The sequence below is a fragment of the Ruditapes philippinarum genome, unplaced genomic scaffold, assembly GCF_026571515.1.
Source record: "Ruditapes philippinarum isolate M1 unplaced genomic scaffold, ASM2657151v2 ctg34_1_1_1_1, whole genome shotgun sequence".
Classification (NCBI taxonomy): Eukaryota; Metazoa; Mollusca; class Bivalvia; order Venerida; family Veneridae; genus Ruditapes; species Ruditapes philippinarum.
The window spans coordinates 184,683-328,861 of NW_026863663.1; the positions used below are offsets into that span (position 1 = coordinate 184,683).

Here is a 144,179-nt window from a genome sequence, read left to right on the forward strand (position 1 = left end):
TCGTTCTTATGTTATCCGTTCTTGTCTCTATTCTTCTGTAAGAAAGAGTCCTGGTCTCCGTTTTCTTGTTGTCAATTTTTCTTTCATAGGTTCCCGTCTCTGTTATCGATCCCCGTCTCCATTTTTCTGTCATCAATCCTCGTCTACGTTGTCTTGTTGTCAGTTCTTCTTTTATCGGTCTCTGTCCTGTTCTGTTATCGGTTCCCGTCTTCGTTCTTTTGTCATCGGTTCTTGTCTCTTTTCTTTTGTAATCAGTCCGTTTTCTTGTTGTCAAGTCTTATGTAATCGGTTCCCGTCTCTGTTATCGACCACCGTCTCCATCCTTCTGTCATCAGTCATCGTCTATTTTCTTCTGTTATCGGTTCCTGTTTTTCTGTTATCGGTCGACGTCTCTGTTTGCTTGTTGTCAGTTCTTCTGTTATCGGTCCCTGTCCTGTTGTTCTGTTATCGGTGGTCGCTGTCCTGTTCTTCTGTTAGCGGTCCTTGTCTCTGTTCGCTTGTTGTCGGTTCTTCTGTTATCGGTCCCTGTCTCTGTTCGCTTGTTATCGGTCCTCGTCTTTGGTCGCTTGTTGTCAGTTCTTGTCTCCGTTTGTCCTTCTGTTATCGGTCATCGACTTCGGTCTTGTACTTTCGGTACTTGTTTCCTGTTCCGTTAAGGTCTTCTCTTGTTTTTATCCTTGCCGTCATTCTGTGTCTATGTCCTGGTTATGTCAATCTGGTAGGTATTTATTCGTTCAGTGGAGTAGCGGGGGATCGAACTCACGACCCCTTGATTTGTAGGCAGACAGTGTTACCACTGCACCATAGCGCCCGCTCTGAATAATAACCATTTTTGAAAAACCTTTATACATTAAATACTATTTCAATGGCTAACAAATGATGTATTACAATTATATTTTAACACTGTTGAAAATTACGGAACACCTGAAGTGATATTTTCCACACTTTCTCCCGGAATTGAATTCGTTTTAACGAGATAATAATTCCAAATTAGAAATATTATTTCGTTTAAACGAAATATAAAATCTTAATTATGAAATATTGATTCGTTATTACGAAATATTATTTCGTAAATACGAAATATTAATTCGTTATTACGAAATATTATTTCGTAATTATGGAATATTAATTTGTTATTACGAAATATTTATTCTTTGGTAATATTTATAAACTAAGCTTATTGTTAAATATAAGTCAAGTAAATAAACATAAAAAGTGATTTTTTCAATCTTATTATTATACCTTAACGCGCTAGTAAAACAGTACTGTATATACTGTTTATTGAGCCATTAGGCTTATAATCGCTATATTTGGTGGCCAATCTCATTAAAATCTGATCATATTAAATAATCATTTGATTTTGACAAGAATAATTAATTGCATCATATTGTATCATAGTTTTAATGACTAATTTTAGTATTTTTAAGCGGCCATTTTGAATTGACCTTTTGAAGGACAAGGTCAATTTTATTTTCTTGGTATCCACCCTCATCGTCTTTAGCATACCCATATTAGGTTAAAACACTCAAGATATAACTTGTAATATAAAATGCCTCTAGCATTCATATTTTCTTAAACTCAGTCCTGTCCATTGGTTAAAAAGAACAAAATTACCTCAAAATAAAGACCACTTGGCTATAAAGGCCATGCTCGGTCTCTCTGTTGGACGGCCTTTGTTCACATGTAACACAAGGCTTTTTATTGTTATTCACTTAAGCTATTTAGTTGTAATTTGAAAAATATATTACTCTGTATTTAAAAAAGACTTGTAGAATTGCTGTTATATTTTTACAGAAAATGATAGGCAAACATGTGTAGAGAAGAAAAGGCGTATATGTGAATGCTTAAGAAACGGATTTGGGTGGAGCTTCGAGGTTATATATCCAAGGGACACAATCTGTGATAAACGGCATTTATTTATAGCAGATTTGTAAATGGTTATTCGCATTGGTCCAGTCAACGAAAGGTTTATTTACGCAAGAGAGACAAATTGTGATAAACGGGATCTGTTTATTATAGCAGACTCGTAAAAGGTCTAGTCAACGCTGAGGTTTATATACCCAAGGGAGATAATTTGTGGCGGAATATATTTAAAGCAGACCTGAAAACGGCTATTCTTATTTGTTTAGTCAACGACCCAAAGTTGAGTTGATGTTTATAGACCTAATGGAGACAGTTTGTGATAAACGACCAGAAGTAGAAAATGACGTATTTTGTGATTTATCTCTTGTAATGAATTTACTGAAAAGATTAGTTTTTGTACAATTTTTAATATTCCCAAATTATTTAATAGATATGTGGTGAGTAATGCGTGTTATTTTCTTGTCCATACTTGTCCATATAACCATGATAAACGTAGATGTATGAACATAAATTAAACGAAGCGTTTATTCAAATAAATGGAACATCTCTACTTTGATGTTTGAGCGAGGAATTTTGCGGCGTCGATCTCCTTAAAATAGTTTTCCATATAAGAAATTACTAGCACAACTTTTGAAGTTCCAAACAATGATATGTTTAATGTCAGTTTTTACAGACATATAATGGTAATGTCATGTTTAAACGGGGAAGCAACTCTTGTTGATAATTTTCTGTCAGATTTATTCCCCTTTGAGATTTACGTTTTGTATAAGTTGTGTTTATTCTTACGTAAAATGTCACCAAAATGTTAATAAATTCAGACAAATTTTTCATAAATTATTTTTAGCATAAATGCTTTCAAACTCTTCTATAGTCAGCGTATGAAAATATTCTAAGCTAGCATGCCATCTACAACATGTCCGGGACCAACGGAATTTCACCCGACCGCTACACATTCGACATAGCAACTCGGCCGCTTGATGACACATTTCATTCCCTGTCAGTAATCCATATGGTTACATACATGACCTGTGATTCTGTAAGGTACAGAAATCGATCGGAACGTCCTCGTCCTTATCCGAAGATTGACGGAACTGACCGAAAAGTTGCGATTAGTACAAGTCAGCGTAGAAGCTTAATACAATGATGAATCAAGGTCGAATGTATACGTAAGAAGTTACAGAACAGTACTTGGTTCAATATGTATCCATCACCTTACATAAGTAAATAATCCGCCATTTTTCCTGTTATTTCGATGTTTCCTCGGACATCAAAAACTCTAGAGTACTAATCGAACACATGATCCCTGATTTGAGAGGCATACTTTATTATCATTGCGCCAATAAAGTGTTGATTGACAAAGTTAATGATTTATGTTGAACATTCACTAGACATGGATAATATTACCTCTCCGTCCACTGTTTGCAGTCTTTGCTAAAATGATAATAATACTGTTATTAACAATGATGATAATAATGGTGGTGATGATGATGATGAAACATATGATAATGGTGATGATGATGATGATGATTATGAAAATGCAACGAGATTTGTAAGTAACACATACACAAGTGCATAACTACAAGTAATTACACATGTACAGAAAAATAAAATAAAAAAAAAAAATCATTTTTCCAAAAAATACCTAAGCAATTCGCTATTTCACAGACCTGCTTTTTTCTTCAGTGTAACGACAGCACGTGCCTCACTGTTAATTCCGGTTACCATGCACGTGTAATTGCCAAAGTCCTCATTGTCTAGCATACTTTTGAGAAAGATGAGCGTTAAAAATTTGGCTGGTATGTCGTCGCCAGCGTTTTCCTGAAGCAACTGTAAGAGATAATAGATGTCGCAATTGTAATAGATGAAGAATGTCGCAACTGTAAGAGGTAATGGAAGTCGCAATTGTAAGAGGTAATGAATGTCTCATCTGTTAGAGATAGTGGATGTCGCAATTGTAATACATAAATAATGTCGCTACTGTAAGAGATAATGAATGTCTCATCTGTAAGAGATAGTGTATGTCGCAATTGTAATACATAAACAATGTCGCTACTGTAAGAGGTAATGAATGTCTCATTTGTAAAAGAAAGTGGATGTCGCAATTGTAATACATAAATAATGTCGCTACTGTAAGGGATAATGACTGTCGCAACACAGAGAACATAAGAATATATTATTTCTAAGCGCAAATGTTCATCAGCCTGTTTCATGTAATGCATACAAGATCCAAGAGTACGTTTTTAGGTCACGGTCACACAGGATGGTCCACGGCCAAATAGTGGAGTCGAATTTTTCGTATCCGGTCCATAACTTTGTCATTGATTTTGACTTTTCAAAAAACTGCAAGATTGCTCACCAGGACTCCCGACTGGATGTGTCTGGCACAAGACCCAGACCCGGTCGAGGTGCCATTGAGTTTAAAAGGCAAAAACATGGATAGTTTATTAAAGTGTCTGGATCATATCTTTGTCTTTTCCTTTATTGTTTTTATTAAAATTGCATAACACAAACGTTCATCATTTGGAACTTAATACAGAATTCCTTAAAAGTATAAAAAGTTGTTAGCATATGTTTCCTTAAGGTAAACATCTTTCTAGTTTTTACAGAAAGAAAAATAATAATAATTATCCCACGCGGTATTTGCGTTTTTCTTGAATTCTGTCTCCATTTTCGTTCAACCAAAAAGCATCCATCAGTGGTGAAGCCTGAACAACGCACGACAGCACAGTAACTTCCCCTACTTCTGCATACACCACTTTGTTCATTACTTCCGCTTGAGGTGCAACTGTATGAAATGAATTTAGGAAAACACAAAGAATGAACATATCAAAAACTAAAGGCATATTGTAGATACATTTTGCATTTTTAAAAGTTAAAGCTAAATTATCATCGCTTTAATCTTTTCATACACATTGAACAATCACTAGGCCTAAGCGGACAAATGGCGAATATAGCGGTTATGCTCTGTACGTTTAGAACTACAGGTTGCGGGTTTCTACAACAGATAAATGAACAAATGATTGATATAAATGTGAAATGTTCATATTCTAACTTTTCGCGAAATGGAAGTCATTTCTTGCTTTACCCATGTTGCCATTGTCCGAAAGGATTATCAGATATGACAAATCCGACATGAATGTAGAACCTTTACTTCTTATGTTTCTAATATTGTACATCTATCTTATTTTCAAATAAATATTATTTTTATTTGGATGTGATTACAAATTAAATATTGATTTAATATGATTTAATATACATTTTACTGTAAGACGAAATATCCGCTCTGCATTCGGTCCATGACTTTTAGCACGACACATATATTCGTCTGCAGCATATCTCGTGACGTCAGGTATTCGTAATACATGACCGAAAATTCCAATGGCTGAAATTGAGTAGCTATTTTGTAGAAAGGTTAAGTGATGGTTATTTCGTTTTATATGGTTAAATTTTATCTTGGAAAAAAAATGAATGGTCATTTTAATCACGAAAGTTGTGGAAGTCTTAGTGAGTTCACGTTCTCTTTCTTAAATTACCACAGTGTATCATTCAATAAAATTTGTCACAGAGCCCGCTTTGAGGACTTGCCATATTCATATTTGTTTTTAAATACACCATTCAAGATTTGGATTTGATAAAGTTTACTGTTACGGGAATCCTTTGGCAATATGGTCTCGGATGGTTACAGGCTACAAGTCGCAAAATAATACAATAAACGAATTTCTGACACATATTCGAATTATACATTGCTTACTATGCTGTACTCTCGACTGAAAAAGTGCTTAAATTTTACCTTGATAGCCTCAGATATTCTTATGCTTCTTTGCTTTTAATATTTTTTTTCTCAAAAATTCTGTTTAAAAACTTTGGCTGAAGAAAACTACTATTATCCTAAATTTTATTTAACTGGTCCGATGATTCATTGTTACAGTAAGTCATAGTGAATCATCTGTAAATATATATTTTAAAATATTACGTGTTTCCGAAACTCCTTTATACCAGTCTATAACCGGTATCGGATTTCCTGAAACTGCGCATGTCAAAACGACACTTCCGCCTTCCAAAACAGAAATATCTTTCAGAGATGACGCTGATTCGTTAATTCTTGGAGGAGCTTAAAACAACAACATATATTATTTAAGATTTCACAATTTTGATAAAATGACCAAAAAAATGTTCTAAGTGGCATAGCATTCTTCGTTTGTTCGTTTTCGTTCTTTTTTTTTTTTTTGAAAAACATTTTTAATAACGAATGTTTTGAGAAACTGTTTTTACTTTTTTCAACTTTGTATTAGTGGAGGGCCCAACAACGGAAGTGTCGATGGCTCTCATTTGAACAGATCGCCAAAATGTGAAAAAGCCAGCGTTTAGTAGGTATGAGGAAATGAAGGACTAAACATGTGTCCCAGTGGTCATGCTCTGGCTTAGAAATCTAAGGTTCCCGCTATACCAATGCCTTAAAAAACGAATTACCAAAGTATTGGTGTTTTACTTCGCACATACATGTAAAAGGAACAGGGTCACCTCTGGCATGGGGCAACTGTCGTATCCTGCGCTAGAAAAAAAACTACCATTCTTTAGGTGTTGTTACAGAAATTGTCAGCCGAAAAGCGAAAATAAATGGACCGAAATAATATATACACAACATTAACAACAAACAATAACAAAAAGGCACTTACTTAGAATGGTTAAGTTGAAGGATATTATAAATGTGTTGGTGTTCGTTTTACAAGTATATATGTCCTGAAATGACAAATGTGCCCTCTTGATCACCAGGTTCCACTCGTTTGGCGCTGGCTTATTAATTTTCAGTACACGATCGTGCTTGCGTACAGCATTACCTGAAGATAACCACCCATCCTTCTTATTGTACCAATAAACCTGTGAAGATAATGATGATGGCGTTGGTGGTGCCCATTGTCGTGATAATGATGATGGTGATGATGATGATGATGATGGTGATGTTTATATGGAAAATGATATTATTGATCAATGGTGATAGTTTATGATGAAAATGGTTGTCATAATGATTATGTTGATGATCCTGCTGCTGCTTCTGCTGCTGCTGCTGCTGCTGATGATGATGATGATGATGATGTTGACGTCGTAATGATGATGCTGTATGGGCACGTGACTCAAAAACGAGATCACGGGTCCAGAATTTTGATTCGATTGAAATACATTTGTACTTCTAAATAGGTTCATTGTCCCGGTATTTTATGAAAACTGTAGCGAGGCTTATACCATGCTACAAGAATTAAAAAATGTAAATAGGTTATAAGTAATTGCTTTCAATAATGGTACAATTATATCAAAATATATCGTGTTAAAAGCATGCATATCTATAAGGAAAATAATTTAGCTTATTAGCCATAAGTATCAGTGAAGAATTTAAGTCGTATGTCAAGTGGTAACTAGTATCGATGATAGACATCAGTCGGATCAAGGAAGTTTCGAGGGTGCCGCAAAATTTTGACATGGGGTAATGCATATTCCACAGGGTAACTGACATTTTACTAGATCATGAGTCAAATTCTGCTCATTTCCACTAGTTTTTGCGTGATAATCAGTAAACTCAAAGGATATTACATTCTGATTGATCCGTTAACAAATTTGTCAAAAATAAGGTGGCAAAATTATTTTCAATCCTTGTTGTTTACGAGATGATTGTTAAAAATTGGAGAGTTGCTCCGAATAGATATTTATATATAAGATGGTTACTTACGTTGACACCTTTGCTCTCTTCCATTGGAAGCATGCACTGTAAAGTGACCTCTCTGTTTTGAATAACTTGTCTTGGTATGGGTCCAGCTCCGGTAACTCCCCAAATATTCCCTGAGTAAAGTGTGTCATAAGGTTATTCTAAATATATATTTATATACGTTGCTGTTACATCTAGTTATTGAATATGACACTTTTCGTTTGGCAGTTACGGAAGATCTTGAAGGTTTATGGATATAACTTTTATTTTCTGTTAATGATGCAGCTGAAAAGAAAGGCGGGAATATTGGGGGGAGTATGCCAGGGTTTTCCCCTTTTTTCTGTCCCAACTGTGCTTTTATTTAAATAGCCACAGAGGTCCAAATCGCAAAGTCGGTTCTTTTAGCGACAGCTTTTACGGGGGGGGGCCTAAAAGTCCAGAAGTCACTGCTCTTCTCTAGCGTTGTAGACCCTATAGACACGATTGACGTGTGCCTTTTAAGATTTGGGCTTACACCTAAAAATTTCGCTCTGACTGTATTGAATCGTGATTCTGAGCATACAAATTATCCATCAAACATGCATTTTTGTTCAAACGTTTATGTTATATCAGTCATCATTGATATCTGTTAAATATCAAAATATATGAAGGTTATATTGTATGTATCATTGCTTCAATTCGTAAAAATGAAAATGTTATGATTATAGCGAGAACTTACCAACGGTCACTATAACAAGAAGACTGTATGGTATCCACATTTTGTAAATTCCTCCTGTTCCTTACGAATGGTACGTGACAATGATCAGTGTGTGTGTGTATTCTTTTCCGTTTTCATTTTCAATATAATAAAAATAGTTGTCACAGCAATTACTTCCCGGTGCACTGTCCGGAAATTAGCAATAGGCGCTAAGTGTATTGCAGCAACATACTACGGTGTCTACATCATGCCATTTTCTATGTCGTTCCACATACTACGGTGTCCATATCATGCCATTTTCTATGTTGTACCACATACTACGGTGTCCATATCATGCCATTATCTATGTCGTACCACATTCTACGGTGTCCATATCATGACATTTTCTATGTCGTTCCACATTCTACGGTGTCAACATCATGCCATTTTCTATGTCGTTCCACATACTACGGTGTCCACATCATGCCATATTTTATGTCGTACCACATATACGGTGTCCACATCATGCCATTTTCTATGTCGTACCACATATACGCTGTCCATATCATTCCATTTTCCATGATGTACCACATACTTCGGTGTCCATATCATGACATTTTCTAGTTTGTACAACATACTACGATGTCCACATCATGCCATATTCTATGTCGTAACGCATACTACGATGTCCACACCATGCCATTTTCTATGTCGTACCACATATTTCGGTGTCCACATCATGCCATTTTCTATGTCGTACTACATACTTCGGTGTCCACATCATGCCATTTTCTATGTCGTACCACATACTAAGGTGTCGATATCATGTCTTTTTCTATGTCGTAACACATACTTAGGTGTCCATATCATGCCATTTTCTATGTCGTACCACATACTACGGTATCCATATCATGCCATTTTCTATGTCTTAACACATACTACGGTGTCCATATAATGCCATTTTCTACGTCGTAGATGTGATTTTATTTTTACCTTAAATGAGCTCCACTAAGGTTCAATTGTTTTATCACATAAAAATTGAAATTCTTTTATATGGATTAACTGTGACGCTAAAAATGGTGAAGTATGATAAAGAAAAATAAAAAAAAAATTTGATATACTCTAAATTAAATCTATATTCAGCGCGAAATTATCCCATTTGAGTAGGTCATTTTTCACAGTAAAAATAATTATTCTAGATAAAAAAAACTTAGTTATCGATTTATCTGCAATTTTACCCATGATGATGATGATGATTTAGGTCATGGACATATTTTCTTTCAAAAAATCATCACTGTCCTTCAATACATGATGATGATGACGATGATGATGATGATGATGATGTTGATAATGATGATGATGATTTAGACCATGTACATATTTTCTTTCAACAAATCATCACTGTCCTTCAATACATGATGATGATAATAATGATGATGAAGGTGGTGGTAATGATCATGATGATGAAGGTGGTGGTAATGATAATGATGATGAAGGTGGTGGTAATGATAATAATGATCATGATGATGAAGGTGATGTTAATGATAATAATGATCATGATGATGAAGGTGGTGGTAATGATAATAATGAAAATGATGATGAAGGTGGTGGTAATGATTATAATGATCATGATGATGAAGGTGATGGTAATGATTATAATGATCATGATGATGAAGGTGGTGGTAATGATAATAATGATGATGAAGGTGATGTTAATGATTATAATGAGCATGATGATGAAGGTGGTGGTAATGATAATAATGATCATGATGATGAAGGTGATGTTAATGATAATAATGATCATGATGATGAAAGTGGTGGTAATGATTATAATGATGATGAAGGTGTTGGTAATGATAATAATGATCATGATGATGAAGGTGATGGTAATGATAATAATGATCATGATGATGAAGGTGTTGGTAATGATCATGATGATGAAGGTGTTGGTAATGATAATAATGATCATGATGATGAAGGTGATGTTAATGATTATAATGATGATGAAGGTGATGGTAATGATTATAATGATCATGATGATGAAGGTGATGGTAATGATAATAATGATCATGATGATGAAGGTGGTGGTAATGATAATAATGATGATGAAGGTGTTGGTAATGATTATAATGAGCATGATGATGAAGGTGGTGGTAATGATAATAATGATCATGATGATGAAGGTGGTGGTAATGATTATAATGATCATGATGACGAAAGTGGTGGTAATGATTATAATGATCATGATGATGAATGTGATGTTAATGATAATAATGATCATGATGATGAAGGTGGTGGTAATGATAATAATGATCATGATGATGAAGGTGGTGGTAATGATAATAATGATCATGATGATGAAGGTGATGGTAATGATTATAATGATCATGATGATGAAGGTGGTGTTAATGATTATAATGATCATGATGATGAAGGTGATGTTAATGATAATAATGATCATGATGATGAAGGTGGTGGTAATGATCATGATGATGAAGGTGGTGATAATGATAATAATGATCATGATGATGAAGGTGGTGTTAATGATTATAATGATCATGATGATGAAGGTGATGTTAATGATAATAATGATCATGATGATGAAGGTGGTGGTAATGATCATGATGATGAAGGTGGTGATAATGATAATAATGATCATGATGATGAAGGTGGTGGTAATGATAATAATGATCATGATGATGAAGGTGATGTTAATGATTATAATGATCATGATGATGAAGGTGGTGGTAATGATAATAATGATCATGATGATGAAGGTGATGTTAATGATTATAATGATCATGATGATGAAGGTGGTGGTAATGATTATAATGATCATGATGATGAAGGTGGTGGTAATGATAATAATGATTATGATGATGAAGGTGGTGGTAATGATAATAATGATAATGATGATGAAGGTGATGGTAATGATAATAATGATCATGATGATGAAGGTGATGTTAATGATAATAATGATCATGATGATGAATGTGGTGGTAATGATAATAATGATCATGATGATGAAGGTAGTGGTAATGATAATAATGATCATGATGATGAAGGTGGTGTTAATGATAATAATGATCATGATGATGAAGGTGGTGTTAATGATAATAATGATCATGATGATGAAGGTGATGTTAATGATAATAATGATCAAGATGATGAATGTGGTGGTAATGATTATAATGATCATGATGATGAAGGTGTTGGTAGTGATAATAATGATCATGATGATGAAGGTGATGTTAATGATTATAATGATCAAGATGATGAATGTGGTGGTAATGATTATAATGATCATGATGATGAAGGTGTTGGTAGTGATAATAATGATCATGATGATGAAGGTGATGTTAATGATAATAATGATGATGAAGGTGGTGGTAATGATAATAATGATCATGATGATGAAGGTGATGGTAATGATAATAATGATCATGATGATGAAGGTGATGTTAATAATAATAATGATGATGAAGGTGGTGGTAATGATAATAATGATCATGATGATGAAGGTGTTGGTAATGATAATAATGATCATGATGATGAAAGTGGTGGTAATGATTATAATGATCATGATGATGAAGGTGGTGGTAATGATAATAATGATCATGATGATGAAGGTGATGTTAATGATAATAATGATCAAGATGATGAAGGTGGTGGTAATGATAATAATGATCATGATGATGAAGGTGGTGGTAATGATAATAATGATCATGATGATGAAGGTGGTGTTAATGATAATAATGATCATGATGATGAAGGTGGTGTTAATGATAATAATGATCATGATGATGAAGGTGATATTAATGATAATAATGATCAAGATGATGAATGTGATGTTAATGATAATAATGATCAAGATGATGAATGTGGTGGTAATGATTATAATGATCATGATGATGAAGGTGTTGGTAATGATAATAATGATCATGATGATGAAGGTGGTGTTAATGATAATAATGATCATGATGATGAAGGTGGTGTTAATTATAATAATGATCATGATGATGAAGGTGGTGGTGGTGGTATGATGTTGGTAATGATGTAATGATGGTAATAATGATGATGACGACGACGACAATGACGATGCTTATGTTGATGAAAGTGATGATAATGCAATAGTGATGTTAATGATGGTGATGATGAGGATAATACTACTACTTATAATAATAATGATGATGATGATGATGATGATGATGATGGTGGTGGTGGTGGTGATGATGATGATGATGATGATGATGATGATGATGATGATGATGATGATGATGATGATGATGATGATGATGATGGTGATGGTGGTGGTGGTGGTGGTGATGATGATGATGATGATGATGATGATGATGATGATGATGATGATGATGATGATGATGATGATCACGATCATGATCATGATCATGATGACAACGACGACGTTGCCGACGACGACGGTGATGATGGTTAAAACCGTGAAAAATATATTTAAGTTTAAAAAATATTATTGCCTTCAATACTTCAGTACGTTTACTGAAACTAATTTATACATTTTTTTTACACTTCGATACGCGTTTAGCATATTCATCTAAAAAGCAAATACAAAAATGTATATATCATAGCGTGGCAAATTGACCATGTTACGGTTTTAAAGAAATCCTTTTAATATTTTCTTATCATTATTAAGGGAAATATATCCTTAAAGGTTTTCCATTAGTATCAGTTTACTGAACGTATAGATTTTTGGAATTCAATAAAGCTTTTCATACAACTATGTATACTTTTTTGACATATTAACCTTTTAATCCGATTTGTCGGGTATTTAAATGCGACCTTTGTAGTTTTAAAGACTATACACAAGTCTTATCAGACCCGCTTAATTGTTAAATTAATGTTTAAGTTTTAACATGAATGTCCTTACGAATTTAAAGTTTTCCATAGTGGTGTGAAAAAAACTGATTGCATTTTGAATGAAACATTTGTGCAGATCTGAATGGGGCTTCGTAAAAAATGCAATCCTTTTATGGGTTTAAGATAAAAACTGTTTAAACCCGCTTTAATGCTTCGACTGAAAGATATATATTTAATATATTTGATAGTTGATACCGTATAAGAACGGGTAGCGTTTATTAAGTCAAAATATCGAGTGGGTTTTGGTAAAATATTTACATACAATTAGCGTTATCGGGGCAGTGGAAACATGTGATAAAAATCTATTTAACTCCTTAAGCAAATTTTAACTTTTATAAACATAATACCATTTGTATCGTGTTCGACATCTCTGGGAGGAAAGAATTTTGTTCAAGTAATTTGACTGCTCTTTGAATGGATTAATTAAAATATTGGCGCAGAGCTTAAAGAGATAGTAACAGCATGGTTTCATATCCGTAAACATGGACTTTACTGTTACGTCACATTAAACGTAAGTAATGCATGTATTTTATTTAATTATTTATATTTTTTGTAAAAGATTTTGTATATTACTTAAATAAGAATGCACTTAATTGACGGATGTGTGAAAATAATTACTCGATAATAAGGATCTACATTTGTTTCAAAGTCTTGAAAATCAGGAATAAATCACCAATTATTTCACTAAGACAAAGGGACTCTGTGGCCTAGCAGGCAAGGTCTCTTGCTTTAATCGAACCAGTTTCCCGTCACCGCTCTGGGTTTCGAACAACGCCAGAAAAGTTGAATTAACTAATTAAGAAGAACCTCTGCAATCATTTCACAAAATATCTGTTGTTCAGTTTTGTTATATTTTTTCTGGTCCTTCAGGACCCTGGATTCAAGCACAGTTAGTGATAAAGATTGAATATCGCTTAAGGCGGTGCTGGAGGGGGGGGGGGTGCGTGGGAAATATTGCCAATTTACATTATCTCAGGAACAGCCTCAGTCAAACCTAGTCTGCATTTTTTATATATAATTTTTTTTATTGATTACGAGGAATCTTATCTTCTCCAGATTTGTACATAGTTTTATCACACGTGACTTAGATAATGCACACTAGGGGCATCATAGGCATCCTTAATCTTCCTTACCTTGATAGGAAAGTTATAAATTCGCCATATTACATAACTATGGTATAGGTTTTATTTTTTAAAGAACGCTATAAAAAGATACTCCAAGGATACACCTTTAAAGTTTATATACAATCAATCACATGTCTGGAGGTTTTTTTTATCTTTTAGAACTTGATGCCAAATAAAAATTACAAAGAAATGTTTCGATATTCTGTTCCTGTGTTTACAGTAGGCTTCAAAATCAAACTGAAAGTCGAGCGATCACATTTTAGGAGCAAAACAGAGCAGATAATACATGTAATTGTTTCTCGATAAGAGCTTCTTTACTGCAATCACCCCACCCTATATCCCACTCCGTGTATGAGCTCTTAGTCACACAAAAACTGTCAAAGTCATTTGGAAATGCTTCTCATGATAAATATATAACAATTTCCAACTAGCGAAACCAAAAACACATATATGTTCCAATAATTTGCCTTGCATCTGTTTTCGAACTATTGTTGTGATTAAATGTAATAATATTTAACAACAGAACAGTTTCTAGAATTTTGCTTTTGTCCATGAACGTTGTGTTGTTAAAGTAATAGTCACTCAACAGAAACGTTGTAAAATAACTTTTCTGTAAATATATACCTACAAATATTTCTTGAGTTGATATTATTTCTGATTGTGCTTAGCTGTATATTCTTATCGTTTTCATATTTTTAACTCGACAAATTTTGGAGAAAACAGAAGTATGGGTCTGCCAAATAACTTGTTCCTAAATTTGTCACCTTCATTTTCACTAGTTATGCGAACAGTAAAAATGTAAATGCATCAACAAGAACAACAGCAAAAAAAGAGTCCCGCCTTGGCTTGGATTCGAACTCGGGACCATGCACATGTATCTCTTGATCACTTAGCTGAGGAAGGTAAGCTGTGCACTCAACCGAATGATAAACTTTCATATAGCGTCTCACGTGATTTGTCATATGTAATAAACTAATTCAAATAATTGTCTTCGACAAGTACAATACAATTTTGTACCTGAAAGTAGGTACTTTTTATTTTATATTATACCTCATATAAGGCAATTGCACTTTTTATTACATATTATACTACATACTTTACTATATATCAGCTACTTAATTTTTTTTTATAACTAGGTGCACAAACAGAAAATATTTTACAAGAGTACCTAATACTGCTTCCTTTATTATTCTTTTTATCAATTTCTACATAAACATAACACCATTGTTAAAGGCACATTAAGCCTGAGAAATGAATATATTTTTTATCACGAGCAAGCATGTGTCTTATAATGTTTAAACAATTTAGAGCATGTGAGATGCTTATCGCTTAAAGAAAATAGCTCTGAAAATGAAACTGTTCGTTTGTCATTAATGTAGAAAAATGTTATTAAAGTGGTTATTTTGACTTCCTAACACAATTCTAAATCATTATAACTGCACTTATTGACAAAAGGAGATGCAAATGAAGGCCAAACTGTATCTGGACACCAAATATAAATTCCAGAAGCAAAATAAAAAAAATTAGAATAAAAAAGTAAGAATAGCATTTTACAATAGCATTTTTTTCTTTGCTCATTCGCCTTTACATAATGCGTCACCGTTAACATATTTATTTAAGCTCGATTGCGAAACAAGTTCTTGCAACTTATATTAATCAATTGAGTTCGCTTCCTGTAACCATACATTTAAGGTTCGGTGGGGATGCCCTCGACCCCTTCAGACCTATTACGGGGGAAAAAATGGGGTAACGTGTCATACGAAGAAACATGGTTGGGGCTCGAACCCATGATCCTTGGGTTGCGAGGCAGACACCTTAGCCACTAGGCCAGAGCTGGCCTATTTAAGCCGAATACCCTATGACGACTATACCACTTTCAAATAGTCAAACTTAAAAGAAAATACGTGTATATCTATAATTTAAGAAATATAAGAATGTTCCCAATAGAGTTCAAAACTGTTTGCAAGTTTCATACAATATATGACTCTTACTAAAACTATTTTGCTATAATTACTATTTTATGTTCCTCTTTCTTCATTTTTTCATTATTTTGGCATCGTCCAAGTAGTACAATGTAGTTATTTCTGCGAAGAATATGAACCTTGAACTAGGGAAAACGCTTTATTATACGAGTATATATTTGCTCATATGAACATTTTTTTTCATTTTATGTAAAAATTATCATGAATATGAAAGGCCCACTATGGCCCCCAAAATGCATTTATTTTAATTACTCAAAAACTTTTATAAGTTTTGGTGCGCTGTTAGAATTTAAAAACAGTTACTCATTGGTTAATAACATGCTACTTTTGCTTCTTGACAAACAGTATAGTTTAAGTGATTTAGTATTGTGTACGGAAGTCAAAAGTCTACTTGGTTTACATGATTTTGCTACTTTTATGACAAATACTTCCACATTCAGAGCTACTTTCTTGAAGTGATAAGCATCCAACATGCTCTAAAACCATTATTCAAACCTCTTAAAACTCAAGTTTGCCTAATATAAAGACGACAACATTTACTCGTTTTCTTAGGCATTTTGTGCCTTTAAGAAACGAACACAAAGCAATACTTCGCGTTATTTAATGCCTAGAAGAGGGTCATTGTATTAGCATTGAAAATACTTATATAGAGAAATATAAAGCCGCGAATATTTATGTTTATTTTTTTTACGGTGATAAATCAAGATATCGAATTTTACCAGATCAATAATCTAAAAGTATCCTTTTTCATTTTGTTATGTTGAAACCTTAAAGGCCAATTGCTACAATTTTAACAAAAGGTAACCTGATAAGCAAAATTGATTAACTGTTTAAACGTATTATATACGATCGCAACCATCAAATTAAAACACATTAAACCGCCATTGAAATTTTGTTAGATTTATGTATTAAAATGTTTATCTTATCTTAAAAAATAGATCGATCTGAAGAATTCGATAAACGCGGCGTTTATTTTTGTACTATTATGTATATTTTGTGTACTTAATTTTTTTTTAAAGGCCCCCGTCGAAGGTTTGATACATATAAACATTATATAAACTATATAAACTATATAATCTTAAGGCATTTTTAACAGCTCTTGAGGTTGCCAGTGGTTGATACTGATTTTGATAAGTTGTTTTTCTATAGTCTTAACAGCTTTGCACTTATATACGTCACTACATTAAATATTGAACTTCCGACACATGTTTTAAACTATTTGAGGATATGTAAATATTAGCTGGATTTAGGCCTGAAAGGTTTTGTACCATATTAAGGTGATCATTGACTTCTTGAGAACGAAACTGTTTCAGTTTTTTTAAAAACTCTCGGGTCACTGTTATAATAGAATTAGAATGGACACCCTTTATAAAAAGAATTAAATTTGACACCATTGACCTGTCTAAACTTAAAGCTTTCAATAAAATCTAATATCAGCAAGGACTTAATTCAGTGGTATAAAAAATAATTAATTATAAATTCAATTAGATGAAGTTAGAATTTCAAAATTAACCTTTTATCAAATTATGTTGTTATACCCCAAACCATTCCTTGGGACTCTGCAGACGTTATTACACGGAAAAACGTGCGCTAACCCTATATACATGTATATGAAATCCAAGGGTCTAAGTTTTTATTTATTTATAAATACGTCAAAAACCGGAAACACTAATATCAAAAATAATTCACCGAATAGATATCTCATAAAAACTAGAATTCGATTAGCAAGACACCCCATATTTCACATATCAAATTCAATGTGCTTTTATATAAAATTAATAAGTTTACGTGCCTTATTACATCATGACAAAGCAACTGCAAACACCTTTGTTGGATAATGTAAATATTGACACTGATTTGAATTTTAAATCAGCAGACGGAATACAGCCGCCAAACGCAGCAAATCAAACTTTTGCCTCGCTTTGAATATCAGCCTCGCTTTGAATTGATCAGGCTGCAAATAATTAATTAGACGCGGTCATGCAAGGAATTCTTAATGAGGTAAAATGCAGTTTCTTTAAAATATGACCATACGATCCTTTCCATAATTAATGTATCAATTTGCCCCGAACGGCAGATTTTACCTCGTTTCTTTTATTTTCCTTGGTAATATATTTGAGTGGCTGTCCAAAACTTAAGTATTTTATGAAATCACAATATTCAAACGTTTACGTTCAACACATTGATTGACTGAAATGTACGAGGTGAATATATCATTAATATGTTCCCTGAAATTTATTATATTTCTTTGGATCCAGAGAAGAGCGACGATTAATATCACACAACAATTTTCTTTTCTATTAAATTAATTCTTTATGTGATTTATAGAAGCTGGTGTCGTTTGCCTATTTTTCGTAATCCACTGTATCCCAAAAATCGCAGAAGTCATCGCGATAGTTTTCTATAAGCTCGTCCTTTGGTGTTATAAAGTGCATTGTCGCGTTCTTAGAATTTTCATATTCATACGCGGGCCATTTAATATCTGGAACGCTCCTACCATTATTCGGATTACCCGTATGTGCAAAATTTGTCCAGTATGACATCATCTCACGTGACATATTAATCTCGTTTTCGGTAACGTTTCTTCCGAGAAAATTACCAAACAAGTACGGTAGCTCTGCTGCATGGCACACGTGCTTTTCGCAAAAGGAATGGTCCGAGGTTGGACTCGGATAGTCTGATGCGTGCTCAAAAACGAATCTGTATGTTTCCATATTGTGCTTAACTCTAAGTCGACTGACATTCCTGTTGGAACATGTGAAGAGGTAATCAGTGGCCACCTGACTCAATGTGTCACGCAAATCTTTTTCTCCACTCGGAAGTGGATACTCCTTGTTTATTTGAAAGAAATGGGAGGGCTTAAATATGCCTAGCGCCGCCTCGTACAAAACTGGCGGCAATGACGTGTTCAAAAACCCGTGAATAAACATTCTACCTTCATCTTTCAACGTTCCGAGAATTGTGGGTACATTTCGCACTTTATTTTGGCGGAGCGCGTCCATTGGCTGAAGGGGGTTTTCTTCCTCGTCGATGATTGGTCCAATCGGTTCAAAATAGTTTATGACTTTAAGAGACGTTGGTGCAAGCATTGATTTTTCCTGTGCTTCGTCAATTTCTTCGGCAGATTTCGATCTTAGGCATTTCACATCGCCAATAAAGCATCCAGCGAGGAGATATATTGCGTTTGCAACACCAAGGGCCTGTAGTTTTGTACGGTATGGTATACCAAATGGGGCACTTTGTACAGCTGCGCTATGAAAGAGCCCGATCGACTTTGGAGAAACCATGTGAATGAAGACAGATTGTGCACCCGCACTTTCACCAAACAGCATTACCTACAAAACAGTATCAACATGTTTAGTTTTTATTGTACATATATATTAATATTTACAACTTTCTAATTTAAAATTTTAAAATTCCCTACTTTGGATAATGCCAGTTCATTATTTATCTATAACCGTACAGACAATGCAATGCCTTTTTTACTGCTGTCTGTTTGTAAGGGACTTTTCTTCTTTCTGTTGATCTTTGAAGATTGTCAAGATTAAAATTTAAAAGAATAAAAGATTGTGCAGTAGGGGCAGTTTGTAATCTTGTCACACTTGATGGTTATGCAAGCTGGCGATAATAATCATGGTCCTAGCATCATAGGGGTTAATATACTGTAAAACCCAGATATTTTCGCGAGGCAAACCTTCGCGAAATCAATAGTTTGTACTTACTACCGAGGTGATAAATTCTCGAATTTCTGCTTTCTCTTCATATGGTAGATACTAAGCGAGCATTTAATTCTTCGAAACCTTAAATTCACGAAATTACTCAATGACAAGTGAATATTGCGATGTTAATTTCATAGGTTTCTTACACATATTTTGTTCCTCACAAATTACTTACTTTTCCCGGATCGCCTCCGAAATTCTGTATGTTCTCTCTGACCCAGTTTAAAGCCAGCCTCTGATCCTGCAACCCATAATTCCCATGACTGTCCGCTTTACGCTCACCCGTGTACAAAAACCCCAGAAGTCCTACGGCGTCAAAAAGAGTTGTGATCCAATAGGCATGTTTTATTTAATAAATGTCAACACAGACCTTGCGAAAGAGCGCATTTTGAAGGGGTCTTCTTTCATCAGTATAATATATGTATGTTTTGAATTAACTTTACGACATTTCATTCACGTTAATGCATACTCATTAATGCTTATTAAACAAGGTTTAAATCCTTATCGCTGAGTTCAAGTGATATGTTACGGTCGTGACCTGATTGCGATTAAGACCGTCTTAAGATAGTTGGTTCCGTATGCAACGAATTGAAGGTTCAATTTAACGTTTTTACTTCAAAGGGAGGTAATTCAATATTTCATATTTTTAGCATTGAGGGCATCTTATATGCGTACGTACCTTATTATTTCTTTAAATCTAAGCTTGCTAGGGGCATCTGATTTTATTTCAAAGGGAGATAGTTCAGTATTTCATATCTTATGCATTGATATTAAATGTTGTGGGCATCTCATATGCGTAGGTAAATTATTAACTTCTTAACTCTTAGCCTGCTAGGGGCATCTGATTCAACCCATGCGACCAGTGCAGACCAATATCAGCCGGCACGTCTGTGCCGTGTGGTTATGGTCTGCACTGGTCGCTATTCAGTCAGTATGTTATAATTTTTTCTTAAAAAACGATCGACGATTTTGTCTAGATGGACAAGTTCATTTAAGATATTTAGCGTGTCACAGGTTTAATGAAGCCTACCTATTCTGTAAGCAACAGTAACAAGAACAACCTCGCCGTGATTAGCTATATTATTCCCGTCGTAGACGTCTGCCGCCGGATAGCCCCATTTAAACGCCCCGCCATGTAGAAATACCATAACCGGGTATTTCATTGAATTCTGGGCGTTAAGTGGCGTCCACACATTTAAATATAGACAGTCCTCCGAAGTCTATGAAAAGAAACGTATTTTATATAAATGTATATTATAAAAACAACATTGGATTGGCTTTTATTAAAGATTCCCGTTTTTTTCAGTTTAAGTCAATAACGCTGATTTTCTTTTAAAAGATCTTTTCAATCAGATGACAATTATCGATATATATAATAAACATTTTTCTTTCTATTTATTTGCAAACCATTACGCGGTGGATTTAAAGCCAGTGCATTTGTATTGATTAAAACATAGGCCTTTTGTATGTTGAATGACTTTTAAACGCTTATGTTAAGTTATCAGTTATTCACACTTTAAATATTATGTTTGCTATTTATTAATAATTTATTAGTCGAATAAAGATTATTCATTATTGATCAGTCGAATAATACCTAAAAATACGGATTATCAACTACTTATATGTCAAATTATGCTATTAATTAATTATTCATAAGTCAAATAATGCTTGCCAGTAAAGAACAAATATGAAAAGTGTACAGGACGTTAGCTTAACCTCGATATGTTCTCTCAGAATGCGTTAGTTCGAATCCAAAAATCGACAAATAAATTAAATTGACAGGTTGTTAAGAACTATGATAGTCCTAAAAATTCTCTCGTACCTAAATTTATGAACATTTTTGCGAGGGTTCGGAATTTCCACAAAGGGCTAGTTTGGGTGCTACATTAAAAGCATTTTACAAAATTTTATGAAAAAAAAAAAGATAAATAATCAGGATAATTGTAAAATTACTTCTGTTGGGCAGCCGCTGTCTGGCAGGTACTTGGTGCAGAATTTCTGTGGACAGCCTGGGGCTCGAACCGTTGCATTATAAACATTTGGGGACCAAGATTCCGGTGATTCCGGGGACCTCCATCTGAAGAAAAAACAACAGATTTATACTAGAAATCTTTACAAATTATCTCCCTTTAGAAAATTATATAACCCTTACAAATTATCTCCCTTTAGCAAATTATACAACTCTTACAAGTCATCTCCCTTTAACAAAATTCAAATACCAGCAGTTCTCCTTTTTTAAATAGAATGAAATACTTAACAAAGCATATTGTACAATATTGAAAATGAAATACTTTAAAAAGCATATTGTGAAATATTGGAAATATTATATTAAATGTTATCAATTGATTGCATTTAATATCTGTTTTTTTTTTATTAAAGTATGGTTTAAACTTAATAATTCTGCAAACAAAGTTTATGCAATTATGGATAACCAAGTACAATTTCATGACTAGATCTTTTTATATAATTTCTCTACGAGATTAAGCAAATTTTCATAGATAAGTTAAGCAAATATTGTGGTTATCATTTTCATACATGCAGAGACACAAAAGGGAATGATGGGCCGATTGCTCTGCTGCCTCTGAAAATTTGGAGGGTTCGAGTCCTTATTGAGCCGCAGCCATGTTTCCTTAAATCTGACAATTGGATAATGGAGCGGTTCAATTACACTTCAAGCTTTCCAATCGCACCCTTCCGGCCCTTTCCGCCAAACTTTGGATAAGTTATTATAAATAATAGCCAAGATGTTCCGATTGCAAGCTTTCTTCACAGTTGACATAAAATAATCATGTTAAAACTTACCGGGTATCATAGAGTATCGTAATGATGTAATCATACCTATGTGAATAAAGTTGTTTGCTTTGATTTGATATAAGGTTTATAAACAAATAATATTTACCTAAGATCACCGACAGGTGGTTTCGCAAACGGTATCCCTAAAAACTGCAAAGCTTTGTCCGTCTTAGTCCCCAGCACATCTCCGTACTTTGTACTTACTATAACATTACCATAAGTTAAGTTAATAAAAAATACGCAAAGCAGGAAAATAGGAAAACTATCCATTGTGAGAACAAATGTACTTATGAGTAAACTCGGTGAAAGTCTGAAATAACAATGACCTATTTTATTTCAATGATAAGCCATGGTGGAAAATGTAACATCTGAATTCTTGAGACATGAGTGTATTTGTTTAATAATTTTACGACAATAACTACTTTCAATCCATATAAAGTCCGAGGTTATTATGAATATTAGCCGAGATGTTCCGATTGAATTTATACGTCAGTGCGGCGGTTTTGTTTTGGCGCCAAATAAACAGGAAATGTGTCAAACTCTCAAGAGAGGTGCCTTCACTATAGCTTTGACAATCTAATACCTTCCATATTTCAAAAAAAAAACATGGTGGGGGTTGCAATAAAATGTATATCGACACTCATACATCCTTTATTGTGACCTTTCCTTCAAAGCTGATAATAACCTGCAATACAGCAAGCGAAACACACTCCGAATCAGTGGTGTTCCTGACTTCGAAACTAGTAAGGAGCCCGACGCCATATCGAAAGATATTTTGAAGTATGAACCCACTGATCTCAAAGTTGTCGAAATAGCACAGGCACTAAATGTTGAAGTGTCGCTTGAAGATATTGATAGGTCTCATCGTATAGGAGTTGTCAATCCCAACAAACCCAGGGATATCATTGTAAAATTTAAATCATACAGAGCGAGAAACGTCCTGTATAAGGCTAGAGTTGATTTGAAAAGTAAGGGCTATCCGAGGGTATTCATCAACGAATCCTTAACACAGATACGCTCGTCTCTCTTTTACAAGGCAAGGCAACTGGTCAAAAGTCGGTTTTTAAATGGCGCCTGGACATACGATGGAAATATCATGATTAAAGATGCCAGCCATAAGATACACCGAGTTAGTACTTTATCTGAACTCATGCAACACAAAAGTGGAACACCTATTCCATCAACATAGATGTACTCCGCTTTAATAACATATTAATGTCATATGACAAGTGAAAGTGTTCAGAAGTTTTTGCGTGAAGTATACTCGTGTTGTTAACGGCTCAGTGAATTTACTAACCTAGATATAACGCTACTGTGTATAAAGTGTAACATTTAAAATTTCTATCTCATAATCGATGACCCGTAGGTCTAAAAATTCATATATAATTATGTGTATTTGACTAAATTAAAAGTGATAATCATATATGAAATATAAGTGTTTAAAATAAACTTAACAAGTGACTGAACATCCTTAGTGACAATATATATTTATTATCAAAAATACAATTATTATACAGTTAACGTGTCTGGAAACTCTCGGTTATCTCCCATGTACTACTGCTTCACAAGAGTTCATCACTATGAGTTGTAATTGATTATGTATTGTTATTATTTTAATCACGATTACTTGCTTAAAATGACTTATAATCTATTTAAATATACAAATAAATGAACCTTGAATAAACAAGTTTACTAAATGATCATTCCTGTAAGTGTTAGGTATATACTTGCATTAGATCTAATTAATTATCACTCATATGTAAAAGCTTGATCTTGCTTAATAACTTCCTGATGTTTTTCAAGAGTGTGAAATCTAATAGTTTGAAGGAAATTTTTTTTTTTTATTATTATTATTATTACCACAATTTTACATGTATGTAATTACTTGCTAATATCCATATAGCTTCAGGTGACTATGACCTATTTTAACCTACATTTTCATAAGACTACTAGCTATAATGCATTTGTGTATACTAAAATTTCAAAGAGTGACTTCTTGTTCTTTTTAATGCAGCGTTATATGTGACTTCTTGCTATTATTATTTTATTATTATTATTATTGTTATGTGAGACTGCTGTCTATCTACAATTCCTCGTGACTCCTTGTTATTATTAATATAGTCTTATGTAACTACTTGTAATTTTTCTATAATTACAATGTCTACTTGCTATCATTACTACAATTTGACTACTTGAAATTACAATGACATATTAATGTGGTTACATACTATCATTTACTTCAGTTTCAATTAACTGCTTCCTATTATTTTTTATTAGTGAATTCATGCTATTTTAACTACAATATAAGATTACATGCTACTATTTAATACAGTATTAAGTGTAACTACTTCCTATACTACTAGTATTTTAAGTGAATTCATGCTACTATTATTACATGATATTATCTACTACAGTATCAAGTGTAACTAATTCCTACTATTAGTATTACAAGTGCAGTCATGCTACTTTTACTACAATAGCACACTACATGCTATTATTTTGCTACAGTATCAAGTGTAACTAATTCCTACTATTAGTATTACAAGTGCAGTCATGCTACTTTTACTACAATAGCACACTACATGCTATTATTTTGCTACAGTATCAAGTGTAACTAATTCCTACTATTAGTATTACAAGTGAATTTATGCTACTTTTACTACAAACGCACATTACATGCTATTATTTTTGCTACAGTTTTAAGTGTAACTAATTCCTACTTGATTATTTTAAGTGAATTCATGCTATACTAATAAAACAATAGACTTGCTAATATGTTCTATATTTTCAAACAATTTCTTGCTATTATTACTGTACATTGTAGTGTCATGTGATTGTTTATACACATTCTTTTTATATCTTTAAATTTTATGTGTCTACTTGATATTATTACTAGACTTGCAATGAACTAATTGCTATTTTTTGCCCTGCAGTTTAAAGTGATTACATACTATTATAACTACAGTTACATGTGACTACTTGCTATTATTTTCTACAGTATATGATAAATATGTCTACGTGCTATAACTACTACCTAAGTGTTTTCGACTTACTTTAACTACTTCACCACATGTAACAAATTGATAATTTTTTGTGATTGCTATTTTGTTTGTGCAGTATCAATTGTCTTCTTGTTGTTTCTTATAAAAAGTTAATTGACAGTATGATTGAATCGAATCAATCTATTCAAGTTTGTCGCTGTGTTTACAATAATACAATTTCATATACCTTCAATTTAACTTAATAATCAGTTATATCACATTTTAGATTTAACATTATTGTTTCATCAAACCCAGATTGAAAATGTACTTTCTTTTCTATTTTTGTACTTTTCTCTATTATTCTAACCTGTCTCATACCTATAAACCAAATTTCTACCCATTCATTCGGAATAGTTCTACTTGCATTAAGATGATATGTGCTAGTGTATGTCTATGCGTGATCGTGGCCAACCACTTTTTAGAGTTTCTCTCAGCAATAACATAATGAAAAACATATTATTTTCACCCACGATCACTCAACATTACGCTAGCCCATGGAAATATTCAATTCTCCTGCATATCATGGTACTACTCCCCGTTATGTCTAATGTAATAATTACATATTCGGTGCTTGCTCATCTTATGATCCAAGCGAAACACAATATTATGTACCCACAAAGACATATGTTACCAGGTTCCAACTCTACTCGTAATTCAACTTTCACCAAATTTCTTATGATTGCTCTTTCATTTGCCGTTTGTGTCCTTTGGGTATTTTGCCTCATTCTGAGAGCTGGCGACGTCCATCTTAACCCTGGTCCGGATTCGTCAACCACTAGTTCATCTTCATTTTCTTCAGTATCAAGTACAATATCAGAATTGATTGAGAACAGTAGATGCCTTTCAATATTACAGTATAATGTTCAAAGCCTCCTTAACAAGATAGATATCTTAGAAGCTGAGTTTGGTATGTTTGATGTCCTTGCTTTCAGTGAAACGTGGCTTAGCTCAAATACTCCTTGCAATGAAATAGCACTTAACAATTTCCATGCGCCTGAGAGGAAGGATAGAATAGAGAATTCTTATGGTGGTGTAATTGTTTATTTAAGAAATACTTTACACTACATAAGAAGATCTGATCTTGAACCCAATGGTCTTGAGTGTATTTGGATTGAACTGATGCCTTCACATTCCAAACGTATCCTGTTTGCTGTTTTCTATCGACCTCCAAACTCAGACTCCAACTATACTAACTTAATAGAATTCTCACTCAGTCAGGCACTTGACACTGGGATATCTGATATAATTGTTACAGGAGACTTTAATTTCAATGACTCTAACCCACAAATGGCCCGCAAACTAAATTCTATATGCCAGCAGTTTAATCTAGAACAACTTATTTCAGAACCAACACATTTCACCGAATCTTCTAGTTCATTACTGGATCTATTTCTTGTATCCTGTAGCCACAGAGTAATTGCATCGGGAGTTGGAGAGCCGATCCTTGACCAAAATCAGAGATTTCACTGCCCTATATACTCTCTATTCTCTTTCAAGAAACCACAAACCAAATCATTCCAACGACTTGTATGGCTGTACGATCAAGGAGACTATGTCTCTCTCCGAAACAGCATTAGTAACACCGAATGGAATCAGTTGAAAACAGATGACATCAATATCTATACTTCCTCATTTACAAACAAACTCCTAGAACTATCTAAATCATTCATCCCAACGAGGCAAGTAACTGTTAAGCCTAACGATGCTCCGTGGATTACAACAGAAATAAAGAAACTAATACATAAGCGCAAAAAATATTACCACAGAGCCAAATACTCACAGAACTCGCACCATTGGTACAAATTTAGACAACTCCGTAATAAAATCGTTACACTTATACGCACGGCTAAACATAACCACTTCTTACAAATGGCAGAGTCTCTCAAGTCAGACTGTACTACACAGAAGGACTGGTGGAAACTAATCAAATACTTTATCTCTCCCACTGATAAACAAAGCATTCCTCCACTTAAAAACCCAATCAACGGTGAACTTGTTTTTGATTCAAAATTGAAATCTGACCTTTTGAATGACTTTTTCTGTAGCCAGTCGTCGCTAAATAATTCTGATAAAGAACTTCATTTTAATGATTGTAATATGCCTATAAACACACTTTGTTCCATTTCTATTACTCCTCAGGATGTTGAAGACGCTCTGCTGTCAATTAAAACAAACAAAGCTTCAGGTCCTGATGGGGTCAGTAACCGAATATTGCGGGAAACTGCTTCAGTTATTAAATTTCCCCTATGTTCGTTGTTCAATCAGTCTCTTCTGACTTGTAAAATACCATTTACATGGAAAAAGGCCAATGTGTGTGCTGTCTTTAAAAAAGGTGATCCATCTGTTCCAAATAACTATCGTCCGATTTCCCTGTTGTGCTGCATAGAAAAGGTTTTTGAACGTATTATATTTAAGTATCTTTTTAATTTTCTTCAAGATAATAACTTTCTTTCTTCCGTACAGTCAGGCTTCAGACCAGGTGACTCAACGGTAAACCAGTTAACGTACTTGTACAACACATTCTGTAAAGCTTTAGATGACGGATTAGAAGTTAGAGCTGTGTTCTTTGACATAAGTAAAGCGTTTGATAAAGTCTGGCACAAAGGTCTTCTCTTTAAGCTGAAAGCTGCTGGAATAGACGGTTGTCTACTTAACTGGTTTTCTGACTATCTAAGTAACAGGCACCAGGCGGTTATCCTACCTGGGGTCCAATCAGACTGGTCGATAGTAAAGGCTGGAGTACCCCAAGGCTCCATCCTTGGGCCGCTACTATTTCTTGTTTTCATCAATGACATCGTGGAAGATATAGGCTCTAAAATCAATCTTTTTGCTGACGATACAAGTTTACATATTATTGTTGACAACCCTGCTTCTGCTGCTGAAACACTTCAATCTGATATAGACAAGATATCAGCTTGGGCTGAAAAATGGCTAGTTACTTTCAATCCATCGAAGTCTGAATCTATGGTTATCTCTCGTAAAAGAAATAAACCCTTTCACTCTTCACTTCTAATGCATAACCAACAAATAACAACTGTAAACAGTCACAAACATCTTGGCATCCACCTTTCAGACGATTGCTCGTGGCATTGTCACATTAACTATATTACCGAACGAGCTTGGAAGAGGATACACATCATGAGGAAATTGAAGTTTCAACTTGACCGTAGATCTCTTGAAGTGATATATTTAACTTTCATCCGACCGCTTTTGGAATACGCCGATGTTGTCTATCTAAACTGCACACAATATGAGAAACTTGAGCTTGACAAAATTCAAAATGAAGCGTCTCGTATTGTGTGCGGTGCTACAAAACTTGTATCATTAGACAAACTCCATAGTGAAGTTCCTTGGGAATCCTTAGAATCTCGAAGAAATAATCATATGCTTATCTTACTTTATAAAATGAAAAATGGCTTAACACCAGATTACTTGTGTTCTTTACTTCCACCTACTGTAGGCGAAAATTCAAGGTACGATCTACGCAATGCTACAAATATTCAGACTTTCGAACACGAACTACTCTTTATCAAAATGCTTTTCTTCCAACTGCTCTGAATAAATGGAACGCCCTTCCAACTGAAGTGCAAAATTTACGTTCACTGTTTGCTTTCAAATCCCATTTGAGACGAAGCAGCTCTAGTTGTCCGATTTATTTCTATGAAGGCGATAGAAAATGGCAGATCTTTCATGCTCGACTTCGTACTGAATGTAGTTCACTAAATCAGCATCTATTTAAGAAAAATATTTCTCCATCTCCACTTTGTCAGTGTGGCATAGTGGAAAGTAATTACCACTTTTTCTTTGAATGTCATCGCTATGCTGACAGCAGGGCCTCTTTTCTTAACACTATATCTACTATTTGTTCAGCAACTCTCCAAAAGTTATTAAATGGAGACCCAAACATTAGTGATGATGCAAACAGAAGACTGTTTGAAGCCGTTCATACATACATCCGAGAAAGCAGGAGATTCTCTTAAGCATATTCACATCAGCTCAAATCAATAAATACTTCCCATCTAAATCGCCGAACTATCCGAATGATCCACATTTAATTTATTTCTTCTTCTTTTCTATTTTGCTGAAAGTTTCTTACTTCATTTCTTTCTATCTTAATTTATGTTATTTCTCTTTAATTTTATATAACAAATGATGCAGTCTTGTATTCTCATTCATTTTTTTGTATTAATATTTGCTTTACATTATAACTAAATGTTAGAAACAATTTTGACTTTAACTTCTTAAAAAAAAAATGTAAAATCAGATATATTTCAAGCAAGTCACATATACTGTCATACCGTATTTTATGCATTGTAAATCTATAAGGAGAAGGCCTTTATAAGCTCAGCTTTCGGACCCAATCCTTTTTCAGCATATTATGTTTGTATTGTGTACATTATTGTCTGTATATATATTGTGAATTTGTTCGAAATAAACTATGTTTAAACTAAACTAAAGTTCACAGTTTAATTAATGCCCTAAACTCGTTAGAAACAACTTTACTCCATCATTCGAATGGTATACTTTTACTTCAACAACTTTACATGGAACATAAATGAATTTTTACTTGTAAAGGTTATTGTACAGATACAGCAAGCATCGATACGTGGCCGTTGACTTTAAAAAAAAACTTGCCCCTTACCGCTGTGGGTTCGAATCTTGCAAGGGACTTTCAATTCCTAAAAGTAAGGAAGCTATCTAATCTGGTCCCCTGCCTACGGCCTAAGGTAGTGTAAGAGAAAGGAACTTCAGACTAGGAAGCTATCCAGCTAGCTTTCGGGAAGTCGGTTGTTCTACTCAGCTTCCCGCTTGTCCCACAGTCACGCACGGACTGGCGCCCGGAGTCTTACTGTACCAGTTAACCTCGGAAGTCGCCATGTGACCATTCCAGCGTCGCCATTTCGTTATATGCTAAGTTTATGCAAAAATGCGTTGATTTGTTTGTTTGTTTGTTTGTTTGTTTGTATGTTTGTTTCATTGTACGCCTTTTCCCAACAGCATTTCAGTCATATAGACGGGTAGTTTCCTAACCATCGTTCCTGGAGCTTTACTAGACTCTCCAGGAACGATGGTTAGGAAACTACCCGCCTATATGACTGAAATACTGTTGGGGAAAGGCGTAAAATGAAAAAAAAAACTTACAAATCAACGCCTTTTTGCATAAACTTTGCAAATAACGAAATGGCGACGCTGGAATGGTCATATGGCGACTTCCGAGGTGAGATGACATGATTATTCTCTATCTGACTATCATGATCATGATCATGAAGGCGCTTATTTAATCTTTATAGGTCTCGAAAATTGTCGTATTTTGCCAAACATTTACGAATATACTGTATAATAGATGTATTGCTTAAAATATAACACTCTTGATGAAATTTATTGTGCCAAAATGCAATAAATGCAATGTTTGTTTTACACTATACTACACGATAAATACAGATAACATTTGAAAGAAATATACTCATAGTTTAACGTGTAAAAAAAACTCTCTATAATTTACATAAATAGGTATGTTTTAGTAATAAATACTTTCGATAAGTTATATGGCTCAGTATCTTGCTACATATTACTTACGAGTCTGATTTATATAAGTTTACAGCCGAAATATAGCATAAAAATAAGATTTTGATGTTATTTCTGATTACATTTCTTTTGATCTTTTGCATATCTTTATGTCCCAGTTGAGTTTCTTTAATAGCTATGAAAATATCTATTCCATTGATAAAATAAAATATAGATATATTAATATTTATAACTAAATATATTAAAGGTCCAAAATCCTAAAAAAGAATTTCTTGCATTGCTCAATTGGGAAAACTAAAGCTAAAAGATGGTTAAGAAATATATTCAGAAATAAATTGAAAATCATATTTTTGGGCTATTCTCAGCCAAACCTGAGTGAAAAGTTTTCAATTTAAGATCAATTTTCACAATTAGAATTATTATTCTTGAATAACGAAGTGAATGAATCATCTGAAATTTTGCACAGAACTTTTACAAATAAAAAAAAATATTTCCAGTTCCGTTATATAAAAGAAAACAACATTATTGGAATCCCTTTAATAATCATTTTGCATATCAATAAGAGTTTTTAAGCATCCAAAAAGACGTTTTCTAACAATCACTGCTCCCGGCGGCATCCGGATGTATTTTCATGAATGTGCAATTAACTTTGAAGTTACAAACGGGTAGTTTTATAATATTTTTTTAAACATATATGCATAACTCTATAAACTTACCATCGTCTACTTATATCGTTGTTTCCACTTGCACAAGCCAAAAACATGTGTTACATAAAAAAAACCTTACTCCTAACAATATAGTTCGATTCAATGTATTTAAAAAGATGTACATTTTTTTTTAGATTTTTTTAGGCGTTTCATACAAAAATTCTAAAACATTATTTGTGCACTATTTGTTGTCACTGTTTCCAAAATTTTAGTTTAAAATTAGTTTTAAAACATCCCTCCTCCATTTTCATCCGATTTTAATCAAACGTGCCTTAGAAAATGGACTAATACGTCTGTATTTTGTTTTTGCGTCACTGCTAAGGTAAACTCGAGTTTTTAAAATCCTTTCCTTATTTTCAAGTAGTTTCAGGAGATAAATTGAGATTAAGAAACGGATAAAAAAGTTGTTGACAACTAATAAGGGGTTTATTTACTTGATAAATGTAGATCGCCCTGGAAGATCTGTTCAAACAGCGCATTCCAGACCAGAGTCGCTTCACTTTGATCGATGGTAGCCCGGGGCTTGATCTGTTCACCCGGTCTGGAACTTAAATAGACAATCAATACACAAATGAAACTAAATAATTACTCCGCGTTTTTATTTAATTGAATTCAGTTGAGTCGTTATCTATTTTATATTGCACGTGCTCACTGCATATACATATAGTATTTAATTTGTGATCGGGTCGGTATACGTGGAACAAACATTGGAACAAAAATGTATTTACTCTAGAAGTTGATTGGAATGAAAACATACGGAACATATTCGAGTGTTGATATTTTTGTCGCAGACGATAGTAAAATTAAAATGGCGTTAACAACATTTTGTAAATGGAAAATAAATTCAGTTGAAATTATAGGGCTAGAAGTGACAAAGTTGTAAAAAGTGACGTGACGTGTTTTTCAATGATTTTAAAATGGAACGTAGGATGATCTCTCGTGGTAACGTCCCTTGTCGAAATTAGTTCCGCTTACCTTTCTTGGTTTGCAATTTCAAACCTGTGTGATGTACCACGCAGTTTCCGGACCGTATACTCTAATCGAACAAAAATCAATACGAGGAAAATAGAAATCAAATACGCGTGATGCAAAGTAAACACCGCTCGGAAAAAGAACAACCCCGATTGTGTTTTCCTAATCAATCACAAACGTAATGTAATCCGATGGGCAAAAATTGAAAAGTGAAATACACAATTGATTTTAATAAATTCTTTTTAGATCCGAGATAATGGCTATATGACTATACGACACTAGGAATTTACATATCTTTCAAACATTTATCGTGATAAATGCTAAACAACACTTGACTTTTGTTTGACTGCTTTTAATAATATTTGTTTGAGGGTTATTTTTGAAAGTTAAGATCTGAGTTCTCGTATACAACGAGGGAATCGCATTAACCAAAAACGCTTAATGATAAGTAAAATGCATAACCTAAAATCAGTGCACTGGGACAAGGGCGGGATTTATTTATTCGATTTCAAATGCAATATTACGTTAATAATCGCATTTTAGCGGAAATCGGGATTTAGAAACTCCTTTTTAATTAAATTCTTATTTATCTTATTAGTTGATTTGTTAAACATGAAAAGAATATATTGACGGAGAGAGTCGGGAATAACAAGAAGGATTGTATTGAAATGTTTTTTAATTAGATGAGGGCAGAGTAGTTTATTCTGTTGGATGTTAAAATATGTCGTCTGCTTTGGATGTTAAAATTTGTCGTCTGCTGTAAAAAAAATTTTTTTTTAAAAATCAAGAAATAAAAATGACGAAAAAGAATCGGAAGTGGTTGGGTCTCAGACGGTTTAAAATGCATATGTAAATGAAGTTGGATATTACAATGTGTCGTCTGCTTTAAAATTTAATTAAAAAATGATAAAGAATAAAAATGACAATAAAAATTCGGAACTGCTTAGATCTCGGATGGTTTGGAATGCATATATAAATGAAGTCTTAATATACTCAACAAAATTCTGCAACAATAGTTAGTTGGATTTTAAAGAAGACAAAAAATGAAGGATATTCCGAGATACGGCTATTCCATGTTGCCTCCCATGTAAGCGTAGATGTTTTGTTTTAAATTCACGATGATGTAAAAGTTCATTTGAAAATGATTAAACTAAACGGCCACATTGCAATTTCTTTATTTAATTATAAAATGACTTTTATTTCAATTCTTGTGTGGGTTTTAAGTACAGTCGATAAAATCAAGACCACCGGATGTGTTTTTTGTTCAGCTTTATTGTTGAAGTTATACAACAGGTGACACGTGCACTTGCACTCCAATTGTTTATCAAAGCACGTGGTCTAATTGTAATTGCAACTGTTAATGTTCTGCAAACAAATTGCCGAGCTTCTGCGATGTGTTTAAGAGAAAGCACACTTTTTGGGGATAGAACACAGCTGTAAAAGGAACAAGGATTAATAACATCGAATGACATGATCCCAAAAGCTTGATCTTTTGAACGCTTTATAATGGGGGCTTTGTATATTTTTCTTAAAAACACATGTCAAAATGAGTATATATTTCCCTTTTCTGAATGATATTTGTTCCTTATTATATTTCAGACGCGAGGAAATGCAGGCGGACGCGCGTTCGGACAGTGTGCACTTCCGGGAAGATGCCACTGGTCACATGCTGTGTTGGGGATCCGGAGAATTCGGACAACACGGACACGGATACAAGAAGGAAGTCGCATTTCTGGACGGGGCCGTGGAAAGATTCTGTGCTGCACGAGACCATCAAGTTAAGCACGTGGGATGTGGATCAAGTCACACAGCTGTCGTAACAAGTTAGTCCATTTATAGTAAAAATTGATCGTGTGTGGTGTTAGATACATAATATATACAAGTGCAAGAAAAGTCTGTCACAGTATAGGAAAATCTTCGGCCTTAAAGCAGACAACTTAAACTGCTGATATCTGTGTGGGGCAATATTTTTATTTATATGTTGAGCATGTAAGTATTCCACAGTGAAATAAGAGATGAAAATCATATTTTTTTAAACTTTGTTTTTGGTTGGTTTCAGTTAATTATTGATACACAATTTTTTTTATTATTTTTCCAATTTCACTCTCCCACACCCCTCACCCTATTATGCATCTTCTGATATATTTAAAGGGTTTATAGCGATACCTTATGGACTATTTTTTTAATGTTTATCAACAGTAAAATTATATTGGCCATTTTATTAATATCCTCAAGACAAAAGTATTAGACACTTGCTCGAAACCGTGTGTATACAATGTCCTCAAGACAAAAGTACCAAAAAGTTGCTTGAAACCGTGTGTATACAATGATCTCAAGACAAAAGTACCAAAAAGTTGCTTGAAACCGTGTGTATACAATATCCTCAAGACAAAAGTACCAAAAAGTTGCTTGAAACCGTGTGTATACAATGATCTCAAGACAAAAGTATCAGAAAGTTGCTTGAAACCGTGTATATTTGATGTCCTCAAGACAAAATTATTAGAAAGTTGCTTGAAACCGTGCATCATGACCAAAGTATTAGAAAGTTGCTTAAAACCGTGCCTTCAAGACAAAAGTATCAGAAAGTTGCTTGAAACCGTGTGTATACAATGTCGTCAAGACAAAAGTATTAGAAAGTTGCTTGAAACCGTGCCTTAAGACAAAAGTATCAGAAAGTTGCTTGAAACCGTGTGTATACAATGTCGTCAAGACAAAAGTATCAGAAAGTTGCTTGAAACCGTGCGTCAAGACAAAAGTATCAGAAAGTTGCTTAAAACCGTGTGTATACAATGTGTCAAGCGTCAAGACAAAAGTATCAGAAAGCTGCTTGAAACCGTGTGTATTCAATTATTAAACTCACCTCTTTATAAGAGTAAAGACGATACAGGGCTCATACTTAGGAAAATGATTTTCGCCTTCATTAGATCGATTTTAGCACGATTTTTGGCTGCTGTTTTTACCCTTTTTTTAAAAAAATTTGCGGCAATAACAACAAAGTAATACCTCCAATGTATATTAAGCAATAAAAATAGCCTTTATATTCGGCAAAATATTTATTTGGGAAATAAGATTAATTCGGCGCAATCTAATGACGCATGGGTAATTAATACGCGGTGTATCAAATAAATAAAAAAACCTCCTGGGGAAAAATGATTCCTAAATATTTTATAAACGGATTTAAGTGTTGTTTTCTTTCGTTGGTAATCCTCGGCTGTTTTTAATCACTTGTGTATATATTTTTAATTTATTTAGTAAGTTCTTATGTTACTTTTAATAATATTGCTATATTGAAATCGAAGTGTGGCGTAATAAAAATAATATAAAGTGGAAAATCTGAGACAATCCTAAAACAGCGGGATATATAGTCAAGTGTTTTCTTATTTAAAGGCTCATTATGCCTCAGAAATATTATCATTTCTATTTCACAAAATCTTTAAATGTTTGGTATTTTGTTACAGTATTCAAGAAATACTCATTTGCCATATAGATGAACTAAAACTGCTTCTATAGCTATGTTGGCATTTGGTATAAGTATAGTGAATTAGTGTTGTGTATGAAATGTATGTGAAAATAGTTTACACTTTCCTACCTTTACGGCACATTTTAAAGTGCATTATTTGGGAGATGAACAAAAAAATATTGTTTAATTTCTTACTGTTTTGGCTTTTAAATGCAAATGAACGGAATTCGAAGTAAATCATAAATTTGTTGTATACATGTATGTTGATTTGGTGTCATCGGCTAAGAAAGGTAAATCGATTATGTCAATTATTCAGCTTCATGTAACAGTTACTCCCCTTTGACTAGTTGATCATCGTATGAGTTATATAGAGTATATTTGTTAAGTTCAGTGTAAGAATATATTTCACCGAGTGAGCACCAAAAGGTATATTTCACGAGTGGCGCAGCCACGAGTGAAATATGAACTTTTGGTGTTCACAAGGTGAAATATAATGTGCCATTTAGTTATAGTTAAAAAGTATCTTATTAAATTTATATAGATCTACGATTTCTGATTAGTATAGTGCAGTTTTCAAAAGAAATTGATTGATTGATTGATTGATTGATTGATTGATTGATTGATTGATTGATTGATTGACTTATCTATCTCTATTTTTGATAGATCAATAACGGAGATACAATTATATAATATATCAGTAAAACTGAAATTGATGTTGTTTTTTTTTAATGAGATTTGCTCTGAAATGTTCAAATATGTGAAATAAACTCCGGGTTAACTGTAATGACAAATGACCGTTATTTTAAGATGAGCTTATATTGCATAATTTTGACTTACAATAAAAAGTTGAATGTAATGTAAAATAAATATTTTTTTTAATAATAAATGATAATTTGAAAAAAAATGTTGTTCACGCCTGTAACATCTTAAATTTGAAATTTAAAGATTAAACACATACGTTGTGTACAAGTGTTTTCTGGGAAAAAAAGATCGAGAAGGTCATCTACGCCATGCTTTAAGCCTAGACATTGTTGTTAAAGAAAACAATTTAAGATACGACTGTATTTTGTAAGAGATATGTCCTTAGAGATCTAGAAGTTGTTAACCTTTACAGACATCTTGTTAAAGAAATGATTGTTCAGGAGCCTAAAAATATTCCCAGTTATAGCAGGTTATGACAGGGTGCGATCTCCCGCCATTTTTACGACCTTAGGTCACGTGACGGAATACTTAACGTTTTTCGTCTGCTTGTAAAATGTCTTTTGTTCTCTTTAAGGCCAGAGGCAATCAAAAGGAGTGACAAATTATGCCAGAATTACAGAGTATGATTCAAACTTTTAATTAGAAAACACCAAGACAATGGTAAAGCTGTAAAAGCTCCACACTAAAAATGAATTGCTCGACCATAATTATGCGTTCTGAAGGAAATTACGGCTTCCGAACTTGTGTTGTATTCCACACTTTAAGGATTGTAAAGTTTCATTAAGACTAATAATCACTTTGAAAGTAGGAAACTATTGGGATTGTCTCTTGAAGAAAAAAAAACCGCTATTCCTAGTATTACGCCTAATAGGCGGTACGTTTTCCACTAAATTGCTTTAATTCGGCACACATTAATGGTTTCTTTTTTAGTTGTCTCCCGCATTTCAAGCGTTTACAATTCACTTTTGATTTGTTTCAAACGGTGTGACTTTATAAAAAAAAATTAAGATAATTAATTAGAGATTTAATACTTGTACTCGACTACGTGATATGTTCTTCAGTTTTAAGTCATCTGTAAAGATGTTAACGCTTTCGTAAGTTATTACACAAAAAGAATAAAAGAAAGAATAAAACGAAAGTATATTTCAGTAAAGTGTCTAGTAATACATGTAAAAGAATCAGATTCATTTACTACAATAAATATATAGATCTGTAGATTTATAGCAATGTTTAATATCATATAGTGACTGCCCTCATGTATACGATACTGACTGTCGCCATGCACTTAAATCGGATGTTTTTTATTCTATTTGCTTTTACTTTCTTTAATTTTTTTGGGGAGGGGGTGGTGGTGGGGGTGGGATTGGTATTTCTTACGGATGCGTAATATTTGTTTAGTGCAAAATGTTCTTGCTGTATACATACATGTTATATCATATAAACCCTGCATTTTTTCGGTCGTAATTTCTCTGTTTCCACATTGACTTCCGGTAAATTAACAGACTATCAGCCATCCATTTACCGGCATTTGCCGGACAGGTTAAGTCCAAAACATGAATAATATTCAACACTGAAACCGAGTTAACAACAGCAGTGTGTCTTTTTAAAGCTATACTTCTTGTTTCGGTTCAGTTTAAATATCAAAGGCCGTGGCATTTAAAATTTTATATACGTAACAATATAAGAGCATAGGTCTATGTCTATATCCTGTACTTTATTACTTCACTATATTAGAAAATATAGAAGTATCATCCACAATGTCATTTTGTTTTCGATTATGAACAAATGAGAACTGTTTTCCTTCTTTCGAAACTAGACGGTAATTTGGACATATTTTGCAAAAGTTTCAATATAAGGAATGAAAATCAAATTAGATCTGTAAAGCAGTCTGACAGTATAATTGCACTTTGACCTGACGTCTCTTGTCTCTCGCCTTCAGAACTTTCATATTATATTGCAGCGTTCTTAAATACAATAATGACATAATTATTATGTAGATCTTATGAAATACTCCATCACCTCATGCCTACTGAGTTCCTTGGACATATCTACAAATTCTTGTAAAAAAATATATAACCCGGCCACAACAAAAAACACCACCAACAACAAAAAGTATATAGATAAAAATGAATAAATAAATAAAAAATAAAATAGCAATAATAATAATTAAACAATTAAAAGCAATAAATGAATAAAACATGTTGTATTTCTAATGAAATATTTTGGTAATATAAAACGCAAATAAAAAAACGTGATTTTAGAAAATGCAAGCAAAAGTCGAAGGCGTACAAAGCTCGATTCAATTGCATAACATAGATATATGACTTAAGATCGTGTGATGGACAAAGCTAGATGTTTAGTATCATAGTTTATTTGAATACACAAATTTCAGTTGATTTGCATTCACATATGATTGAAGTTTAAATTTAGAAACGAAACTAGACTCACTCTACTAATTCTTCTTAAATTATCTTTTATGTATTCATCAGAAAATAAATGCGCTTTTTTAGAATTTACTCTCTGCAAACTTAAACGCACTTTCAAATTTCCTCTTTGCGCTTTTTAAAATTACTGTATGCAAACTTGAACGCAATTTGAAATCACTTTATTGCATATTTTGTTCTTGAAAGCACCCAAGGTCAAGACTCCTTGCTTTTATAAACAAACAAGTCACATATTAATATATAACACGGAGCCAGAAGTGAACAATATCCATAAAAGACATTGGCTTCAATAAATGTGATAATATTTTCATCGAATCTGTCACTATGGTGATGAAAAATGTGCTTTATTATCCCGTCAATATTTTCTATATTCAGATAGGACGGTTAAAGATTGGTCATCTGTTATATTTTCACGTTTTTTCTCGGTGCTAATGCAAATAAACGGGATCATAACACTCGATCAGAGGTCTGGTGCCGAAGATCAAAATGCCAGTCGCGGAATAAATTGGATTGACGAGCACGTCCTTTTCGTGTTTTTGTTGTTGCATTTCGCGTAACTAGAAGTGATGCGTGGAATACCGCGTAATAGACAGTTGATGTCATATAATGGCTGAAAATATATTTGTACTATTATAATATGTTATTTCTTGCAATTGGCGTTTTTGTTACAAAGGTTGATATCATTGAGTTTATGAATTGAAAAAAAAATAAAATAAAGAACAAGGCATATTTACATGTATGTTATTTCTATATGGAAATAAGCAAAGTACGATTTCATGGGTTTTGAATTTGAGAGAAATTTGACAGCGTAGAAAATCAAATTAATATTACCATAGTGCTTTTTTACTGAAGCAGAAAATGAGACATGGCTAAACTAAATACTTTAAATCATGCATGTAAATGTTTTTATCTTAATACTAAGTAGAAGCCTATTTAATATTTATTCGCAATTTCATATTATGTTTTTATGAACTTCTTATTAATGTAAAGAATGCATTTTCCTTACATTCATTCGTACCGGACAAGTCAACTGTGAGTTCGAGCGTTTGCATCTTATTTAATTTTGAAGCATTCTTGAGTTCCCTTCCTAGAACAAACTAGTACTGGTATTCATAGGTCGTTACCATAGTGGTTCTTGAAAATAGTCGATCTTAAATAAATAATATTTTGTCTAAACATTTGAATGTGAATACAATTTATAATACTTATATTAACTTCTAACACTGAATCTGCTGAATTTCTTAAACAGAATTATCCAACTTTATTATCGCTATATTTGTCCATTATAATCTTTTTGGGATATAAAAGTTAGTTTGCCAAAAGTATAGAGGGGAGGGCCGATCGCTAATGTTGTAAGAATTTGGGCCCAACCCTTTTGCTATTTGTTATTTCGAAATCAATTTGTTTCTAGTATAGAGCCTAGTCTACTCGGAAATGCAAGCTGCTCTGGCTCGGTACTGATGGAAAAGGCTAACAACCTTTTGTCCAAGCAGGTTAACTTGTCTAAAAATGTGGCGACGAGCAGCTTTAATGTCAGGTTTTGTTGAAAAGGTTTTCATAAATGTTCGTCATTTATTCATGACAAATGAAGACAGCTAGTTAGATCACCATCATTTACAATCAATATATTGTCTCAACATGCAACCGACTCGGTCGGTTCAACTTATCTACAAGACAACGCACGAGTTCAGATATATCTCCCCTATACATGCTAATCAATTATACTTCGTTCATAACCCTTAAAGCAGCACGACTCAAGATTCATGCTTATTTTATCAACACTTTGAAAAAAAATTAATGTAACGTTATTAAAAAGTTAAATATTGTAAAGTGAACAAAAAAAAAATAATTTTCACATTGCAAACAGCACTAACAAACCCATGTAAATTACCAAAAAGAGGTCAAAATATGCAAAACTAGTCCTTACTACGTTAGTCACGCTATTGAAATAACGTGAAAAATGCTGCAAAATTATTCATAAATCGTACATAACATGAAAATTATTTCTCTTATCTTGAATCTTTTTACTTTCCTTAAAATCTCAGTACTTTTTTCTCAAGTTTGAATTTCTTGAACTATTTTGGTTAATCTGTAGGCATGCAGCTTTAATAAATAACAGTATTGTTTCTTTTTGATAGACAGAAATGAAATATATTAAAACAGAAACGAAAAACAGAACAAAACAGGAAAAGACAGAAAAAAAAAACAACAGCAAGAAACCTAATGTGCGTGACTTTGGCCACTAGGGGGCGGTGTCATCACATTTTGACATCATATTACCGCTACAAACTAACGGTGTTAGGAGACTTATCGACCCGGGCAAAACCTTATTCCATGGAAAGATCATACTCTCTGACACGAGGCTATATCTCTCCTATACATCATCTGATAAAATATTTCTGACAAGTTAATTCACTGTGTTTATTGTGAGGGAGAAGTTGATAACCAATAAAACATCCCATATATCCCGGTCATTGAACATGAGAGCGTAAATTCGCCGTTTTCTTTGGCCGCATTTGCATAGAAACAGCATTTCATGTAAATCCCCTTAGAAATATGCGGTGAAACCCTTTCTGAGACTGGACTAAGTCTGTCACATGGTTTCCGGAAAGAGAATTGTGTTGTTTTTGTTTTTAATTGAATTCATTGTTATTTTGTGTTGCCAAAGCGTGGTCAGCATTCAACCAAAGTTCGTCTTTTATAGCTCTTAGATTGCCGATTAAAATAACAGAATGTGACGTATCTATTGTCAGAATTAATTTCTCTCTGAATTTAATATTCATACATTTTGCGTTATCTATAGGAAAACCCAAATTTTTAAATATGGTGTTTTCTAGGCGTATGTTTATCATAAAGGTCATTAAGTGAATCTATATACATGTACATAGATGCATCATAACTTTATGACGACCACGGCCTGGGTTAGCTGCCCATTCCCAATGTAAAAAGTTCGATGGGTACCAGACTATGGTTCCGCTCTGAACAACGCATTTTAAAGTACATTTTCTGCGCAGGAAGTTATGACGTCACTCTCTTATAACTGACAACAGACCTTCTTATGTTTTCTGTATTACATGGACTCATTGCCACGGTTGTACACAATAAATCCTGAGTGTCTTCGTGTAACGTCGGCAATAAGTTAACCGCGCGACTAAAAAAACAGACTAAATGTCTTAGTTGTTGTTGTTGTTGTTGTAACAATTGGCACGTGTTTGTGTGTGGTTGGCCTAGAGATCTCCTGACATTGGTGCAATAAAAACGGCAGTGATTCATAAAGAGCAATCTTTTGTTAATATTTGATGAATTGTGGTAAAACTTGTCTTGATATGGGAATAATTATTGTGCAATGAAACTGACTATCAGCATATCTAGGTGACGTCCATACTTTTGCCATACATGAAATGCTTAAGAAATGTTGTTGTTGTTGTTGTTGTTGTTGTTTTACAAGGGACAATCACGTGCTTAATTATGTTTTGATAGCGATTTTTAATCGTATTAGATGCTTATCACCGGAAGTGAGCAGTGCTGACTGTGAGGATAATTCGTCATAAAAGTAGCAAAAAAAAATAAACGTAAAGTTGTATTTTGACTTCCCAACAAGAAACTAAATCATTATACCGGGTAACTGTATTGATTTCCAAATAGAAAGAAGCTTAGCTATATCATATTGTATAGGGAGTACTTTTTCAGAACTTGCAACAGGATTCCAAAAATATTATGTTTTAGAGACATGTATATCATTTTGTGAGCACTGTTCGTTATTTAAACATGTTATCATTTTTTCCGTAAAAAAGACAAATGGTCTTGTCCATATTGAAAGATGGACCATTCCGATGAAGATATTGAAAGCGGTAAGGTTAATAAGGGAAGTATAAAAATGTAAATGAGCCGTGCCATGACAAAACCAACAAGTGGGTTTGCGACCAGCATGAATCCAGACCAGCCTGCGCATCCGCGCAGTCTAATCAGGATCCATGCTGTTCGCTATCAGTTTCTTTACTTGTAATAGGGTTTGTAAGCGAACAGCATGGATCCTGATCAGACTGCGTGGTAGCGCAGGCTGGTCTGGAACCATGCTGGTCGCAAACCCACTATGTTGGTTTTGTCGTGGCACGGCTCAAATGTGTTTGTTACTGAGCACAGTATTACAAAACAAATGTTCAGTTACTAAACAGTAAAAAAAACAAGCTTTGAGTATTATGTTCCAAAGTTTACAAAATTCTGAATTGTATCAAAACAGTACGGCATTACTACTTCTAAGGCTGCACGAATGCATAATTATATAATTGATTTAACTTAAGCATCCGTGGAACGTAATTAAAGAAAGAAAACAAAATAGAAATGTGAACAGTGAAATTTTCAAATAGTTTCTGCTCATATTTTATTGTAAATGATATGATTATGAAATGTGATGTTTGAATGATTAAATTTTGTATGATGATGTGTTTTGTACAACTCTGACATAAAGTTTCTGTTCTGTTCTGTAATTGATAGGACAAAGACATCAATTCATTGATATATATAAAATTAATCAAAGATAAAAAAAAGGAAACAATGCAATACGAAAACTACAATTAAAACCCTTATTCCCCTTATAGGCCCATTATGTCCCAGAATTGCTTTAATATTTACTTCTTAAAAGCTTTTCAAATTTGATGTCCTGATATAGTTTCCAAAACTTTACACATTGCCTAATAACCTAAATCATATTTTCCTTCTGTTGATTTTTGAAAATTAGAACAGTTATAGTGATTTAGTACTGTGTATGGAGGTCAAAATACTATTTTGTTTACATCTTGCTACTATCCTGACAAATAATGTCAACTTCGGTGCCACTTTCTCCGGATAACCAACCTCTAACATGCTCATAAACCATAATCTAAACATTATAAAGCCCATGTTTCTCCCTTTCTAAAGAATGGAAAATGTGTTCGCTTCTGAGGCATTATGTGCCTTTAGCATAACTAATGTAGATGTATTATGTATTTAATTTCATGTTGAAATAACAAGATACATGTATTCGTGGCGACATGGCCGAGTGGTGAACGCGTCGGGCTAGTATTCTAATGATCCCTATGGGTTCAAATCCCGTCTGGCAAGTCGTTGTTTCATTAAGCAAAAAACTTTACACTCATAGCTCAGTTCTGGTTGGCTACGGAGTGTTTCCATAAGCTTATAGCGTCCTACACATTCGAACTTAAAATAAATTCTGTATTAACCAAAATACATGTATTGTATACGATAATAGAAATTCTGTTCTGCTCTGTCTGTATGCTCGGATTTTTAACCTAGAACTGTCGGACGAACAAGCTGGTCAAATTGTATACTTGTTACCAGCCCTCATCGCCACTAGCTTTCATAGCGTTAATTAAACTATTCAATTAATATAATTACGTAACATCAAAATACAACCAGTGTTTCAACTTGGCGATAAGATTATTTTAGATTTCAGAGAAGTTGAATCATTTTATTGTTTCAAGTCCATTTGTCCTTTATGATTAATTTTCATAACACTTTCTATAGATTTATTACCAAAAACCATTTACGGAATGTAATGTGCAGATTTTTTTCTCTGCATCTCTCTCCCAGATGTAATTTTCCGACCCTTTTTTTATTCATAACTCATCTTTTTTAAAGATGTAATCATGAAAATCTGTTACGGCAAATCTCATCCAAAACCATCAAAACTTTCCCCCCGTTATTGAGAAATAGTTATTTCTCCGCGGGTACATAAATATTCACGTCTGCATTTTGTCCAACTGTCACGAATTGATTACAAAGCAGACCATTCCATACAAACGATGCTTACTTTTAATCAGACCCCGCCATTTGTTCATTTTTACATTTGATAACACTCTATTGACATGCTGGTAAGGTTCAACAAAACAAGATCAAAATATCACGGCCTCTATAACTCCCAAGGCTCCTCGTCTTTTATATTCCCCTATCAACATCGACCCAAGTTATTGTCAGAAAATTCCCAGTAATTTACTGCCCACTTTTCAATGCTGTTTTTTATGAAAAACATGCCATGGATTTCCATCATTTCTCGATGGAAAGTTGACAAGAGCTTTTTAATGTTGCCTCATTTGGTTATTGGCATTCTAGGCTTTGCTCATCATTCGCCTGTCAAAATCTGATCGCATCTCTATTCAGGGAGGACGACCAGAAATAATTTAATATTTTCTGGAATAATCTAACCAAACTAAGTTTTGTTGCTCCGGGGAATCTGGACACACAGGAATCTACGCAGGCATGAAATGAGAAGAAAGTTGTAGATACAAGAAAGAAAAGAAAAGAAAAGAACACACACGCTCCGAATACAAAACTTTTGGTCTGAAACTTATGGAAGCACTGGAGGGCCCTTTTGACTTAATGACTTTTGACTTGGGAGTTATGACTTTTGGCTTGGGAGTTTTAACTTTTAACTCAAGATTTATTACTTCTTAGTTGTGAAATTAATTAATTAAACCACACTTTAAGAGAGCACGTGAGAAATGAGCGAAGATGGCTGTGTTGTGCCAAAATATGAAATTCGTGTTTGCGTGTTGTTTTCTGTGCACTCTGTTGAAGATAACAGCTGGTGTGGGGCCAGCTTACCTGCCTTTGTCGTCTCCGAATGTTGATCAAGCATCACTCATTGAAGAATATTTCAAACAAGGTTTAAAATACAGTGAAATTCTTGGATTTTTGCTACTTAAGCATGGTATTTTGTTGTCACTGCGTCAGCTGAAAATAATCTTGAAGAAGCTGAACCTGAAACGTCGAGGTGTACATTTGCAATCGCAGTTGAAAAACGTTGTTCGTGTAATTGGCACGGAAATGCATTATAGTGGACAGTCTGTCCGTTATCGGACGATATGGCGCCTGCTGAAAGTGAATCATAATATGGATGTAAGCCATAATTTAAAGATGTTATGGACATAATGAAGGCAATATGGTGTTGAAATGAGAAAAGCACATCGACTTAAAAGACGTTTCTATTGTGCAAAAGGGCCAAACAATATTTGGCATTTAGATGGTTATGATAAGTTGAAACCATTCGGATTTTGTATACACGGAGCGGTAGATGGTTTTAGCAGGAAAGTTATCTGGTAAGAAGTTTCTGACACTAACAACGATCCAAAACTGATTGCGATATATTATTTGGATGCATTGAAGCTGGTAGTCGCAGCGTTATTGTTGGAAGAAGCACTTCTAACCAGCGCATTGAAAGATGGTGGGGTACGCTACATCAACAAGGATTAACTTTTTTAAGGATTTGCGCGATTCTGGTCGTTTCAATGGACTCGACCAGATACATTTTGAAAATTTGAAATTTTGTTTTATGAACCTAATACAAACACACCTGGATAGAATTGCTCAACAGTGGAATGTACATGAAATTAGACCTCAGCACAATTCCGACGCACATTACGGAAAACCTGACATTATGTATTTTTTACCTGAAACGTTTGGCGCGCTTGATTATGGTACGGTGGTTGACAAACGTGATGTGACCTGTTGTAAAGACATGTATTAATTCAGTTCCAAAGAGAAAGTTTGACGAATTCAGTGAATTGGCTTATCTGTTAAAGCCCGACCTCCAAATGCCAGTAGATGCCGATTCAGCATTGAATTTGTTCCTGGAGTTGAATGATTTAGTGGCAAACTCGTATAAAGACTGAAGTCTTTTTAAGCCATAAAGTTGTTTTGTGAGAGAACATATGATCAACACGATCCATCATTATCATCATCATCATCTACATCATCATGATTATCATTATAAGTATGTTGACTGCAATGATGATTGTCATGATGATGCTCCTCATGATGAAGGTCGACTTTATAATTTAAATTATTATGTTGTTGATGATAAGCAGAAGTTGATTTCGATGATAATGATTATAATCATGGCGATGATGATAACTATATTTAGGATGATGATCGTGATGATGTTGTAAACTATAGTATAATATATTTTATAGTTCATAACGTAAGTGGCATATGTTTATTCTTATGTTTGACAGTCAATTATAACAAACGAATATGTCACGAAAGTCAAATGTTATTACATCATGGCTCACAAAGGTCTGTTTGTAACCGTTAACGTTTCAGTCAAGAAAAACTACGGACCTGTGACAAGTGTAGACCGAATAAGTCTGTGCAGGTGTGCAGACTTACTAGGGCCTTTATACTTAATTTTCAGTTAATTAGAATCTGGCTATTAAAATAAATTCACTGCCTCACGTTCATCTTTGTAGATCAAACGCCCTAGTACGAAACTTGCACAGGATATCTAGCCAGTACTACCGTATTCTTCCTAGTAATCGCCCAGGGCGCTTAGAAAATTGTGAAAGTTAGGCGCTTATTAGGAGTCAGGTCTTACAAAAGTATACAATATGTAAGAGTCACAGCTATGCAAATTCTGTTGATATCTCGTATTTAAAGCGGTCCCGTTTACTGACAAATCACTACAATGGGTTTGAAATGTGAATATTCACAGTCTTTCCTTGTACAGTGAAATTTTCGAGGCCCGCGGACATGCATAAAAATTTAAAATGTCGATTGTGGTCATTTGATTTTTTTTCTTTTAAGACAATTTATCCTGGGCGCTTAACCACTTACAAATGGAAAAGAAGGGATGGGCGCTTAAAAAGCATTGGCTCTTATTAGGGCGAATAGGTAGTTATAGGTAGTAAGGTCAACTTCAAGAATTTCCAGGATGGCGCATTTGTAAAGCTAAGGACGTTTTAAACGATATTGCAATGACACTTCGTCACAATGGTCTGACTTGTGACTTCCTATTTGTGACTTTTGACTTCTTACTTGTGACTTCCTACTTGTGACTTCTGACTTCCTGATTGTGAGTAGTGACTTCAAACACTTGTGGTCTTGACTTTTTATGTATCGACCTCTATTACAAATGCATGGAATTAATATATGGTTTGGGGATTGGCAAAGGAACAGATATTCAACCGCCATGAAGCTGTACGTGTATCATAAAATGCAACTAAAAATATAATTCGAGGGCTTGGTGCAAAACAGTTGTATCCCCTTCTTTATCTAGTTAAAGTTACAACCGTTTCGCAATACGCCCTCAAAATGGATTAAACAACTAAACTTTTTCTAGCCCTAGTATGAAGCGCCCGTGTAGGGCAAGCTAGGTCATGCACCAAAACAATGATTTTTTGTTCTTATTCCACCAGTCCTATTTTACTCTAGCAAATTTAAGATTGACATAGCACAGCTTTGGATACGAGACACCAGCACACGGAAGGTGGTTCTTTTTGTTATATTTCCCTCTAGATGACAACAATATCATTCTCAGCAAAGCTTCTACTTAAGCTCACGCGAATTAAAAACTACAATAAGAGCGTCATGGGCAGCACACTCGACTATTCTAAGTTCTTGGTAGTAAAATGAAAACCATCTTAGTCGACAAGGCAGTCAATTTTAACAAAATGCTTGACAGAGTTATCTACCCATGTCTAGGGGTTGGGGTCATGGTGGTTAACAAGTCTGCACATTTTCAAAGCGATATCTTAAGGGACTTGGAACATAATTGATGTGGTATGAAAAATTAGTCAGAACATTAAACTAACGCCGACGCCCGGATGAGGTGAAAGCTCTCCTTATTCTTCGAATAGTCGATTAACACAATTGTGTTCTAAAAGCACAACATGACAATATCTTTTTTAAAAATGTTAGTATTTATTATAATATTGATTTAAAAAAGAACTTTTATTTAACAATAAACAATTGAAGTAGAAAAAAATCAGTGTTCCATTTCTTGGTTAGTTTGTTTGTTTGTTTCATTTTACGCCTTTTCCAACAGTATTTCAGTCATATAGGCGGGTAGTTTCCTAACCATCGTTCCTGGAGAGTTACACCAGTACTAGACTACCTTCCTCCGCGCTAAACTACCAAAGCATCTCCCGGGGATCGAACCCACGCCAGAGAGGTAACTGGATTAGAAGTCATCGACTCTAACCCCTCGACCACGGAGGCGGTTCCATTTCTTGGAGCAGCGAACTAGTACTTGGGGGATGTTTTTTCTTCTTTGGCTTTCTATTTTTAATGTTGTCTATGACTTCCTTTATACGTTGTTTCCTATGTATGTCCTGTAAAATACAAAAAGATAAATCTCGAAAGGTGCTTCATTTTGTGCTTCATTTTATCAACATTGTTTACCTGCTGTTTTAATGATATTATTTAATCACTGTTGCACAACAGATAGTATTTTGTGATTTTGTGTACTTCATTCAAACATTCTCAATTAATTGAAGTTTCAGAATTACAATTTTCTAATACTAACCATTAACGACACAACGTATACTGTCATGAGATAATCAGATTACACATGGTTTAGTTGTTTTAATAAAACATAGCAAGTAAATTCCGTTACTAATCTTTATTACAAATGGCATATTCTTATTAAGGGGAGGTAATTATGAGAGAACAGGATACATATCGGTAAATAAAACAAAATCAAGTCGATGACCTAAAAGAATTGAAGATGGGAAGGTAGCGGGCACTACAAACCAACATATTTTTTTATTTGGCCTAAGCACAATTAAAAACTGAATCACTTTAGTTTAGAAGGACTAACTTTATCAAAGTTAATTCTTCTTTCAAGTAAGCTTAATTTCAATGAATCTATGAAGCGAAAAGCACAGTATTACGGAATACCGTTAGGGCCATCGTGGTTGTACGTTATATTCCAGAGGGCGACAATGTAATAGTGCGACAACACGATGGTGATAGTACGATGACGACAACGCGATAACACGAGGACGACAATGCTATAGACTATCACATTATTGTCATCGTACCATCGCAATTGTCGCCATGTCGCCCTCTGGATTATAACGTTCAACCACGATGACCATAACGGTATTCTGTACAGTATTACTGATAGCAAAGTTTTTTTTATTATTTTGATTTCTGACAAGGTCTAGCTGATCAACTAGCTAGCTGAACCAAAGTGTTTTTGAGCCACTTATGGCCTCCTGGGTCTAGTTCTGGCTTTCAAATATAATATGCCGTTTTTTTCATCTGAGGAGGCATTTTGTTCCCGTAATGTACAGTAAACTATAAATATGGGAACGTCGAATGTGTTTGACAAACCCGAATCCAGTGATAAATCTAATTCTCATATACATGGAGAGGACCAAATGAATAACCTTGATGAATAAAATTGGTGTGTAATTGTATTTTATGCATAATCAGTCATTTAAAGAAGAGTGTTTCTTTGTGTTTTAGTTTTGGGAATGGTATTAATACACTAAACGAAATCGATCATTCCGACAACCTTTTCTTTGTACATGTATATATAGTGGTCAGAATAATTATGTATATATATACTTGTATAGAAAAATTGCAACGATTCTTGTATAAACACTTATCATAGTATCATCATGTTATATCAGTAAATGCATTTTGTAAAATATGATAAACAAGATCAACAAAGAAAGGCGGCGCTCAACGAACGCAACCCCCACACGACCTAGCAACAAGAACTAATTCAATCTAAACAAGAAGCCAATAACTGATTTGGCATATATTTTGAAAATTCGAGCTTATCTGCAAGTTTAAATCTTAGTACTTATAAGTTTCATTAAGTATAGATTGTTTGATTGATGGAAGTTAGACTCGGTTCCCCCGTGAGGCTTGAAAGGAGTCACTTTTCTCACATTGAGGGAGAGTGTTAATTTCTTATGGTAAACGCATCTAGATCTCAGTGAACAAAAATACACAGACCGTCCAAATTGTATTGCCCGATTAGTGATGGATATGTATAACATCGCTAAATTACATTATTTAAGAAGAATATTCAAGCAAACTATAAAAACTTACATCATCTGACAAATCGCTGTCCGCCATGTTGCATCTCCTGGCTTAAAATGAGCGGCAATGCATCATCACAAATTACAAGTCACAACTTAGAAGTCACAAGTCATAACTCCCAAGTCAATAGTCAAAAGTCATTAAGTCAGAAGTCAAAAGGGCCCTCCAGTGCTTCCATAGAAACTTGCTAACTTTGATAACTTTTTTTATATTTCTAGTGGACTATGTAAATTAGTTTCTAACACATTTGTCTTATACGTTTCAACACCACTTGTTCATCCTAGGACAATGTCGATGGACATGCCAGGATGTGCCGTACAATAACTGTAAATGTATTCTGTAATATCTACTGTAATATTTACTAACATGTTATATACAATGGTCATAAAGTCCATGAAAAAAATAGAAAAGTGGTTGACAAAAAGATGGAACCTAAACAAATTATAAGGGGCCCACTAAAGCCAAGTGAATAATGTTATCTCCGAATATTCTCACTGACTGTTGTTGGTTCGGTATATACTTTAAAAACGACATTTCAAAAATCATTTCCAGAATTCGTCCACATTCCATTAGTTCTATAAGTTGACGATATATCAAAGTACTACAATTTAACCATCTTCAAATTTAAATACAATTGAATGAGACAGAATCCTTAAAACATTAGTCAGTGATATAAACGCCCTTAATTTTTACTGACATTTTATAATAAATTTCAAATTTTCAATAGGTAAAAATTTAATTTCGTTTCCGAGAAATCTTAGAGAGAATCTTTTATAGAATTGTTCAAAAGTTAATTTTAGTAAGTGAAAAGACTCTAAGTCATTCTAATTTTTCATAGAGTGGTTGCTGTAAAAAAGCATTCACTTTTTATTGGCATTCAATAAAGCGGACAATTTGATCATTTTGTTTGGACTGATCTTGCACTGTTCGCTATTTTCTGAAAATTTCTGTAAGATCATGGATGGTTTTGTCCATATTAAAAGATGGGCAATTCCTTTTAAGTTCTTTTTTATTGTGATTAGGCTAAAATGGCGTTGTATATTTCTCATTATTAGACATTATGTTGGGGGATTTGAGTATATTTCGGACAGAACCGTTTGGACACCAATGATTCAAGCAAATAATGTTTAATATTGTTTAAAATAAGCTGGCATTGGTATTATATTAACAATAGTGCATGTATTTCATTAAAAATGAAACCAATGTTGTTATACATATTTGTCTCGACTGGTCGTTTTTTTAATGAAACATTTTATACCATCATTTTGGACAAAAAAGATAGAATCACTTCATATGATAAAAGTATGCAACAAAGCGTACAACAAGTTTGTTCTAGTTTTGCAAAACATACACGAACATCGTTTTAAATCTAAATAACATAATTATAACAACAAAGTGGTTCTATGTAACAAAGTATTTGTGTAAAAGCAATATCATGCAACTTTAAATAAAGTCAAATTAAAGAAGCAATTTGAGTCACTAACCAACATTTACAAAGATGACTTTTAAAAGCACATTATGCCTCAGAAATAAATATTTTTTTATTTATTTAGAAATGACAAACATGAATTTAATTATGAGAGAATGTTAGATTCTTGTCACCTGAAAAAGTAGTGATAAATGTGAAATAATTTGCCATAAAAGTAGCAAAATATAAACAAAGTAGTATTTTGACTTCCATACACTTCCATATTCACTATAAATATTCTTATTGCTCAAAAACAATAGATGTAAAATATGGTTCAGGTAATTGGCCAGTGAGTAACTTTTTGGATACTATAAAAGTACGCCTTTAAATAGTTCCATTTAACTTTATGACTTAATAACTGACCTTGTTCAGAGGAACTCAAAAGCGAAAAATACAAAACCAATGCATTCAAAATAATGTTTCATTTAACTTATTTGCACTTCTATCGCAGATTCTTACACTTTGATAAGTCATTTATTCACAACATAATTTTTCACATGTATTAGTGCAGCTATGCTACTTTTCCTAAAAAAACATTACTAACCATTTCGCTGTCAGATCTGTAACTGTATAATGACAGTGTATTTATTGCCTGGGACATTTCTGAGAAGTACAGAAATTAACTTTAGAAGATGGGTCCTTATCTTTGATTCTATGTTAACAGAATGTATCAAAACCTTAACTGTTAGGGAGGAAAATGAACAAACTAAGAATGAAATGTTGTTTTCTTAATTTTGACCCAAAATTATGATACAAATGCTGAAAAGTATCAATAAATCAGATATACCCGTCATATAGGCAAATAGATAATACGGTTGGTTGTGTATACACGTCCTATATTATGTATACCCGTCCTAAAGACAACAGTGGTGAATACCCGTCTTATAGTATACCCGTCTTATAGTATACCCGTCCTTAAGACAAAGGTTGTGAATACCCGTCTTATAGTATACCCGTCCTTAAGACAAAGGTTGTGAATACCCGTCTTATAGTATACCCGTCCTTAAGACAAAGGTTGTGAATACCCGTCATATAGTATACCCGTCCTTAAGACAAAGGTTGTGAATACCCGTCTTATAGTATACCCGTCCTTAAGACAAAGGTTGTGAATACCCGTCTTATAGTATACCCGTCCTTAAGACAAAGGTTGTGAATACCCGTCTTATAGTATACCCGACCTTAAGACAAAGGTTGTGAATACCCGTCTTATAGTATACCCGTCCTTAAGACAAAGGTTGTGTATACCCGTCTTATAGTATACCCGTCCTTAAGACAAAGGTTGTGTATACCCGTCTTATAGTATACCCGTCCTTAAGACAAAGGTTGTGAATACCCGTCTTATAGTATACCCGTCCTTAAGGCAAAGGTTGTGAATACCCGTCTTATAGTATACCCGTCCTTAAGGCAAAGGTTGTGAATACCCGTCTTATAGTAAACCCGTCCTTAAGACAAAGGTTGTGAATACCCGTCTTATAGTATACCCGTCCTTAAGACAAAGGTTGTGAATACCCGTCTTATAGTATACCCGTCCTTAAGACAAAGGTTGTGAATACCCGTCTTATAGTATACCTGTCCTTAAGACAAAGGTTGTGAATACCCGTCTTATAGTATACCCGTCCTTAAGACAAAGGTTGTGAATACCCGTCTTATAGTATACCCGTCCTTAAGACAAAGGTTGTGAATACCCGTCTTATAGTATACCCGTCCTTAAGACAAAGGTTGTGAATCCCGTCTTATAGTATACCCGTCTTAAGGCAAAGGTTGTGAATACCCGTCTTATAGTATACCCGTCCTTAAGACAAAGGTTGTGAATACCCGTCTTATAGTATACCCGTCCTTAAGACAAAGGTTGTGAATACCCGTCTTATAGTATACCCGTCCTTAAGACAAAGGTTGTGAATACCCGTCTTATAGTATACCCGTCCTTAAGACAAAGGTTGTGAATACCCGTCTTATAGTATACCCGTCCTTAAGACAAAGGTTGTGAATACCCGTCTTATAGTATACCCGTCTTTAAGACAAAGGTTGTGAATACCCGTCATATAGTATACCCGTCCTTAAGACAAAGGTTGTGAATACCCGTCTTATAGTATACCCGTCCTTAAGACAAAGGTTGTGTATACCCGTCTTATAGTATACCCGTCCTTAAGACAAAGGTTGCGTATACCCGTCTTATAGTATACCCGTCCTTAAGACAAAGGTTGTGAATACCCGTCTTATAGTATACCCTTCCTAAAGACAAAGGTTGTGAATACCCGTCTTATAGTATACCCGTCCTTAAGACAAAGGTTGTGTATACCCGTCTTATAGTATACCCGTCCTTAAGACAAAGGTTGTGTATACCCGTCTTATAGTATACCCGTCCTTAAGACAAAGGTTGTGAATACCCGTCTTGCAGGAGAACAGTTATTACTGTTGGTCGTGTATAGCCGCCTAGTAAGCAGCAAATTCCAGTACTGTTCGATAGTAAACAGAAACTAAGATATAATTACATGTACAAATATATCAGTCCTTCATTCTGCGAAAGTCTTGAACTGACATTTTACTTAAAAATCAATTTTAGATATTAATAATATATACAAATATATTTATCTAACAACCTAATAAAATCTTTTAACCTTTAAAAACTTTTAAACTTTAAAATCGCTATATTCTGTTGCAGTCCTCACAGAGTTCGATTTTCCTCCCGATACAAAATAAAAAACTAAAAATTGTATGATTTCCGAAATTCGTAAGACAAAATTACAACACCGTTGACATGCAATCTTCAAAATCACCATGCGGTATCATTAAGACATTGATTTTCCTCTACGTTACACCCTTTGTTAATAAAAGTTAACAGGGAGACGTCATTATTTCTTCACAAAATATGAAATACTGTCATTAATATTGAAGCCTTAGCAGTTTTTGGTCTTCTACAGCCTCTAAAAGCCAAGAGAAGTTAGGAGGTACTCTGATTATACCGATAAAGATCGTAATTACATAAATCAGGGACGATACATTAACACCGTGTAATTCACCCTGGATTACTGGTCATGTTGATGGTCGGATGATCATAATCGTCGTCTTAAACAACGCTTCCTCTATTGGCCAAAGTAGATTAGTCGGTGTTCGGATAATATCGTGAATAATCGCGAATAAATGAAGAAATGCCATATTTTTTGGAGTTATGTGATACACTAGGTTGATTCTCGAAAATACATATGATGTAACTGTATTTCAATTAATTTTTTGTATAATGATCAGATGCTTAAGTTTCTATGGGTTGTAAACCTTATATTTTCTTTTAAATTGGAAGTATGAATAATCCTGTCTAATCATCAAAAAGGTCCATTTAGCAGTAAGTTCCTGAAATTATTATGTTGCAAAAAATCCAAAAATTAATTTCAGATTTAGAGCCTTGCACCGGTCTTTCCTTTTTGAGGAAGTATAAGGATAATGCCCCTAATTTCTAATGCATATTCTGCGACATTTTATCGACCTGCTCCTGACAAAAGATTACCATCCATTGCATTATGGCTACATAGTTCGTAGTCTAATCTGCAAAGTGCCTTTGTCGTTTCTGGTCTTGCACATTAACTGTTATACCCGGTGATTTCGCCGAGAGAATCTTCCTCGGAACAAATTGATAATGAAGTCACGAAAATGTCAAAATTTATGACGCTAATGTGTTTTATAATGTGCATAATTCGGGAATGATATATGATTATACGTTTCCTGGGAGGTTGAAACTCTATCGCCCTTGACAAGTCATGTGGGGCAACAAATTTTAAGACGTCTATCAAACTTTGAAAGGAATGTTGCAATTATTTCATATTTATTCAATACTTTTATTTCAAGACGTGGAAGATTCAGTTAATAGTTGAATGATTTATGCATATTGGATACTTGATAATTTAAGTGTTTTCGGTTTTTCACGCGCTGGAAATGCACTATATTCGTCGCCAATTCCCAGCGCGAATATAAATGCATATAATGGAAAGCTGTTCACATCAAAATACGGGCAGCCAGCTCTATTAATACAGAGAATTTATTAAATCAGTTGGGCAATTGTAGTTGCGGGAACGAGCCCCTGTCTCTTAGAACCTAAAACCCGTATTCTAAAATTGAAAAAAGAAAAGAAAATAGACGAAAATAATGAATGGGATTGTGTCTGTCTAGTATAAAAATCTCTGTTCGTGCATTTACAGCTATTAAAACTTTTCAAAATTTTTAATAGTACTTCTTGAATACTAACAGATGAAATAGTAATCACTCTATAATAGTTTTTTTTTCAATCGTGGAGTCACGTGTTATGACGTTTTGCAGGTTACACTCGTATTAGCTTAGAAATTCTTTTAATGATTCTTGTTATTTAAAGATTAGATAAAAGCGTTAAGACCGCTTGGCTTCTTTGACCTCAAAGTCCATTGCTTCTTGAATCTTTCTTCTTTCTACAACCGGTGGTTGTATATCTGTGGAAATAACGATAACTTTATATCTATATGCTTAAATTTCCGTTGCTGTTATTGTCTTCAATAAAAGTCCATATTGCCCTCATGTACCAGTTTGCTTAACACCAAAGCAGCAAAAATAATAATGATGAAAATGATGATGATGACGAAGAAGACGATAATGATGGTGATTATGAATCATCATTCGATCAGATTTTGTGTATATTTCCGGATTTTACAAAACTGCACGTTTGTAACGTCGCTTTTCATTGGCTAATCGTGACGTTTTTATAGTTTTATATACACGGCTGCTGTAAATTTATAAAGAAATCTCACTTTTTATCTCTAAAAACGAAGTTTTCTGTATTATAAATTCGTTATAAATAATCCTGACAGGCTATATGACCGTATATAAACGGTTGTTTGCAATATAACCCTCGCAAAGCGAATTGGGTTATATTTCCAAACAACCGTTTATTTGTGGCAATATAACCTGTCAAAAATCTTTATAACTAATAGTATAATGGTATGTACAAGATTGCTTGATGATAATCATTAAAATATATAAAATGATATGTTTTACTTTTTACATTAAAATGTATTTCAGTTAGCTTTTTTTTCTATTTCTAGATTCGAATGAACTATTTCTATGGGGGAATGGCAACAGTGGGCAGTAAGTATTCAAGTTTTTTCATGATTTCACAAAAAGCAGTTAAAATTATCATGCAAAAAACAATACTGGTTGTTGCATTTAATAGCATGCCCAGTTAATGGCCGTCCCCTTGTTAACCCTTGTCGCACGAAATATCTTAAATGGACTTGTCGGACCAAACCATTTTTTCAATTTTGAGGAATATTTACAGATAACAGGAAGACCATCAATAGATGGAATGTATTACAATTGTATATACTAGATAAATACGAGCTTAATAATATGAAATATACCATCGCTCTGAGCTGTTCTTTTAACACAATGTTTAATTTCTGATTTGCTCTTTCAAAGGCTGGGCACCAATGATATTACAACAAAGCTCGAGCCTCAACGGCTTCCACTTTATACCAACCAGGACACGATCCCCAACGTTGCCGGTGTGTCGTGTGGTGGGAGACACACCATGGTGTGGCTGGAAAATGGAAACGTGTTCAGTTTCGGGAACAACTTCCACGCCCAACTTGGCTACGACTTCCGGCAAAAGAATTACAAAGAAAACCAGGTGAATTATTTTCCTATCATGGTGATGAATACTCCAAAAGTAGTACATTTGAAGAATATTTTTGAATTGAAAAAGCACTTAATAAGCGTATACGTGAATGTATTGTATACATGATATTAGACAGCATATCATATGTAATGAATGTCATTGCTTTCAATGCTTTTCCATTTTACTATAATATATGTTACATACATCATAAATACTTATTACATGTACTTAGTTCAATTTGAATTCGGAAATCAAGACTTCTTTAGACAGCAAAGCATGTGAAAAGAATGGCATACTCTTTACTATATATGTTATATTCATAATGAATACATATTACTACGTACTGATGAAATCGAAGTTTTATCCTAGTATGTGAACAAATTCTTATAAATAAGCCGCATGTCTTATAGAATGGACTGAGTTTAAGAAAATATGAATGCTAGAGGCATTTTATAGTACAAGTTATATCTTGAGTGTTTGAACCTAATATGGGTATGCTGAAGACGATGAGGGTGGATACCAAGAAAATAAAATTGACCTTGTCCTTCAAAAGGTCAATTCAAAATGGCCGCTTAAAAATACTAAAATAGGTCATTAAAACTATGATACAATATGATGCAATTAATTATTCTTGTCAAAATCAAATGATTATTTAATATGATCAGATTTTAATGAGATTGGCCACCAAATATAGCGATTATAAGCCTAATGGCTCAATAAACAGTATATACAGTACTGTTTTACTAGCGCGTTAAGGTATAATAATAAGATTGAAAAAATCACTTTTTATGTTTTTTTACTTGACTTATATTTAACAATAAGCTTAGTTTATAAATATTACCAAAGAATAAATATTTCGTAATAACAAATTAATATTCCATAATTACGAAATAATATTTCGTAATAACGAATTAATATTTCGTATTTACGAAATAATATTTCGTAATAACGAATCAATATTTCATAATTAAGATTTTATATTTCGTTAAAACGAAATAATATTTCTAATTGGGAATTATTATCTCGTAAAAACGAATTCAATTCCGGGAGAAAGTGTGGAAAATATCACTTCAGGTGTTCCGTAATTTTCAACATTATTTGTAGCTACGATATTTTTTTAAGTATTTGTTTTTTAAGTTGTTCATTGTGTTTTCATATATTTTGCACTTATTATGGTATTTATGTTTTAAAATGAATATTTAAAAAATATTTTGTAGGATATCTTAAAGTAACAGCAAAGTTATCTATAAAAATATTATTTGTTGTAAATCGAGTAATATTTTCTTTGACCATATAAAAGTCACGTGGGTAGGCTACATAGTAGAGGTGTTAAAATATAATTGTAATACACCCTTTGTTAGCCATTGAAATAGTATTTAATGTATAAAGGATTTTCAAAAATGGTTATTATTCAGAGCGGGCGCTATGGTGCAGTGGTAACACTGTCTGCCTACAAATCAAGGGGTCGTGAGTTCGATCCCCCGCTACTCCACTGAACGAATAAATGACTACGAGATTGACATAACCAGGACATAGACACAGAATGACGGCAACGATAGAAACAAGAGAAGACCTTAACGGAACAGGAAACAAGTACCGAAAGTACAAGACCGAAGACGACGACCGATAACAGAAGGAAAAACGGAGACAAGAACTGACAACAATCGAACAAAGACGAGGACCGATAACAAGCGAACAGAGACAGGGACCGATAACAGAAAAACTAACAACAAGCGAACAGAGACAAGGACCGCTAACAGAAGAACAGAAACAGGACAGGGACCGATACCAGAAGAACTGACAACAAGCAAACAGAGACGTCGACCGATAACAGGAAAACAGAAACAGGTACCGATAACAGAAGAACATAGACGATGACTAATGACAGAAGAATGGAGACGGTGATCGATAACAGAGACGGGTTTACATAAGAATTGACAACAAGAAAGGAGACAAGAACCGATGACAAAAGAACGAAGACGAGAACCGATAACAGAACAGGACAGGGACCGATAAAAGAAGAACTGACAACAAGACAACGTAGACGAGGATTGATGACAGAAAAATGGAGACGGGGATCGATAACAGAGACGGGAACCTATGACAGAAAAATTGACAACAAGAAAACGGAGACCAGGACTCTGATTACAGAAGAATAGAGACGAGAACGGATAACATAAGAACGAAGAAGAACGAAGACGAGAACCGTAAAACAGAAGAACGAAGACGACGACCGATAGCAGAAAAACAGAGACGAGAACCGATAACAGAACATCTAACAACAAAAGAACTGAGACCAGGACCGATTACAGAAGAACGAAGATCACGACCAATAACAGAAGAACTGACAGCAGAGAAATGCGACGAGAACCTATAACAGAAGAACGAAGACGACGACCGATAACAGAAAAACGAACACCAAAACTCAGAGAAAATGCCTTCATTAATGTATATTTTGCATGCACACGTTTTAACGCTGAAGGCATCCGAGTATCCACTCTATATGCTTGCATAGAGTGCCAGATAAAATCTAGCATATAGGGCAGGAAAGAGTGTAGTGTTCGCTGCGTAAACCCTAAATATGTTTAAATGCCTTAAAATTTTCAGTACTATCTTTAATATAACTTCTATATTACTATTATATTAGCCTAAAGAAAAATGTCTGCCATCTTGGATTTTTCAGCCATATTGGATTGTTTTGTGCTTTTAATTCTGTTTTGGTGTCTAATTTGTTTTTACCTAAACATGCTTTGTGACAAATTTCCGGCTTTTCCTTTCTTTGATATATCATCCATTTATAATAAAGAAATTTGGCGGCCATTTAAGTGGTCATTTTAAATGGCTATTTCAATGGTCAAGATCAAGTTTTTAATTTGGTATCCACCTTTATCGGATTCAGCATACCTTAAATAGGTAAAATACACCAAGATACCACTTGTACTACAAAATGCCTCTTGCATCTTATAGAGAGCCAAATTCTCAAAATCAGTGCTGTCTATTATTTTGCAGTCATGGTAAAAAAAGAATTTACTCTTGATATTTAAGAATACACAATTATTAGTGTGTTCTTTATATTAAGATTAAATGAAAGATTGTCTAAAAATGTGTAAAAATGTAATATGAAACCATAAAGAACGCCAAGCAAAGCAAAATTAATTTTGTTGTAGGCCCTTTTTCATTTCAAGAGCCTGTGACCGTGGAAGGTAGTTGTAACGTTGTCGTTCATGCCCTCTAGCACCGGCTTATGCAAAATTCAACATCTAATTTGGTGTGATTAAGTATTAAGTAACCTCCCCGCGCGACAGTTATCATGTGACATGCCATACCACGAAAAAAAGTTGCGTATAGTATAAATGCTCATCTTGTGTAACAGATAACTATAGATATGGATAAAATACATAAAATTTTCAACTCAACTATATTCAACTCGTGAGATACACATATCCAAAATGTGTTACAAAATAAAACATTCATTATTACAAAAATAAAACAAAAAAGAGACTAAAATTTTTTATAAGATGTTCATGATATAAAAATGAGACTAAGACGATTTATAAGATAAAGATTCTACATGTATATCAAATTTAGAGTTTCTGGGACGATGACGACGACAACGCTAACGATTGCGTAGTAAGTTACGTCACGAGTTTCACGTGTTTGTGTGTTTGGTAATTGTTTTGTGTGTGAAACTAAAACACTGCTTGATGCCATGTTTTTTTTAATTGTTATAACAAGTTTCCCTCACATATGCCCTTTGAGTGACCTTGTCTAATTAATATCTCCAGTTATTGATAGTTTATTTGTTGGTCTTGGAACCCGTATCTTAACCGTGAGGACCTGTCCCTATTTTGACACCAACCCATAGTGTGCAGTGAGTTTTGTTTGAAAATACACAACTTCTGTTGTATCTGTATGTTCCATAGAAGTCACGAGCAATAGTTGCTTACACTCGTGAAACTTCGGCTTGTTCCGTAACTTTTCGTTATTCTCAGGAAATTCAGACAACTTGACAACCCGAAGCTTTCATCACTAGAATAGTTACGGAAAGGAACGGAATTTGTCGAAATTAAAGATAGATTACATGCCTACCTATCACGACATATGTCTGATGCAAATTTATTAACAGAAAAGTACATTATACTATTCTAATAATTGAAAAAGAGAACAATATGTAAATATATATGCAGTGGTTTATGCAAATTTAAGTTAAATTGTGTGATGTTTTTGTCTGTGCGAAGAGATGTTTTGAACAAGTACTTATTTTGATACATGTGTCTGCTATATCTAGCAATTTCAAATATATCAAAATGTTGAAATAAAATAGACTAAAATTGTTTTAAAATTAGCTTTATCTACACAAATATCACCTTTTTGATGTTTTATATTAAAATGTAATTGAGATTTAAACTTTTTCCTTTGAAGACTCAGCCCACACTTCTGAAGTTCCTTCTACACAAGCCGGTGGCCCAAGTCGCATGTGGAGACAAGCATACGATATTTCGATTCCAAGATGGCGGCGTGGCATGTGTTGGGTAAGTTCTAAACATTCTAAAAATAGAAAACTGTAACAGTTATATTTGCTATAGAGTTATAAATATAGCAATTAAGGCGGAAATATTTATCAGATAAGGATTATTGCAGCAAGGTTCTTTCATAGAAATTCATGACGCAAAACGGTTCACAGAACAACATCATGATTTTCGGCACTGATTCTGTTCCTTTTTGGCAGAGAAGTGATATGATTAGTTTTGGTGTGGTTAAATGTCACACCAACAATGTAAAAGGGACATGGCGACTTTCAAACGTACCTTATGGAACATAATTACTTCCTTTTGGAGGAATACATCTTGTGCCCCTTCGAGCACTATTTCAGACGCGGACAGCACCTAAATTGAACCAATGACATTCCATAATGTAGCTGTATTTTTGTGATTTGTAACCGGTAACCTTAACTAGTCGACCATGGTCATGTCTTAAGAACTGAAAATTAAATATTGCATATTGCATTTTACATTTTATATTAAGCTGCGAGATAGAAACGGTTATGTGTACTCTGGAATATGGACGGAAATACGAACAAATGAAATGTAATTTCCCAAGCAAAATTGAAACTTTTTCATTTTTATACTTGATCTATTTTCAACCAGGAACAATGCGCACGGGCAAATTGGCACGGGTGATCGAGAAGAGGCGACGATACCAAAGTTCCTGGAGGGACTCAATCAACCAATCAAAACAATAGCTGCCGGATCTCAACACTCATTGGCTGTTACAGGTAACCATTTTATCCTACAACTTTTTTTACAGTTCATGCATTTGAGCAACACGAGCCTCAGACACAAGCTTGAAAAATATGAACATTTCGTTATTATTAAAATAATTTCAATACTATCAAGTTTAAGAATATAGGAATTCAAGCTAGACGAAGACATCGACCATCTACAGATTACACATTTCTATAAATAAATAAAAGGCGAGGTTTTGCGCATGCGTAAAATGGCTGCGAAGGAATGGACTGCTATGCTCTGGACCAAATAAAATGCTACCTTTACGAATGTCTGGTCAGCCGAATTAGAATACTTTTTTCATGTTTTATACTATTTTAAGTAATGGATTAATAGCATAATTTGTTGATCATCTACTGAAGAAAGCAAAATACTAATTAAATCAGTACATGTATAAGTTCAAAAATGCAAATGGAGTATAAGATGGATCAGGTATATAGGTAACGAGTACATGTTTTGGAAACCGTCACACCTCTAGGCCGTTAATTCTGATCGCTAGGCCGCTAATTCGCACCGCCATACAGATCGACCGCCATTCTCACAGATCTTGATAGAAATAGTAAATACATTCATGTTTTGCATATTTTGCATAAACCAAACAAAGCTTAATATATTTTTTAAATAGGTACACATTTATTTAACACATTTTTATTTATTTATTTTCTTATTTTGGTTTGATTTTTTTTTATTCTTTATCATTTTATTTGAAACTATTTTCTGTGGGTTAGCACAGATTTTCTGTGGGTTAGCACATACTTCTCTTTAACCACTATTGTCTCGCACTCTTGAAGCAAAATAACTCTATTTGTAGAATCTGGTGAGATATATGCTTGGGGATATGGTAGAGCATGTGGCAACAAGACGGATGATGTGTTAGAACCTGTTAAATTATCAACACATAGAAACAATGTAATATCTGTGGCGGGCGGCAGTACACACTCCATGGCATTAACAGGTATATTTATCATTTCCTAAAAATAAACAGAACAACCTCTGTATAGCGGCCATCAGCCCCTTTGAGTTTGAGAGACAAGGAGGTGTCGCTGAAGAGAGGTTGAGTCCTACTTTGAATCAAAACTTTTGTAAAGAGATTATTGCTCTACAAAGGTTGCAGCTCTGCAGAGGTTGTGCACTAAAACATTGTCACAATTTTGTTTCCAATGCATTTGTCGTTTGCCATTAAAACATACCTAAATTTTAATTGTGTCGTGGTGCAAAGTATTGATTTTTAAAATTACACTAAATAGTGTGTTCTGGAAACAAATGTTTTAATGGTATGTGATAAATTCTATAAATATGTCCATCATCATTGCAAGAGGTTAAACATATTTTTAAAAAGCTTTCATAAGCTGGATGTCTACTTAGATTGTTGTATAATAAAACTTACATGTGAGTTTGTTTTACAGCCAATGGAAGTGTGTACACATGGGGATACGGACACGACGGTCAGTTGGGTCACGGAGAGAAAATTAAATTTTTGTCTTCGCCTAAGCGAGTGAAAGACCGTCACGTGACATGTAAATGTATTCAAATAGATTGTGGCGAGGCATTTAGCGCTGCGGTAACAGGTGGGTTACTATTTCTCTATATATGTCATATATTTCAATAATTACTGTGTAGGTTAAATACCACTATATTTATTTATATATAAAAAACCATTAAACATTTCAATCAAATGCACTAAAATATGACGTTTGTGACTAAATTTCCAAACAGTCTTTTTTTCTGAGTTAGCAAGACAAAAGTGAGTCTGAATTTCATCTACAAATTGCATCTGGTAACGTCGTCTGCTTTACCGATAGTCGGCCAATAAATAAAAGTAGCCCTGTACGGGCCTCAAAACGAGCATCTACTGCGCATGCGCACATCAATCGGATTTCCCGTACTTTTTATAGGCATGTTTTGTAAACAAAAAGGTGAAAGTCTGTGTTATTTTTTAAATATCTTACCAAACTTGACAAAATTTCCAGATGTTGTTGAATTCCAGCGTTCGTACGAGATGGTAAGCTTGATTAGCGTAAAAAAAACCGATAACTCGATTAAATTATAAAAGGCCGAGTTTATCAACCAGCCGAAGTTATCTCCCCAACCAGTATATTTCATTGTTTGCTTTTTCGGCCGTAGGTTGTCTGTTTACATCTCCACTTCCGGTATATTTAGAGGCTATAAGCCATCGATCCCTTTTCCGGTTTATTCCGGACATGCGTTCCTTGTGCTATGATATTATTCAAATGTTTAAGGAATATCTAAGTAACAATTAAATCATGTTTACCGCGGCCGAGTACCTTAATTAAGATATAGTTTGTTTGTTTTGTGAGTGAGAATACATTTAATTTACACACATGAGTACCTTAGTAGCTATCCAAGTCATAGAAACAAGGTCATGGTCGAGTTCGAACCCCCTATGATCTGAATGTAAACAGTGCTTCTTCGACAAATCGAATACGTCCAATTGATTATTTACAATTTAGCAGGAAAAGATATGCATGTCAGGTCAGTATGTTTTTTTTGTTTTTTGCAGAAAAAGGACTCCTGTACATGTGGGGAAAGAACAGTCATACAATACTTCCAGATAAACCAACATCCCACAAAATATTCCTACCTCATGGCGTCAATAAAAATTTCCGTGGTGGTCGTATAGCAAAAATATTTTGCGGTTCTTGGCACGCCGTTGCTATGATTGGCCGGCCTCGTGAGTATTTTCTCGTATTTTTTTTGGTGCCATCTTATAAAATGTCACATTTTCTGAAAAAAGAAATTACATTTTTTATATATACCAGTATTTATAATTACTAATGTAAACATCATTAGTTTAATCATTTAAATAATACATTTTTATTCAGATAAGCGCCAGTTTTCAAACGTACAATGTATGTTTGTACTCAGTCTCGACTATTGGCGGAAAATTACGGAAAATGCCGAGATCAATTGTCTTAATGCGTATAATATCATTTTGTTGGTTATATGGACAAACAGATTTATCTTAGGAAATCCATGATACATTATTTGCATATAAGCATTTAAGAATCTTGTTTCACACATGAACAGTAGCGTATCAAATTCAAACAGTAATGTTTGCTCAAAATAGCAAACAATTTTGCTTTGGTTTAACCATGTCCAAATATGTCCAAATATCATAGAATATCTGTTCTTTGGAACCTATTCAATGTTATATTATCTTATTTAACTGTCTTGTACATGTAGAATTGTTGCTACGTGAAGACACGGAATCTGGAGAATCAGCAGACGAACAAGTGACAAACAACAATGCTTTAGATGCTGAGGTAAGAACCATGAGTGGTTATATCATAGTAAAGTTCCTCTATTGTTAAAGAGAACTATGGAAGGCCGGTAGTGCAATATTGACTTATGACTTATGATTTGTAGCTTGTACTATCGATGTAATATTTGCTCCTATTTCGATTACTTGTATAAACAATGACTATTTAAGACTTCCATACTGAACATAACAAATTGTTTAAGTACCTATGTCTTCAATGTTCATACAGACCCGAAAAAAATGGGTCTCGACTAACGCAAAATTAAGAAATCTTGATACAGGTAATTTTGTCAGAAAACATCAAATTACAAATTGCAAATTAAAATAAAAATTTCTTGAAAAGTTGAAAAGTATGTTTGAAAATCGATGTTGTCTCTGTATCGATGTTGTCTCTGTCGAAGATCGTGTTTGGTTTTCCTTTGATGCAGTCTTGATTCATTTCAAGCTTCTCAAAATCTCTTTTATCTTATAAGTTCGAGGATGACAACGATGACGATGAAGAGGAAATGACTGATTCGGAAGCGGAAATAACTAGTCCATTATTTAAACGGGAACAAACCACTATGGAGCGGGAGAAGACAACAGTCAGTATTGCAGACTTTTATGCCCCAACACCGGACATCAATAAATCATGTACGCTTTTTCTATTTTCTTCATCTTTCTTTTTTATTGATTTTTTAAAACCAATTGTTTAAATGTACTCGATAAAATTTTCTGAAATACATAAAGTAAAGAAAATAAAACTCATGATGATGATCTGGAAAGAAATATTCACAAGTCTTTGACTTCCTTTTCAATCCTGTTATATATTATTATGTTGTTGTACCATAATTGTAAATGTTTGCATTATATAAAATAAATACTGTTTAAACCAAAACTCATGATTTTGATGTATATGCTTTATGACAAATACTTTGGTCTGGGTTAAAGTGATATAAATTATGCACTTTTTATATTCGAGTGTTTTTATCCAGCAATTGATCTTTACTATTATGGCCATCTAATTGTTTTTATTTCAGATCGTACCCCAAGTCCAGAGTTTTATTTTGCAAATGAAAATGGGGAGGAGACGGACCGAAATAATTTGAGTACCACGAGATCGGCTGCCACGTTAATAGTCCAACTTCCCGTGCAACCGATGACGTCATATGCAGACGCCGCTACATCACCAATGACGTTAACAACTACCAGCAGTAACACAAGCAGCAGTGTTACAACACTTTCCCGTGTTCCTAGTCCTGTACAAGAAATAACAAACAGAAAATTTGACAAACTTATGAACAAACAAATCAAACCTGAAAAGAAATTTAAGGAATTTGATCCCCAGAAATACGAAAGAGAGAAATTAAGGAGTTCTACAACGCCTGTGTCCGAGGTAGTGCAGTTGAGTAGAACGCCCGCAAACGCTTTCACCTTGCCACACGAAACAACAGGCCTGTCGCGAAAACATGTTGACTTCTCGGAAATGGAAGAGATACGATTAAAAGGGCCAAGGTCACCGGAGAAACTTTCACGGTTGAGTCGACATAGAGAAAGTCGTGAATCTAGTCCTACCAAATTCAGAGAACCTAGTCCTAGTAAATTAAGAGAAAGTGTAAATAGGTCAAGACACAAGTATTTAGACAGTTCTTTGTCTTTTAAAAGTGAACTTACGTTAATGGAAAGTCCATTGTTTAAAGGAAGTAAGAAAAATTCTTTGTTAGAAAGAGTGGCCCGGGTTCCTGAAACACCGTATATGGACGAGAGACAGTACACGCATCACGTGCCAAAGCAGCAGCCACGGAAATATACCAATCAACCGCCACAAGTCACAGAATCAAATTTCGGGGTATGTTTAATCATTTGTAGGTAATATGTGTAGGTCCTTTGTTTACAGTATATATTTGTTTAGTATACACTATATCATTACATATCTTTTATATATTGTATAGTTTCTTCCTTGTTTTAAATGTAATACAACCATTGCCACACTGTATTACCGGCGCAAGTGATAACAGACTGCTGTAATTAAAACGAACTCCATCAATTCAATGGTATTTTACATTGAATTCTCAAGAAAAGACACACTGGGTTGATATTTAACATGCATGGCCCTAATTGATGAATGTGTATTTGTACATGACGAAATTCCTTTCCTTTATTTCAAACTTGAGATATTTTGAACAAAAAGAAACATTTTCACGGTCATTTTATAACCCGCACAGAATATCTTATGGAAAGGAGAAACGAGTCAAAAATTACGTTTGCGTATCTCAAGTTAATGGTCATTAAGTCTATGACAACGAAATGACCTCATTTGCGTAATATAGATATACCAACCAAGTTTATAACCTACCTGTAATAATCAGAAACTTTTAGATTTCTGTCATCACTGCAACAATCTGTCATCTTTGGCGCCGGTTATACGGTGTGATTATGTATTACTATAATTATGTAAGACACATGACGTCATTATTAACCCTGTATTACGTTAGTTTGTCTTCTGTAAGTCTATATTATATTACCACTCATGTCAGAATTAAGTATATATCAAGTTGATAAATAATTCTATTATATATTTACAAGAATTGAAGACTATTTAAGTAAAAGCTTAATCATTTAGCCATTTAAATTATTCTGTTACTAGATAACGTCTTTTAACTGATCTACCTTTGAATCTTCAAAATTATATTATGTATATACTTTAGATTAAAGCGGTACGTTCGGTCGTGTATTTTTAAAATAGATTTGAACTAAAAATTGACTAATATTTTCTTTAATAAGTTACAGAATTTATATATTCAGCTTGAGCTTTCTAACGTCACGTGACGCCGGTTTTTGCGTGACGTCTCCGACTCAATTAACATATCTTAAGTACAGTAGTATGATAATAAATAACTGCTCAAAACACGTTAAGATAAAGCATGATATGCACGTGATAAATCAAGCAAAATCTAAATATAGTCACGCATGATTTTTAAAGCGTGGGTACCCATTTCAAAACCAATGTATTTAATATTCATTTCCTAAATAAGCATGCGTATAATAACTTAATCATGGTAAAACTGTTTTCTTGAACTACTTTTAGCCATCGATTGTCGATATAAGTTCGGCGAATTTCGTTACTTTTCGTATCAGATATTCAATTTAAAGTTGATGAATTTGATCTTGGTCATACTGATGCTTATTGATTTTATTAGACACGGAAAGTGGCGAACTTTGCCGATTGTTTATGTTATAACTTCCGTTAAATCTGTAGATAATTAAAACTGCATGGAAGTCTTTCGCCACAAAATGCAAAGCTTATTTACATGTATATACACTGTTACTAACATTGTATACTAAATATAAGTCACATTTTCAAAACTTTTATATCAATACACTGTGGCGTTCACATAGCTTTAAAGTTTTGAATATTCGAGAGAAATTAAATAGAATTATATTAGAAATTTATATGTATAGAGTTTAGATCCACAGAAAATGACATAAAAGAGTTATGTAAATCATTTGCAAAAAAAGGAGAAAAGAATTGTTTTAACTCTATTTGTTTTCATCATTTCTCTCACTGTCAAACGCTATATATTTTGTATCGTTTCCTTTATCTGTTTGTATCTTTTCTCTTACTAAACTATCCGTTTAGTATCAATTATTTCAATACCAAACTCTATATGTTTTGTTTCTTTTATTTCAATATCAAACTCTATCTGTTTGTATCGTCCCATTCAATATAAAACTCTATCTGTTTTGTTTCTTTTATTTCAATATCAAACTCTATCTGTTTGTATCGTCCCATTCAAGATAAAACTCTATCTGTTTTGTTTCACTTATTTCAATATCAAACTCTATCTGTTTTGTTTCACTTATTTCAATATCAAACTCTATCTGTTTGTATCGTCCCTCTCAATATAAAACTCTATCTGTTTTGTTTCACTTATTTCAATATCAAACTCTATCTGTTTTGTTTTACTTATTTCAATATCAAACTCTATCTGTTTTGTTTCACTTATTTCAATATCAAACTCAATCTGTTTGTATCGTCCCTCTCAATATAAAACTCTATCTGTTTTGTTTCACTTATTTCATTATCAAAATCTATCTCTTTCGTATCATTTGCCTCAATATCAAACTGTATCCTATTTGTATTATTTCTCTCAATATCAAACTCTATTTTGTATTTTCCCTCTCAATATATCTCTATCTTTTTTATACTATTTCCCTCAATATCAAACTATATGTTTTGTACAATTTCTCCCAATATCAAACTATCTTTGTTTTGTTACATTTCAAGTTTTTATTATTGTATTAGGAACGTTCAGGTTATGGATTATTTCTTTCAAGTGGTGCACACTGTTTCATATACATTTAATATGTGTTTTAATGTTTTCAGACAAGTAATCCCTTTGAAGATTTACTTTTTGTACAAAGGTATTCGTTTTATGACATAACACACTCTGTGACGTAGATTTTCTGCACAGTAATGGTAAACGAAACAAGCAGAATAGTGTCCTTGCATGTCAGCTTTGAGTATTCAAGTTTAAAGAGCCCTTAAAATATTGCATATGCTAACATCAAAAAAGTATGCACTTGATTTAAACGAAAAATTTAGGCACAGTTGATATCAAAGTGTGCAGAATTGTATTAGTTACATTATCAGAACATGTGATCGATTTTTGCAAATATACGGGGGCGTCCTGATGCCAATTTATAATGTTCAATAAAAAGAATAACTCCTACGTAGGAGATAAAAAGCCTAAATAGGATTTTATAACTCCTACATAGAACTTTATTACTCCTACGTAGGACATTATAACCCCTACGTTACAACTACTAAATAGGCTTTTTTCTTCCCTAGTTATAAAGTCCTACGAAGGAGTAATAATTCTTACGAAGAAGGAGTTATAAAGATCTACGTAGGAGTTATAAACTCCTTATTAGGCTTTTTATCTCCTTTACAGAACATTATAAATTGGCACCAGGACGCTTCCGTATTTATCTCCACACGATTCTAAACACGAACAATTATTAAAGATAGATGTGTACGTGTTTACTTATGATACAAAATGAAGCATAACACTTTGTTTGAAAATGTTTTGTTTTTTCTTTAAAGAGGGAAAGGAAAACAACAGCAAAAAACAAAAAAACATTTTTAGAAAAAATTGTCATCATACTCTTTCAGTTGCTCACTTCACACGAGGCGAGAAGACTGCGCACCTGTTAGCATAGATCGCAAGCCTTTCTGTAATATAAATATATATAGGATACTAACAATTTTACACATAAAAATGAATATAGAGTACTTTGGAACACAAAGTTTTCTTTTTTAGAAAAAGGGTTTTATATAATTATACAACTGTACATGCATTTTAGTTGTTGTTGTTGTTGTTGTTGATTTGGACACGGTTCTTTCACATGAGGTCACAGTTCAATAACACCACAACCTTTTGAAATTCACCATTATGTGTATATTTTTTTTTTCAATCGTTACGGTTGTAAAAATGTTTTAATCTTTTATGATTTAAAATAGTATTTGAAAAAGTGTTCATTGAAAATGAATCAGCATTATATTAATTATCTTTAATATATCTCTTTCACTATTGCACGTGTTAAATATGTCACTTGTTTATTATTAAAACTTTATTTTTCCAGTTACAAATCTCGAGGTCAAGAACCATAATAGCGCCAGTCGAACCGGACACCAACGATCAGTCAGATAGACTTGCTCAACTCCGTCGTTACGCTGCCATTCATAATCCCGGCACTACTTCCGGTAAAACAAACATGGAGAAACTTCGACCAATCAAACCGCGCCACGTCAGTATACCAGGTGTGCGCGCAGAATCACCGGACGAAGAAAAAGATCAACTGTGCATAGGCGGCGCTGTAAATCCGAAAGAGAAACCAGTGTTTAGTAGCGGTTCTACATGGAGGGATAGAAATGACCTTGACCGACTTGCTCCACGCAAGATGGCCGCCGCAGGTATTGTGAAAATGTATATTGGAAACCACGATTTAGTTGGATCTATGGAAAATCCCCTTTACACGAGTATAAGTGACGGAAGAGGACACAGTGACCCTATTCTTGATAGTGATACATTTATAGTTCAACCTTTGCTTAAGAAAAAGGTAAAACATTCTGAGGAATCTATAAATATAAACTTGCCAAACATTGCTATTAACCGGACACCAAGAGGCGGGGTAACCAGATCTAAATTAACAGAGACACCAATGTGTAATGACGGTGAAGAATTAGACCTTACGTTGACAAATACGTCACGAACGGACAAAATGATTGGTACCCGAGTAAGTTAGGGCTTAAATGAAACCCGGTCAATCAGTCCACTCCCTGATACCCCGGGTCGAGCCTTGCGGGCGGGTAGAAGAGGTCCTAGGATCGATGACCAGCTAGCTAAACTAACCCGCTTGTCTAGTATTAAAACGTGTGGCCATTTCTAACAGGCATGCTTTTTTGAATATTTTGCTCAATTTGTCTTAACCAAACACAGCTTTCAGATGCTTGACAAGCAGAAATGTGTGTTTTACAGCAGCGAAAATGAACACAAAAATCTTTGCTCAATGCAGCAGTCGAGGTTATCTCGATCCTGTTAACACTTTGTGCCAAATATACCATATTAATACCATGTTTACGAAAGCAAGATGGACTGTTTGGGCTTCATGTGCTTATGTTTTGTATTTTACTGATCTCAAAATATAAATATATATATACATAATATAGAAACATTCATGACTCTTTATTCAGCTTCAATACAATTTTGGCTTAACTCGAATAATTTGTCAACTATACCGTCCAATTGTAACTTCATGTTTCCAAAAACCATGTTTTTTGCTCCTCAAGTGCAATTTTCCTGTTCCTACAGAAATATTTGTCAACACTAATAAGCAACTTGGTAAGAAGCAATTCCCAGTTGGCAAGATTTGACAAGTCTTGTTATTGCATATTTCAGTAATAATCTTACAACGGTCACTAGGGGGCAGTGCTAATTTTATTCACTTTTACATCAGAAAGTATCATGACTGCGCATTTCGTCGATTAAAATCTGAACCACTGACATTGTTATGAGTTTAATGGAACGTCCATAGATATATCCTGATGCTATGTGACGCAGCTTGAAATATTTGTTTTATCTTATAATAAGATGCCAATGAGTTTAGAGAATTGATACTTGGTATATTGATACCAAACAATAAATGCATTTACCCTTACCACGCTAAATATCATAATGAACTCGTCCATCTTTTCAAATGGACAAAACCATATATCATTTTTAGGACAATTTTCAAAATAGGTATTGACTGAATAACGAACAGTGCAGATCAATGATCAGTTGGCGTGGATATTCCGGCTAGTCCTGGTCTTGCACTGGTCACAGTGGTATATTTAGTTGCCAAAAGTAGGCAAAGATTAAATTTTGTTTTTGATATTATACAGTGATAACGGTCACAGGTACCTGGTGTTGAACACAACCCCACTCCCTACCCTACCCTACCCTACCTGCCACCCTGACTCGTTAAGGTACAGGTTAGATAAAAGAAGGTAAGAATGGGATATTAGACGTCAGGCACCTGCGTCGACAAATGTGCAAAGAGCCATGAATGATAAAGCATTGTGTTTAACATATGTTGTTGTTGTGATTTAATGTTTTAAGTTAAACAATTGACCGCATTATGGTTAACAGTTGAGCTTTTGTTATGTTGAGCTTTATATGTATGATATGGATTGTGGTGGTGATCTAATTCTTCACATTCTAGAACAAGTGGCTCACTTGTATTTTAAGACTGTTTCACTGTTTTGAGCTTGTAAGTTAAGCAGTTAAATCTAATATATTTACTAAATCAAGCGCATATGCTTAACATTTCATCTCATGTCGACCAATTAAGCTTCTTGTGTCAAACAATTCAGCTCCTTATCTCATATGTTAAGCAATGAATTTCAGTATGCTCAATAAGTTAGCTCTGTAACAATTAATTAACAATTAAGTTCCTTTTGTTTCACAATGAAGCCATTTATGTTTAACAATGAAGCTCATTTAGCTTTGAGATTAAGCTCTTAATTTCATAACTGAGCACAATATGATAAACAATTCACTTCCTTATGTTAAACAATGAAACTCAGTTTGCTTAGTAGTTAAGCTCCAAATTTCATGATTAAGCTCATTATTTAAACATTTAAGCTCCTTATGGTAAAGAATTCAGCTCGTTATGTTAAACAATTAAACTCAGTACGCTCTATATTTCATAATTAAGCTTATTATGTTTAACAATAAAGCTCTTTATGGCAAAACATTATGTTCATTTTGTTAAACAATGAAGCTCAGTAAGCTAAAAAAATTAAGCTCTATATTTCATATCTAATCTTATAATGTTTAACATTTAAACTTTAAGCTCATTATGTTAAACAATTGAGCTTGAAATAGTGTTTGAAATGTAAGCTTGTTTCATGTGGCAATATGTTTGAGATTCATCTGGTTTGTTGTTTTGCTTTGTAAGATGATGTTGTTTTTACTGTGACTACATTTTATGTTGCTGCTAATGTATTTGACACTTACATTACAAATAAAGCCAAAAGTGCCAAAATTAAAACATTGGTAATCAAGAAGTTTATTTTTAATATTTAAGGCACAATACTCATAATTTGTCGCAGTGTGCAAATTTTTTAATATACGTTATTTTTTAGCAAATCTACATCTGAACTGCTCATTGCGCATTATTATGTCACATTTATAAGGAATACATGATGCTCGTGTTTGACATGGTTATTTTTGTTTATGTTTGATTGAAAAGACTTTTGAGACACTGATTTAATGCCATATGCATTATTTATTTGATTATATTTTTTCTCAAAAAGAAGTATTATTTCGTAACGTCTTAATTTACGTATTGTACTGATTCGGTTACTCTATCTTTCAAATTGCTAATGTGCCCATTGCAACAAATGGCATTTGAACCAGGAAACTTACTAATCCTGATACTTATGTAAGAATGGTTTTTTTTCTTTCATACTTTCAGTGATTTGATTAGTAAGAAAACGTTCGCGTGTGTTTGAGGTGGTCTGGTGTAATGCTTGTTTCATAATTTTGATTAAATCGGTGCTAATTACATGTTTTGATACTGAATGTGTGATGTTTGCCATTTGCTAACGCTTTTTTTCACCATCCATTTCGGACAAATGATCATACATATATTAATATGATAAAATATGTATGCTACCTGCCACCCTGACTCGTTAAGCCACAACTTCCGGTAATTCTAAATGTAACAGTGACATAAACTTCCGGTTGCGTATACTTCCGGTAATATGAACTTCCGGTAATCAGTCAGATCACGTGTTTCAATGGTTTTCAAGAAAGGGTTAGACAATTCAATTTATTTATTGAAATCAATCGCGGACCATCGAACATTTTTAAAAGATTTGATATGCAAATACAAAAATATATATGTTGTGTGTGTGCATGTATTTATAAATTGTGATGTAATTAGGAAATTCAAAAATTACAATTCAAATAACATGTATATAGGCATTGATATGCTTTAGCGATGCACTGTTGTTGTGTTGTTTATTTTATACACTTGCGTTATTCTTGTTTATGCGTTTTAGAAAACAGTATTAAAATGCATTAAATTATTTAAAAAAAACTGAGTTGGATTGATATAACTTTAAAACTTCAGTTTTCTTTTGAGTAGCTAAGATATCTAAACAAAGTCTTTAAGAAATTTAAAAAAGTCCCTCCTACACTTTGAAGAATTCTTGGTTGGCCAAAAGTTACACTAGATAGTATTTCTATGTTTAAGTTTACTGATACACTGGGTCAACTATAATTGGTATGATACTTGACGCTATAACAATAACACACTATCCACTATAAGCTGATACACTGAAACTGAAAATAAATCATCAGATATACTAGATATATTATCTGGATATAGGTCAATTGAGACACTACAAGCTATAATTGAATACAGGTCAACTAAGACACAATATGTTTTGACGACTGAATATAGGTAAATTGTTACACAAGAAGCTATGATTGAATATAGGTCAAATGAAACACAAGAAGCCAGGACTGAAAATAGGTCAATTGAGAAACAAGAAGCTATGACTGAATATAGGTCAATTAAGACACTAAAATCTATGATTGAATACAGGTCAACTGAAACACTAGACGCTTTGACGACTGAATATAGGTCAATTGATACATAAGAAGCTATGACTCAATACAGGTCAATTTAGACACTTGAAGCTGTAACTGAATAAAGGTCAATTGAGACACTAGAAGCGTTGCCTGAATATAGGTAAACTGAGTCGTAGGAAGCTATGATTGAATACAGGTCAACTGAGACACTAGACGCTTTGACGACTAAGTAAAGGTCAACTGAGATATTAGAAGCGATAATTGAATAAAGGTCAATTGAGACATTAGAAGCTATGATTGAATATAGGTCAACTAAGACAATCGAAGCTATGACTGAATCTGGTCAATTGAGACACAAGAAGCTATTACTAAATATAGGTCAATTTAGACACACTAATCTATGGCTGAATACAGGTCAATTGAGACACTAGTAGCTATGACTGAATACAGGTTAACTGAGACTCAAGACGATATTTTTAGATATAGGTCAACTGAGACAGAAGAAGCTTTGATTGAATATAGGTCAACTAAGACAATCGAAACTATGACTGAATTTGGTCAATTGAGACACAAGAAGCTTTGATTGAATACAGGTCAATTTAGACAATCGAAGCTATGACTGAATCTGGTCAATTGAAACACATGAAGCTATGATTGAATACAGGTCAATACAGGTCAATTTAGACACTAGAACCTGTAACTGAATACAGGTCAATTTAGACACTAGAAGCGTTGCCTGAATATAGGTAAACTGAGTCGTAGGAAGCTATGACTCAGTACAGATCAACTGAGACACTAGACGGTTTGACGACTAAGTAAAGGTCAACTGAGACATTAGAAGCGATAATTGATTATAGGTCAATTGAGACACTAGAAGCTATGATTGAATATAGGTCAGCTAAGACAATCGAAGCTAAGACTGAATATAGGTCACTTGAAACACAAGAAGCTATGACTGAATAAAGGTCAGCTGAGACACTAGAAGCTACGATTGAATACAGGAAAACTGAGACACTTGAAGCTATGACTGAATGTAGGTCAACTGAGACACTAGAAGCTATGACTGAATATAGGTCAATTGTGACTTGACGCGCTATGAGTGATAAGTGGTCACCTGCCAGTAGACACAATGACTGAAAAAGGTTAACTTGGTCACAATACGCTATGACGACTGGTAAAGGTCAACTGGGATACCAGTAGCTTTGACTGAATATAGGTCAATTGACACACTAGAAGCTATGAAGACTCAATATAGGTCAAATGAGACACTAAAAGCTATGACTGAATAAAGGTCAACTGAGAAACAAGACGCTATGGCGACTGAATATAGGTCAACTGAGACATTAACGCTCTGACTGAATTTAGGTCAACTGAGACTCAAGAAGATATGATTGAATATAGGTCAACTGAGACACAAGACCCAATGACTGAATATAAGTCAACTAGAACACTAGACGCTAGAACTGAATATAGGTCAACTGAGACACTAGTAGCTATGACTTAATATAGGTCAACTGAGACACTAGAAGCTATGACTTAATATAGGTCAACTGAGACACTTACACCTATGACGACTGAATAAAGGTCAACTGAGACACTACAATTTATGACTAAATATAGGTGAACTGAGATACAAGAGGCTATGACGACTGAAAATAGGTCAACTGAGGCACTAGAAGCTATGTCTGAATAAAAGTTAATTTTGACACTAGAAGCTATGATTCAATAAATCTCAATTGAGACACTAGCAGCTAGGACTGGATATAGGTCAATTGAGACACTAGAAGCTGGGACTGAATATAGGTCAATTGATATACTAGAAGCTATGACTGAATAAAGGTCAATTGAGAAACTAAAAGCTGTGATTTAATAAATCTCAATTGAGACACTAGAAGCTATGATTTAATAAATCTCAATTGAGATACTAGAAGCTAGGACTGAATATAGGTCAATTGAGACACTAGAAACTAATATTAAATAAATCTCAATTGAGACACTAAAAGCTAGGACTGAATATAGGTCAACTGAGACACTAGAAACTAGGACTGAATATAGGTCAATTGAGACACTAGAAGCTATGACTGAATAAGGTCAACTGAGACACTAGAAGCTATGACTGAATATAGGTCAATTGTGAATTGACGCGCTATGAGTGATAAGTGATCACATGACAGTAGACACAATGACTGAAAAAGGTTAACTTGGTCACAATACGCTATGACGACTGGTATAGGTCAACTGGGATACCAGTAGCTTTGACTGAATATAGGTCAATTGACACACTAGAAGCTATGAAGACTCAATATAGGTCAAATGAGACACTAAAAGCTATGACTGAATAAAGGTCAACTGAGACACAAGACGCTATGGCGACTGAATATAGGTCAACTGAGACACAAGACGCTATGGCGACTGAATATAGGTCAACTGAGACATTAACGCTCTGACTGAATTTAGGCCAACTGAGACTCAAGAAGATATGATTGAATATAGGTCAACTGAGACACAAGACCCAATGACTGAATATAGGTCAACTAGAACACTAGACGCTAGAACTGAATATAGGTCAACTGAGACACTAGTAGCTATGACTTAATATAGGTCAACTGAGACACTAGAAGCTATGACTTAATATAGGTCAACTGAGACACTTACACCTATGACGACTGAATAAAGGTCAACTGAGACACTAAAATTTATGACTAAATATAGGTGAACTGAGATACAAGAGGCTATGACGACTGAAAATAGGTCAACTGAGACACTAGAAGCTATGTCTGAATAAAAGTTAATTTTGACACTAGAAGCTATGATTCAATAAATCTCAATTGAGACACTAGCAGCTAGGACTGAATATAGGTCAATTGAGACACTAGAAGCTATGACTGAATAAAGGTCAATTGAGAAACTAAAAGCTGTGATTTAATAAATCTCAATTGAGACACTAGAAGCTATGATTTAATAAATCTCAATTGAGACACTAGAAGCTAGGACTGAATATAGGTCAATTGAGAAACTAGAAACTATGATTGAATAAAGGTCAATTGAGACACTAGAAACTAATATTAAATAAATCTCAATTGAGACACTAGAAGCTAGGACTGAATATAGGTCAACTGAGACACTAGAAACTAGGACTGAATATAGGTCAATTGAGACACTAGAAGCTATGACTGAATAAGGTCAATTGAGACACTAGAAGCTATGATTTAATAAATCTCAATTGTGACACTAGAAGCTATGATTTAATAAATCTCAAATGAGACACTAGAAGCTATGATTTAATAAATCTCAATTGAGACACTAGAAGCTAGGACTGAAAATAGGTTAATTGAGACACTAGAAACAATGATTGAATAAAGGTCAATTGAGACACTAGAAGCTATGATTTAATAAATCTCAATTGAGACACTAGAAGCTAGGACTGAAAATAGGTTAATTGAGACGTTAGAAACAATGATTGAATAAAGGTCATTTGAGACACTAGTAAAGTTCATTTGTGACACTAGAAGTTATGATCTTAGACACTAGACACTGTAACTTAATATACATGTAGATCACATGATATACTAACCGCGTAATATATGGTCTAAGGACTTTTAAGTACTGGCCTCTCCTGACCTAGTTTCTGAAGAAGACATAGATAAGAACGGGCCTCTCCTGACCAAGTTACTGATGAAAACATAGATAGGTACCGGCCTCTCCTGACCAAGTTACTGACGAAGATATAGAGTGAGCCTGATATAAGCGTTATGTGAATACTGTCACATTCTAGGTAACTCGATGTCAGTTACTTCATGTCAATAATTGTGCGTCAGAAAGTTCATGTCAATAATTATGTATCAATGACTGTATGCCAATTATTCTGCACCAACGACGTTGCTTTGATGATTATTCGTCAATGACATCATATCAATGATTATTTGTCAATGACTTCGTGCCAAATAATTTATTTCCCAATTTGACCCCATAAAAATTTATTTGCGGGGTTAAACTTCAGTCAATGATAATCGTCAATGGTTTCATGTCAATTATAAACTACAATGAAAAAACAGAATTAAAAAACCCAAAAAAACCAACATAAAAGATGGGGGACACTAAAAAGGTTTAAAAAATTATAATAGTTTTATAGAAGTAATATTAAAAAATAGTATGAAAATTTTAAGGATTAAACATATTTAGGGGTTTACGAGCGAACACTACCTCTTCCCTGCCCTAACTGCTAAAAAAGACTTTCATGATTTTTTTGGACTCTATAAGATATAAAAGTGCTACTAGATTCTTTTCTTAATTTGCACAGCGTGCGTATGTGTGAGGGGGGGTTTAAAAGGACATCTTTAATTAAAGGACCTGTCTCTGACTACTCTTGGGTTTTGGTGTTCGTTTTTCTGTTACCGGTCGTCGTCTCTGTTTGCTTGTTGTCAGTTCTTCTGTTATCGGTTTTGGTCGTGATTTTCGTTCTTCAATCGGTCCTGGTCTCAGTTCTTTTGTTGTCAGATTTTCCGATTTCTCGTCTCTGTTCTTCTCTAATCGGTTCTCGTTTTCGTTCTTCTCCGTTCTTCTGTCATCGGTTCTCGTGTCTATTCTGCTGTAATCAGTCCTGGTCTCCGTTTTCTTGTTGTCAATTCTTCTGTCATCGTCTTCCGTCTCGGTTATCAGTCCGCGTCTATGTTATTCTGTTATCGGTCCTCGTCTCTATTTTTCTATCATGAATCCTCGTCTCCGTTGTCTTGTTGTCAATTCTTCTGTCATCGGTCCCTGTCTCTGTTAGCTTGTTGACAGTTTCTGTTATCTGTCCCTGTCTCTGTTCGGTTGTTGTCAGTTCTGCAGTTATCGGTCCCTGTAACTGTTCTTCTGTTATCGGTCCTCGTCTCTGTTAGCTTGATGACAGTTTCTGTTATCTCTCCCTGTCTCTGTTCAGTTGTCAGTTCTGCCGTTATCGGTCCCTGTAACTGTTCTTATGTTATCGGTTCTCGTCTCTGTTAGCTTGTTGTCAGTTTCTGTTATCTGTCCCTGTCTCTGTTCGCTTGTTGTCTCTGTTGTTCTGTTATTGATCTACGTCTCTGTTCGGTCGTTGACAGTTCTTCTGTTATCGGTCCCTGTCTCTGTTCGGTTGTTGTCAGTTCTTCTGTTATCGGTCCCTGTCTCTGTTCGCTTGTTGTCAGTTCTTCTGTTATCGGTCCCTGTCTCTGTTATTCTGTATTCGGTCCTCGTCTCTGTTCGCTTGTTGTCAGTTCTTGTCTCCATTCTTCCTTCTGTTAGCGGTCGTCTTCGGTCTTGTACTTTCGGTACTTGTTTTCTGTTCCGTTAAGGTCTTCTCTTGTATCTATCGATGCCGTCATTCTTTGTTGATGTCCTGGTTTTGTCAGTCTTGTAGTCATTTATTCGTTCAGTGGAGTAGCGGGGGATCGAACTCACGACCCCTTGATTTGAAGGCAGACAGTGTTACCACTGCACCATAGCGCCCGCTCTGAATAATTAACATTTTTGAAAGTCCTTTATACTCAATGGCTAACAAAGGGTGTATTACAATTATATTTTAACACCTCTACTATTTAGCCAACCCACGTGACTTTCATATATGGGCAAAGAAAATATTACTCGATTTATTACAGATTTTTAAAGATAACTTTGCAGTTACTTTACGATATTCCGGACATTTATTGGAGGGTACCCGGAATTCTAATGTATATCAAATGATGTGATAATCTTCTTGTAGAATTTTCTCAAAACCGTGACTGAACTCCAAAATTTTCGAGAGCTGCCATTGTATAGCAAGCACACGTAGCAATCTCCCGGTTTTAGACATTTTATGACTCGATGAAAATATGGTGTTGTTATTGTTGTTATCTAAAACTTACATGCAGCATACATGTGTAATGTTCACAATGTGCTGAAAAAACGGCTCTTTATTAATTTCAACATTTCAGCAAGTGACACATTTTATATAAGAATGGGACAGAAATGTTGTTCTAACCATTTAAAAATTTAGGATTTGTAAATTTGTAAGTTGGATATTTTTTACCTAGTTTGCTCAACACTAAATTAACATTTTTATATATAAACCTGAGGTACAGAAAATAGACAGAAAACAACTGTCATAGATTGATATAGAGCCATAATGTCGTAGATATTTGGGTTACAAAAGGAGTTTTTGATCCTGATAATGTTTTAAGTACAGGATAATCATATTTCAAGCTTATATTCTTAAAATTTTGCACTGCCTTAATACAATTTTTTTATATACGTGCAATTATGTAATTATTATGTCTTTAGTTAATAGTTTCTGGAGAAAAGGCTTTACAAAGGTGGTATCTTTTATTTCATAATGTGTCATATGTCGCCTTTAAAAAGATTTGGGGGGGGGGGGTGCGCATACTTAGTCCCGCTTTTGCATGTTGGAACATCTATATTTTATTTGTTTGTATACACAGCCTAATTGCTTATTTTGTATAGTCTTATTTTATTGACCTGTCAATTATGAATACATTACAACACTCATTGAAATATTAGATTCCACTTCGATTTCGTAAGTAAAGTTTACGAGAATTAATATGGAGTACATGTATATAGAGGATATTTGTTTGTTTGTGTGTCAGATGAAATTTTATTTCATCGAGTGGGCTTTAAAAACAGTATTCCCACGAGTGGCGTAGCCACGAGTGAGAATACTGTTTTTAAAGTTCACTCGATGAAATAAAATTACATCTGACACAACAAACAAACACATTTTCTTTTTATTTTATGCTTAAAAATAAGTTAAAACGAAATTTCCTTGATATTAACTTTAATATTAAAATCTGTTTTCCCCACTGGTAGCCTCTATTATGTACATGTATTAGTCGAATTTCTCATAAAATACAAGAAGTCTTGGGCTGTAAAAATAAGTTCGACAATCAACGTTAAATTGCGATGATATTATTCATTTTATTAAAAAATATGAATGATCGCTTATTTTAATAATAAAAACAAACAATTTTAGTAGGAGAAAAAGTCCAACCATCAATCCATATTTCTGTTACTTACTGCGAATTTATATTAGACCTGACTTTGTTAAATGTAAGCGGCGGCCATTTTTAAAAGTTGTGTATTTCACGGGAGGAAAATAATTGTGTTTGATTCAGAGGGATATCATTTGGATTTGTTAGTCATACACCATTTTAAAAGAAAGAAAACTTATTTGAGGATTGTAACAGACAATAAATAAGTGTTGACATATGTGTAAACATTTAAAAAGTGGCTAGGAAATTAGAAACTTGGAATTGTTGAAAGGCTGTCTTATTTCGTTTTAACGAAATATAAAATCTTAATTACGAAATATTGATTCGTTATTACGAAATATTATTTCTTAATTACGATATTCGTAATAACGAAATATTAATTTGTTATTACGAACTATTTATTCTGTGGTTATATTTATTAAGAAGGATTTTAAAACTAAGTTTATTGTTAAATATAAGTCAAGTAAACAAAGCATAAAAAGTGATTTTTTTCAATCTTAGTTTAATACCTTAACGCGCTAGTAAAACAGTACTGTATATAACTGTTAATTGAGCCATTAGGCTTATAATCGATATATTTGGTGGCCAATCTCATTAAAATCTGATCATATTGAATAATCATTTGATTTTGACAAGAATAATAAATTAAAAAATAGTCTTAATGACCTATTCTAGTATTTTTAAGCGGCCATTTTGAATTTACCTTTTGAAGGTCAAGGTCAATTTTAATTTCTTGGTATCCACCCTCATCGTCTTTAGCATACCCATATTAGGTTCAAATACTCAAGATATAACTTGTACTATAAAATGCCTCTAGCATTCATAGATTTATGTCAATAATTATGCTACAATGACTTCATGTCAGAAATTATGCGCCAATGGATTCATGTCAATGATTATGCTATGATAACTTTATGTCAATGATTACGCTGCAATGACTTCATGTCATTTATAATAAGTCATTGGATTTATGTCAATGATAATGCGTCAGTGGCTTCATGTCAATGATTTTGCGCCAATGCTTTATGTCAGTAATTATGCTACAATGACTTTATGTCATTGATAATGCGTCAATGACTTCATGTCAATAATAATGCGTCAATGACTTTATGACAATGATTATGCTGCAATAACTTCATGTCAAAGATAATACGTCAGTGGATTCATGTCAAGGATTATGCTACAATGATTTTATGACAATCATTATGCTGCAATGTCTTCATGTCAATGATAATGCGTCAGTGAATTAATTTTGATAGTTATGCGTCAGTGGCTTCTTGTTAATGATGATGTGTCAATTACTGCATTTAATTAATCTGCACCTTCGCTCGATGATAATCCGTCAATGACATCATGTCAATGATTATTCGTGAATTAATTCATGTCCATGATTATGTGTCAATGAATTTATGTCAATGATTATGCGCCAACGGATTTATGTCCATTACTATGCGTCATTAACTTCGTGACAATGATTCTGAGTCAGTGACTTCATTTCATTATGCGACTATGCGCCAATGGATTCATGTCAATGGTTATGCTGCACGGCTTTAGTCAAAGGCTTTTCAGCGTTGGTTAAACGTTACATTATGATATATAAGTCAAGTGTAAAAAAGTCATATCAATTACTAAGGGCAAATGACGTCACGTCAAAAATGACTCAATGCCAATTACTTCATGTCAAAAATGATTTAGTGTCAGTTAATTTATGACAACCTGATTTAACATCAATGATTTCTATCCCGAAGTTTCAGTGTCTATGTCCTGTATTAATGATGCTAGCAAATATATGTTATATAGAAACGGCTGTTACTATAGAAACCCACACCCAGAAATAATGTAATCAAGATGGGATATTTATTTTTAAACAGATGCGCAAAATTAAAAAAAAATAACACATTTTTTTCACAACAGATTTTATTGAGCAAAGTAATGTTGCTACTGATTAACAGAATTACGTTGTAATTTTTTTTATCTTATTTAACATAGTTAACAGTATTCAAAAAGTACAAGACGTTTGTCTGGAGCTCACGCGCATGCGTACATCTATAATGACACAGTTTTCATGTTACTACACCTGCCATTTGGAAAATGTTATTGATAACATACTTTGAATAACAACATTTTATCTTTTCAATAACAAAAGTACTGTTTCTTAATCTTTTACTAAAGACACATTAAGTATAACCCTAATGAATCGATAGCGTTGTTATTGTCTTAGTTTAGTTTCGTAAAACCGCCATATTTGATATACTAAATCAAACAAGGTCAATTTTAAAGTTTTTTTTCAAAAATGAGAAAACTTAAGTAACTGCGAATAATCCTTAATGCAGAAACATTCTTCCGGTGTCCTGACCTTACATTATTTCAGACAGAAATATCATAGATACAGTGTTCTGTAAGGATTTCTTTTCATCATCGTACTATCGCGATCTTACAGTTCCATCGCAATACCCCCAAACAAATTTTCGTGACTCTTGCAATATCCTTCACCATGTCTTCATGGTTTCGCCACCAAACTTTTGCAATATCATTGATCGTATCTTTGTGGTTTTATCATCGTACCATCGCAATGTCCTTCATCATATCTCCGTGGTTTCACCATCGTACTATCGCAATATCCTTCATCGTATCTTCGTGGTTTCATCGTCACTCTATCGCAATATTCTTCAACGCATCTTTATGGTTTTATCATCGTACTATCGCAATGGCCTTCATCATATCTCCGTGGTTTCACCATCGTACTATTGCAATATCCTTCATCGTATCTTGACTATCTTCGTGGTTTCATCCTCACTCTATCGCAATATCATTCACTGTATCTTCGTGGTATCTTTATCGTACTATTGCAATAACCTTCATCGTATCTTCGTAGATTCATCATCATTATATCGCAATATCCTTCATCGTATCTTTGAGATTTCAACATTGTATTATCGCAATATCCTTCATCAAAACTTTGAGGTATCATCATCGTACTATCGCAATATCCTTCATCGTGTCTTCATAGTTTTATCATCACTCTATCGCAATATCCTTCATCGTATCTTTGAGGTATCATCATCGTACTATCGCAATATACTTCATTGTATATTCGTGGTTTGGCCTTCGAACCATCACAATATCCTCCATTGTATCTTAGTTGGTACATTATTTTACTATCGCAACATCCTTCATCGTACTTTCATGGTTGTCCATCGTACCATTGCAATAGCCTTTATCGTATCTTTGTTGGTACATCATTTTACTATCGCAAGATCCTTCATCGTATCTTTGTGGTTTGGCCATCGTAGGATTCGCAATATCATTCATGATATGGAACATCGTGTATACAAACGTCTTTTTTCTGTCATCTTGTGCAAATAGTAATTTTTTTTATTTAAACAGGTAATAGTAAGGCACGCCGAGTTTACTGGCTTCAATTTTTAATTAAATTTTTATTAGAACGCACTGTGTAGTGTGCATGCTATGGAAAAGTCACTTTTTACGGTAAACCAAAACAACGCGTTACGTGTAAGAGAATCGGGTTTAAAAATTCGAACCCATAGCATGGACATTGTGCTCCGTTTTAAGTGATAAGCTCAAGAAGAGACTTTTATCAATTCGCCCTCCACCGTTCATACATGTGGAACGCTTGTAGCTAGTTGTGGAGATAACTTATTCATTGGTATGTATATTGATAAGGAAGCAAATTACCCTAACCAAACCAAAATTAGGAGTTCTTCATTTTAAGTCTAAAAAAGGGAAGTTTTATTACTTAAAACGTACATGTAATAAAAAGGTATTTACAAATCACATGTATTAAAACAAATATCTAAAAGCAGTCTGAATAAGCCTATTAGTCAGCGTCTTAAATTAGAATGAAATCGAAAGCAGAAAAAAAAACACATTTCAAAACAGTTAGCGTCACATAAAAGCTGTGAAGTTTTGTAACAGTTTTCTCCCTTTAATTATAATTCGCAGTATCGTAACTGTTAAATAACAAGGTTTTATCATGTTGAAATAATATCAACTAACAATACGTTTTATCTAATTAAATGTCATTTAATTTTCCGATATTTTGTAAAAGAATATGGTATAATTACCTATTAAACTGGTAAATAAGACTAACGAAAGAAACGTATATCGTTTTTTTTCTGGTGAAGAAGAAGAAAAAGAATCTTAACATCTTTGCTTCGATAAATTTCCCAAATGCACATATAGATTACATTATCATTAACCAGTATTTCCGCATATGCATTTCCCCAACATCATTCATCAAATGCGGCGTATAGAATATTTTTCTCCTTATTATGGACATATCAAGCAAAGCCGGAATAATTCCGGGCAAATGTGATGATCTTTAGAAACTTGACTGATGATCAGCTTCACCTTGGTCGTCCATAACCAATTATTAGGGCTTGATCGCGAGAAAACACCTAAATAAATTATTTCCTTTCGTCAGCTCTCTCCTGTTTTGCATACAAAACCAATCAATACACGAGTTATCGTTCTTCCCCGGGGAGACATACAGATTCACTGATTTTGACATCATGAACGATTAATTAGATTGAGAACGCTCGGGTTGGGTCTAAAACACTTCCAAGTGTGAACAGGCCGTACTTCATCTATCAAATGTCGGTAGAAAATTGCTTTTTTCCTGACCATAGATCTCGCGGTGACCGAGACTTTGACACCTACCACGAGATTGGGTATATGGAAAACATGCTGGCTTGACCTGTGGTTACTCAGAGAAATCAAGTTGGAAGAGTTCCTCGGAAAAAAACGACAGGGAATTTAACCTGATTGAATACGCTAGTGACTAGTGACGCAATTGATTAGCAAAATTAATTTAAGCCCGTATTGCGCAGTAATTTATTTTTTTGTGCGCCAAAGAAAAAAGTCCGTGATAGATAAACGTGCAGCGTTCGTTTACTCGTAAGTCCTCGAGGCAGATTCTAAAACTGATTTGATGAGCGATTTTCTGTATTTAGGAGCTGTACTACTTTTTTCTTTCTTTCTTTTTTTTTCATTTTAAAATGAACTTTAAGGGAAACTGGATTTTAATTTTCAACCGGAAACAGTTTGAAAATTTAAATATTTTACAGTAAGAATGCATGAATTCAAAGTAATTGCAAAACGTATGTAAATACATTTTGTAGTTTTGAGCGCAGATTTAGTCATAAATTGAAATATCTTTAATCAAGAAAAAACATGAAGAGTTTAAAATTTAAAGCTTTTGCATTGTTATTTTGTCAAATTTCTAAAGAGACATTTTACATAAAAAAGGTAAAAAACTAAAAATTTAACAACATGTACATTGTACATGTTTACATGCATAACGCCTTAATTTGAGTGCTAAAATACAAAAAATAACTTAAACAATTATGAAATGTATAAATATACACAAAGAATATCTACAGAAATAAAATATGCCAATTTCACATACGTGACAGTCACATTTTATCAAATTTTATTTTGAACATTGTAGAAGATGTCCCCGATAAGACGGTTGGGTCTGACTTAAATAATACAGGTGTTGTATGCTGTTTTATTCGGTAGCAATATTTTATCTAGTGTCATCGTAACATTTTAACTATCCGTCGTATAAGGAAAGCAGAAGATAAATGTGTAATTTTGTAACGTGACGATGTGGAGTGCATTTACCAGTTCGTTCTCTTTGATTTTAGAACTAAACCGTGACGATATGGAGTTAACTTACCAGTTCTCTTTGATTTTAGAACTAAACCGTGACGATATGGAGTGAACTCACCAGTTCTCTTTGATTTTAGAACTAAACCGTGACAATATGGAGTGAACTAACCAGTTCTCTTTGATTTTAGAACTAAACGGATTTTCCTCATCTAAAAAGTGTCCCATACAAGTAGAACTACATGTAATTTATTAATTGTATTAGTAAAAGGTTCAGCATTGGTGGACTGATAGCATACCGATGGCAAACAGATCTTCGCGGAAATTCTGTGCCGCGCCAATAGCTCGAACTGGCTCGAATTGGGTCAGAAAGAGGTACACAGTCCTTATACATTCCAAATTGGTCTTATACGGCCGGCGATTTGTCATCGGCCTGTGCAAAACTATCAAACTGTATGATCAAAAGTGTGCAAGTATAGGACAGCTCTCGCGTTTCATATAAAGAAAACATGTCATTTCATTAAAGTAATAAATTCCTTGATGTATCTTGACAGATAGACGATCATGACCCTTTACAATCTGATCATATGCTTTCACTTACAGTTGCATTGACCTTAGAACACCCCAAATGACCTGTTTAACACCCAAAACTCGAGACCATGGCTCTAAGATAACCTTAACATATCGTATTTTGATCTCCTACAAATAAGCACGGTGGTTAAGCTCGCTATTAAATTTGTTATTTTTTCAACTGATCTGGTAAGATCAAGGTTTCATGTTTATAAAGATAGGGTTTTAAATGCATGTTTTCTGTGTGTGTCGGAATGCCCTCTTGTTGACACTTACACCTCAGATAACCCTTAGATCTTTAGGTGGGTCAGAGGTCGTGTTTTTGATAATTTGTGTTTATATCAACCCGAAAACAAATTACAGGTTCGGATAGCAGTGGTGTTAAGTCGATCTGGGGTAAAAACATATTGTTAAAGTCGACATTAGGCCGCCATGAACCAAATGACGTCATCGGTGCAGGTTACTCATCATCTATGTCACCCAAGCGCTTTATTGCTTAAATGAAAGCATTCCGTCAACCTGAAATGGAAACGGACTGTACAAAATCCACAATTCCATCAACCTGCAACGGAAAAGGACTGAATAAAATCCACAATTAAAAAGGGGTCCTCAGCACCGGCATTTTTGATAGCATGATTTCAAATTTGAATTCAAAATGAATCTAGCAGACCGATCTATAATCCCAGTTTCATAACTTCTGAGAAATTCATGTTACCATAATCTCATACTAAATTTCCAGTTAACCCTGGATCAAACTAGTGACCTCTATTATTAGCTGTCACGGTTTGTTCTTTCTACAAAAGGGCACATGGGCTAAATTTACTAAATTGCTTCATCGTATGCATATAAAGCTTGGGAGAGAAAAAAAGTGCACTGAATGTTATAAACCGCGAAAGACCCGGCTTAAAAAATACAATACAATTTTCACGCAGATATTAGAAAAGATAATTGCATGGAATATGGAAATAACAAATCAACCTAACAGGTTCACAAAATGCCAAAATGTTTCCCGGAAAATAAAAGAAGTTCAACATTTTCCTATAAATCCCGTGCACTGCAAATATCATCTATAAATTAATGAGAAGCACGGTTTCCGCAACATCTAAAAAAATGCAAAATGTCGTCTGCGGTTTAAGAGACCTCAGAACATGTTTTCCTCCAATCACTTCATTAGAGAGGGGTTCCCTTTGTTTGACACTCTCAATTATTTTGTGAAAGATCTTTTAATCAACATTTTTATTTCTAACCGAAACAAAACCACTAAAGCGGATATTGATCGGCTGTTTTGTATTTTCTCAGAAATTATAGAAATTGGATAGACTTTTTGCGACATGTCGAAAACCAGCAGGGCAGCAGACGACACGAGAAAATTCCACCCAGTAATGGCCATCTGGCTAAAAATTAATCAAAAACACAAATTGTGGTATTTTCTTAGGCCAAGCATAAGACAATCTTGGTAAATGTTGTTGTTTGGGGGGGGGTTAATTTTAAATAAATACATGTACTTTACAAAGATTGTATTTCCAAAATATCTATTAATTTGATAATAATAAAAACGTTGGTTAAATGAGTTGACCTACACGTTGTAGAAATGGATCTTATCTGGTGACACATGAAAGGTTAATTTGTATACTGATTGAAAACAATAAGAAAAAATATCTGGTGTAAAAATCATATATAAGATTTTGAAAAAAAGATACATAAATTTGTAATAGAAAGATATTGAATATTAGTACTAACGCTCAATTGTGAAAGAAAAAATTTAGTAAGTATAATACATTTCTATCAGTATGCATAAGCTATGCATTGTTTGCCACAATAAGAATAATGATATTTTTTTTTTAATAAACTTTATCTAAGAACTGGAGAAATCATTTAATTGTGACATTTGTTTTTAATAAACTTTATTTTAAAAAAAATTCTGAAAAAAATAAAGTTGTATATGTTTCTGAAATTTAACCATCACTCAATACAAATCTCAATTCAAAACGAGAATAAACAAAAAACACTTCAAATTTATAATTTGGAAAATGAAATTCTAAGTATCAAGTAAATGATTTTTTTCTTTTATTTTATGAGTTTTAAAATATTGTTATTGTTTTGTTATCAAAAAAAAACCGTATCAATGCAGTCACTTAGAATACCCCTGAGAAAAAAAAGAAAAAAAAATACCTTTGAAATACGGCCACGATTGTTTTGTTCGTTTTTTTTAAAACCACCCCGCCTATTAGATGCTATCGTTTTAATTAATACATTAAGTCAATCAAAGTATATGAATTAGGTAACGGACAGCGCGTGCACTTATTGCACGTGATAAAGAACGCACGGGTCTATATCATGAGTCACGAACCCAATAATTATGTTACACTCGCCCGCATTCTTTAATATTATGCTTTTTTCGCCGCAATCAGTGATTTCGTGGTCGGAAAGGAACTTTTTGATGCAATTAATCTAATAATGAAAAAGGAGATATTGCTAATTTTCTTTGCAAGCATCTGGGGCGGTTTTTATTAATCCCAGAAGGGTCCCCCTTTTTTACGATAGACGTGAATACAAAAGACATGGGTCTCTCACATGGATCAGCAAAGTCCGTTATGATAAATATAATTTTTATTGTTTTTATTTAATAGAACCCAGTTTGAGATGATAGAATACATTTGATCATAAATTACGAAGATGACAGAACGGTACAAAAATCGTAATTATGATGTTATCATTAAGCACCATGGATCAAGATACGTGAATTTTTTAATGACATTTCTCTCTTTTGTTTGAAAAAAAGTATAATTCATAAAGATATAAAACATCGTTTTTCTTTTAAGTTTTAAATTTTAAGTTCAATTTTACATTTCTCTATTAGATATAACAAAAAGATCACTGCTTGATATTTAAATTCGAGCTTTAAATTCGATTTTTTATCTATCAGTATTACTTAAGATATAGAATAACTTATTTCTCTGAAAACAAAATGCACACACCTCTTTTTTCTTTAAAACAAAATGAGAAAAATGTTTTTAGCTTTAATATTTTCTTACTACACATTCATAGGTTTATGTATATACATAATCTATTTTCAGTGTTAATGTTACATAAAAAGTATCCTACGCACAAATAAATCCACACAGTTCACGCATACTCGTAAACAACACAACATTACGTAATCAAATATCTTTAAATGATGTATACAAATAACATAAGAGATTAATCAACACAAGAAGCAAATTGTGGTTACAAGTAACATCAAAGTTAAGCGTACCAGTAACATCAAATTACACGTGTTATGCACACAAATAACAAATATTACGCAAACAACTAGCATCAAATACTGAATATGAATAACAAATATCGTGCATAAAAAATAACACAAAATTATGCACATAAATAACGAATATTATGCTTTCAAGTAACACCAACTGTAAGCTGTGGCGCCGTTATATGTCGCAACGCCGCTAAATGTCGCACTTGCCGTTAAATGTCGCACCAATTCTGCTAAATATCGCAACCGCCGCTAAATATCGCAAAAACCATTTGCCGTTAAATGTGGAAATGTTAACGTTAATGTCGAAAGAATTTCCCTTACCGTTAAATGTCGCAACACTACCGTTAAATGTCGCAAGATGTAATTTTATGTTGAACTGAAGTTTTATTGTTGAATCATATTTATTAAATCTGCCTACTCAAGAATTTGAAAGCGAGTGAATTTATTATAAATGGAACTGCGCTGCAATTTATCCGACGATAATACTCATCTTGTAAATAAATGTTTATTGTTTTGCGTTTGATTTTTAGCTGATCTTATGCAAGTACATATTGATAATTATACAATTGTCTACTATATGTATGAAACTGCAAAACTGGCATTGTTCTGTAAATAGTTTAGTACAATTGTGTCTGTAAAGTGGCAGAAGAGACAGGCTGCCTGAGGTGGCAGTCTGATGGCCTAGTTGACTGAGGAGGCAAATTGTCTCGCTGTCGGAAGAGGAAGCCTAAATTGCTGACGACCTGGACCTTAAGAGTTTGCCTAACGACCTGTAAGCCTAACGTTGGTAGCCTTGTATCCTGAGGAGGCCGCCTAACATCCTAACAGCCTATCGATGTCGGCTTTGCAACCTGAAGTTGGCAATCTAACAACTTAGAGTCGGCAGCCTAGTAGCTTAAAGTTAGTGACTTATATTATAAATATGGAAACAATTTAAAATACAGTAAAATCACTATGAAAGGTCATGCAAAAGCACATACACATGCATGATTATGGAAAAAAAACGCCTTTACCTTTAGGGCACTTAACTTTGTAGTCTAATAGCCTAAAGCTGGCAGTCTAGGAGCCTGGCAGCCTAAAATTGGTGTCATGTTGTAAAAAATGGAACGATCAAAATAATAAAACGGCAAGTTTGGTTTTTCCTAAAATCTACTAGTACAAAGGGCTTCATAATTTACACATTTATTTATCAATACAATAAACTTGATCATGGCAAGTAACATAATTATTGCATAAATTTTAATCAAGTTATTGCCATTTTCAGCAGTTTGAGAATGAATATCGTTAACCTGAACCGGCAAGTTGGATTTATTTAAGTACTGTCTATACTTATGGCTTCATAATTTCCACACTTACTTATTTAGAAAAAGTTCATGATATTGCCATCCATTTTTCCAAGTTATATTCCTTTTTTCACTTTGAAAATAGGACCTTGTATGGTTAACCTATTCCGTTTAGTTGGATTTATCTTAAAAATTTATTTAATGATATCTTCCATATCTGGTAGGTGGATATCATTAATGGCCGTGTATTTTTATGGAGTAAGGGGTCTCTAGTGTCAAGGTCACTGGTGTGATTGTTTTACATTAAGCCTTTATCGTTAAGATTATGTATTTCATGTTTAATACAAACGTGCCAAGGGAGGTCCTCTTCCTTTGGGTTTAGTTGGGGGTCCAAAGTCACCAATGCCAAAAATAGATTTTAACATTTTTACAGGTGTTTTAACATTACTCTTTTGAAAGATGTCTTTTATATTTGGTAGGAACATGGAATTGAGGTCTGGTTGTTGAGTTATGGTTCAGTTCTGTCAAGGTCACCAGTTCTAAAATAGATTTCTACCTTTTACAGCCTTTATTTATTGACAGATGTATTTCATATTTGGGAGGTAGATAACTTGCATGGTATTCTTCCTTTATATTGAGTAAGGGATCAATGGGTCATTGTCACAAATGCTAAAATAGATTTTAATTTGCAGGATGAAGTTCACACAAACAGTTTATGCTTTTATCAAATTTGCTAGTCGTATGCGTGTTTTTATTTCCATTTTAACGCCAGAAAGGCAGTGGTCATTCATATTATTGTTGCAATAAATTAAAAAGATGTTTTGTTTACACATCTGCTCCATTTTTTTGTTTTGAAAAATAAAGTTCTTAAAATTATCTTAATATAGATACACTATTGTGCGTATGTTTGTATTTATGGTCATTTGAACTTCACTGTGACGTCCTCGACATGCGCATTTTAGGACGAACATAAAAGTGGTTACAGATGTCTAACAAATATCGTCGTTACATATGTACGAGTATAATTCATGTCTTGTGTTTTTCGAAAATTCATTGAAATATCTATAATGAAGCGTTACAGCTTAAGATTTTCATTACAGCAAATATAAAAAGCCTAAATTCTCTGGCCAAAACGGCTAGATGTCTTCAGCCAAACAGCAAGGCCAATATGAGCTTGATCAATTATTTGTATTCTTATTATATGATAGTTACTGAGAATCTTTCATAGTTTAAAGCGACTTGGCGAGTAAAATATCCCTTGCCACTATGTCAAAGCGTAAATATTGTTTGACAAATCGTAAAATGTACTAAATCTTGTGTACTTAATTTAACTTTGACATCTGCTTACTGTGTGTGAATTTGCGTTTATTTATACTCACCACCTGTTGCCCATATGGGCGAGTCCTCCAGAAGAGTACAAGTCATTTTAGATTTTGGAGGATAGTGCAATTACAGATATAGAAAGATGCCCCGATTCCAGAAGCTTCCCCTTCTTTAACATGCCAAGTTGTTTTAGCACCCATACACGGGACCTCGATTTCAATTATCATCCGAAAGACTAATCAGTAATTTTAGTTGGCCAGCCCGGGAATAGAACCAACAAGGTCGAGGTTACACGTCTCGCGCTCTATGCGGTCTGGCTGCTTACAAAAATTCCGGTGCATATAATCGTAAATTCGCTCATATCTAGCACCCGACTGCGTATCGAATACTACATGATCAAGGAGTACTACATGATATTTTTTTTCGAGTTTCGTATTGACCGTGTATTTCATACTATGTTTTTCACGTATTTGCCGTTTCTGTTAAAATAAAAAAATGCCTTGATATTCAATCAATATTTCACGTTTGAAGTGAATATTTGTGATGGTTTTGGTTTTTTTTTGAAAATATAAAAAGGGAGATATTTTAGAAAAAAATACCTTTCAGGGCCATCTGTCCTTTAGAAATGCATTAGTACATTCATATGAAATAAGTATTTTAAGTTTAAAGTGAATATGTTTGAAATTAGCCGTAACCAAAAGGTTAATCAGAGCGAAAACATCTTAGAGAAATAAGGGGAATAACTTTGCAAAATATAACTAGGATTATCTGCCTTTTGATATTGCATCATATGATCATAGTGAACAAATAAACCACGTTTAAAGTAAATTCGGTAGTTTCTGAGAAAATAAATGAAATTACTTAAACCAAATTCTGAGAGTGACAATACCATAATACCTTTAATCTGTTGTCAATATCAGGGTTACAAATGAAAATGTTAAACAAAAGAAAAATACTTATCTATTGAGAATTTAGTATCAATTATCCTTTCTAGCCCAAAGATTACATTATATAGTAGCTCAAAACCTCGATATTTATGTTCTTTAAAGAAACCAAGTAAGACAAAGATAATTTTTGTGTAATGGCAATTACAATTAAAATAACTATGAGAATGTTAAAAAGTAATATAACTCTACTTTAAACATGATTTTAACATGAATTTACATCTTGCGACATTTAACGGTAGTGTTGCGACATTTAACGGTAAGGGAAATTCGTGCGACATTTAACGTTAACATTGCGACATTTAACGGCAAATGATTTTGCGACATTTAGCGGCGGTTGCGACATTTAGCGTCAATGGTGCGACATTTAGCGGCAAGTGCGACATTTAGCGGCGTTGCGACATATAACGGCGCCACATACATGTAACAAATTTTATGCACATTAATACAAATAACAAATATTATAAAGATTATGCACATTCATTACAAATATTATGCATACAAGTAACATCAAATTATGCACACAAATAAAAAAATATTATGCATACAAGTAAGGTTAAATTATGTATACAAATAATTATTATACATACAAGGACCATCAAATCGTTCATTTAATAAACGTTATTCTGCATACAAGATATGTAAAATTATGAATTTAATTAAAAAATACTATGTATACAAGTAGCATCAAATTATGCACACAATTAACAAAATTATGCATACAAATAGTATCAAATTATGCATACAAATAATGCTGTAATGCCAATAGCAAAACGGGGGGGGGGGGGGCAATAAGTTTAATTTGAATTTACTCAAAAAGTTCTGGTAATACGGTAAAAAATTATATATAAAACATATAATGTATCAGTGATGATTAACGATATGCAATATTGCTATTACAAATTATAAATATATACATACAAATAACACCAAAATATCCATACAAAATGCTAATTATTACAACAAATATACATTTATAGTTATTTGTTGGTTTGGACGATTTTTTTTCACAGTCTGAAAATATATATATAACATATTTTTTCAATTCTTTACTTTATATAAAAAAAATGATTTTGGATTTCATTGTTTTCTTTTCTTTATTCCAAAAGAGAAGTCTTTTGTTTTGATTTTATATTGATTATGAACAGAAGAATAACTGCAGATGTACTAAACCTCGTTTTAATATTTTACAACTGTTTTATTTAGCATATGTCGCATGTAGCATGCTTCCAGGTGTGCAGTCGTTTTTATATTTAAACAATTGCTAGAATAAACAATGGAAAGAAAGAAATAGGAAAGAGAAAGAAAATGAAAGAAAGAGAAAATTTAAAAAAATGTTCACACTCACTCAAAAACATACAGTTCTTATTCACGTTATAGATAATAATATCATTATCATCATTATTAGTTTATTACATGTATTTACATTTTATAAGTATTGTGATAATTGTTATTATTACTACTACTACTATCATCATCATCTTTTTTATTATTATTATTATTATTATTATTTATTATTGTTATTGTTATCATTATCATTATTATTATTATTATATTATTATTATTATTATTATTATTATTATTATTATTATTATTATTATTATTATTATTATTATTATTATTATTATTATTATTATTATTATTATTATTATTACTATTGTTATAATTATCATTATCATTATTATTATCATTATTATAATTATTATTATTATTATTATTATTATTATTATTATTATTATTATTATTATTATTATTATTATTATAACCTATATTTTAAAAATAAAACAAAACAGGTATTGCATATTTATATGCACAGTTATATACAGGTAAAAAAACTCAATTAACAACAATACAATGTCTAAACTGAAAAAAGCAAGTTGCTGTAGACTTCCTTTAAAATTGGCGGCACGTTGAACCCATTTTCGGTAATTATTGCAAATTTACAGATCTTTGTCCACCAAAAAAATAAACCCTATGATACTTGTAATTCATTCTTTATATTGTTTCCTTGTTATTTTGATTGATATGCAAGTCAATGCGTAGATATATTTGTAAATATATATGTCCGAAGAAATTGCATATTTCAGATTCATTTATGTACAACGCAGTAAAAGGAATAAAGACTCGAAAAAAAGACAGATCTCAATTATTTTTGTCATTTGCGTAACAAATACCGCATTTGCTTTGCTTTTTATCATAATGGTTAACAAAGTACTGCCGGGAAGCAGTTCCGGAAGTCATCGTTGTAATAATTAGACGCTTTAAGTGATATGCATGAAGTACTTCCGGTTCATCAGAATTATTGACCCAAACGGTTCCCATACTGGTGTGAAGAACTCTTTTTTCTGCCATATGATATCCTCAGACTTTTTTTATTGTGGCGCAGTCTCCTAGAGGGAGCGTAATTCGACCCAAAATCGAAGTGACGCACTTACGACATGCCGGGTTGGCTCTTGAATTTTTATTAATTAAAGTGTTATTTCATAGATTTCGTTGTTTCTAATTGGAGATATCGTCTGAAACATAACCACAAATGACGTTTATTTCTGTACGTACTAATATCTAGCTAACAGCTCATGAATTATTGTATCACAGAGGCAGACGACACCTACGCGGAAGGGTAAAAGTAGTACTGCACAAAAGAGTTCCTTACTTCCAGCAAGGAAAACAATAGTTTATGTAATTTATCTGATGTCAATTTTAGACCTTAAATTTACCAATTAAAAAACAACAACAATGATATCGATTGAAGAGAATCAGCCATTATATTAAGATATTTTTTCTTACTTTTATATAAAATATTCTCTGATTTTTCCATGACTTCTAAGAATTTCAAAAAAAAAGGGAAAAAAAGATATGACAACATTTAAAAGAAAATTGATAGGTACTAAGAAAAGACATTAAGAAGCTACGTTGTTTTTTTCTTTTCGTTCTTTTAAATACAAAAAAAAACACATTTATTCATTAAATAATTGATTATAGGATGTGCGCGGACCACTTTTGACACTATTAAGAGGAAGGGGGGAGTTCAAATTACCAGTGAATAATATCGACGTCACTCGAACATTGTCTCTTTTCCCATATTGTGTGAGATATTCCGAAATGATGACTTCCTTTTTTGTTACGCCATTTTGTTAATTATCGTACTGTGTTATTTCGTAATCAAAATTGGAACGGGAAAGTGATTCTAGTTGTCAAAAACTGTATGATTGATGAAGAATCTCCTACAAAGATCACGGAGCATGATAATATTTTAAGATGGAATTAATCTTTCTCGGAAAAATTCTGTTCTTTTATCGACTTCCAGCGTCTAGATTTCCTTAATTTGGCTGTCTTTTTTCGTGGGGGAAAAGTTTCAAAATTCATTCTATTTAGATATTCTTATATTTGATATATGTATTTAATTACTTTTTCTTCTGATTTCAGCGTTCACACATTTTGTATTTGCCAAGAATTATTGAACATGAGGGGTGAGAATGTTTAGGGAATAGCTGGCATCAGGTTATATGGTTATATGGTTTAAAAAAGTTTGATATGATTTTGAAAAAGGTTTACATGGTTAGTTTTAGTCTCATTTGGACTGCTTAATTGTCTCTGACAGTTAAAAACTTCAGTTCGAATATCTATTAAAGGGTTTTAGGGAACATAGACGATCTAGAATGTATACTTTACGTTCATTTGATAATTTCTAGCTGCAATAAGGCCTGTATCACAGATGATTTTGTTATATAGAACAATATATTTCACCTAGAAAACTAATGTCATAATTTTACATAGTATTATTACGCGTGAGTTCGAATCTTCAGAGGTCCATGGCGCATCATATTATGATTGCATCCAGGGCATATTCGGGTAAAAAGTATATGTACCACGAAAAATACCAATATAAATCTTGAAACCAATGTATGAGTGACCTCCCCTTTATCCCCCACCACCTTTATTCTCTCGTGAAACTGGAATAAAATCAAATAAAACTTTCCTCGAGATTATGTGCAATGTAATTGTTTTATTATACAAACAAAAAGGTGAATATTGTATTTTTTCTCTGTGATCAGATCGTGACCCTAATAACACTCCATACCATCACGTGCATTTGATGAGAAGCAGACGAGACAAATATATTTACGTAGGGATAAACAGGGGGTATTGTTATATATAACAATAGTGCGATAAAAAATAAACAATTGTTATGAATAAATAATTGGATCACATTATAAACTATTGGGATTTATGTCATTTAGGACAATGAGAATAATTAAAGTAATAAAATACGATTGGTATTTATCAAGACTTGAACTACCATTTTTTGTACCAGTAACTGCTTATACACTTCTAATTTGCAAACTTTTTTCTTTGGTAGACGCAAATAACCCAAAGGGTCCTTTAATATCCTGTAAGGAGAGAAATAATAAAACGAAAATATAATAAATATTTAAAAGAAAAATACATAAGAAACACGGACCTTAAAATAACCAGTACATTTTTGGGGTAAACATCGTTTTGTATAGGCTATTTTTTTAGCAGAGAAAAAAGCAGTCATTCCAAAAAAAACAAAACTATGAAAATGCATATAGTTTTATTCCTATACCGCTGTGCTCCTCTGACTGTTCGGATACAATCCAGACATCTATCCAATTGTCCATATCAGGAAACTTGACCCCAGAATGTGCTCTGTTGTAACCATGTGTCAATTAACCCTGATTTACTAACCCAAGGTCAGATAAAATACTTTTTGTAATCGTGAATATCAACTGATACTGTTAATTCAACATGTATCGCGTTAATTTCTAAAAAAAAAAAGTTTTTGTTTTCTTTGTTTGTTTATGTATTGTTGTTATTGTTTTATATCGAGTCACTTGTCAAAGATTTGGTCTACATTTTGTTGTGTTTTATGTTGTTGTTGTTTGTTTGATATCACGTCCCATATCGGGTCACAGCCATGTTTCTTCATATGACAACGGTACTGGTTAGTTTAAGGAAGCGGACTCGAAAGCTATTAATTCAAGTTGCAAGAACTTGTTTCGCAACCGAGCTTAGATAAATATGTTTAAACCAACGTATCAAAGATTTTGTCTACATTTTGTTTGTTTTTTATGTTATTGTTGTTTTGTATCGCGTCACAAATCGCCTTGTTGTGTTTTGTGTTGTTCTTGTTGTTTTGTATCGCCTCACAAATGAGATATGTTCTACATTTCGTGCTCATGCTATTTTATGATGTTATGTTATATTATGTTATGTGTTTATATGTTGTTGTTGTTGTTGTTCTTGTTTTATATCGCGTCACAAATACATTTTGTTGTGTTTTTATGTTGTTCTTTTTGCTTTTATTGTTTTCGGTTTGTTGTAATTTTATTTTAATGATCGTGCTAATCGATTTCAGATAACAACATGCTTGCCCATGCACCTATATTACGTGTAGTATATCGATTCAAGTTTGATTTGCATATTTAATTATAAAATTATCAATTTTCATTCCTTTTCATTGTTAAGAAGGAATAGGAAAAACTTTAAAAGCAGCGGGAACCCTTTGTCGTCTGCAAAAAACTTTTTTTTCAAAATATTGTTTTATTCATGAAATGAAATTATTAATTTATCGTATTTTACACGAACTTATAGAATTAACGATATGTGGGGAATTAGGCACCACAGGAAAGGTGTACAAAGATAAAACAAAGCAAAGTTCAATTCAATTCAATTTCTTATTTGGCATTAAACTTCACATAGCATATAGCCAGTATGCCTATAATAAGATATAAAGTATATAAAGGGTAAGACATTTTTGAAATCAATTGTTAATGTCAAAATTTTACAAAATATTTACAAAATTCAAACTTGCTGGATATACATATAACTATTCCGACATTTCTTTTCTCAATTCAATTGAAGTAAGCCACAGGCATGATTACAAATGTTTACGTAGGTTATATAAATTTAGGCAGATGAATTAAAAAATGGAATTCGTTTTCAATAACTTTCATATTACATCATCGTCATAAACTATTTTCTAATGGAAATCCACTGTGTCTTCTAAGAGTTTGAAAACAGTTTAATAAGTGAAAGAAGTCAAAATCAGATCATTTATAATATTTGTACAAAGCAGAATCAAAAGCCGGCGAAAAAAATCTTAGAAATAAACAAAATACAAATATATTTTGACTGTTTTGAGGGGATTTAGTTTTTAGTTTTTGTGTGTTTGTTCAACTTGTTTTAAAATGACTTTCTACGGTCGATTTTAATCATGTCATTTATTTAAGAACATGATCTTGCAAAATTTTTGCGCGAAATAAAGGTCAAAATGGCGGCCAGGTCTTAAATCATACCCGAAAATTGCCGCCTCAGTTACAAGTTGAATGATGCATGAATGTGAACCGTTTGAAAATTAATTTTCATGAAAATTGATCTGTTAAATATGTTCCCTGGACAGAAATTTTTACAATTACCGATATTGATGAGTTAAGGGACTGATTATTATGGAAATGTCGCGTTGACCAGTTCTCACGATGTCCAGTGTCTTCCTGACCAAGACACCTGTGGTGAGTCGCGCTGTGAATTATGGGAAATTGGTGTTGCATGAATCGCTTGTGAAATACCGTTTCATAGTCAACTTGCAAATCAAACGGCCAGAATAACTTAGCATAAAATTCCTCGACAGTGAATCAATCAAATAGTCCCGTTTGTATTTAATTGATACATTTTTTTTCTTGAAATGCAACGGTGTTACATTTCATTTGATATTTCATGTAATATTTGTATTAAATGACCACTTTTGATCTCTTATTTTACTATGATTAATTGAGTTGATGAAAGTGAGGAAAAGCGGACTATTTTTTATATCCATGCTATAAATAGAACATAAATCAAGCGCAAATCAAGCTAATTACAAAACCTTTTCTCACCATCAGCACTCCTGACCTTCTGAATGTTGTATTTTGACCTAATAACACAAGATGCAATAGATCAAATAGTTCCCTGACATCTTAGGTCGCGGATGAATTTCAATGGCGAACTTTTGGATCGCTTTTCCCTGCCATATCTCACAAGATGGGTAATGTGGTGAACACGTTTACTTACAAACAGGCATGTTTTATTAAGTTTCTACGCGAACCGTGCTGATTCCAATTGACCCCTACAACCCCAGGGCCACGTGTTTTACGATTTCTCGTCTGCTATTTAGAAATTCGGAAATCAACCGCGAATATCGCAATGAATTATAGAAGACTGCGCTAGATAAATTTATAAGAAACATTTATCATTTATCTGTCTTTATATCCTGCCAGACGGATACACAATGAAGCCTATGGGCTTATCATGTTACAATTTCTTACTTTCTAAAATTGATTATAAAGGAACACGGAACAGTTTTTTTACTCTTTGTAGATTTACCAACTAAAATGAAGAATGCGCGTGAAAAACGTGCAAGATGAAAAACGTGAGGAACAGTCTGGTAAATCAGGGTATTTTCTCTCAAATTCTTGCGAGAATTATGTAAAAAGTATTTTTATTATTTCTATTACCTAAAGTAGGTTATTTATTTCTTTTGATTAAAGAATATGAGTGGCTTTTATTTGACAAATTACCACGTGTGACGTCATCATTAAAATATCGGTTTAATTAATCCAATTAAGAATATTGCAAATACAATATAATGCAAATTTTCGTTTTAGTTTAAAAGCATGTTTAACATAATGTTAAAAAGTAAAACAGAATTCAGTTGTATAAAAGTTTTCTTTATTTATGTAAATTTTGAAAGTTTTACGCTCTTTTATACCATCTTCAGCATTTGAGGAAAAACGCTCGAAAGCCACGTGATCTGCCGTTCTGAAACATATTGGCACGCGCCGTAATTGAAGCAATTACAGCATTACAGAAAATTACAGAAGATCTTTTCAGTCATATCAAATCTATCAAGGCAATCATTAGCGGTATTGCCATGCATTACAGCATGTTATTGGAGATATTATGCTCCTGTGGTCATTTTCGGGCAATTACCTTCACAATCTCGAGTCCCGCTATGTAGCCCTAAGCAACCTTTTGATCAACCGCAAGTTAATCATGTTTGAAATGGGGGGAATAAAGATGAAGACGAATTCGAAATGATTGAGAAACAAATTTTGCTGCAGCTGGAGCAGACGACAATTTTTTTTTCGCCTCGTAACCCGTTTATCGTCTGCTCTTCTTATTTAGAGTATCGGCATTTATTTTTACATACATGTTAAAGCAGCATGACACCAGGTTCATGCTAATTTTCATGAAAATTTTGACCAAATTTATATTTACGTGTGAAATATTGTGAAATTTAGAATAAAAGCTATTTCTACATTGTAATCGGCACTAACAATCCAAATAAATTACTAAAATGAAGGTTAAAATATACAGAATTAGCCCTAAACGTATTAGTCACGCAGTTAAAATATGGTGATGAATACCGCAAAATTAGTCATTAATCTCACATAACATGTTAACAGTTTTTTAGACCTTTATTTTTTTCTTTAAATCTTGGTAGATTTTTCTCAAGCTAGTTTTTTTTTCTTGAAATATTTTGGCTCATCTGTAGCAAAGGCGTTCGGCACATTTGCCATGCCAATAATGGTCAAATTATCATAATATAATCACCCCTTGATCATCAACAATTTAGCCCCCGTTTACTATATAAAATATATATGCCTCCAGATGCATGCAGATTTAACTAACGTTTGCATTCTTGGTACACTATTTTTCTAATTATTTTTTCAAACTGTTTTCAAAAGTTGCTCAATTTTTTTTATAGTATTGTATGAAATAAGAAATAAAATTAAGATGGGATTGATAAAAACAAATAGCATTAAAAAGGTAGATGGTTCTACAAAGGTGCCCGTTCCTCTGAAGGTAAATGCATGTATCCGCCGCATAATCCAGTGTTTAGTCGTATATATGACAATAATTAGTTAACAAGTAGTCATTGAATACACTCTCATCATTTTTTACTAATGAAGACATCATCCTTTTTTTAATCCGCCGTAGAAATTAATCAGAAACCTGGTACTTAAATCTGACCACGGTTCTAATATTGTGTCGAGATAAAAACCGGAAACCAGCGGTCGAAAATTACACCATTTTATTGCTTGTTCCTAAAGAGGAGTTCACCAATTGATGACTTGTATAGCTCATTTATTGATAGCTCCCTCGACAACTACTGAAAACCAACACCGCTTACTTTCAGTATTCATAACTTTATTGAAATCATAAATATTTAATTTCATTTCCGATCGCGACATGGTAATTTCCTGCCGTAGAGTTGGCCAAAAGCCGAGAATATGTTCTCTAAGTCATTTATACCATGACATAATCAAGCGCATCGTCAATGGGGATCTGGTTGTCCTTTTAGCCTGTCACGAATTGAAAAACGATATGTGTTTTCCATTTATGCTCTTTGCAGATCGGGTTCTATTACGGAGCCATCGATTTGGATGGCTTCGTAATCTGGTAATGATTACGATTCATACGTGTTGCTCAGATAGGGGGGAATAAAGCTCTGAAATATAATAGTTGCTGTTCCATTAATTATGAAAACAAGAGAAAAATATGTATGTAATTTAATAATCGTCAGATCTATTTAATAAAAGACTCGTGAAAGGTAAAACGGTGTCTGGAAAAGCTGTGCATTTTGTCTGGCTGGCAGTTTATGAAACACGACAATAACATTTGCAGTCTAATGTCAAATGAAGTTTCTGTATTGTATTACATAGGAATACCACACTTTATTTATTTTCATTAATGAGCTGGGATTGTAGTCTTCCCTTTTTGATGAGCTGCATGATTTGATGATTGATTATGTAAACGGTTCAGACGTCGCAATCAGCCGTAATACGGCCTTTCAAACCTATTTGAAGAGCCTTGGCCTCGACCGTAATAAAATGATACGGTGTTTGCGAAGCACCTAAATAATTCAGTGCAAGAAAGTGACTTCCGCCTGTAAAAACCCTTTATTCTTACGTCAAACGTATATATATGAGGCATATTCTGACATGTTGGAAGTACCATCAATCATCTTTCTTTAAAACATACTTACAAAATTATAATTCAAAGAGAAAAAGGGCCAAGTCGCCATAAGTGCATTTTTTCTCATTCATATAACTGAGGGTATTCCTTATGATATATATCTACATTTAATATATCTCTCAGTATTCCCTGCTACACCGTAATGTATCCTTGTGATCAATGGCATCATAAACCGGAAGTGGCAAAATATGGCAGTATTTTTCTAATTTTTCGACAAATTAATGTATATGAAATAGATGAAATGTAACAAGTATTTTCTTTTACAGAAACAGTACAATATCAGAAAGTTACAAAATTCATCATGTTTAAGGTAATTGTGACGTCATTTATTTGCGGTAATGAAAAGTTTAAACAATTCAATTCAGTTATTTCAATTCAATCATTAACTTGATATTTCAAACGCAGCATTTCTCTATTCCCTGAAAATTAAAGTTGGAATATTCTATGCTGTCAGAAAAAGGCAAGGAAACGTTATGTGTTTTTATTTTTATATTTTACATTTGCATCTGGTCATTAAACTCCGTCTTTAATAATGAAAAATAATAATAATTAAGAAAAATAATAATAATATTAATATTAATAATAATAATAATAATAACAAATAATATAATAATAATAATAATAATAATAATAATAAATAATAATAATTTATAAATAATAATAAGAAACTTTTAAGTTTTTGTTTAAAGTGTAATCTGCTCATAAGATATTGCTCTATTCCCTGTTTATCCTCTACAGACCGCAAACGATTATTGCGCATGTACGTCACGTGTTTAATTATCCCCTACTCACAAATATCGTATCGTATTTTGATCCATGAGAAAATACGCTTCTTTATAATTCGAACATTCAATGCTAGTATTTCTATCGGGTCGTTTCTGGTCACTAATATACATATCAGGCGATTGTTTATGAAGAGAGTAATTCCAGAGGCATGTTTGACAATGACCACTGCATGCCAAGCACGTCAACTGTCATACAGGCTCCATCACTCCGGACACTGGTCACTTTATTGGTCAAGATAAATATTTAGCTAGTACGGCCTGGTCATATATTTAGCGAAAATTATTAAGAAATTCGACGCGCGCAGAATGGTGCACTGTTTGTTTAAAGATGATGGACGGATTTTCTTGACGGTATGAGAAAAAAGGTGACGATTTGATGCCCGCTTAGCATAATATTTATATAGTATTCATTGACCAATCTTGACCAAGTTTTGAAGAAAACGGGGATCATTATTTGGCACGTCGATTTTCAATATCCTAGAGTTTTTGCTAAGGCAAATAACTCATTCCGGTCAACAAAAAAAATACGCAATAATTCAAGTTTTTTTTCTCTCTCTAAGAAGTGTTATTGTGACACCAAATTTCTACAAAGTCTAGTTGCAAAAGTTTTATTTTTATGCATGTTCTATGATTTGATAATCTATCTATTCCATCAAAATAGAGTTTATGATGATTAACAAGAATAAAATCGCTTTTGAACATATGCGGCAAACATTGCAAAATATATAAATTTAATGACTACATAAACAGATAAAGTACCAGCAACAGCAACAAATATTTTCAATATACATGTACTTTTATCGCAGAAAAAAATGCAATTTCAGTGTGTTAAGTTTAATATTTATGAGAAAATGTATATAAAAGATCACATCTTTATCATCTGTTGACGAAATGTCCAGATAAAGATTTAACGTAAAAATAACAAAGTATTTATAAAAAAAGAAGAGAAAGATACATCTCTGAATACTTTACTTAAAATCTTTCAATCATTTTTGAAATTTATGGTATTTTTACTGGGCATTTAAGCCTTACCCAATGTATGAATCCGTCTTCACAATACAATACATGCATTTTTCATTATACTTGATATTTAGTTCTCACGTGCTTAACATATGAAATACATTCAGATTTGCCGGGTTGTCCGGAGGTCATACTGACCCCCATTAAATATTCGGGATCAGAGGTCAACTGACCACAGGTTAAAGGTCTCAGGCCAGAGGTTGACCATCGGTGGCCGAGCTGACATGGGTGAAGGACCATACATCTGACACCAGGCGCCTTTAGCGAACTTCATGCGGTTATTTATTTATTCTAACGATTTATGTCGGATTTTTTCTTCGAGGAGTTTGATCAGTAAATAAATAATGCTCGTACTCTAAAATGGAAATAAACTATTGTGGCATATTCATTTCTGTTTTTCACTGGTAACTTTATCATTTGAATCGATTGTCATTTTCATTTTTTTTAAAATTCTTTGAACTTGGCACGAATTTAATTACACCGATGCTTATGTAACATAGATCTATCAAACAAACAAGTAAATAAGAAATTATACATTTTATCCCTAGCATAGTTGTGTTATTTTGTGTTATTGCAATGGTAAATGACAATTTAACAGTATCGAACGTTTGGTCTAAAATGATGGTTTTATTTGCAATCAATGATAAAAAAAACAGGAACAACTTTATTGATATTTTTACAAAACAAATAAAAAACTTTCTTCTTTATACAGAGCTCAGAAAACGATAAAAAAGAGGAAAGAATGAGGAAAAAACGATTCTACATGCATCTATATAAATAACTTATACGCATTCTCTCTCGTGATTTTGAAATATATGTTTTGTCTGGTGTTTTTTTCCTGTTCTGCGTTCTTTATGTCTTCCAGATGGTAACGATTAGCTTTCATCACATCTCTTGACCTTTGTAAACTACTCTTGACACTGGCAAGTCAAAGATCGGCTGGGTCATATCAACATATACCCAACCATATCAAAATATATGCGAAAATATATACACAGACATCCAACCGTGATAATAGATTTACTGCGAACCTGCAATTTGACCCGCCATTTTGTGGCGCGTGAATACATACAAAGCTCGTGACCCTGCTTAACCCCTTTTTATACATGCGCGGGTGGCAAAAGAGATCTTGAAATTTTTAAAATAGCTCTACTTATAAATGTGAAAATAAATAATTAGGATGAAAAGGTTTTTCCGTAAATGATGTGTTTCTTTTGAAAAGATCTTGTTGTTATTTTTCTCTACATCGGTGTAAACGCGTGTACTTTACGAGTTTATCATTTTCGTAGTCAAGGATAGAAATAAAGATAAAAGATATAAGAAAGATCTTACTAAATAGAGTAAAAAAGAAAACTTCAACATATAATACAATTATACGGATAAAAGCAACATTTGTTCACAAAAATAGATTGATTAAATATTCTTAAGTAAAAAAAAAGAATGTGTGACTGCAAATTTCATACATATTTCAAAACAAATCTATCATTGTGAGAATTTTCTCACAGTCTTAGGTGGTCATTTCTGGTCAGACACTGCTCCGGCCATTTACTGACCAGTGCCCTGTAATCACAAGTTTCTACTTGTCGGATTGATGAGGCTAATTGTAGTGGACTTCTCCGTTCCTTATCACTTCTGTATGGTCACTTATTGATGACCACTGTCCGAAATGGTCAGAAACAACGCTAACTCGCCGTGTTTGACACCGTAATTAGGTGATTAGTACCCGCCGTGCGAACTATAATACATGCTGGTTGTATTGATCTACGGACGGGGATATAAGAATTACCTCGGCCATTTATGGCACTTTTAACGTCATTTAAGTAAGATATATGTTACCAGATATGTGGCAGAAACTCGCAATCAGCCTCAGTACTGTGTCCAAATTCCTAGCCGGTTATATTTCTTGTTTTGAATTAAGTCCGACCTAAAATAATAACGTAAAAACAATGTAAAAATGTACAAATGAAAAATAAATGAATATATTCATAGTCTTACATTTTTATCACATTTCTATCACACTGTAAAGTTTGCTAGAACATTTTTTTACTTTTTAGCCAATGAATAAAATCAAAGTCAAAGTGACTGTGCTCACCCTTAGAATTTTATTAAATAAATTTGCCTAGAGCTGTAACTAAAATAGAAATACAATATACAAAGCATGAACAGACATAATGATACATACGCCTAGCAAAAAAATGGGCTTATAAAGGTCAAAACAACATGAAAACAAGCGTTTAAGGAATGGTCAAAAAGTAATATCGAATAAAAAAATGCAACATAATTTTACTGAAAACAAGGATTTGAAATACAACGTTCATTGCTCAAAATATATACGAAATGATCGTCATAGACCTATAATAAATATTTGGCTATTTCGATGACGAAAATTATTTCCCGCTATACGGGGAACGCTATATCCCATATCGCACAAGCGACGGCGTCACGTTGCGGAATGGTTTAAGAGTGATTTGATAAGCAAGATACGGTTAATTAATATGGAAACATAGCACAGGAGACCGCTGTATATTGACCGATAACGTACTGCGAACTGGTGTTAAATAGCCAATAAACTGGGCACCTGCCATCAGTTATGACATGTCATTATATGTAGACATTAAGCTAAACGCTTGATAACCGGGTAATAAATATATAATTTCGTCAGAAAAGCAATGTTGTAAGCACCCACGACTAAATTTTGGTTGATTATTTTCACGGGCCAATATGGTGCCAATAATATATACTTGCTCGTTATATTTAACAATTTATTCAAAGATTAACTAAAGACAAATGGCGTATTTGTGTTGGCCAGCGGGTAGACATTTTAATATTTCATGAAGCCAAAATATTAGAACATGGAATTGGCTACGAAAACAATCAAATCATTCTATGATGTATATATGTATATTATTTTGAGCAAGCTTGACCCGTACGACATTTTCTTTATCATACCTGTTATTTGATAGCTTTTTTATACATTTTTCATTTTATTTCAGTGATGTACTTTCTAGTACTGTATATTTGAGAAAATATTATTTAATAACATATCTTAACATTCTCTTTGTTTCTCTCGCCTGATTAAATCTCATATTGTATTTTGTGTTACCATGGCCACGTGACGTGATAATTATGATTGTCAATTTGCATGGCATTGTACTATGTAGTACAAGTCTAAAATAAAATGTATGTTCTGCTCTATTTTTGGTAAAACGACTAAGACCATAGTTTCTTGGCTAGTCGCTCGTTTCATTGTGACAACAATGAGGGAATTTCACATTTTTATCAATTTATTATTGATGTGCAAATGAAAATTAAAAAATTTAAGAATTTTTTTTATATACTTTTCTTGTATACATGTTATATGACTGAATCTTATCATCACGTGATCTTTATACAGTGAATGCAAAAAAGAAAAACAAACAACAAAAACTAAAGTTAAACACCAAACAAACAAATAAAACAACCAAACACATTCATTATCGCAATGTCTTTTGCTTTTAAACAAACCGATGACGTCACTTCCTCATTCTATTTTTGGAACAAAACCGTTGGAGCACAATCATAGCGAAATCTTTTTGATATGTCGATATTTATTATTCTTATTGTACATAAAACATTTTTATCATCTACCAAATAATTGAAAGAACTTTTGACCACAACGACCGAAAACTGACCACTAAGTGACCACAGGTCAGTATTGGCAGATAAGGCACAAGTAGGGGTCAGACCGTGTACAAATCATAGGAAAGGTTAAAGTGCACACGTGGTAGGGGTCAGAGGTGATCATCCAAAAGCTGGCCAATCATTGAAATGGACGTTTCTGTGACCCGCAACTATTTTTTACGGTTGCTCTTTCAAGTTCAAGACAGTATTAAACTTAATTCCAATATGTTCGCTTTTAAGAATAAATCAATAAAGTTCAGACCAAAAGCGCCATACCTTTTTTTGCCTCTTTTCGTCAATTTGATAAACTTTTTTCATACATGTATTACCCTGTGTATAAAAAAATGAAATTATAAAATAAAATTGCTTCATGTTACACTTTTTCTTTACTATTAATTTAAGGACAAATGAAAGTTGTGTATTTTTATTAAACATTCTGTATTTTTGTTATACATAAAAAAAATACAATTCCGGTCGATATGAAGTATATCGGGCGGAAATTCATAAATGTTCGCGCCTTTTTTTATTCTACTTACTTTTGACACATAACTTCACATTAGAATATTTTAAAAATTGTTTAAACCATGAACGTTTGCTTTGTTTTCTTCTTTTATGCAATTAATTCTGTCGAACGTCTTTTCTTTCATTTCTGGGATGAATTAATATTCCCTTAAATTATTCACCGCAAACGGGGAGATGCGTTTTGCGCGCAACGTGCACCGTGCATGACAGATGGGTGCACGCATTGTCTTAAGCGTTTTTCATGGCAAGAAAGAATTCAAATTACCATGATATATCACCGAAATGACCAACAACGTTACAAAAGGTTACATGTCTCGTGTCCAGTTCACGTCCACTAACGGTCATTACGGACAATTGAGCCACATTTAACTCTTAGGGAAAATTACTGATTATTGACCATTGATCACCGATTCTTGTTTGGTATTAAACTTATTGGGGGACATTTATGGCGATTTGGGTTGATTTACCTCCTTGAGACTTGACCTTTGTTTCAAATTCTCCTTATTTCGTATGTAAATTAAGTGGCCGGCAATTGAGATGGGGTAGCCAATTTCTTTGTTGCCATTCGACTTTTTTTGGCAGGTGTATATTAAAACTGGTTTCGAACAGATTGCAAATTGATTTGATTAGTGCTTTGGAGTATGGCGATAAAATACCGAGGGGTATATCTCAACGGAACATTTGTAATTTAAGAAATAATAACAGGGAAACAACAGATTTGCACGCGTATTTTGCATTAAAATGTTGTTGTTTTTGTCTTAAGTACTTTGTTTAACATTAAGAAATAACACAGAAAGCGCCGATGATCACTATGACTAAGAGGTATAAAAAAACAACAAAAAACAACAACAACACATGATGAACAAAAGTTTTTGTTTTGAAAAAAAAAATGGAACGACGTAAAATGAAAGTATAAGAAATGTTTAATTTGGCTAATATATTACATAGATTTTAAAAAAAGAAATACAAATATTCAAATATTAATAAACACTGGAAAATAGTAACATAGTTATGAAATTTTCTGAAGTTTACACTTTTTCGGGTGGATTAGCGCCCAAACCCCGCGATAGACCCCCACCCCACCCCACCCATCACACACATACGAAATCACTTCTTTACTATAACTTCATACTATACATAGCAACGTTGTAAAAATAATTTTGGAATAAGCAGAAAATGAATAAAATCTAAAATTAATTTCGATTTAACCATGATTGCAATAATAATAAAAGAGAGTGAAAAAATGAACGTGTATTCAAAAATAAGCCATGGTATTGTCCAGATTGTACACAGAAAGTGAACATCCTCTCGCTGTGAACGTATTATCAGCAATTTTGATACCTGCATAGAGTTTTATTTAAATATAATCATTAGATATTATAATGGGATAACTATATGCCCCGCAGACAAATTTGCATATTCCGCAATGTATGTGAATACCAAACAAGAACCGTTATCTTTGCATCACAGACTACTGATAATGAGTATAATGCAATAATTATGTAACTCCAATGGTGCTTACTAATATTTCATATCGCATTTCCGGTAAAAAAGCAGACGATAAAAAGCGAATTCAAACAACGCCAACCGATTTCACACAGCAGATATTGAGTGAGTAAAAAGTCACATCGGTCTCTATCCAATTTGGTCACAGCGATGTCATTGAAGTACTGTATTTGTAAACCTGTAGGAAGTAGAAATTTTGCGCCGATTATGCAAAACATATCGGTTACCACGTCATTGCAATCAAACAAGTTCCCTAATTAATACGCGCTTCCCGCCTAAAGTAGTGCACCATGATTTAAAACCAATAATTAATCATGAGCGGACAAAAAATTAATTTGGAAGATCATTTATTGTTTCCAATACCTGCAGTTCACGTATTCAGAAACGCAGGGAAAAAGATTTTTTCCCCCAAAAAAACTTACTGAGAATAATTGTTTCAAATATGGAGGTATAAAAGACACGTCGCGCAATTTCCTGTCTTTTGCTCCAATCATTAATTACGCCTATCTCCTTCCGCCAAACCACAAAGCCGAGTAGCAGCAAATGTTTCAATCGGTGATATCACACCGCACGATTTTCTCGTACATTGGGCTTGTTGTTTTTTATTCCAAGATCGATTGGTTAAGAGTTCTACGCGATTTCAGTTGAAAATCGAGTTTTATGACCATTTATTAATTCCTCGTGGGGCGATAAAATCATATTGCGTGGTTTTCTTTGTGGTATGACAAAAGGCATTACCGGCTGCACGGATTTTGCGTGGTTTGAAAAGAGCAGGTACGATTACGCGGATGATTTACCTTATTAATAGCAAGGAAATGACTTTCCGTTGGGAAACGTTACAGCTATGTAAGAGACAAAATGAGTGAACGCTATTGAGATTGATGCTTTAAGTGCGTTAAATCATGATGAAGAAATAACATGCACTTATAATCCTGGTTTTATAAAAATCACAAAAAAATAAGATTCCTATTGCATAAGATGTGATGAAGTTATATTTTTGATTTTACATCTGTAGATGTATAGGCCTTATGCTAGGAACTATTTTTTATGCTCAACGATGCTGCGCAGTAAAATAGTTAATATATCGTCTTCTTAATCACGTATCAGGAATTCATGTAGATCATGAGTTGGTTAATATCAACCATAAATGGTAAAATCTACATCTTTTGAGATTTTGCTTGTTGTTGATTAAAAATATATTTCCGTAAGAAAATAAAGAACTGCATGATTATTATGATGATGGTGATGACAATGAATACGATGATGATGATGATTATGACACTTGTGATGATGCTGATGATGATTAGGATGATGATAATATTGAAAACGGCGCGGGCGACGACGACGATGAAGATGATAATATGAAATAATAATTATAATGATAATTAAGTAATAATAAAAAAATAATAATAAATAATTATAATAAATAAATGAATAATAATAATAATAATAATAATAATAATAATAATAATAAAAGAACATCTACCTATATTCTATTTTAAACATACATGTAGAAATCTAAACATAAACCTGCACGATTGAAAAACTGAATTTTGAAAATATTGTGTCTTTTACGACGACCACTGCATTTAAATTGTGTGCCCAATCCAGAGCTGGGAAATTCATTGTTTCTACATGTTTTTACCAAACACTTGACCAATAAATCTGTCATCTTGCTCAAAGATATTATCTTAATCTTGTTTGCCATTTCACTTTGACAATTTTACGGTTGACAATCAATTTTAGAATTTTATTTGCAAGCACAACTTCTCATATGATTTCAAAGAACTCTCCAAACAACCATTGTACAATACTGGATTTTCTCTTTTTTCCTGCTTGTTTTTCATCAGTTTGTCAATGTTGGGACACACAAAGTCTTTTAAATTCATTGAAATTGAATCAATTTTAAAATGTTACAGCTCGTATTATTTGCAACAGAAGTGTCGTTAAAATTGTAATCCGCTTTGAGACGAAAAGAATCCCCACAAGGCCCTATTGAAGTCCGTTGACAGAATCCCACAACAGTTCTAACGGTCAACTGAGTTCATATGCTTGATGAGTCTTTAAAGCTAATTAAGTAAAGAAATATTGACCCTTTAAAGAAAGCTAGGATAATTTGGCCCAATTAAAAAAATGCTCTAATATTCCGTTCAGATCAATTGATTGAACGTGGATAACCCCCATCACTTAAAATGTATCAATATTTTGAATTTTGTATAACTCGTCTAACGCAAGAAAAGTATTACTATGTTAAGGTGGATCATCACTAAACTAAAGAATATCAATTTGTAAATACATATATCTATAAGCATACGAATCTCAAAACTAATGTGCCAAACCTACGTGACTCTTTGTTTTTGTGCTTAAAAATGAAACTCCATCGTAATGAGCAACATTCAGTAGTACTTATTTTCTTACTAATGAACGAAATTCTTTATTTTTACATACAGTACAGTGCTTACTTAATTCTTAGTTAAAACACTTGGATCGACTGTTTTTTTTCCTTCCATATGCTTTTTTTTCCCCATGGGTCCAATACAAAAGTTTTACGTACAACGTGTTTCATAGCAGACACATTTGGTGGACTATTTAAATTTCGGGCTATTGCGACACGTGCAATCGACACGTGCAATCGCTCTGTGCTATGTTCAACATCGAAAAACTTCAAGCGCATTTCATCGACTCTTTGTAGAATGATTAAGCATTTTTTTATGTTCATAAAATCTCCATGAAACGTCGGTCAGTAAACCATGTTAGAAATCATTAACTAAAAGTGCAACAAACGCAAGTTGTAAACTAGTACGCAAGCTGTCAATTTGTTTGCGGCACAGTCTTTCTGGTAATTTACTTTTTTTTTTGCATACCCAGATGTTCATTGTCCTGGTTTTCTTAAAATGAAATTAACTGTAGGTCATCGCACCAAGAGAAATCGAGTACATTCAAGTATGCTAAAGTTAGTATTACGACTGCGTAATTTGCACGATGCACCGTTTCTTGTAAAGTTGCTATCATTTTGTATATCAGTTATCGTGTACCGACGAGATTAACTTCTGCACTTTTGGTTTACTAAATTTCGATTGTATAGCTTCTAGACACATTCACGAAATCCGTTCATGTAACCAACCAGTACTGGGCAATGATTGTAAATTTTCTTGCTCAACAACAACCCCCACCCCCGACAGGGTTTGAACCCACGCGAATAGATTATAAGTCCGACGCGTTAACCACTAGACCATACCGCCGTGGCGTATTATAGAATTAAGATATAATAAAATTAAAACTGTAAAATATAATTTATGAAAAAATCCTTTCCTTTTTTATTTTACATTCGTCATGCGGTATGTCAGACACCGTTTCCGTTTTCAATCGGAACATCTCGAGCCGAAATGTTGCGATTGTTCCGTTATCGGAATACCTCTCTGATTATCGTTGATTAACAGTGAAAATGGTGGCGCCGAACGACAAATGACAATATAATATATATCTAGACAATAGCATTCTTCGGCACTACAATAGACTTTAAACTATATTTTGAAATTCATGAAATGTGCATAAAACCTTACAAAAGATTTTACTTGGTCTTCAGAAAATTAGCACTTTGGTAGATATTTTTATTGTTATCTTTTTCAGGGTTAGTTATATTAGTCCTTAAAACATAAACTTGGAGGTGTTATTGCAAATTGCTCATCATTTTATATGAATTTTTTCTGACCTACTTTCACTGCATGGACCCACTTAGTGAAAATCAAACATGACTAACAATAGCGAAAAACTCGGGGGTCGGGGGGGGGGGTCTTGGGGCGGTGTCACCGACCTCGTTTTTTAGTTATCTGCCCTTGATAAATGTGCTTGTTTCAAGGGGAGGTAATCAAGGTTAGCAGATATTGATAATTATTCCTTTAATGGAGCTGATTTCTTTTACAGTGATTGTGCAAAATTTCAAGGATTGCCTGTGTTTAATATTTATAAAAAAAGATAAAAAACAAAACAAAAAAGAAAGAAAGAAAGAAAGAAAACAAAATTAAAAATAAAAGAAATAAATCAAAGGTGTGTCAGACTTATGTATAAATTATCTGTACTTAAAATTACTTGAATCATCAAAACATTCCAATTCAGAAGGCAGATAACCCAAAAACGTGTTAGCTGACCTGTTTTTCGCTTACAATATTTCTGTTTCCATATTCTAAGACCATTAAAGTTTTACATAAATTCAGTTTTCATGCTGCTTATATGTCTACTAGCTCGCATAGCTCAATTGGTTAGAGCGCGAGACTTGTAAACTCGACATTGTGCGTTTCGATTCCCGAATTGGCCAATTAAAATTACTAATCAGTCTTTCGGATCAGACTTTAAATCAAGGTCCCGTGTATGAGTGCTTAAACACTTGGCACGCTAAAGAACCAGGATAAGAATTGGGGTATCATTCTTAATCTGTGTCTTGCACTATCCTGCAAAATATAAAATGACCAATACTCTTCTTGCCCATGTGGCCAACCGGTGGCGAGTACAAATAAACTTAAATATACACACGCCTTTATATGTCTATATATATAACTGTAGCATGCCTCTGATATACAGGGATTTTATCATTTTAACCGCAATATGTGACCATTCTGTATGTTAATTCTTTATCTATTAATAGTAATGTGTTCCAAATCCTTAAGACAATTCTTAGAATATGTGTCTGTATAGGGGTTTTTTTATTCCGCAAGATTGCTGTCTTGTTTAAGTCTTTTTTATATTGACCGTTCATTCAAATGTTTTGACACCTTGCTTTTTTGTAAGGTATATTGGCTTGCATAGTTTATGGGCACATTATGCCTCAGAAATCCATATTTAATTTTTATTCTTAAGAAATTTGAAACATGTGTTAAATAATATTTTATTTGTTTTTAAGAGCATTTTAGATGGTTAACAACTGAAGAAAGAAGCTTAAAATGTGCAGTAACGTGTCGAAAAGGTAACAAAATGTAAACAGAGCAGTATTTTGACTTCCATACAAAATATTAATTCACTACGATTATACCAAATGCCAACATAGCAAAAGAAGTAAAAGGTAGTTCATCTTTGCAGCAAATGAGTATTTTGAAAAAGATACCGAATAAAGAAATGTTTGAGGAATAAAAATGATAGCACTTCCGAGGCACAATGGACCTTTTAAGTGTTTAGTTTCAATAATGAGAAATGTGTATATTCTACGTTATCAAACTGTCCCACTTTGTCACGTGCCGAGTCCTAGATCCTGGAAGAAGTTCACACAAAGGTATGGTTTCAGACACATGTTACACTTTAACACATTTCTTACTTAACAATTATTTTTATTCGCAAGACATGCAGAAATAGTTTCATTATTCTTGCTAATATTAATACACCATGCTGAGAATTATTTTTGAATATATCGTCACCTGAGTGGTAAAAGGTCGTAACTAACATTTTGCCGAAAATCAGATTTAAACATTTCTGTGATACACATAGCAATGTGCATATTCTGTAAAAATATCTTGGCTATATTCCATTTATTGACTTTGTTATTGATTAGAAATCAAAGGCCGTAACAGCCATTTTTTAATTTCAATGAGCGGTAAAAGGTCTTAAGTGAAACTAAATTACCGGTAAAAGGGCAGATTTGACAAATATGCCCTTTTCATTCTCAACTTTTTTTGCAAAACATTATGCCAAAACTGACGTATAGGGTAGTATTTGCCAATTACGCCCTTTTTCTTCTAAGCAAAACACTCAATGTGAAACATATGCCCCCTTTATCTGAACAAATTAGCAGTGTTATAGATTATAGAGAATATCATTTCAGTACATGATAACATAAAAATTTCACTAATATCATAAACTTTCCACGTTCATTTGTTTATGTTTACAAGAAGGAATCATGGATGAAAGAAAATCAGGTTTGTACAATTTCATTAAAGTCTTTGCAAAATAATTAATTTGTAAAATAGTTTATATCATATTTTAGAGACAATATTCTAATACTAGTAAATAACCAGTATTCTTATTCTGCAAAATAAGTTGTTCAGTAGTGTGTCTGGTATGTTTATGTGCATGTAACTTAATCAATTGTGTCCAGTACATATTTCTTTGATTGCATTTAACTGCCAAATAATAAAATTTGTTAAGTAATAAGTATACGCTTTCTTTGTAGGAAGACCTATAGATGTATTTGAATTGTCAGATGATGAGATGTACTTTGATATTAATGTGGCTGTCAATAAAGGTAATTGTCTTAAACAATGTGGAAGAAAATAAACTTTGTGACTGGAAATGCTGATACAATATAACTGTTATTGTCTATGGTAGGTGGGAGTTTATGCGAGTTGCTGATTAAACTGATTTAAAAGTCATCATCATAAGTAATAAGCATACTATAAATGGACCAAGAAAGTCATGTATACTATATGAAACCTTACCACTGCATATTAACTTATGTGATTATTATTCAGTAAATGCATTTAATTGAATTTAACACATGTTTTATTCCATATTCTTCATTTCAGACAAAGAAAGTAAAGACGAGAAACATGTACATGAACATGAAATACATGGTAGTAACAAGGAGCAGCAGGTGAATCCATCTGAAATACAGCCAAGTAATCAGGATCAACATGTGAATGATCAAGAAAACCAGGCTAATGACGAACGTGTGAATGAAAATGAAACATGCGCAAGTAACGTGGAGCAGCACATTGATGAATATTGAAAACCGGCTAATAATGAGGTATAATACATGAATGAAAATGAGATACGCTATTAATATGGAACAACACATAAATGAACATGAAATAAAGTCTAGTAACAAAGTACAACTTGTGGATGCAAATGAAAAACAGACTAGTAACAAGGGAGAATATGTAAAAGAACATGGAAATGGAATACAGGATCAAACGTGAATGACAATGAGATACGTACTAGTAACACAGGAACAAACATGAAAAGCAGACCAAAAACAAGGGACAACATTTGAATTATCATGAAATACAGGATAGCAGCAGCGGACAAAACGTAAAAGAAATCAATGGAAAGCTTCACAGAGACGCCCAACATCATACAAGTTCTTCTGATGACGATATACCACTTTCAAAGTTACTGGAATATGATTTTAAAGGAAAAGAAAGGAAGTCTGTTCGGCGAATGTTAATCGTTACAGATACTGAGTATTCTGATGATTGTAACCAGGACATATCATATGATCTACAAAAGAATATACTAAATGCTACAGATTCAGAGACAGAAGAGTTCCAAAAAATAAAACAGTGAAAAGGGAGACAGAAGAAAAGGAAACAAATTACTTGTTGCAGAAACAGATCGTGGAAGAAAAAAAGCATCTACATTTAAATATAAGTCCAAGAAATTATTGAACAAACGAAAGAAGGAAAGTCCCCTACAAGATCAATAAAACTTTTAAAAGAAAGAAGAAAAAAATCAAGAAACTTACAAACACATGATGAATTTATAAAAAGCAGTGAAGTGTAGCAAGACAATTGCATCACTTAAGGCACGGTTAAATGGACTGCATGAGGCTAGACTAGACCATCTGTTAGCAGTAAAAATAAGAAAACGAGTTTAAATTCCCACAGAATGAAACTGTTTCTTTGCAGCTGTTGCTGAGAGTGTTAACAACAATTAATGTAAGGACGTAGATACTTTTCGAAATTCGCTATGTGATCACATTCAACAAAATAAGGACATATACTTATCTTTCTTGACAAGTATATCATAAAGCGAGAATCAAAGTGATGTTTTTGAAAGAGATATAAGCATTATGAGACGCAATGGTCACTGGGATGCAACTCTAGCCGATTGCATCTCTATAGCTGTTACTTACTACTTAAATTGTGAAGTGCGGATATATTCAAGCTCGACTTCGACTCCATTTATTAATGTTAAGCCATCAAACTGGAAACAAGATGAATATAACCAGCAAATGGAAATAGTGTATATTGCATTCTGGAATAATGAGCATTATGATGCAACCAAACCAGTCATTATACAACCAGACAATACTGAACTTCCCCCTGATAATACACCAAGAGTTAATTCAATGGAACATTGTGGGAATGGAAACCATATTCCTGTTACAGCACACAAACGTGCAGACTATAACAGCCCTAAACAGACGCTAACAATCCGGAAAAGAAAATGAAATGAAAAAGAGTGGCAGTCACCTGTACGTAAAAGAAACAAACTGCAATGAAAATCTTGCAAATCAAAATCGGGTAAAACAGTGAGAGGAAAAGGAGTTAAACAAAGTGACTGCTCTAAATGAAGATTCAAATGGAACAGTAACTTCACGGAAACAGAGAGAAAAATATATTTGAAATGTATTATGCACTTCCAACTTATGAGAGGCTACGATGTTTTATTTGCGTTGTTGTATCGAAAAGCGACCCGGTTAGAAGCACTAAAAGTAAAAGAAAAGTATCGTTGAAATACAGTTTTTTCAAAAGAGAAGAAAGCATCCGTGTTTGCCAGAAGTTCTGTCTTAAAACTCTCGATATTGGTGAGAAGCTGATACGGTACACTCTTAAAAGAAAAGCAAATGGTACATTTCAAGGAACAGATTTGAGGGGTAGGCACACACCCAGTACAACAAGCAATTATCATAGTATTGCAAGCAATCCATAAGTCCCCTACCGGTAAGAGCCCAAGCAACATTCTGAAGGGCCATTGGCCATTCACTTAGGTTCTTATTTTAAGTAAATTTGTTGAAAAAGTTCTTTAAAAGTGATCACAGGAAACAGTTTTTATATACAGACAGACGGACTGAAGGACACTCTAAAGTTATTTTTTAAACATCCCTGTTATCAAAATATAACATTTTTAAAATCCTATCATGATTGAAGAAGTTGGAGTAAAAATTACCAATTTCTCAAAAAAAAGTCTAAGTTCAAAAGGGGCATAATTCTGGAAATAGTCTTGCTAGAGTATTGAACACTCACAAATGTTGAGTGACAATAAGAAACATTTATATGAAGTTTGAAGTAGATACATTCAGAAAAAGAAGTTATTAAAAAAAAACAATGTTTTTTTTCATGAAAATTTTAAGTTCAAGGGAGGTAATTCTGATAAATTTTGTGCTAGAGTTGTAAACCTTGTCACATATGATGTGGTTGATGACAAGCAACTTATATTTAAAGTTTGAAGAAAATACCTTAAGAAATAAAGAACTTATAGTGAAAAAACTTAAAAACTAGAATCAGAAATCTTGAAATTCAGTCTATTTGTTGCCATAGCAACCAGAATTTTCAACATAGGAAGAAAAGAAAAAGACGTGCATAATCTCCATACTGCCATCTATCCATATATCAAGTTTCATAAAAATATTTTCAGTACTTTTTGCGTTATCGCGGGATCCAGGTTATGTGTAAAATTTGCCATATTTTCAGTCTATTTGTTGCCATAGCAACCAGAATTTTCAACATAGGAAGAAAAGAAAAAGACGTGCATAATCTCCATACTGCCATCTATCCATATATCAAGTTTCATTAAAATATTTTCAGCACTTTTTGCGTTATCGCGGGATCCAGTTTTGTGGACGGACGGACTGACGGACGGACAGACGGACGTTCTCACAGGACAGTAATTATGTGGCTACTCTATTGTTCTCTCTATTGTTCTTTTTAGCCACGCAAAAGAAAATAGCCAAATAAAAGCATTACGGAATGAATGACATCAAAGAGAAAGAACAGTTACCTATTGTCCCTCTAGCCACATAATTACTCTCCTGTGAGTGCGGACGGACTGACAGACGGACAGACAGACAGACAGACGGACGGAGGGTAAACCTAAAGTCCCCTCCGGTACACCGGTAGGGGACTAAAAAACAATGATGCAAGAGTGAAATTCGCGTACGAACATATAAAAAAAATTTACTACGCTAGAAAAAGTTCTAAGAAACAATATGTAGCCCATGATAAAGCGTAAGTGGAAGCTTTACAAGGATTGGTGTAAAAGAATCGAAATATAAACAGATATAATGTGAGAATTTCTTTGCACGAAAGACATTATTCCCGAAGAGTTCCACTCATATATTGCTAGCTTACCAACAAACAAAAGCAACAAAGACTTCCTTCCTGAAAATTCAGAGTATGAAGATGAAGAATGTTAATTGGTGAACAATTTACAATAACTGCTAACATTGTAACAGACGAATTAAAAAGTATGTGTTTTATACATGTATAGAAATTTAAGTGAGAAAAATCTCTGATTGATTTTATGTTTAAAAGTTGGGATGTATAAGGATGGCATCTTAAAACAGACAATCGTGATTATGTGACGATATGATGGCGGAACTGTAAAAGTTTAATTTTTGTTACCCTTGAAAACTTTTATGGATTTTACGCCTTTATCATTTAATACTTGAACACTTTCAAACGGTTATATAATTTCATTCCATTGCTTATAGGACTGTTTATGCCATTTTAGTGATTGTGACCCATTATTCTAAATACATATATGAAGAAACAATATATTCAATGTACATTGTATTTTCAAAAGGAATAATTGTTTTCAATTTTATTGTGAATGTGCACGATTTCAAAAAAAAAGTAAGTGGTAAAAGGTCAGATGTGTCATATGTCACCCTTAGTATGTGTAAGTTTTGTGTATTTGTTAAGAATGAAAGGGTAGTATTTGTCAAATACTACCTTATATGAATGAACAGTTATTCTATTAACTTAAAATCCCTCGGCGGCATAAGGTCATATTTGCCATATGCGACCTTTTCATTCTAATGTCTTTAGCAAAAAGTAGTAGGAGAAAAAGGGCGTATGTACAGTATTGATGATATTGATTGATTGATTAGATATTTTGTATGTTTGTATATAAGAAAATAAAGATGATATAATAACATCTAACATAAGAATAATTGGTTTTCTCTGAATTCAAGTTTTGATTCTTTTTAGACAGGTACAAACCTTTAAACTCTGTTCCTGAAAATTATGAAAAATGCACTTACGACCTTTTACTTCTTAGGTGACGATATAAACATACAAAAAAACTACATAATTATGCTTAGCCTTATTAGTTAGCTATTTGCTATGTCTTCAGGTCTAGACAAAGACTTATGCAGGCTTGGTAATTTATGACCATGTCCTGGCAACAGATGTTTGGACTTGTAGGTGCATGCTTATTCATTAGCCCCACAGCTAGTTTTATAATGATATATACGTAACAACGCGTTAGGTCTATTGTTCTAATATTAGATATTATATGAGTAAGTGCAAGTAGTGTAAACATTGCTGCAATTAAGTTTAAGGACGTGGATGGTGACATGTCCGGGTCCGTGCCTAATTCGAAACCTCTTTTTAAATCAATGAAGATTCTGTGTTTATGCAGGGCGTCGGTTCAAGCCCTATAGGGGGATTTTTTTAATAGTCAATTTTTATTTTTCATTTTTTATTTTTCATTTTTTTGCACTTTTTATTCTGCTTGTCAGGTCACATTATGTGTTTCTTTTTTAAAATTTTATTTATCTATTATAATTATTATTTTATTATAATTATTATTATTTTTTTTAAATAATTATTTTTTTTTTTTAATCTTGCATTAAGAAATATTTGCAAATTCAATTTTAATGTATTTTTCAGTGTTAAATGATTGGAAATAGGGTAGTTTATCAACTTAAAATTTTCCAAGTATTTCCTAATCAGGAAGGTAAACTTCACTCATTTTTGGCCCAAATGTTATGTTGATAATCATTATATGACGATATAACGATGCCCCATTAAAATAGTGAAGCGATGGATCCTCATAAAGCCTAGAATACATTGTTGCAGTTTACATCGGTCAGAGATGTCGTGCTATACTAGAAAGAATGTGCAAAAACAAATCTGGTGTGAAGTAAATGTAACTTGCAGTTCAGACAACGGTCCACCGTAAACAAGTAACGTTTCGAGCTTAACATTAGCGCGCACCTGCTATCGGTGCGAGCTAGTCATGGATATGAACAGGATGTCGATGCCAATGGATGAAGGACCAAATTTGACATGGGTGTGATCTACACGTCTACGCAGTCTGGTATAAGCTTTATGTTGGCGAAAACCAACTTTTTAGCAGGAGTTAGATCTTCACACAAGCATGGTTTCTCTCAGGGCATAGGATTAACATGAATCTGAACTTGAACCCCAAGACAAATTTCGTCAACGCAAACCTGCAATCCATTGTTATGTCTTGTTTACTTGAAGAATAGACATGTTCGTCTTATTAAAGATCTTCTATGCGTGTAAGGGGTATTTCATATACAATACTATTCGATTTAATTGAATTACGAGTATTTGATCAAATCAATTTCATTTCAGTGCAAACAAATTACGTAACCTTTTTTTCTTATTCTCCGTATCACAGCTTACACCAGCTTGTGTAGATATTCATAAAATATGTGATCGTCTACAAAGCACTATTTGAAGAGTAGCAGACACTTTGCACTTCGAGAGACCACGGGTACTCCAAAATTTTGAAGGCAAATAAAAATCTTCTTTGACATCAAAACACATGCTATCCAAATAAACACAGACGGGGTTATGTTTTCAATAAATGTTATGTAATTTGCACAGTAATTGACCTATGTTTACTTTGTTACCACCTCGTATCTAATGGATTGCATTTTACGGCGCACTTTATCCTAAAAACGATTATACCCTTAAGACTAATATCAAACTAATTGACCAAATTTAAACTTCATAAGAGGCAGCAAACACAACCAGGTTTACAATTCTTAAGGTGATGCATCCGCCATAACACTTTGAGCTTGTTCGGTAAATTTCGGTACATTTCGGCAAAGTCCGTGTCATTATAAGATATTGTAGCTAAAAGATATACTTTCACCTCACCGTCAATCCATAATAGACAGCAAACAGAACCAGGTTTGATGCGTCCTCCATGACACATTGGGATTGTTCGGTACATTCCGGTACATTTCGGCAAAGTCCGTGTCATGAGCTGAAAATTAGCCCTTAAACTGCTGGATCCAAAAGTGATTAGTCTTTGCACACATTAGAGACAGGCCAGTCTGCACATCCGTAGATTCTGACTAGACTTTATATTGTTGGTAGCTCAATATTTGTATATATTTTGATTTGATTCTGAAATCCCTTAAAAGTAGGACAAATCCATTGGGCAAATTCAGCAGGTTAAGGGTTAATGGCCGCCTTACATTTTCCTAGAATCGTTTTACATAAGTCCATGAAAGGGCAACAAAGAATAATCATACGCATTTAACTTAAATGCACGACTTAAAAATATTTAAAAAAAACATCATATGGAAGTTTAAAGATTACATCACTTACAAAGTATTATATCGGAGAGTGCCGAAGCTTGTCGAATACGTACGTACCAATGAACTTTGGCCGACTACGTACGGAGAAAACTGACGAATGCGTATGAAGTAATGGCGGACGATATACCTTAAATGATCAAGTGTACATGTACCGATAAAATACTAGTAGTTCCTAAAATGGATCATGCAGCTGTAGCAGTCAGTAAACATAGTGATGATAATATTGATTCAGTAAATAAAGACCGTAATATTACCGTAATATTACCGTATTAATTCCGTAACTTTTCCGTAATACTACAGAAACGGCCATCTCGACGTACTGGCAGGCAATTCTGAACATCCATGTAATCTAGAGGTATCGTATAAACCAAACATTGGTCCCGTACATTTCTTAATTTATATTCACTATATGATGTTTATAAATCTTTTGAGTTTGTTTTTTATTATTATTGACCGGACACTTGACGCCCACACCTGTGTAGCCGCGGGAAAATATCGGTTTCTCGATTTCAAAAAACTGCAGTTGAGTAATTGCAAACAATTTATCTTGTCGTTGCAATTCTGCACCTATTCCATGCCTGATTATCTTCAAAGGCTTTTCTATTATTGCAAAGCAAATTGATTACAAATTATTTCTACATTTGTCATGACTTAATTACATTTCCATGCAGTTAAATTGTGGACAGAGCTTTTTCCGGTATCTGAAATCCTAAGTGGGCGAAAAGAGGAGTAATATGACTTTTTGACAGGACATATTGTTTACGACCACGATGGCAAATTTGTGAAACAAGATCCACGTGATATGAGTCTCGAAGCCGTTGTCTAACAATATTGTTCATCCACCAAGGTCCTGACTCCGTTGCTTTTTATGATCAAAGAGCGAAAGAGGAGTAGTTTGATAAATAGTAAAATCTACCCAAAACACACAACTTGTCGAAAGATGACAAGTTAATTAGAGGTTATTTCAAATATTTTTGCTGATAATGTAGATGATGGAAATTTGTGTTTATATAAAGGATACATGATCTGTTTTCAGATAGTGTTCGGTATAATGTGTGAGATAATCTGTTCGATCTATTGACGTCAAAATGATATACATTATGCCTTAACACGATTATGACTTTATTGTATATCTGCAGTGAAATCTCGGTAGTTCGAATTTGTTGAGACCGGAATTCGAATTCGGGACATTGGGGGAGAGGTGGCGATGGTGTTTTATTGAGTTTGATCCAGTTTGAATGCATTTTAATCCGGTTTAAACAAATTCATTTTAGCTCGCTAATTATCAAAGTTTGGAGGTTATTTTCACCACTGTCGAGTCCATTTCCTGGATTGATCGGAAGTGTATTAATATCTAGAATACGATCTCGTGATCTGAGTAAGGCTTGAACCTACGATCTCGTTGCATCAACTTATACTATTAATTTACTGTATACATATTAACATTATTTCGCGTTTACATTGCTTTCTTTATCACAAAACGAGGTCGTCAACATTATTTATTATTTATTCAAAATTGCCTCATTAAATTTTCAGATTGTTAAGTACACGAAAACTCGGACAAGATCATAATTATATCAATTAAAAGAAATCAATTCACCTTTTGACCTTTTCCATGTTTAATGCTTGCCAAAGAGATTCCCATAGTGTTCATCGGCCTGTTTTCACTGGTTTCGCGAGTTTAAACTTGTAATTAGATTAATTGACATTTTTATCTGTGTATGCATCAAATAATCGTGAACTAAAATTTCTATTATTACTTCGTGAAAATTAGAAAAACTGCTGAATTTTACAAATTTCCCTTCGGTTTCTGCTGGAACATGATTGTAAATTGATAATAACCGCGCTGTCCCGTTATAACAACCGTGTCGAAATTAACAAGCTGTTATTGACATTTAGACATAGCACAGTCATTAAAGCGGTGCTAGGGCGGCACTTCTGACCAACGCTGAAACAATTTGTAAACTTTAATGAGCATTTATTGAATGTTGCCCGGCAATTAACATGTCATAAACTGGACCTCGGCTGTGTTGTTGCAGAAAACTCATATAGCACGCAGTAGAGTTCGATTGAAACGCTCCAGGATTCCATTTAACAATGGTCGCACCCTGAAAGTGACTCTTGCCGCATCGCAGAAGTTTAACTCGGAAATGTAAACATTTTTAAATGCACATTTTCTAGAGAAGATAGAAATGCATGTATTTATATCTCGAGTAATTTTTTTCATTTTAGACCTGCATTGTTATCTATGGTGCATTAACATTGACAATGTTTCTTTGCTCTTCTGAGGTCACAATTCATTTGATTTTCACCGTTTTCGCTTGTAAAGATAACATTGCAAATAATGTATAAAAAGTACATTTTTAAACAGCAGAACTATTAAAAAAACACTATGTCTTTTAATCAATAGAAAATAAAACTACCATAAATGATCGCTTTAAAAACAATAACTCATATTCATAACAATAAAATAAATAAATTAATTAAATATTAATATTAAATATTAAATTAATTAATTAAAGGCCCATTATGTCTCAAAAACATTTTATTTTGGCATCTTGTTACAGTTCCAAAGTAATACTTATTTGCCATATACATGAACCGTCTTTGCTCCTTTAGCTCTGTTGGCAAATAATAAAGTTACGGTGAATTATTATTTTGTATGGAAGTGAAAATACTTTTTTGTTTACTTTTTGCTATATTAACGACACATTTCTGCACATTCAACCCTACTTACTTCATTTGTTAAACATGTCACATGATCTTAATCCGTTATTAAAACATTTTAAACACATGTTTGACATTTTTAATTTTAAATTAGAAAATAGGGATTTCTGAGGGATAATGTGCCTTTGATAAAATCAATAAATAAATATGATTATCTATAAATAAATAAAATAATCTACAATAAATGAGATTTTTTTTGTTATATTTTCTGAAAAAAAGCATTGATAATCTGTACAAGGATTTGAAATCCTTAGAACGCGCAATGTTAGAAGGCCATTTTTTTTGTTAAGATATAGAATTAGTATGATAACAATGGAAATGACATTTACTAGTATATGATACGGGCTGTATGACAGGTTTGCTTGACTGTTGGAGGGCGCCCATTGTCACCCTATTACCGTAGCAAATTTTACAGTATTAAGTTACTTTACTAATATATGCAAATAATTGTGATGCACTGCAATGACAGTCATAAATCCGCGGTCCGTGACTTACCACCCTGGTCAGTAGATGGTCAACATCTAGGGTCATGGGCTTCTGACCAGTGTCATGGAAGGGCTAAACTATCCATACAGATTATCAAACAACGCACTTCGCCGTGAATGAGCAATTTCAAAATAATCTACTACCTCATTTAATTGCACAAAATTTGCAGCGCAACTTGGTCAGGGTCAACGGAGGTCAAGTCATGGCCGGTTTAAGGTCACGTTATGGAGATAGAGGTCGATTAAGTGATTGGCATTTTAAGTAAAATAATCCAAAAATCGTTGGAAATGACATCTAATAATAAAAGGCAATGCATTTTATAGGGGCCATCGGACATCTGTTTAGGAGAACATTGGAAATATGAAATTAAGAATTAAGGAATCATAGAGCACGGAGTAGGATGACCGGATAGCGTTTTATTCGCTTTTTATCTGTCAATTATTAAAAGACCATCTGTGTGTTGTCCTAACTATTATTTGTCAGAACAAATTATACTTGAATCAAATACGATTTTTATCAGTCAGCTGCATTTTTATTTGGAAAAAATATCATACTGTTTACTTAACACTCTAAGGGTTCTAACATATGATGTCTAAGAATGAAATAAAACATTGTGTTGTTGGTTTTCGAATATTATTTTAATTTAAATACGATTTTCAAAATACAGCGTCATCTTTGCTCAATAAATATTAGTTTAATACTTTCCACTTTTTTACGAGGAAAAAATGAGACTTTAAAAACTTCTGGGACTGAACAACTGCCTTCTTCTGCCCTTCTTCTTTGAACTTTTTTAAATGATTCTTAAATTGGCCCTTTTCTAGCAAATCTACAAGTACAAATTTATTTGTATTGAGATAGTGTGTGTGTTGTTTTTATTATTATTATTATTATTATTATTATTTTCATTATTATTATTATTATTATTATTATTATTATTATTATTATTATTATTATTATTATTATTATTATTATTATTATTATTATTATTATTTTCATTTTAGCTTGGAGGCTAAAGTTCCTTAAGTTAAAAACTGCGATATTGTTATATTCTAGAGGCAATCAAAGCTCACCGACTGACTGAAATAAAAGTCGTTATCAAAACGAAATATTAGAATATTTATTGTATAACTATAAAAGAAAATCTCGTTGAATTTTCAATACTGAAATAATTCGATCTATTTATGACCACCATTTGAAACCAATCATATATATATTCTGCTGGGTTTTTTTGTGTGTGTTTTACTTGTTTTTATATCTTTCTTTCTAATTATTTTTTTATCTTAATCATATAAAGTTAATTTTAGAATTTGCTTTATCTATATTATGTTCTATCTTAAGTTTTGCATTTTTATGAAGTGCTTAAACATAACATATTTCCGTGCTATCACAGATGCACGCCCTTATTTTCCACTGAGATGCAATCATTTCATAGCCATTATTCTTTTGGTATACATGACACTTATATACCGTTTTTTCACAGTTTGTTACTGAAATCTGCAGGTGTACATTCATCGAACCCCACATTATGCTTCGTCTGAATTTGGAACTATGATTTTATTCTATAATTTAACTGCCGTAAGAGATACGGTTAGAATTATTTAGTTTTTATACCGGAAGCTAAAACTAAGAAACAAAATCCCCGACAGTTTCCCTGGAACATATCTGACTCTAAATCAATTTAACACGAGGAAATCGGATTATAAAAAGGAACATAGGTTAACCTTAATCCGTGCGAAATAAAAACAATCAAATTATAATTAATTGCTAAATTTCAAATTAAGGACACCTGCGCTTCCGTTTTGCTCGCTGTTTTCTACTTGAACTGGTACAAGTTATATAAATACGCCTATGCGAAAAGTTTCAAAATTTTGATAGTTTTCTTTTTTTCCCCGAAAATAAATTAAAGAACTACTATAAAATGCCTGTATTTTTCTTGTTCACGGTACTTTAAATTTACTAACATAGTAGTATAGTGGTAGTGAAGTCATTTTTGAATATAATTATTGCAACATGAATTGAGGTATTGAAATATTCAAGTAGGATTTTATCCTGCAGCTGAATTATATTAAGTAGCACTAATTTACAAGAGGGTGTGTTGCCGTTCTTCTATTAATTCTTGGTTATTTTACCCTTTGCTTTCATTGATTTACTGGTAAGTTGTTATAAACATTAATAAAATATACAAACATATTTCTAATCTTAGTGATTAGATGATTAAAGAAAGTTGTTTGCGGGAATTATAGTAATACTGCATTCAAAGCTTTTGATTTCAGACCCCCTTTTCAATTGCAACATATCATTTTAATTTCTAAAACTGATAATACATTACCAAACAGGTCCTTAATTCACCATCACAACATTTAATGGACTGTTTATTCAATTTTGGACGTGGGAATTCTATAATAATTGTTGCAGTTACTTCGCTTCCCGCCGGCCTATCAAAGCGACGTATTAATGCACAGTGATGTTTTCCCTTCTTCTGAATTTTTATACCACAAAAGAGCTTAGCAATTTCAGCATTGTCCGGTTGTGTAGTGTCTAATTTTCGCATTAACTCTCCATAGCGTAATTGTTCTCCTATAATGTAATATTTCCCTCAGACTACTACAAGGAGGAGATTATGACCATTCTCTTTGCAGCAAGTTGTGAGAAAATCAGACTGACCTGTTGATGCATAAAGTGTCAGAAAGTCATGAGGGGATTTATGCGCTTGCAAGACAATTCCTGATTCATTGGTAATACGGAGCGCGGATTATTTATTGCAATTCTTGTCAAAATTTTGAAAACAAAAATTGATGGAATTTCTCACCGAGCAGTCTAGCTGTCAGAATTTGACACAACGGTTTGAAGAGCAATAGAAACATGTATAAGTGCACTTCCGCCGCAATATTCCCTCCCTTTTGCCACTTGTTGATGTGTTCCTATGCACTGGCAGGGGCTCTTGATAACTAACCGATGCGCATAGATTAAGCAAACACCGCAAATGGGCCGTTGAAACATGCAATCGAAAATGCAATTGGACATATGCGAGTAATAATAAATGGCAAATATTGATGGTTTTGTATGAGAAGTTTGTGTGGAAATTTAGGTGAATTATGGTGCCACACTCTTCAGCATTTTACGACCTCCGACTATCGAAATTACAAATTGGCGCGCAAATAATATTTGACGAAATTTTGAAAGAAGATTCCCTTGAAACTAATTTAACCGAGCCTGGCTTCAGTTTAAGAAACACTCATTGTCATATGTTGTAAAATTGTCTCCCAGAAATATAATAAAATATAACATGCGATATACACAAGTGATGAAATTTAGACAGAAGCACAAGAAAGCAGAAAAATAAAAATGCGTCCACCGCTTCAATTACCAAAACAAATATTTCACTTAAGTCATGTGTTTTGAGTTTAAAATCACCCGTCTATCAAAACATATTTCAGATTTTAATACTGACCAAAGAATTCTTGTAATTCATTGAAATCTGTTTACTATGGAATTAAATTTAGACTCTAGTATAACATGAATAGACACTTACAAGTTTAATAAACAGTCTAATGAAGTACATTAAGCTCAGAACAATACGGAAGCATTCCTCATTGAAGGGACCTTCTGTCGAGGTTGAAACGCTTCATAGATCAATGGCTACTCGTGCCAAAAGCCAGAGGTCGGGCTAAAGGTCTCTGGTCATTCGCTGACCAGTTGACGCTTCGAATTTCAAAGTTGACTTGTTTTATTCATTTAACTAAGTTTAATTTAGGTGTACATCCGCCTTTTACTGACCATAGGTCAGTGTAGTGGTCATCTATTTGTACGTCATTTTTGTCAAATTTCATGTGATGTTTCATAGGCGCGTGGCAGACGAAAATATACCCGGATTAAATATCTTGAAGTTTTATGTTTGTGAAAAGAATAATTATGAATTTAATAAACTGATTTCTTTGTACCTCATATATTTATCATTATTATAGATTGTAAAGAAACGCGTTTCATTTTTTCAAATTGTTTTTTAGTGTGAATCTTTTATAAATCTGGCATATATCACATAAATGGATATGGCATCGAGTGATATCGATTAACTCAAGTACCCCACTATTGTTGTCCATACTCAATAGCATTGGTTACTTTCTCCCTTTAACGATGTCTCGTTGTTACAGCTAAAACTGTCATTTTATCCGTTGGACAACACAAATAATGTGTACTTTAATTAAAGGGTATCTTCATTTAATGACTGGTTCTAAATACTGGGAGGGTCTCGAGTTATACAACTGTCCAAAGAAAGCTATAAATTTGATTTAAACACCTTAAAAGGTTATATCACAGGAATAATTGGCGGACACTGGCGTTCCACAGGGTGACCCTATGTGTCCCGTCGTATTTTGATAGCATTGTGAAAGTTCAACTTACGGCATCAATTTTTCGTAAAGCACCTGTAAACATGAGTTTTAATATTCTGTTTCTGTCTTTATTATCAGTTCCATTGAATATCAGGAAATACAATCCGGAATTTTGTTGTTTTCATGTTGTTTGAATAAAAACGAAAGTGTTTTAGAATTAAGAATTCCCCTCTTTAAGTGTTATAAGGACGATCTTTAATCGTTAATTGTAAAAGATGTTGGCCAAAAATCTTGAATATTATTCTAATTACAAACAAGATTTAACATTCTCACCATTTCCTTGTGCAATAAAATTTCGTATCACATTACTAGTTTCGTTTTTTATAACAAAACTTCAAAGTTTTGAATTCTTTTTTTTTAACATTATGTTTAGTTTATCAGTATTCTTTTTCCCGGTTAAAATTATTTAAATATATAATTATATTTATATACCAAAAACAAACACCTCAATGTAATTAAAGTTTACTATAAGATGTTAAATAATACTGAATGATTATATAAAGTTATTTTATTAAAAGAGGAAAAAATGTTTCTAGTTTTCCATTCCATAGCATATTTTCTTGGTCTTTTATTATCATTATTATTATTATTATTATTATATTAATTTTTTAATTTTGATTTCTTGTCTTCATTCTGAATATAATCACGTCTGCCTGATTGACTTGTATTCAGGAATATTTTAAAATTATCTGTTTGATGTAAACCGAACATATTTAAACAGTCAAGAGGGTTTAAATGCGGTAGACTTTAACTACCTTGTAGCGTACAAAGTAAAGCAGTTATATAACCTTGACTAGGTTAGCTTTAAAATGATCTTGAAATTAATTTAACCAATTTGGCGCAAATGGCAAAATCTGTGTCATTCCTATGGGATAGATTGATATCCTGGCCAATCTGCACATCCAACTTTATGCTGCTTGATGCTTTAAATACAGTTTTGTGCACATGAAGACAAGGTCTCAGCAATTGATAAGTACAAAAGACAAAGAAGAACTTGACATTAAAAGAATCACATCAGCAATGAAAGCTTTTAAACACTGGTAATATCACATTTAGTAACGAGCGAAATAAGAAGCTTTGTTTAAGCTTATGTACATTTTTTTTCGTAACTTAATCCATAGTGTTGAAAATATTTAAATTTTATATAATATAATTAAAAAGCAAAACAGATTAGGAAATGCTCACGCAGCTGCCATGTAGAGAGGTAATATCTGAAAGAATACCATGCAGATGGCTCCACTTTTAAATACTAATATCTATAAACTTTTTTTACTAATATCACTTTAAGTGAAAATTAGGATTACAAAAATTACTTCATAAAGTTTTACACATTAGATAATGAAGATTAGAATTTTGAATTAATTAGAAGATTTTAACATGGTCGTTATTGCAACATTGTTGGTGGTTTTTTTTAATTCGGAAGCTGGAAATTTTGAGGCGCGAGGTGAAGAAAATGGTAATTTAGTGATCTATCAAAGAATACGGTCTTTCTGATCGTTCATAGGCAAGTCGTGTCTTTTGCCTGCTGTCGTAACGCCCCACGAGAGACTGTTGTGCAATGCACGTTAAAATGGCTTATTGACTGCACATCAAAAGATTTTTATTCTGCATATGAATTCAATATGTTTTATATCAAGTGAAGGGGCAAAAACTGTAAACAATCCTAGAAGCAAATGTTAAACGGCGAACAGCTTTCATGCCGAAAACTTACCAAATGAATATTTGATTTTAGGGCGTACTAGTGTACGGTTGGATTTAAATGAGTTTGACCTCTGCTTTGTTTCTTTGGTTATCCCAAACGACTTTCATATGGTAGTCGCGTAAGATGTTTTTTGATATTAAAAGTTTTATTATCATTATTCAACGAGGATTAAAGGTGATCATGTGTTGTTTTTATACGCATGCTTTGAGAATTCAATTAAAATAACCGGAGCTGTTTTTTTTCTTAATTATGCGTAAATAGCGAGGATTTGAACTTATTTCACTCTGTTCTTTGTGCAATTCATTTGTTTTTATTTTAATGTCAACTTATTATTTCCAAGAGAAAGAACTGCTTCGTTAAGTATGATACACAACGACGTTGTTGACGTTATGCCATTAGGGTATGGCTGAAGAAAGATGTCAAATAAGAGGAAGGCAAATGTATGTGATGAAAGGGTTATTATAGATAGTCATGATCAATCATAATACTCGTATTTAGCTCTCGTTGATCTATTTTAAAATCGAATCATGCTTAACGCTTTGTGTGCCGAGTGAGGTCCTGGTCATAAAGGAACTCCAAAAGGTCCAAAAGCCTAAAACATAAAAAAATAATTTCTTTCATAGATCAGACCGGGAACTTAAAGCAGGAAGATTTGTAGAAGAGTAATAAGAAATACTCTCAGAAATTACTTGAAAATCGTATTTTGTGTTCCTTAGTATCCTTAGTCCGATTTAAGTGAAATGCGTTGCAACGTGTTTCAATTTTGAGTCATTTTTTAGTCTCACAGAAAAAACGGAATAGGCTGAAATCTGAAATTTTGCTCTTGGAATATTAATCTCAAAGCATTATTTTCAGTCCCGTCGTGTCAAAAAAAACTTCAGTGGATTCCCTTTAAAATGTCTACTGGAGTAAAATAAAAGGTCCAGATCAAGGTACTTTAACAATAACCTTATTACATCGTCTATATTAACCATGCGATACAATGATGTAGTATATATTAAGAAAAAAGAAACAACAACAACAACAACAAAAAGAAACGCTTCTATTTTTGGAACAAAACTAAAATACATATACATTGTATACGTAAAGTACAAATTCAAAATACGAACCATATATTTTCAATTCCTTGCAGATTTGTTGCCATTTTTAATCTTAAATAATGAATACTAATATCAGTAACCATAAAATTGATACATTTTGTGCATTGCATGAAATGCTTCAAAGCAATTTCACACACTTTTGATAGAAAAAAAAAATGAAATGTTCGAGAATTTCGTGCTATCACCAATCATGGGCAGATCCAGTGCGTTTTACGCTATACATGTATCATTGTTGAAATAATTAGTTCCTATTGCGTAAATATCAAATTACCAGAGATGAATTGAAAATCCGCACGCTTCTGAGATGAAACTTGAAGACTTAGTTTCAGTTTTAATTAGACTAATATCCCTTTTTAACGGGACAGCTTTGTAATTTCTTTTCAAAATTTCAAAACATTTTCAAGTAAACTAATTGAGATAGTCACTCGAGGAAAATGACGTTTTCTGGATAGAGTCTTATGATATAATGAATCACTTTCATCGCATTTTTGGAAAGGAATCTACGGAGACAAGCTTCCAGCAATTATTTGATTCGATTTGTTATAAAAGCAAGCAAATTAAATCTTGCCAATGATTCTGTAAACATCAAACGCTTAGGAAGGTGGACATATATTGGAATATTTGATTTCGTGTTAATATACTAATAAACATACTGAAGCAAGATGAACTGTGGTCCACTACCAAGGCGATTGGATCTCCCGAACCATAAAGGTCGGTGGTTCTTTACAAAGGCTACGGCGGGCGATCATCAGTAACACGGGTTTCAGGATCTCCTGTGCGTGCAAAAGTGAATGACATAGATGTTCCGAAGCTGACGGTGCTCTGGTGGTGCTCCTTCAACTAAGGCGACTGACCGTTCTATTACAAGACTGCTAAAAGACAATTTAGCAGCTGTACCAATGCGAATGGCATTAGTTTAAATAGGCAATTGGCTGGAATTCATTATTCTAAGTTTGACTGGCATAGCTTTGCAAAGGTTATTGGTGTTTCTGTACATTGTAATTGGCGACCATATAGCAAAGCGATTGGCATTCATCACGGTTCATTACAAAGGTGTTTTGCACTTCCATACAAAGTGGATCGGTACCCCTTAACAACGCAGATCGCTACTCCTCTACTTCCTCTACTTTGAAACGGATTAAGGCGATTGTGGTCCTTTTCAAAGGCTATTGGCACCATGTTACAAATGTGATTCATACACTGATTCCACTCCTCTACATAGATGTCGGCATAGGTGATTTTTAGTTCCATTATAAAGACGATTCATACTCCTGTAAAAGGCAATCAGGTTTTGTACTCCTTTACAAGATCGATACTTTACAAGAAGGCTATATAATAGCGATCTGTATCACTGTACAAAGGCGACTGGAACTCCTTTACAAATGTAGATGGCGCCCGTTTACAAAGGCTATAAGTACTCATTTTCAAAGGCAACTGACATTTACTGAGGAGATCAGGGCAAGCCCGTGACAATCTTATACATGTGCAGTTAGCACTCTTTGACTAACTTTCATAAGGAGTTTGCTATTCAGTAAATGGGGTATCTGAAAGTCCTTTACGGCAGCGATTTCCTTTTGTATATACACAAAAAAAAATCATCGAACATTTTTATGTGATTATCGCCACTTTACAAACTTGTAAGGTAGTAAGTGCTTCTTTACGAAAGCTATTTACTTAATTTTTGTTTGGCGTTTTCTTGTCAAAGGTGGATGATGATTCTTTACAAACTAACAGTTTCAGCAGAAACAAAACATGGTAAGTTCTGTGTGCTGTAGAGGTAGCTTGTATGTGTACTGTCGATGTTTGATTGCCGAACAGAATGATCCAAACCTGTCCCTTTATGCCGTTTTCATTGAATGAAGTGGAGAAGTTGAACGCTACTTGTAGATAAGATTTGCATATTATATGACGTTTTTTGTTTGTTTGTTTAGCTTTTTTTGCATGTTAACGCTTACATTTTTTTCTACACAGTTTAATAGGCTTATTGAATGATTCGCATACAATATGCAAGTCGTTAAACGTGTCAATGTGAAATTTACATTAATAATTTAACTGTCAAATGTGCATCATATTGAATACAGTGATTCGTTTGATGTCCGTCAAACAACGATGTTAATAGCGCTTGTAGCAGGAACAAAACATAACTTGATTTTAAACACAATAGAATGTACATAGATTATAGTTAACGACTGGATCGAGAATGATAAATATGCAGCAAAAAATAATAAGTTATTACCCTTGATTTGTATCAAAAATATGTTGAATTCATAATTAATTTTATGACGTAATAATAGTATGCATTATTATAAAAAAAGTATTATGTCGTGTCTAATTTAAATATTTAGTTGACGGTTGTAGCAATTCCTCAAACATTTGGAGTGTATTTTATGAACGGAAATAAAGTACATTTTAGTAAGCTTAAGATGTATTTTTGCATGAAGTACATTTTTCTAAAGCCAAATAAAAGCCATATATTATGGCACTGAAAGTAAGTCAGGTCATGTTGTGACTATCGATGCGCGCGTGTTCGAATCCGACTGAGGGCGTGGCGTTGTTGCGCGAGGAGGTTATTCAGCTGACCAATGAAAGATCGGTGTTTGTTCGTGCAGGTTTTGGTCATTTGAGGTCAAACTCCGAAAGTTTAGCACAAGACAGTAAATGTATCAGTATGATACTTAGGACATAGGTCCAGAAATTATTAAGAAATCTTTTGAGCTTAAAGTGAATTGGTCTATAATGACAGGTTTGTAAAACAATAAATAAATTACATCAATAGTAATAATTTAGTATCAGATGTAGCAACAAGCTACGAACGAATTATATAATTGATGTTGGTAGCAAGTGTGAGATACATGATACAATATTACATATATTTACATAGCATATAAATAAATTTTCCTGAACAAAATATCATCATATATTCATCATATAAATGTACGTACTCAAGCACTTAGAACTTTATCAACATATATTTTTTAAAGCAATTTTCGATAATAATATTCAAATGATATATTTCTAGTGTTTTATCAATAATTCAAATACTTATGAAAAATGTGTCCATTGAAGACCAATCCACTTTAAACGCATATCTTAGATATTTGATTGGTCAGTAACCGCCATGGAATAAAAAACCGGACAATGGAAGTCGGGAGAATTGAAACATAGCTTGGCAAAAAATGTTTAATAAGCTCAAAACCAGGTTATTTTGTACCCCATTTATAACATTACATGCATTGATATTGTACATTCTACTTACTAACTAAGCAATCTCAAATCGTGGCATTATTTTAACATTTTTAACACTTTTTTTTTACATTTTAATTTTTGATATAAAATTGTATTTTTAGATAAGAATGCAATATCGTTATTTACGCTTTGAATGTTGTAGAACGATCTTAAAACATAATTAATATCATAAAATATACAAAAATATAGCAACTTTGATCATGCGTATTTCAATATTTACATTTGTTCACATCTATTGAAAATGGGTGTAACATCGCTAAATGTGCTTAGTAATTATTCTAGCTATCTATTTAAATGCACCGCTTTAAAATAAATTCAATTCTTTGTAAAGTTAAAAGCATTCCCCTAGGTCTCACCGTTGAACTTTTATTACATTTTAATTGATTAAATAATTATTTTGAAATATAACCATTTATCGGTACTTTGAACTGAGTGAAATTGAAATTCATTTCCATTATTTTCATTCCTTTCAAACTAATTAGTAAAAAGAAAGGACTTTTAATATATTCGATTCTAAGAATTGTCTTTTTTGGGGGTTGAGGGGTTGGAGGAGGGGTGGGGTGTTAAACTAACAGCACATACATACCCAGCTAACGGTGATCGGTGATTCTATACAAGTTTTTGTTTGTGCTCTCATCAAATGAGCCGCGTCATGACAAAACCAACATAGTGGGTTTTGCGACCAGCATGGATCCAGACCAGCCTGCGCTTCCGCGCAGTCTTATCAGGATCCATGCTGTTCGCTTACAACTCTATAACAAGTAGAGAAACTGATAGCGAACAGCATGGAGCCTGATCAGACTGCGCGGATGCGCAGGCTGGTCTGGATCCATGCTGGTCGCAAACCCATTATGTTGGTTTTGTCATGACGCGGCTTAAATGAAAAGAGGGACATCTTCGGCTTCCCAGCACCAGGCATGCTTGAACGCTATCTAATTGCATTAATGTTCCAATTTTGCTATTGTGTCCGAACTGTTATAAAAGGAAAAGAATGATTCATGATACATTACTTACTTGTTCGATTTCTTACAAATTATGAAATTCATTCATTTAATCAATAGTTTAACGCTGAAGATTTGTTGGAATTATTACCTTAATTGTGTTTACATAAGCCAGGTAGGTCCATTTTATACCATTTGCAAGATAATTACTCTCCCGTAAAATAGCCCAAAGAGATAAAAATAAAACAAAAGCGTCTTTAATACAGATTGCGTGTGTATCTCGTGCAGGGTTTCGAAAACCAGTCGGATTCTTAAGTCTGCGGGATTTTTCCGTTATATACTCAGAAAATTATATAAACTCAAGCCGTGTTAATGGAAGATAATAAAAAAGCGCGCTCGTTTATTCGTAACTTGAATAAATATGCCGACATTATTATTCGTAAATAAGGCGTATCCGATGACTTAATCATTTCGCATGCAGTGCAAAAAGTGATATAATATTTCTGCAATAGCGTGACCGTATGACGACTTGCTCTCTGTTAATATCTTAAGGCAGTTTTATTTTACACGGATCAGTGTATTGCGCTGGCCTTTCGTACTTTGCGCGACCTGTGCACGATTCGGTTACCGAAGAGCTTGCGGTAATGAAAGAACGCTTGCGTGCAGACGTTCCACAAAACACCTCTTTGCAGCAGTGAAAAAAGCATACTTGATAAAGTTAATACCTTTTATTAATGCCATATTAAAGGAATACAATGCTGCAATATAGTAAAGGTTTCTCTTGTTTAATACCTCTTAATGTCATATCAACATGAAAAATCGCGGAAGGAGACTCAGAAGAGCGAAGAGAAAAATTGGTATTTAATGTTTATAAAATAAATATGTCATGTTTGTAAAGACAAACACCCAACGTGCTTCGTGCACCTAAATATTTTACAATAGAATATCTTCTTTCTCCGATCTTCTGCCGGGATGTCAGTGATAAGAAGACATATTTGTTATAAAGATGTTTGACAGGTTATATAGCGAATACCAACGGTTATATACACGACCATATAACCTATCACGGACTTATGATACTACACAATTGCTTTTTTGATTAATAAAGAAATTTTTTTCATTTATTTACACCAGCCTTGTATTTGAATAATATAACATATCACGATTATCCAATGAAAACCCACAAATTGTAAAAGCAGTTTGCGCTCCAACGCACTAGTAGTAGTAGTTAAGCTATTGACCGTTCCAAGGCGGTGCCCCACTGTGGTCCTTCGCATGAATGTCTTCTGTATTGTTATATGTTGTGTATGGTGACACATTTTATGATGCGTTATCTTGTTTAATTATTGTCACAGGTAAGTATTTACTTTTCACCCCCTCCCCCCTCAATTTAAAATTTGCGCCTTATCCCGTTCCGGTTGCCCTTACACCTAACCCATGTCCTGTATTCCTTTTTGGGTTGTACTATTTGGTATTTCCTATAATTTTCAGATCATATTCTTTATTGGCAGAGGGAACAATAAAGAACAACT

The 144,179-nt window shown here is 33.4% G+C and overlaps 4 protein-coding genes across 8 annotated transcripts in view; 2 read left to right on the forward strand and 2 right to left on the reverse strand.

The window, feature by feature from the left end:
• Positions 1–2,308, forward strand: part of LOC132722892 (opioid-binding protein/cell adhesion molecule homolog) — a 5,363-nt gene extending 3,055 nt beyond the window's left edge. Inside the window, exon 4 of the mRNA XM_060707478.1 lies at positions 1,795–2,308. Within this exon, the coding sequence (XP_060563461.1) occupies positions 1,795–1,818 (24 nt within the window). The 3' untranslated portion in view covers positions 1,819–2,308. The remainder of the gene's footprint in view (positions 1–1,794) is intronic.
• Positions 2,309–2,331: 23 nt separating this feature from the next.
• LOC132722891 (opioid-binding protein/cell adhesion molecule-like) lies at positions 2,332–8,435 on the reverse strand. 2 transcript variants are annotated; one of them, XM_060707476.1, is made up of 8 exons: positions 8,280–8,435; positions 7,586–7,695; positions 6,540–6,741; positions 5,837–5,974; positions 5,120–5,245; positions 4,497–4,648; positions 3,531–3,690; positions 2,332–3,294 (listed from the first exon to the last, which is right to left on the reverse strand). In XM_060707476.1, exons 1-8 carry the CDS (start codon positions 8,317–8,319, stop codon positions 3,248–3,250), a joined length of 975 nt encoding a protein of 324 aa, XP_060563459.1. In that variant the 5' UTR covers positions 8,320–8,435; the 3' UTR covers positions 2,332–3,247. The 2 variants fall into 2 exon arrangements, with proteins under 2 accessions (XP_060563459.1, XP_060563460.1); XM_060707477.1 differs by having other exon boundaries at positions 3,506–3,690.
• Positions 8,436–13,182: 4,747 nt separating this feature from the next.
• LOC132722893 (X-linked retinitis pigmentosa GTPase regulator-like) lies at positions 13,183–76,727 on the forward strand. 4 transcript variants are annotated; one of them, XM_060707482.1, is made up of 15 exons: positions 32,043–34,081; positions 34,594–34,817; positions 57,961–58,003; positions 58,334–58,544; positions 62,121–62,162; positions 62,955–63,064; positions 63,680–63,807; positions 64,629–64,772; positions 65,224–65,385; positions 66,339–66,509; positions 67,022–67,101; positions 67,571–67,730; positions 68,117–68,925; positions 71,464–71,501; positions 72,723–72,897. In XM_060707482.1, the coding sequence occupies exons 1-15, from the start codon at positions 34,038–34,040 to the stop codon at positions 72,748–72,750; spliced, it is 2,394 nt and encodes a 797-aa protein (XP_060563465.1). In that variant the 5' UTR covers positions 32,043–34,037; the 3' UTR covers positions 72,751–72,897. The 4 variants fall into 4 exon arrangements, with proteins under 4 accessions (XP_060563464.1, XP_060563465.1, XP_060563462.1 ...); XM_060707481.1 differs by lacking the exons at positions 32,043–34,081; positions 71,464–71,501 and adding an exon at positions 13,183–13,641 and having other exon boundaries at positions 72,723–76,727; XM_060707479.1 differs by lacking the exon at positions 71,464–71,501 and having other exon boundaries at positions 32,045–34,081; positions 72,723–76,727.
• Positions 17,294–23,197, reverse strand: LOC132722895 (cAMP-regulated D2 protein-like). The gene is made up of 5 exons (XM_060707483.1): positions 22,855–23,197; positions 21,909–22,032; positions 20,986–21,175; positions 20,131–20,261; positions 17,294–19,571 (listed from the first exon to the last, which is right to left on the reverse strand). Exons 1-5 carry the CDS (start codon positions 23,016–23,018, stop codon positions 18,582–18,584), a joined length of 1,599 nt encoding a protein of 532 aa, XP_060563466.1. The 5' UTR covers positions 23,019–23,197; the 3' UTR covers positions 17,294–18,581.
• Positions 76,728–144,179: the final 67,452 nt, after the last annotated feature.

What these genes read in the sequence shown, in the direction of transcription:
- LOC132722893 (XM_060707479.1), top strand. Translation starts at nt 34,038, where the DNA reads ATGAAGGATATTCCGAGATACGGCTATTCCATGTTGCCTCCCAT. An exon ending in GGCGGCGTGGCATGTGTTGG is followed by an intron (nt 63,065 to 63,679) that starts GTAAGTTCTAAA and finishes ATTTTCAACCAG; the next exon opens with GAACAATGCGCACGGGCAAA. An exon ending in ACACTCCATGGCATTAACAG is followed by an intron (nt 64,773 to 65,223) that starts GTATATTTATCA and finishes TTTGTTTTACAG; the next exon opens with CCAATGGAAGTGTGTACACA.
- LOC132722891 (XM_060707476.1), bottom strand. Translation starts at nt 8,319, where the DNA reads ATGTGGATACCATACAGTCTTCTTGTTATAGTGACCGTTG. An exon ending in AAGAGAGCAAAGGTGTCAAC is followed by an intron (nt 6,742 to 7,585) that starts GTAAGTAACCAT and finishes TTATCTTCACAG; the next exon opens with GTTTATTGGTACAATAAGAA. An exon ending in TAAAGGAGTTTCGGAAACAC is followed by an intron (nt 5,246 to 5,836) that starts GTAATATTTTAA and finishes ACTCAATTTCAG; the next exon opens with CCATTGGAATTTTCGGTCAT.
- LOC132722895 (XM_060707483.1), bottom strand. Translation starts at nt 23,018, where the DNA reads ATGGATAGTTTTCCTATTTTCCTGCTTTGCGTATTTTTTATTAACTTA. An exon ending in CCACCTGTCGGTGATCTTAG is followed by an intron (nt 22,033 to 22,854) that starts GTAAATATTATT and finishes TTTTTTCTTCAG; the next exon opens with ATGGAGGTCCCCGGAATCAC. An exon ending in ACAGCGGCTGCCCAACAGAA is followed by an intron (nt 21,176 to 21,908) that starts GTAATTTTACAA and finishes TTCTTTTCATAG; the next exon opens with ACTTCGGAGGACTGTCTATA.